Below are 131,382 nucleotides of genomic sequence, written 5' to 3'. Positions count from 1 at the left end.
AATATGATTAAAAAAATAAATACAGATATTTCTTCACTTTATTAGGGATATATCCTAAAATTCTTCGCTCGCTGGTCTACGATATTTGTGGAACATCTCCGATAAAGCGAAGAATTTTAGGATATATCCCCAATAAAGTGAAGAAATATCTGTATTTATTTTTTTAATCATATTTTATACATATTTCTTCACTTTATTGGGGATATATCCTAAAATTCTTCACTTTATAAACCTATTATATTTTACAGATATATCCTAAAATTCTTCGCTTTATCGGAGATATATCACAAATATCGTAGACCAGCGAGCGGCTTTTTAACCACCTAGAGTATTTTTTTTGTTTTTATAAACCTATTATAACTTGTGGTGTATAGGTTGAAGACAAAATTATAAAAAATAATAATAATAATAAGCGAAGAAAAAGAAAAAGAAAATAAAAACAAGAAAATAAAAAAAAAGGAAAAAAAAAATTTAATGAAACAAAAAAAACAGAAAAAAAAATGCAAAAAAAAAATGAAAAAAAAAAAAATTATTATTTTTTTTTTTAAAGTTTTTTTTTGTCTTGAAATGACCATTTTAGCCCTCAAAAGTCAGACTTAACTGTCCAAATTGGACGGAATAGTAGAAATTGGACACAGCTGATGAATTTGGAGAGTACAATGGTGTTACTGATTAAATTGAAACTAGAGGGACTAACATGATGACGACCCCTAACCTCAGGGGGGAAACTGAAATTAGTCCTATATATAAACACACACACACACACATATATATATATAGAATTATTCTCAGGTGCGGACGTCCGTACCGAAAATTCGGTACGGACTTCCTGTTTTCGACCACTTTCCGGATACATTTTTACATCTTAACCGTTCAGTTTTTAGGCCCTAGTGTATAGATCACCTCTACAAAATTTCAGCCAATTTGGTGATCATTAAGCCATCCAAAACTGCATTTTACACGAACGGACCGAATCTGTCGAACCGGAACCGTTCGTATTTATAATGGTAAATTGCAGTTTTGGATGCCTTAACGATCACCAAATTAGCTGAAATTTTGCAGAGGTGATCTATACACTAGGACCTAAAAACTGAACGGTTAAGATGTAAAAATGTGGCCGGAAAGTGGTCAAAAACAGGAAATCTGTACCGTCCGCTCGGTACGGACGTCCGCACCTGAGACGGACTGTATGTATATATATATATATATATATATATATATATATATATATATATATATATATACATACATATACGGAGGCGTTCCAAAGAGGACGTCCGCACTTTCGTTAAAGTGCGGACGGCGCTGCTGCAGATCGGCTCGGGGCGCGACGGAGCGGCGGGGCTTGCCAAACGGAGGCCAGGGGTCGGACGGACCGATCTGCGGTCGGTGGAGTCCCCGGTGACGTGATTGCAGGGCTGCCCAGAAACCTGCTGTTGCAGGTGAGGTCGCTGCCCAGAAACCTGCAACAACGACCTCCTCCGACCTCGATGGCTGCCCAGAAGATGTCTGGGATGCTTCCGGCCTCCGTCCGGCAAGCCCCGCCGCCCCGTCACCGCCTGAAAGCTGCTGCAGCAGCGCCGTCCGCACTTTAGCGAAAGTGCGGACGTCCTCTTTGGAACCCGCCTGTGTGTATATATATATATATATAAACACACAGACACACACACACATACATATATATGTATATATATATATATATATATATATATATATATATATATATATATATATATATAGGTGCGGATATCCGCACCGAAGAAAAAGGTACGGATTTCCAGTTTTGACCCACTTTCCGATCACATTTTTACATCTTAGCCGTTCAGTTTTTAGATCCTAATGTATAGATCATCTCTGCAAAATTTCAGCCAATTTGATGATCGTTAAGGCATCCAAAATTGCAATTTACACGAACGGACCGAATCTGTCGAACCGGAACCGTTCGTATTTATAATGGTAAATTGCATTTTTGGATGCCTTAACGATCACCAAATTGGCTGAAATTTTGTAGAGGTGATCTATACATTATGACCTAAAAACTGAACGGCTAAGATGTGAAAATATGATCGGAAAGTGGGTCAAAACCGGAAATCCGCACCTAAGCAAAAAGTGCGGACGTCCGCACCAGAGAAGCCCTGTATATATATATATATATATATATATATATATTATGCGGTAATGCATATATATCTTTTCTATATATATACATTTGGAAGCTTCACATATTGCAAAGAAGAATTGCAAGCTCAAGGAGAAGAAGATAGTAACAGAAGGCCCAGCTAGCCATTTTTTCTCACTGATTCTACAACCTTCCATATATATGTTTATAAACACACACCCACACACACACACACACACATATATAAATAAACACACACACAAATATATATCTATATGTGTGTGTGTGTATATATATATATATATATATATTTATAAACACACACACACACACACACACACACATATATATATATATATACAGATCTTATCCAGAGTGGGGCTCCGCTTTGAAAATTTACGTGTGAAGTTCGAGTTTTGGGTCACTTTTCGGTCGCATATCCACATCTCGACCGTTCAGTTTTTAGGTACTAGTGTATAGATCGTCTCTGCAAATTTTCAGCCAAAATGATGATCGTTAAGGCATTGATAATTGCCTTAAAGCTAGTACGGTTCAGGTTGACAGATTCAGTCCGTCAATTGGTTTAAGCGAGTTAGATACCTTAACGATCATCAATTTGGCTGAAAATTTGCAGAGAGGATCTATACACTAGTACCTAAAAACTGAACGGTCGAGATGTGGATATGCAACCGAAAAGTGACCCAAAACTCGAACTTCACACGTTAATTTCAAAGCGGAGCTCCGCTCTGGATAGGATCTGTATATATATATATATATATATTTATAAACACACACACACAGATATATATATATATATATATATATATATATATATATATATATATATATATATATATATTTATAAACACACACACATATCTACATATATATATATATAAACACACACACACACACATATATATATATATAATATTTTACGGGCTTTTACGGTCCGGGCCTAGCGGGCCTTTGGCTGGTTGGGCCGGGTTTTTGCGGGCTTTTTAACGGGCCGGGCCGGGCTTTTAACACTTAGCGCCGGCGGGCCTCCATCGGCCCACTTGATTCGCGGGCTTTTTGATGAGGCCTAATAAAAACGAAGGAAAAAAAAAAGAACAGAAAAAAAAATTATTAAAAAAAAAAAAAAACTGATGGCATAATAGACATTTTGGTATCAAATTAACGGCGTCATTGACGTCGTGTACTGATAGTGGGTCGAGTTTCAGATTTCGTGTACCGAAATGCTTGGTTTGGAACTTTATGTATAAGAATTATTAGTGGCCTTTACTTGGTGTAATGTTTGTGAAATTTTCCCTTTTCTAATTGGTGGATTATAGCAGGTAGTTTTTCTAGATGATCTTGACATCTAGATAATTCTTTCTGCAGGTTCTGATATTTCTCATCAGAAGATTTCAGTAGAGAATTCAACTTCTCTAATATTAAATCAGACATTGTCCCCATTGGGGATTCCCCTGCTGAGCTCTTTACAAGCTCTGATACCAGTGATTTGCGGATCTAACCGATGCTCATGTAATCAAGAGGTTTTTGTTCCTCTTTAAGGATATATAAGAGATTTTCAATATCTTGCTCAATCTTATAGATACTTGTTTGTACTCTAAAGATGATATCCCAGTAATTGGGAGTTTCTCTTTTAAGACTCTCTCCAAAGTCTTTCAATTTTCTCAACTTTTGTTTTTCTTTCTTCAATTCTTTGCTAGTAATTTTACAAATAGCCTTTAACTCAAGTCTGTCAACGATCGATATTATGAATAGTAAAATTTAACCGTTTACCTTTGAATATCAAGGATGAAATTTAGCTACAATTATAGTCTAGACAAATAAATTCAAGATGGGCCCACCACGTTTCATTAAAAAAAAAAAATTGTTCACTGTAGTAAATAGTAAAACGGAAATAAAAGAAATGATTGTGAAAGAAAAAGGGTAGGTAATGGAATAAATATTAAGTGAAATGAATAGTTGGGAGAAAAAGAGAAAACTTTTGTGTGAATAGGGTTGAAAATAAGTTTGTGGAGTGTATGGGGTGTATTTTGGTATTTTATGGGTAAATGGTCATTATCCCATTAATTTATGCTTCTTCTGGATTCAAATAGTCCAGATATGAGGTTTGCATTTCTCACGAGATGCCAAAATTTCCTGCAGTCAGAAAGTCTTATTATTAATTGCAGAATGACATTCATCACAAGACAAATTGAATTAAGAACCACAACCTTGAATAGCAAATAATTGTCAATATATTATATATCATGGCACAAGAATTGAAATCTTGAGAGGAGAAACAAGAAAAGAACAAAGTCAAATTAACCAAATGTGAAGATCAAATAAGAGTGTGAGTTCCAGGCTTCCAGCCTTGTAATGGATCTATATATGGCCCAGATTTGACAAGTTTTTATCATCATCCCTATCATTCCTGCACAACAAATAACAAGAGTCTTACTTAAAGCCCAAAGACTATGAGTTAATTAGGTATATCCAATCATAGGTATATCCAAGTTTAGAAAGACTAGTGGATACTAGAGCATCAGTTGCAGCCTAAATGCTTATCAAGGGGAGACATCGACCAACAACAAAACCTCAATAAAGTACAACAAAATTAATACTCTCACAATTTAAGGAGGCATGAAGGCCACTGGCTTGAGAATGAGAAAACATGAAAGTCATAAGCATGCGGAGAGTATAAGTGACTAACCAGTTAATGCTCTCTTGGACTGATATGAAGCTGCTTTCTTGTTCTTCTTCTCAAAACCTTCAATTACACCACTGAGATCATGAATTGCTAATTTCAAATCTTTAATAAACCACTACAATTTGGAGCAATTGAAATACAAACAACTTGTAGCAATCATGAGTAACTTAATACGAAAAAAAAAAAAAGTAAAGCCAGGGAGGGGAGATCTAACCAATCTCTGCTCCAATCAATTAATCCTACACCATGAACTCCGATTTTTGCGTTCCACCTATGCACGAACTCGTATGGACGCGCTCTATGACTTTCGTGAAGTAAGTTTTCACAAAATCCAAACGTATAAAAAATCAACCCTTGAATCGAAACATTCCAACGAATAATTGTTCAAAATAATTTCCGCTCTACCCTCGAATCACGAAAACGTACTAACAAACACTTTATTAATTCCGGGAGATTCCAAGAAATTAATAACGAATTTCCGGGGTCTTACATCAGGTCTCCGGCAATTTCCCATTTTCCAGCCATTTCTGGCCGTGCCACCACCCATTTCTTGGAGTTCTCTTCATCGTGGTTCGACCCATGCCAGTGGGTAGCTGCAATTTTACCGGATTACGGCAAATCGACGACGAGAAGATTCTCACGGATTTGAGGTAAATTCGGGTACTTAGACTTGAAATTGAGCTAGGTCACAGTTATGAAAGATGTTTAGAATGTTGAGATGATGTTGTGGATGAAATTTGGTAACCAGATTTAAGGTTGGAACAGGCGGCGCGTGCGGCCCACGTACAGTCGCTTGTGGCGGCGCGTCCGGCTGTTCCTGGCAGCTAGTGTTGGTCTGTTGGGTAGTACTTGTTGTTATGAATGTATAGATATGTGTTTGGTGGAAATCGGAAGAGGTTTGAATATTAATCGGAATTTCTGAAGTTTTGAGATTTTCGAATCGTGATTCGAGAAGATCGGACAATTGGATTGTTTTCAACTTTCACAAGGATGTTAGAATAATTAATTTGGCACAATCTTGGTAGTTAGGATTGATTCCGATGTGATTTTGGTTAGTTGAGGAATTATTTTCGTGCGAGGGGTTTTCGGATTTTAATATAGAATCGTATTTAAATTGCGAATGGTTGTTTACGAGAAATAATTGTGTACAGGGCGATGTACTGAGCTACTGCTCAACGAAGAAAATCGTATGTGTGGTTGCCTACATAGTACTGTGAGTGGACATTTGATTTTAAATAATTATGCATGTAGTATTTGATTTATTTTATTATGTTCCGGTTGAGATTTAGTATATGATTTTAAGATTTAATGATTTCCTTTAATTGTTGATTTATCGGAACCTCCTAAGTTATATTTAGTGGCATGCTGATAATTTTTGAGTATTTGATTTATCGGGATTTATTGAAATATCCTTCCGGTGATTATTGAAGATTTACGGAATTAATATTGAGTTTTCTTTTTCGGAAGCATTTATTGATTTTTGAGTTATGAGAAGTATTGAGAAGTGGTTTTTGGAAAGTGATTGATTGAAGAAATATTATGAGAATTAAGAATTTTCGAGTATTTGAGTATGGGTGATTTATCGAGATTTCTTGATTTATGCTTTCAACGATTTACGGATGATTTATTTAATTAATATTGGGTTTCTTTCCGAAAGCAATTATTTGAAAAAGTTTGATTTCAGTTTATTGAGGAGGTAAATAAGTCAGCGCATGCATGCATTACCTGGTCGGCAATCCCTTCCAGGTAATAGTCTGGTCGGCAGTCCCCTCCAAACAATATTATGGTCAGCAGTCCCCTCCAGAATATTCCGGTCGGCAGTCCCCTCCGATGCGTCATCTGGTCGGCAGTCCCCTTCAGATAGCAAGAGATAGTTAGTCAGCAGTCCCCTCTAACTACCTATGGTTAGTCGGCAGTCCCCTCTAACCATCACCTCCTCGTCCGGTCGGCAGTCCCCTCCGATGCGTCACTGGACGGTAGTCCCCTCCAGGTGGTATGAGATGACTAGTCGGCAGTCCCTTCTAGTTATCGTCTATTTTGAGATATGAGTAATTTAACGAGATTTTTTTGAAATATCATTATATATTTGAGGGAATTGAGATTTTAAAGAGATTTCGAGATGTTCTACTTTACGTGATTGAGATTTTAGTAAAGAGGATGATTAAGAGTATTTTCAAGATTTTTACTGCATGCGAGATTTTAGAGAATAACTTGGGAAAACATTAAGTTTCACTTGTTCATTCGAAATCACTTATTTTTCGTCCACTCACTCTAACGATTTTCAAATGCTTTTCCCCTGGGCCATTCAGTTTCAAATGTCCAGTGTGCAAGCTAGATTAGTTGAGGTCGGGCGTACATGAAGTTGAGGTATAGTTGTCACTGCTTCTGCATTGTAGAATGTATCAATCCTTTACCTTTCTATTCCATCTTCTTGCATACCTTGTACGTTAGATTGCTCTAATGACCCGTGTGATTATTATTCTTAAATTGAGAATTGTTTTGTGAAATGGAAGATGTTGTGACTTGGGGAGCACGGTGGCTCTAGGAGTTGAGGATGGTATTTGATATTAGAAGTATAAATATTTTTCTACAGGTTTTAGGTGGTCCACTTTTAGGGGAAGTTCCGCTAAATTTTGGATAGAATTTCTTCTAAGATGAGCCCCGCATGGCCACTTCGGATTTCAGGGTGAAATCTGGGGCGGGTCCTGTCAGTGATGGTTGTGGCCGGACGGGACTCTGTTAACTTATGGTAGGACGAGGTGGGTGTCTTGGTGTGCGCACAGTCTGTGCCTTGTTTGTCCTAGGAAGGTTGCGATTCGTTTGTTTCGTTAAATGAAGCAACCTCCTAGTGGCATGATGAAACTTAGTGTCGCTGAAATTATTTTCAGTTGTCAGCATAGTGGGAAAGCTATTTTAAGTATTTTATGGCTCTGCTTGAGTTTTATCTTTTCGATATGCCATTGTTGCTGTAAAGCAAATAGAGTAGCCAATGAAGCACTATTTGTTAGTAGGTGCATGTTAGAATACATACGATTCTTGGAGACATCTGCTATTATTCAGAATGTTCTCTCAATTGTAATATGGCTCTTAGGCACCATGTCTCCTTCATTGTATTATGCAGTTTCATTAACGAAAACTTGAGAGTAGCCGCACCAGCCTTTATTTGAAAAAAAACAAAAAAATAAAAAAAAAAACTACAATTTGAGAACACCTTCAGCAACTAAACCGACCGGTTTTAGCTTGTGATCGAACAACTACCGTACCTTTGCTTTCAAAATATCTGATCAATAGGGGAATGTAAGTAACTGAAGGAGGGTCAAATAAAATCTCAACATAAATATCATCGATGTATTGAAGATCATGTTAACCTCCCCACAGCTAATCTTGTGAAAATGACTTCTAACAAAAAGAAATAACACACTGGTTCACTTGTGATAATTGAAATCTTTCTGTGTTTCATCAATAATTTGGCAATAATTTAAACATTACGGCACTTCTTTTGTTGTAAATGTGACGGCCACAACAGTTAATAACATATATTTAGTTAATTACAAGTATGCCTTAATTAGTTAATTTATAAATCAAATCATTTGCTTAATTGCTTACTCGCGTAGAGCATGGCATTGCTTTGACTTGTATGTCATCTTTGCTTGACTTAGTTTTATACTACTTTTGTGGGTAGGTAGATAGGTAGGTGAGATAAACAAAAACATACATAGGTTTCATAAGTTTATCTAACACCTATCTAAACCGTGCTCTCACAGATTGATGGATCCAACCTAGATAGTCGTTTCCCAATCCGTTTTTTATCATGAGTTTTGTTGTATCTGTTTCATTTTTACTACGTTTTGAAATATTACTGTTAAATCTGATTAAAAAAATAGAACTACTAACCATTAAAAATGATTTGATTCATGATATAACTTATCAAAGTTTAAAATGAAATTGTACGTGCTCATTGGAGTCGGTAGAGTCACCAAGTCAAGTAAGTCACAACACAGGCCTCCATTGTTTACCCCTTCAAGCATTGTAATATCACGCACTGATCAAGTCAAGATACGTGCAAGCTTTCAATTTCTATTCTTTAAGCCTGATGTCTGGTTATGTCGTTTAATAAGGATCACCTGTTCCCAAGCAACATAGAATACTAAGTAATGAGTTGCCTTTTTTCCATACCATATGCCACTTGATCAATATCATTATTTTCTACAGAATTGTATTGTTCATTTTAAAGAAAAAAAAACCGATAAAATATTACAACCCAAAAATCTTATACTTACGAGCGTAACCTGAACCAGATTGGTTAAAGTTGAAAGTCCATATGCTTTGCATAGGGAGATAATGTAAACTTACAATAGCAAATCTACACAATCAATTTAGCTTTCCAAAATGCATGTTTCAAGCTAATACTCGCACACAATGAAATTATCAGCTCTGTATCTGAACCGGAGTTAACGAATATGAAACCATGTGGATTTTGGGCTTCTCTTTGTTCTCACTCCATCTTCCACATACCTAAGAAATTTGTATGGTAATGCTTGCAAGGTTGGACTTAGATCGAGCTCTCCATGTTTTACCAAGTAAGTCAGCCGCCTTGGTTTTGCGTCAAAGTCATCGCCCTCTATTTAATAACATGTGTAGTGTGTGTGAAACATACTAAACAATTTCTCCAGTACGACTGTGTTATATTTTTTTTCTCCTTCTCCCACCAACTTCGATGGAAACGTCATTTTTTGGCTCATAATGAAACAAGATGTCAATTTTTGGTTGCATTTGATCAATATTGGCATGCTGCAGTAGTATATGCGTGCAATAATTGGTAACAGTGTGCTGGGTTTTTCAATGATCTAAACTATAATTGACAAAAAAAAAGTATCTTATATTAATGGGTCCAAATTGAGGCACAATTTGGAGGACCCAATTTGTTCATGTACATGAAGGAATAAAATAGGTTCTAATCTTTGCATGTTGTAAATGTTGATATCGTTGGCATGGTAGCCTTTCGATCATTATTTCTCTAGTTTATCATCATATATATTATATGAACATAATTTGTAATATATATTATATGAACATAATTTGTAAAGAAAGAACTTGATGACTTGATTGATGTTATGAAAGTCTATTACACTTGACTAATGAATGAGTACTTGAATGGATAAAAAAGGGACAGCGCATAGTTATTGTTTCATTTTTTTTTTCTTCTAAAGAAGACGATAGGTAATTGTATTACTACAAAAATACAAAATAATATAAATAAGCCTACACGATTTACAAACGTGACAAACCAACAACCAAAATTACAATAATATAGTGAAAACAGATGCACCAAAAATAAGTTCATGTTTTAACTCGCAATCTGTAGGATCTCTACATCTTTAAAAATATAGAGGTACACATTAATCTGATCGATAATGGTGGATCATTCTACAAGGGAAACAATGCATAAGTATTCAATCACTATTTCAATGTAAAAGATGAAAATTACAATGTTTTAACTTACTCATGTAAAAGATCCCTTCTTGTAATGGGATTCCTTTTTTTTTTTTTTTTTTTTTTTTAAGAAAAGATAATGGTGACCTACGGGTGCACTTAATATGTGACTGTATGCACACCATGCATGTTGGAAGACTTTTTGGAAAGAGAAAAGAAAACAATGCACTCAATGATGGTTGTTCTACATTGACTTTATTTGGGTCGATTTCCAAATTCCCTACTTAAGCAAATTACCCATGAATCTTTCCCACCAGTGAGTATCACAGTTGTTTCATAAATTGCATATGGCGTCATACAACACACATTTTCAAGTTTTTTATTTTTTATTTTTTTAATTTCAAATGTAACTCTCCACCCCACTTCTGATGTCAGTGAGATTTGAACCCAAAACCTTCACAATATTAATTAGGCTAGTTAATTAACAGGGCACGGCTCACCGATATTTTTAAGTTTGTATTGACAAATAAATAATTTGATAAAAGTAACGTGATTTTTAAAATATTTTGAAGATGAACTCGAGATGATCCTAAAATCAACGAGTTATGGTAGTTAAATAATCATACAGCTTGCATCATTAATTTATTATACTCAAATAAGTGCTGCAAATCGTGAATCACATGGGTTGTCCTACAACTCTAGGCTAGTGGCAAATCAGATACCCACTTACACCAAACAAAACAAGTTAATTTGTAGGAACATATTATGTTCAGTCCGAAATATTACAATATGATAATGTACTGAAAGAAAAGTTATATACACAATCACATCTAAAATCTAATTCAGGGCCGGTCCTGGGATTGAAAAGGCCTAAGGTGAGAAGAATTAAAATGTGGCCTATATGAAATTTAAATAATATTTTTATTTAAAGAGATATAAAAAAATCTTCTTTTTGTGTTAAAATAAATAATCATAAAATAGTTATAAAAATTATAAAAACAAAATGAGAAATGTAAAATTAATGTTATTATTTATAGATTTATGAAAGAAAAAAATTAGACCTAAAACATACAAAAAGAAGAAGAAAAATTTGATAAGGGCCTTGAAGGGATTCGGCTGTGGAGGTGGTTTAATTACTGTCTGACCACCACTACGCTAACACAAACCAAATGTGAAATGTGTGCAAAGATTATATATATATTAAACAATATTAAAACTCAGATTTCCCGAGGCCCTCCGGCAGTCGGTGACCAGTTGGCAACCGTCAGGGCCGACTTTGATCCAATCATCTCAAAATAGATATCTTTAAACGTCACGTTAACAAGTAGAGTCTAACTAACTCGAAGAGTAATAACCACTCATTTACTGGAAGTCGAAGCAAATCTACCCATCCCTACAGAAATCAAACAAACACTATACATTTATGATTCCGCTATATTTTTCTTCTTGGTCATCTGATTTTTTTTTTGGTCGTGATTAATATGAAGCAGTCAAATTTGGTTGTCTGCCAGAAACCAAACAATTTGTTTAGTGCACCCAAATGTGCAGTAGGCCCCGCAACCAATCATCATCAACGGTGGAAAGCCACTCATCCTGTTGGTACTGTTTGGACTTTGATATTACTAATTAATTATTGCGGTGCTGGCCCAAAGGAGTTAAACTAATCTGACGGCCCAGGGAATCTAAAGGGGTAGTTGGGAGGACTATGGTCTCTGTCAGCCAGATCTCAGAGTCACAGCAACTCCAACAGCTTCCCTATAAATTTTTTATTATAGGAAAGCAGAAGTTAAAGCTTTAGCCTCTTTTTCTTCTTCAACTCCAACAGATTCTCTATTTTACAACAATCTCTAAAATCTTCATATTCTTCCTTAAAATTTTAGAGTTTGCTGTAAATATAGAGAATTTGGTTTTCTCTTTCCTCACTTTCCCTAAAATAGGGATAGTTATAGGGAATCTGTTGGAGCAAAAGAGGCTATTTTTTTTTCTAAAGTGGAGAAAAATCAAAATATGGGGAAGCTGTTGGAGTTGCTCTTAAGAGAAAGTGAGGAAATAGAAAACTAAATTCCCTATATTTACAGCAATCTCTAAAATTTAAGGAAGAATATAGAGATTTTAGAGATTGCTGTAAAATAGAAAATCTGTTGGAGTTGGAAAAGAAAAAGATTATAAAGTTTTAACTTTTGCTTCCCTATTATACAGAAATTATAGGGAAGCTGTTGGAGTTGCTCTAGCAAATTCCTTATTTTACAGCAATCTCTAAAATCTCCATATTCTTCCTTAAATTTTTAGAGATTGCTGTAAATATAGAGAATTTGGTATTCTCTTTCCTCACTTTCCTTAAAATAGGGATAGTTATAGGGAATCTGTTGGAGCAAAAGAGGCTATTTTTTTTCCTAAAGTGGAGAAAAATCAAAATATGGGGAAGCTGTTGGAGTTGCTTTAATAAAGGTTGTCTACCTCGGCTGGCTGGCTGCCTGTTTGGTCAGTTACCATGGCCAAGTTTTTGGTTCCGTCTACCCGATCATTAGGCGTTTTGATAAGAAAACGAAATGTTGTAAGAGTAAGAATATTTTCGAGAGTTCATGAGAAATGCGATAAATATTTGGAATACGATATTTTATATCGGCCAATGTGATATTTCTCTCTGTTGGCTGGTCGGTCAGGTTGTCATATACAAGATCTTTTTTCATCACAATAACATGTTGGCAATAGTGTTTTTAATAAACAATGAGTATAAAGCATAAGAGTGACAAGTTGTGGTTTTTCCCTTACCCAGATGCCGAGCAATGGGAGCACCACACACAATCTTTAAATAACGTTGGTTACATGTAGATTGCTAAGAACAATCATCATGAGCCAATGAGGTCCAATGATGAACCATTTGAATCATCCTTTCACTCGAGCTACATAACGAGAGCAATCTTGAGAGTCACGCTTAATGCTCTCCACCAATAGTAAGAATAATCATTTCACTCTTACCATGTCTGTAAATACAATATTCAAATAAGATCCTTTCAACCATGTCACATGTCTGTGGAAAATTCTTCTATGCACCGGCGATGTAAGTGAACTAGAGGATCCAACAGATATCAGTCGTTAATATTTATAGGCAACATTTATTTTATGATTAAATATTTGTTACTCCCTGTACTTTGCTCGATAAAAGAGTTTAGTCCAAAAATTTTAAATTATACAGATTAGTCCTTATTCTCTCTAATTCTCACACAATAGGTCCTAAAATTACTATTTTACCCCTCTTTTCTTTCAATTGTTCTCTCTTTTTTCTTTTAATTTGTCTCTCTTTTTTTATTTATTTTTCCTACATGTTCTTATCCGGATGAACCTTCAAAGACAGCTTCAACACTACAACATCTCTCCACCCCAAAAATCTCATAACAGTCCTTCTTCTTCTTCTTCAATTGCCTCACAATCGTAACCTGCTCCTCCGTATAGCCACTCGCAGAGGACGACCTGGACTTGGCAGCCGCCCTAGTCCTTTGAAGGAGTATAGGCATACCCAAACCTGACCCGAACGGCCGGTCGGCGGATTTGGCGCCATCTGAAGCTGGCAGAGGATCGAAGTCTTTCTCAATCGACGATAACAGATCGAGGACTTGCGGGGTGAGGCTGAACAGTGATGCCGGCGAGCAGGAACTCCTCGAAAATAGAGCGGTATTGGCCGACAAACTCGACGGGGCGCGTGGGAATCATGAGGGAGTGTCGGGTTTTGGTGAGGATGGAAATGTGGAGGGATTTGGAGGGCTCTGATTTGATGAGGTTCTTGATGTTGATGATTGGCCGGAGCTCTCTCTCTCTCGACCAGGTGGTCGAGGCCGCGGTCGCAAACCCATTTTATGGTGGCGTCCATGAAGGTTTTGTGGCTGACGTCGTGCTGGTGGGATTTTAGGTCTCTCTCTCCCTTTCTCGATCTCGACCAGGTGGTCGAGGCTGTGGTCGCGAACCCAGTTTATGGTGGCGTCCATGAAGGTTCTGTGGCTGACGTCGTGGTGGTGGGATTTTAGGACGGAGCGGAAGGTGAAGTGAAAGGGAGACATTGGTTCCTAATCTTCGGTAATGACAATCGAAACTTTGAGCGATTTTGATTCGAGTAAAGAAACGAAATTTAACCCAAAATGGAGGGAATTGAACTTGCTGATGAAATGGATATGAAGGAGACCTCTTCTTGGTATTGATCTTTTTTCTGGAGATTCTGATCGAATCACTGTGATTTCATGGAGTCTAGGGATTGTTTTTAGGAGGAGAGAGAGAGAGAGAAGCAGCAAAAAAGAAAAATAAAAAAAAGAGAACAATAAAAAAATAAAAAGTGAGGGGTAAAATAGTAATTTTATGACCTATTATGTGAGAATTAGAAATAATAAGGACTAATCTGTTTAATTTAAAATTTTTGGACTGAACTGTTTTATGGAGCAAAGTACAGGGAGTAACAAATATTTAATCTTTTTTTTTAATAACAAAAAAAATGTACTTCATCAATCATCTATTTTTATTGGTATAAGTATACATCGGTGTACACACCTATGGCAATATCTTTTGAGTATCCTACATTACGTTGAGGCTAGGTCATAGCCTCACACCGTTAGGTCTATATCCCAATCTCATAATTGCAATTACCATCTCTAATACTTTACTTCCCGCACCCAATTTGCTATAGATAAATGGTTTAGCTCTAATAAATGATATCATCAAATATAATCATTATGCACTATGGTTTCATCAATGTTCATGAACCTTAAGGCTATAACGAGCACTAGGTTGCAGCCACCTTGGTGGTTCACTGTCCCGAGTTAAAAGCAATATTATGTAGAATATTTGATAATCATCTTTTAAGTACTTGTTTCCTTTTGTAGCTTCAAAAAAAAAAAATCTTAATGTAAGAAATGTGGGTTGATTCAATTGGTATGAGCGTGCTTGTAGTTGAGTCTGAATCTAAGTTCAATCCCCACTATCAGCAGTTCTACCTTGGGTCATGGGATATGTAAATCTCCTGCTGAAATCCATACTTGGGGGCTGTGGTGACAAGTAGGTGTCTCACTCCCGTCCTTAAGGGTTGAGGTTGTAGGTTTGTCATGGCGTGGAGGTGTAGGATAACATTTCTCTTTCCAAACTTTTTGCTTACCAAAAAAAAAAAAAAAATCTTAATGTATTCATTTTCAATTGCGAGAAATCAAAATACGAATATCACTATCATCCTACAAGAATATGTGACCGAAAAAGAATTTTATTTTTCTATTTTTGATAAAAATGAAAATATACAACGAATGATCACGACGCGCACAACAAAATTTCGCTGTAAAGCATTTATACTGTCATGTCCATAAAACAAACTAAATGTATCGATATTCATAATCCATCTGTTTTTTTTCCAATTATATCAGGACGCGAATTGCCTTCCTGTTAAACCTAACACCCACGAAGTTAGCTTCCCTATAAATGCGTACAACCGAAATTCTCTGCAACTAATTATCAAACTTAAAAAAAAAAGAAAAAAAAAGGTTTACAAACAAACAGCAGTAAAAAAGAAAACCAAACCAAACCCCAGGGGGATGCTCTTTGTCATCGTGACACAAGGGGCAGAAGCAGTAAATTTGGCAAGAGTTAGCGGTCAAAGATAGAAGGCGGCCTCCATTTCCATCTCATCATAGTTTGTGAGCTCACCAAGTCGAGACTACTCTCTCTGTCACTTCCCCTATATAAACCCAGCCAACCTCCTCCCAAAACGTAAACTACCTCTTTCTCATTTTCCCTCTTCTCTCTCTCTCTCTCTCAGGCATTTTCCGTCGTTTCGATCTTCACACATCGCCGGAGATATGGCCAAGAACGTCGGAATTCTCGCCGTCGACATCTACTTCCCCCCGTCCTGTATCCAGCAGGTTGCGATCCCTCACTTTCTCCCGCTTTTGTTTTTCGTTTCTTTGATTTTTTTTCTTTCTTTCTTCTTCTTTTTCGGTTCGTCAAGATCATCACGTTCAGTTTCGGTGTTATTCTTTATGTTTGGTTGTTTATGTTCAAATCGGAGAAAAGAAGTTGAAGGAGCTCAGCTAATAATATAGTTGATTTGAAAAAAAAAATTTGAGGATGCTGAACTAGTTAGAAAAATTGAGAATCTTCTCAGCATTTTTCTTCAAAATCGTTTTTGACATTTTGATGAATTAATGATTTCTGGTATTTTCATGAGACATTTTGATCTGCACTGGGAGGACGGAATTTGAACTTCATTTGGTTTTTCGGTTTCAGAATTTACTCCATAGTGATCGGGATGAATTTTTTTCGCTTTCGTTTGTTGAAAAACTTTACAGGCAGTGTTTCTATGAATTTGGTGTGCTTTGATTGGAAGGAACTAATTTGTTGACTATTAGATTCTACCGTTCACAAAAAAAAAAAAAAAAAAAAAAAAAAAAAAACACCTGGAAGAATACGAAAGATTTGATGAGGAATCAACAAAAAGCTGTTTGTTTCATGACTTTATTAATATCATCTGGGATTATTATTATTATTTTAGTTCCACAAAATTTGTACTGGTTTGTTTTGCATCAACTAATGAACTTTTTCATTCTGGATGCAAAAATAGGAAGCCTTGGAGGCACATGATGGAGCAAGCAAGGGGAAATACACTATTGGACTTGGACAAGATTGCATGGCGTTTTGTTCAGAAGTCGAAGATGTCATCTCAATGAGGTACTAGATCCACATTCTATACTTACATATAAGGGAGCAGCGCTTTGTTTTACTTTGTTCATTGCCTGCATTGTGTATTAATTAGAACGTTTTAAGAGATAAATGTCTGAATTGAACAACGGAAAGCTTATGATCCAAAATAAAGACCTGCATTGACAATGCCAACAATCTAATCCAGTGAGCGTAATTTTTTGGAAAAATATCAAATAGACTTGCCATATAGTCTCATTTTTGTCTGTCAGATAGTATTCTGTTCTGCATGTCATTATGGTTTTACTGAATCATTATGGAGACTACAGATAACGAACACCTTTTAGTTGCAGTTTTCTATATTCTTTTTTATGTGTACTTTTTAGGAGCCTGGCTCTTGTTCAGAATGTATCATCATTTAACATTTGGGTTTGGATTTTCAGTTTGACAGTGGTCACAAACCTCCTTGAGAAGTATGGGATTGACCCAAAACAAATTGGTCGCCTGGAAGTTGGTAGCGAGACTGTGATAGACAAAAGCAAATCTATCAAGACCTTCCTGATGCAAATTTTTGAGGTATTATTTCCCAGTGATCTTAGAGACATACGGTCTTGATTCTGTTTATTGGTGGATGGGGTATGATGAGTCAAATGTTAAATATGTTCTGCCAGTGAACTACAAATTATTCCAATTGATGACAGAAATTGGGTATATCAAGGATAATAACATATGGAAAGTTAGATCTACTTGTAGAAGCCAGAAATTGGGTATATCAAGGATAAAAGGCATTATTCACTAGTGTGGCTAGTTTGCTTGGGTTTCCTTGGTTCAAGGGCTCAAATCACAGTTTATTTGGAAGTTCATTGATTGTTTCCTTTTCAGGCTTACCTTTATGCTCTGCCCATTGTTCTCCTTTTTATAACAATTGTTTGATAGGCTATTTTTTTCCCTTTCCTAATGTTATACCCAGGATGTTCTAACACTGATTTTTGCTCACCTTAAATTTGCAGAAACATGGAAATACTGACATTGAAGGTGTTGACTCAACTAATGCATGCTATGGGGGAACTGCCGCTTTATTCAACTGTGTCAATTGGGTGGAGAGTAGCTCATGGGATGGACGCTATGGACTTGTTGTGTGCACTGACAGTGCGGTATGACCTTACACATTGCCTTTGGTTATTATTTGAGTTCACACTCTCAGTTTAGGGTTAGACAGCCACTTGTGTCGTTTTTATTCTATTATCTCATTGGAGGTATCCTCTATCAGGTCTATGCAGAAGGACCAGCCAGGCCAACCGGTGGAGCAGCTGCTATTGCCTTGCTGATTGGACCTGATGCTCCTATTGCTTTTGAAAGCAAAATTAGGGGGAGTCATATGTCTCACGTCTATGACTTTTACAAGCCAGACCTTGCCAGTGAATATCCGGTAATCCTCTTTCTATAGTTTTTTATACATGCTTTGTGCAAAATGGAGTCAATTTGTTGTTTTGTATCTCCTTTGTCCTGATTGTAGTGTCTCCTCAAATATTTCTTTTCAAATTAAGTTAGGAGAATCTATATTGATATTTGACTGATGTTTAGGTTTTCTTATCCACTATTAATTGGTCCAATTGCAGTTTTATCTATTCTCTAATCTCATGTATATTTTTTCAGGTTGTTGATGGTAAACTATCTCAAACATGTTATCTTATGGCCCTTGATTCTTGCTATAAGCAATTATGTAAAAAGTGAGTTCCTTTGAAAATAGTGAATTAATTCAACTTTGTTATGATATAATTTTGCTACTAAGTGTGCCTATGTCAATGCCTAAATGGTGTCTTGCCTTGTATAGGTATGAGAAAATTGAAGGCAAACAATTTTCTATTGCTGATGCCGAGTATTTTGTATTTCATTCCCCATACAACAAGGTACATGTCTTGGCAATTGCCACTTGAAATCTGGCAATTGATCAATCTGTCTGGTTCACAGTTAAAATATTTTTTTTATAGTTTTGTTCTTTTAAGTAATACTTTTTTGATCTCTTGCAGCTCGTACAAAAAAGCTTTGCTCGTTTGGTGTTCCAAGACTCCGTGAGGAATGCCTGGTTGGTTTTCATCTTTCCTTCATTTCTCTAAGAATCATACTGCCCATATTTCTGGACATTTATTCTTAATGTACGTGTACATGGTAATTTACTATATTTGCTTCCTTATGCAGCTCCATTGATGAGGCTGCTAAAGAAAAGTTCGCACCATTCGCGAACCTATCTAGTGATGAGAGCTATGCAAGCCGGGATCTTGAAAAGGTACAGTAAAAACCTGATCTCATCATGATTATCATTTAAGAATTCCAATTATTTGTTAACTTTCTCATTTCTCTAAATGTGCTTGTAGTTTTCATTTCCTGTTGTCAATCTCTAATTACTATTGTTTGACTCCAGGTAGCCCAGCAAGTTGCAAAGCCCCTATATGAGGCGAAGGTGCAACCCACAACTCTGGTGCCAAAGCAAGTTGGAAACATGTACACTGCATCCCTTTATGCCGCATTTGCTTCCCTCCTTCACAACAAACACGCCTCATTGGTAAATGCCTGAAAATTCCAATGTAAAACACTTGACTTCTTCTTCAAGTGTATATTCTAATAAATTTGTTTCATAACAGGATGGCAAGCGTGTGATACTGTTCTCATACGGAAGTGGCTCAACTGCAACCATGTTCTCGTTGCAACTCCGTGCCGGTCAACATCCCTTTAGCTTGGACAAGATTGCAGCTGTGATGAATGTTGGAGAGAAGTTGAAGTCAAGACATGAGGTACTTGTTTTTTCCTACCCTTATCCATGAATCCAAATCCCTTGTTTGAATGCCCTGATTAGTTAACATCTTACAACACATCGTTCACTTAGAACCTTATGGTACCCAATGGAAGTCGAAGGATTCTTCATGTGTTTTATAACTTAGAAACATATTGTGGCTTGGAATTCATTTATTGTACATGTGCTTTGATGCAGTTCGCTCCAGAGAAGTTTTGTGAAATCATGAAGATCATGGAGCACAGGTATGGAGGCAAAGACTTTGTGACAAACAAGGACATTAGCCTTCTACTTCCAGGCACATTCTACCTCACTGAAGTCGACTCTAAGTATCGTAGATTCTATGCCCAGAAGGATGGCCTTGAGAATGGTGTGGTTGCCAATGGTCACTGATTCGTCGACATATCCAAGTCTGTAATGCCACGAATGAGGTCGGCATTTATGTTCCTAGATTGTCAGTTGTAACTCGAGAAAAACAGAATACCCTGCACTCTGTTAAGTTTGTATGTTAAAAGCAAATAGTTTGTTTGGCAGCAAGTGTTGTCAGGTTAAATTATTTTTTCCTCTTTTTCTTCAATAAATTGTTCAATAACTGTTTAGAATCTAAGGCGAAAAAGAGTGTTGCGACTTGTGAGCCGCATCTCCATCACCGATGATGACGATATATTTACCAGAGTCAAAGTCCTTGACATTTAGCCATGTCTCGATACCCTTCTTGTAATTGTACTGTAAAGCTCTTTAATGGAAGTGTACTAAATTGATCGGAACCTTGGCATACTATGGGAGCTAATATAATATTTACCATGAATGTGCAAGTTAAATACTTGATCGAAACTTATAACTATAATGATTAAGAGTACTAGTCTTCGAACGATATCAAATTTGAAACTCCTTGCGTGAAACTTGTGAGTTAAAGAGTATTATAAACTTGTAACTTAAGCGATTAAGTGGTATATTAACTGTTGGACTTAAGATTTCAAATTCGAAACTCCTCTACCGAGAGCAATGTTGTTTGACAAGAAAATGGTTTTCGTGTGATGGATAAACCACAAGTATGACATGATGAGGTCACTCAAAGGCTGGGATTGGAGTAGATAGCTGTCTAAAACTTTCAGAAAATACACTATAATGTCAATAGACCCCATTTCTTGGCTGGTGACATTAGAATCAACCTCGAATATGCTGTGATATCTTGATAATGATACTTACATAATTGGTTTGTGGTTTTGTGCATACTAAGCCTGTCATTTGGCACACTTGATTTAAGATCTCTGGGAACTTATGATGGACTTGACTGCCAAGCGTGCACCATCATGTGGTGTCCGAAGCAACTTGCGAATTAATGACCCCTGAAAACAATGTCAAACTACATTCAGAATTAGACTGCTTTTTTAACTTTTGCCGGCAAGTCGTAATCGAAAGGGAATTGAAAAGGGTGGGTGGGTCTATTCAGACCTTTAAATTTGCTATATACTACACCTCCTCTCAAAATTTCTGCCATCAAACTTCCATATTTACCCTCTTTCTCTCTTCCTTTTTTCTCTGCGTCATCAAGTTCCAATCTGACCAAGATCGACCCTCAGTCTTTCCAGGAAATAAAGGACCTATAGTCCACCATATATTTTTTAGTCTCAGGTATATGTTGAAAATAATATTATCCAGTTACTATTTGAGAATGACAAGGTATTGGATGTACAAATGAGGAGGGAGTCGTTACAAGTCATGGAGCTGATGGTGCCTTCTGTTCAGAAAGGTGTTTTGGTCTCTCAATAGAGAGATTGCAAATCAGAAACTAAACATAGGAAATTTGCTCACAAAATTTAAAGATATTGAAATTTCTGAACAATGCTTTTGTTCCTTTGCCTTTCCATTTTAATTAATATCGATAATGTTTTCTTTTGCTTGTACACTATATGGAGAGTTATTGACGTTCATGATATGGTTCTGAACTATTCCAACTTAATTACTAATGTTTATATATGGCTTTGGAAGATTACTTCTTTGCCTCATGCTCTAGAATTGAAGAACATCGCTCTGATTTCAATTAATAGATTTATGCGTTCACATAATGTTCTAAAGTAGATCAATGTGGTAAAACATTTTTCATAAGTGCAGCTGACACGCCAAGAGGGTCGGAGCAGTGTTATTTGAGGTTAGGCAAGACGGATTCACTGGGTAACTAAGTGAGGATTGTATGTGTTTGAATTTTTTTTGACTAAGGGGTAAAATAGGATTTTAAAATTTTCAAAGAAGTTAAGAGGTTCAAATAACAAATTTAGAGGTATGAATAGAACCACCCAATTGAAAAAAAAAAAAAAAAAAAAAAATCTCTATCTTCTTTTCACTCGGCAATTCCCTAATATTTTTTAATACAGAGAATTACCGTTAATGAATTTGTTTATCTCATGTTATGACAATATTCCATTCACCTAGGCTAAAGTAAGATATTAATATACCCATGGGGTTTGGTCCAGTGGAAGCAAGCTGGTCCTGCATGTTGGGCGAACGCTACAGTGATACTCCTGGTAGTAAGGGGGTTACTGGTTCAATCTTCCGCATGTGAAAAACATCCTATGGGGAGGGGCCTTACCCATGTTGCTCCCGGCCTCGGGTGGGACTTAATATATGGTAGACAAAAGTAAGATATTAATATACATTGGCACGTCGGGAAGGGGGGGTGGTTCCAAAGAACTGAAGAAGCAACTGTCCAGAATTAAAAGAAAAAAGACAGAAGCAATTGTCCATTTCAACACCTACTCATTATGCATTTAATTGGACCAAAAGTAAAGCCGAAAAAGCATTATTGTCATTTGTTAGGATTTAGAAGGGTCATTATGGTATTATTATTATTTATTTATATAGAAAGTTTTAACTAATCAACAATGAAAATGGAAATATGAGAATGACTTACGCCCATGAAATGTAATGCATTTTGTTGTTTTCTAAAAACACAAGACCAATCAGTTTAATACCTAAACCCTAAAGCAAACGGTAGGGATTCAGAAAGAAAAATTCTTTACTCAATGACATCAAACCAACTAAATTCAGTCACCGAGTTTGGAAGATTGGCTAGGGCTAAAAAAAAAATAAAAATTTCAAAGCCAAAAGAGATGCTTTAGCTTTGTGTATTGGACGATGGACCACAGTATAGATCATGCAGTGGATTAGGTTATGCCGTTGGCCAGAGCCAATTGCCAACCCATCACCAATCCGCAGCGCAAAAGGCATTTCCTCCAGAGCCCAGACCTTTCCGCCGGGCTCCACCTCCCCCAGTAGTGGTCCACCGTCGATCGGGACACATGATACAAAAACCCCAGCCCCACAATGCCCCACCCAAGTAGGCCCCAAACACACGTGGCCCCAATCTCCACCGCGCGATCTTTACGATCTCTCTTTTCTCCTCTGCCCCACACCCCACATTACAAGTGGTAAGACCTGTGGGCCCCGCGTGCTCTCCCTCTCTCTCTCTCTCTCTCTCTATTTCCGTTATATTTACTGACTATTTTACAGTTCCATACTTCTTCTCTTCCTCTTCTTCTATGGATAGAGAGAGGCCCCCTGACCCTGAGCTCTTTCATCACTTCCGTTCCTCCCAACCCAAAACCGAACGCCAATCATACGAACCCTAATCGCAGCATAAACACAAAGCGTCGTCGTTTTTTCCTCGGGTGACTCCTATTTTTGGTGGCAAAAATGACGTCGTATTTTGAGGATCAAGAAGACGACGGAGGAGGAGGCGGTTCCGATCACAGCACCAGCACCGGCACCGGCGACCCGGAGGATAACCGGAACAGTGAGGACAACAGGAACCGAGTCTTTTCGAGGCAGCTGGTTAATTTTGACGAAATGGCGATGCCGCTGAAGATGGAGCCCATTGACTCTGACCCACCGTCGGACTCTGACCACCGGGCCCACCCGCAACCGCCGCAGGCTCCGTCCGTCGGAATGGTCCCCATGGCGGCGATGCAGATGCAAATGCCCGTGCCGGTGTCCTCCTCCTCCGCCGCCGCCGCCGCCAGGCGCTCCTCCACCAAGGACCGCCACACGAAGGTCGAGGGCCGCGGCCGCAGGATCCGAATACCCGCCACGTGCGCGGCTCGGATCTTCCAGCTGACCCGGGAGCTGGGGCACAAGTCCGACGGCGAAACGGTGCGGTGGCTCCTCGAACACGCCGAGCAGGCCATAATCGAAGCCACCGGCACCGGCACCGTCCCGGCCATCGCCGTCTCCGTCGGTGGGACCCTCAAGATCCCCACCACGCCCAGCTACCACAACCCGACCGACGACTCGCAGACCTCCGCGGCCAAGAAGCGGAAGCGCCCCTCCAACAGCGAGTTCGTGGACCTAAGCGACGCCGTATCGCAGTCCTCGGGGCTCGCTCCGGTGGGGCCCTCGACTCCCCAGCCCGTCCCTCAAGGCCTGGTCCCCGTCTGGGCCGTGGGCAACGCCGGCGTGATGGTCCCTGCCAACGCCTTCTGGATGATTCCACCGAACGGGTCGGGACAGGTCGTCCCCGCCGCCGGCCCGTCCAGCCAAGCACCGCAAATTTGGGCCTTGTCCCCGACTATGACGCCGGTGTTCAACGTGGCCGCGGCCCGGCCCATATCGACGAGTACGTTCGTGGCGAACGGCGGAGTGGAGGTTCGCGCTCCGTCGCCGGCGCTGTCGAACTCGGCGGTGAGCACGAGCACGGTGGGGTCGAAGGCGGCGAAGAAGTCGTCGTCGACAATGGCGCCGAGCGTGAGCTCGAGTGGTAGTGGTAACAGTAACAACGGTAGTGGCACGAAAGCTCAGATGCTTAGGGATTTTACTCTAGAGATTTACGACAAGCAGGAGCTGCAGTTCATGGGTCGACCCGCAGGCCCAGGAAGCCAGTGATCATAGTTTTTAACCATTTAGAGATTGTTAGTTATCCTTCTTCGAATCAAAATAAAAAGTCCTCAAAAGAAAATGAGATTGTTAGTTATGCTTCTTTCGGTTCTTGTTGTATGTATGCTTTTAGTTTCTTTTGATTCAATTTTTCTCTTTTGAATTATGATTTTCAGTTGAAGAAATGAGATTGAAAGAAGCATCCCAATTGGGTTTTGTGGAGTAGCAAATGGTGGGGAAGGTCAGTGAGAGTGAGAGGGGACTAGGGGAGTAGTGTTATGGACCGTACACACACGTGTCATGAGTAGGCGGAGTTCGTTGAGCGGGGTGGGGACCGTGGTGGTGGTAGCATGGTGGTCCACCTGCAAATGGTGGGTCAAGCGAGCCCAAATCGTGGTTTATCCGAACCTACAGTGGCCCACTCTAGTGTTAGAGAGGGTGCGGGTAGGACGACTCGTCTAGCGTGCTTGTATTTGGTTGTGGTGAACACGCGCTCGATGTGGGGGTGGATTGGGAGAGGGGGGGGGGGAATAAAGATGTGATCCCCCTCCCGTGGAGGGAGGGTGGGCCTGCGTTGAAGCTGTCAATGGCTGGGAGATGAGGTGGCGTGGACCGAGGGGACGGATGGGGTGTTGGGTCAGGGGTGGGCCCCGGTTCACTTTGTTGAATTGGTCCGATCGAGATGGAAGGCACAAGGATTGTGCTCCAACCTCCCCTCCTCCTCCTCCTCCTCCGCCTAGCCTAAAGTGGACCGGCTGCTAGGCGGTGTGGTTTGAGCGTCTACATGTTTTTTTTTTTTGGCAAGAGAGCGTCTACATGTTAAAAGACTAAAACGGAAACTACAAAAATAGGTCATGAATTTTTAATTTTTTAGTGTTAAATGTTCAACGACTACGAGTCTCTTTTTCAATTCTCGTGATAGGTACATGATTCAGTGTGTTTTTGTATATCATATATTTTTATATGCATTTTTTTTTTGAATAAAGGGCTGGTGCGGCTACCCTCAAGCCTTGATTAATGAAACTGTCGAATACAAAGGGGAGACATTGAGCCTAAACCCCTGATTACAATAAGCATGTACAGTATGTCCTGAAATAATATCAGGACTCTCTATAGAAGACATGTATTCTAACAAGCACTAACTAGCAAAGAGTGTTCTACTAGCTACTCCATTTGCTTTGACATAACGGAAAGATAACTTGATCTGTAACCCGTTTACAACGTAGCATAATTACCATAAACACAGCTTTGCTACTATGTTGCCGTCGCAGAATAGACCCGACGTCACTTAGCTTCACCCTGCCACTAGGCGGTAGCGACTATTTGACAAAGCAAGGAACTCGCTGCTAGCTACCTAGAGCAGACAAGGCACTCTGAGTGCATACACATGCATATAGCCTGACTAGTCCTACACAATTAAGATAGGGACTTATTGCTCGCATAAAGCGCAATACAACTAAACAACATAAATAAGCAAAAGCATAAAAGAAATTAAAACATAAGACAGGGCCCAAAACTTGAGACCCAGCCCTATCTGCAGCCCACAATAGGCCCACTACAACAGAGTCAAGGCTCGAAGTCAAACAGGCCCAAGGTCCATCCAAGAGAACAAGAGTCCATTGTCGTCACACCACCTCCCCCACAGGACCGCCGCCACCACGATCGAAGCCACAAACAAGCACACCACCGTCCACCCTAAACCCTAAAGCTTCACCACCAACTCAGGACCACCACCACCCCACCCATCCCCCTTAAACCAGATCGGGAACAAACGAACCCTCACCCTAGATTTGGGGTTTCCCGTCCCCAGCCAGCCACCAGACTCTCCAAGCCAGATCGATCTAGCCACCCCCTCCACGACTTCCCCGTACTGCTCCTCCATCCAGCCCCGACAAAGTGTGCCCAATCCGATCCACCCCTCAAGCCTCCGCCATCCAAAAGCCCTACAAACTCCCATTGTTCGAACCCCAACACCTATTGACCAGAGACCCGACACCACTACTTGCCGATAAACGGTGACACTAAGCCTACCCGTCAGACAACAACGTCCATAGGACGCGTCGCCAGACGAGTGAGAAGAGATTTGAGAAAAACTCACTTGCAGCTAGGGTTCTCCAGAGCTCTCAACCTAATGTCGTCATTTTTACATGCATTTTAAGAGTTCTAAAAATTGTGTTTTGGTCATTTCAAAAAACAAAAATAAAAATTGTGTTTTGGTTATAGCAAAATTATGACGTGAGCAAATTTGAAGAAAAATGGGTGTTTCAAGAGCTTGAGGAGAAATGGCCAAAAATTAGCAAAAAAATGTGGAGATTGTGACAATTGTGAACCTTATAAAACTGGCGACATCTTCACTATTTTGTGATCGGTCGTCGAGTTCTAGTAGCTTCACAACTAATTGTCACGACCAAAGTACATATACTGGTCCCTGAGCTTTTGACCATAAAACACTTCAGTCCTTGACATTCTAATTTCACACGTTTAGTCCCTGTACTTTAAAATTTCAGACCAATAGGTCCTTACCGTCTAAAAGTCGCAGCGAAATGTCTATTATGCCCTCAGTTTTTTTTTAAAATAAATTTATTCCTTTCTCTTATTTATTTATTTATTATTTTTTCTTTATTTTATTTATTCTTTTTTTTTTTAAAAAAAAAAGAAAGAAAAAAAGGGAAAAAAACAGAAAAAAATAAACAAAAAGAAAGAAAGGAAAAAAAAAATCCTTTTCCAAAAAAAATAAAATAATTAATTAATTAAAAAAAAAGAACTGAGGGCATAATAGATATTTCGCCGCGACTTTTAGATGGCAATGACCTATTGGTCTGAAATTTTGAAGTACAGGGACTAAACGTGTGAAATTAGAAAGTCAGGGACTGAAGTGTTTTATTGTCAAAAGCTCAAGGACTAAACAGTATTTAGTCCTTTTTTTTTTTAGAAAATTATATATTAACCCAAAAATATAAGCTTCTATTGAGAAAAACTCATAGATATTTTTCTTTCAATTTACACTCATTCTACATAACCAAACCTTCCATATAGAGTATATGTCTATAATTAATAGTTTTTCTCATTTTTTTGATATATCTAATATGCCCTTCTGATTATATCAAGTTAAATTAAGTATCTTCCTTAATCTTTGTTAATGTCTAAAAGTTCGGCGGTAGCTGAACCTTTGTTAACGCTGATCCGGTGGGAGGATCGATACTTGTGACGTTCTCAAAGCCTCCGCTACCTGTCAAGTAAAATACAAAGGTCGTCAGAGGGAGACCGCGTTGGGCGGTCTTCAACTCTCCGATGCCTAAGTTAGTCAATGTATTTATGTTGACAAAGTAACAGTAGGTAAGTATTGAATGCGTAATTAATGAGGAGAGAGGAGAGGACCTTTTATAGGTGATGAAGAGGTTTATCTTCTCTTTGTTTTCGATGTGGGACTGATATGCTTCAGTTCCCAGTTTCAGAAGCTTCTGATGCCATCTTGGCGCGGCGCGTGGCGGCGCGTCGGCGGCGATCTGGAGGTGGTCCGACGTTGGGGCTGTAGCCCGCCTGGCGGTGTGTCTGCATGTCATTCCTTTGGTTGGAATTAATACCTTTGGCGGTAGAATGAGCGTAGCCCATTAGAGCTAATTATGCTTGCAAATGTACATGTATGTACAAGTCCCCCAAGTCCCCAGTCAAGGAGGGCAATCTTGGTTGGGGAGTTGTTCGGCGGTTTGAAGCGTTTTCTTCCGCTAGACTTGCAAGAGCATAATTAGCGTCAGTGCGTTGTCAACCGTTGGTTTTACTGAGCAAACGCTTTATACCCTTTCGGGTGGGCCCCTGCTAGGTCCCCCAGGGAGTCCCCCACTCCCCGGCTAAGATAGACCTCCGGATGGTCGGAAAATTGTTTGTTGAGGGGGAGCTGCACGGAGCAGAGGGTGTTGGGTAGCGAGCCCAAGCTTTAGGACCCAAATGACGGGGGTCAACGTGCCTGATCAGGGCCGTCGTAGACTGTTGACAAGTCCCCGTGTCCCGTAGGGACGGTCTGACGGTAACGCCGCGTGGCGGTCGTTGTCAGAGTGAGGCGTGGCCTCGGGATTCGCAGTTTGGCGGATATCCCCCCGCTAAATGCAGTAGAAAGCAGCGTCCGGTAGGCGTGCCTAGCGGTATTTTGTAGAGCGATAGTGCTGAACAACATACGCAGCTAGCAAGCTGAAAAGGAGGTTCCGCTAGAGGTTCATAGCGGAAGATGCCTAGCTTGCAGGATGGCAAGGGAGAAGTTCCGCTGGCGGGGTTTCGCTCAGCGGAGACTCCGTCACTTGGCGGATGACAAGTGAGAAGTTCCGCTGGCGGGGTTTTGCTCAGCGGAGACTTCGTCACTTGGCAGAGGACAAGTGAGAAGTTCCGCTGGCGGGGTTTCGCTCAGCGGAGACTTCGTCACTTGGCAGATGACAAGTGAGAAGTTCCGCTGGCGGGGTTTCGCTCAGCGGAGACTTCGTCACTTGGCAGAGGACAAGTGAGAAGTTCCGCTGGCGGGGTTTCGCTCAGCGGAAACTTCGTCACTTGGCAGATGACAAGGGAAAAGTTCCGTTGGCGGGGTTTCGCTCAGCGGAGACTTCGGACGATTGGGGAACTCTTCCCAAATGGTTGCTCCCACCAGACGCTTCGTCCGGTGGTGGTTGACACGTGTTGAACCCGTAGAGGGTTAACGTGCGCAGGCCTGTCCCCTAAGCGTAGCCGTCTTCTCTCCATTAATGATAGTAATGATGGGTTTCGTAACCGAGGCGACGCCTCGATTAATCCGGAGAGTAAGTGAAAAGTGGTGACACGTGTACGGCTGGTGTGTGATGTCGTATTTTAGCGGACGGCCTAGAACGCGTTGATGTTGACATAAAAGGGGGGGAACCTTAGCGAGATTTGACACTTTGTGAAAACTTCAAACCCGAGTCGTCGTCTTCAAGCTCTCTGCGATTTGCGAATAGAGTCCTGCGGGGCGAAAGCTGTGGAGTCACCGGGTCTTGGGAACGAGGTTTCTATTGGTGAGGACAAGCGCTTGCAATCACAGCAAAGGTTTCATCAGTAAGGTTGGTTCTCTGAATCTTATCCCTGTTCCATTGAATTTCTATGTACTTGTTGTTGTCAGTTTTCTGGGTTTTGTGAATTTGGGGTGTTCTAAGTGTGTAAAGTGGGCTTTGGGGGATGGGTTTTGGTGTTTTTGACAGTTGGGATTTCTGGGATTGTTAGATGGTCGAATCTGGGTTCAGTGTTTGTTGGTTATTTGTTCCTGTTTTTGTGATTTCTGGGTAAACTGTGACTGCTGTTCTTGTCGATAACTGATGTAAGAATAGGCTAGATCTGTGCTTGTGCTAACTGGTGTGGGTTTTAGGGTTTGGGATGGCTAACGTCATAGAGATATCGAGCAGTGAGGATTCCGGGTCTGACGTGTCGTTCAGCGCGGCGGATAGGATATTTATTGACTCGTTGCGTCCGTCTGCCCATGCAGGAACCTCACTGCCGGAACCGCTAGAGGTTGAGCCGCTACAGACCATACCCTGGGCAATAGCCATGGGTCGTACGTCACGTCCGGAGAGCTCTAAGGCGGGTGAGGTGGCGGCGGCCAAAGCTAGGCGCGACGAGCGCTTGGCGAGCAATAGTGCCGCCAGCGGATCCACTAGGGATGAGGAAACAGCGGGGGAGGACGCTGAGTCCGCGTGGTTCCTCCGGGATGGCACCCCCGTCGACGAGGCGGGAGGGCGGATGACTCTCGCCGCTGTTAGCAAGATGAAGCGGACGTTCCGGCTGCCGGGCTCTGTGAAGCTGCGCCCGCCGACTGCGGATGATAAGGCGTCAATTCTCCCGGTGGGATTTGCGGCCGTTCACGAAGCGATACTCCGCCAAGGAGTGACATTACCGCTGGTGCCGAATCTGCAAATCCTGGTGTGTGAATTCGGCCTTGCGTTCGGTCAGGTTTGTCCCAACATGTGGCGTCTGCTGCTGGCGATGAACTCTTTGTGGCGGTTGTCCGGGTGCGAGGGGCCTACCGTGGCGGAAGTGCTTCACTTCTACGAGTTGGTGTACGTGAAGCGCCAGGGTTGCAGAGGGCAAGTGAACCTGAGCCGCCGTCAGGGAGCACCGAAGCTGATAGAAAACCTAAGGGATTCAATGTCCTATTGGTGGGGGACCTTCTGTGTCGCCACGGAGGGATGGGAGTACCAGGCTGGAGCGAACGAAGAAGGGCCGACGTTTAGGATTAAGTCGGAATTCCAACCTATCCGAGGTTGGTGACCATTTTCCGCTGGCGGTAGCCGGCGGGGTTTTTATCTTGAAGGCTTTGTATTCTTACTAATCCACTTGTGTTTGTGCAGCGGGACTGCGGTACAACCTAACGCGGGAGGAGGAGTGTCGCATTGCTCCTATCAGAGGCTGTTGGCGGAACCGTAACCTGCTGGACTTTAGACTTCTGACTGGCTGGGAGTTGCTAGTCGACCAGAAACTTACTCGCTCCGTTGGTAAGAAATTTCCGTCAGACCGATGTTTCCTTTGTAATAAGTAGCCGAGACTGACTGGCTTATGTATATTTTCCCAGAAACTCCGCCAGGAAATAAGTCGAGCCGCGACGCTTTCGAAAAAGCAAAGGACCGCGCCGAGGTGGACAATTTTCTGGAGACCATGTACGCCGAGGGGCTGGCGGCCCAACAGACGCTGGTGAACCCCGAGACACTGGCGCTGAGCCAGTCGGAGGTTCCGGTAGTGCTGCGAATGCCGCACCACTCCCATCTTGGTGAGGATGGCCTGCCGGTAGTGCAGGCGGGGGTCCCAGTGGCTGGCGGGAAGAAGGGAGGCGCTGCGGCTGGGCAGCAGAAAGATCGGATGCCCGCCAACAGGCGTGGCCCCCAAAAGGAAAAGGTGGTGCCGCCGGCGGATACTGTCATTGCAGCAAGGGAGGAACCGCCGGTGAGGGTGACGAAGACTGCCGCCGGGAACCAGAGGGCGCCGGAGAGAAAACGTCGGCAGGCCGACTCCCCTGACGAGGAAGAGGGGGAGGACGTGGAGATGATCGGCTCGCGCCGACAGAAGAGGGCCCGAGGAGCTCCGTCGAAGACTGTTGTGGGGGAGGGAGAAGAGCCCGTCGCCAGCGAGCTAGACTCGTTTGCCGAGTACGCACCGTTCATGACAGATGGGGAGCGGGAATTTCTCTTCCACCTATGCGAACGGCTAGGGTTCGGCGGCCTAGCGGGTATCTCACGCCCGACAGCAATTGACCAATCGCCCTTCAACCTGGCGTTTGGGCAAATATCTGCGGGACTGCACGACATGTTTGTGGCGGCATCGAAGCAGCCCATGGTCGAGGGGGAGCTGCGGGAGGAAATTCAAGGTCTCCAGAGGGAGTTGGCAGAGGAGAAGGAGAAGCTGGCAGAGGCAGAGCGGCGCCTGGCTAAGGCAGAGTGTGACCTTGCCGATGCCCGCGGTAAGCTTCGCGTGGCCATCGAGCGTGACTTGGAGAGGAATGACCGCGTCTCCAAGTTGGAGCGGGACGTTGCGTTGCTGGAGGAGCGGATTGCCGCCAAGGACAAAAAACTTATTATCGTACAGCGGGAGTCCGCCGCCAGGGTGACGGAGTTGAAGCGGTTAGAAGGTGAGGTTGCTCGTCTGAGAGCTGAAGGGAATACCGCTGCGGCAGCCGCTGTCGAGGCATTCAAGCGGTCTGCGGAGTTTAAGAAGGCGATGACAGAGTCGGCGAAGGCCGGGGCCCTGGCAAACATAGATATGCTGAAGCGGAAGGGTGCCATCGACTTCACCAAAGCGTCGCAGCCCGATGCGCCGCCAGCCAAGAGTACCCCCACGGAGAGAGACGGCGTGGCCGCTCCAGCGGGAGGTGCCCGGTCAGGTAGCGGGGAAAGTGGTGCGCATCCGGCGGAAGGGTCCCAGCAGACTCCCAACCCCACCCCATCGGAGGTGTCGCGCGCTGGTTTCTTGGCGGCGCACACCCGTGCGGATGGCACCATCGAGACTCCAAGTCCGACAGCGCGAGGATCCGATCAGACGAGTCGAGCGGTCGTGCCGCCGCCTGCTGAAGCAGAAGATGTCGAAGGCCACCCCTGAGGCCAGTTTGGACCGCTCCCAATATTTCAACTTTGTTTCTTTTGTAGCCGTTGAGGCATGCCATTTTGTAATGTTTTGCTGAATAATATGAAATTTTGAGTTTGTGTTTGCCCCATGTGTTTGTACCGTTAGTACTTTGAGTTACATTTTGCTTTTGTCAATCAATGACACATTAAAGGAATTAAAATTGGTCCAAGTGCACCTCGTAGCGGACGAGGTCCGCTGACGATCGCTGGCGTTGCCAGTTGCCCTCAGTGCTAGACTTGGTAACAATGGTTTGAATAATTCCTCGTTTCATTGATAGCTGATTGATCAGCGTACAAAAATCGGGTAGTACCCGTCGGGTAGCTTCCCTTAGCTAAATATTAAACAAAAATTTAGCTAAGTCAAGATGCTGCTGGGTAGCGGTCTGACTATTTGTAATAATATCGAAGGTGTTCAGTATTCCAAGGGTGGGCCGATTTGACGCCATCCTTGTCCATTAAGTAGAAGGTGCCTGGGCTCACGACTTCCACAATGTTGTATGGGCCTTCCCAAGTTGGGCGGAGCTTTGTTGGTGGTTGAATGACTTCTTTCATTACCCAGTCCCCCAGTTAGAGGTTCCGGGCTTTGACTCTGGCGTTATAGAAACGCGATACCAGCCTTTTGTTTTGCAAGTTGCGCAAATGGGCCTTGAGTCTTTTTTCTTCTAGGAGGTCCCTGTCCAGGTTGATGCCGTCGCCGTTGGTGTCTGGGCAGTAGCCCTCGACCCTAGCGGTAGGCTGAGTTACTTCAATAGGTAGGACCGCCTCTGTGCCGAACATCATGCAGAAAGGAGTTTCGCCGGTGGCGGTAGTTGGAGTCGTCCGGATGGCCCATAGGACTTCTGGAAGCTTCTCCGCCCATAAACCCTTGGCGCTGTCGAGCTTCTTTTTTAGCAGCTTCTTGATTATCTTGTTTGCTGCTTCGACCTGGCCGTTGGTTTGGGGATGGGCGACAGATGCAAAACTTAACTTGGTGCCCAAGTTGGCGGTGAACAATATGAGTTCCTTGTTGTTGAACTGTGTACCGTTGTCTGTAATGATTGTGTGTGGGACACCATAGCGGCAGTAGATATTCTTCCAGAGGAAGCGAATGACCTTGGCGGTAGTAATTGCCGTTAGTGGCTCCGCCTCTATCCATTTGCTGTTGTAGTCGATGGCTACAATGATGTACTTGAATTGGCCCTTGGCGGTTTGGAATTTTCCCATCAAATCGAGGCCCCACGTGGAGTGAACCTAAGGGCCGATGATGACTGACAGAGGTTCCGCCGGTGCATGTGGGAGATCCGCGAACTGTTGGCATTTGTGGCAAGACCTCGAAATTTTCCGGGCGTCATCACCCAGTGTGGGCCAGAAGTAGCCCTGTCGCAATGTGCGGTTGGCCAATGATCTGGCACCTGAGTGGTTTCCACATTCTCCGCCGTGGATTTCCGCCAGGACGATCTTTCCCTCCTCTGGGGTTAGGCAGCGGAGGTTGGGGTAGGTGAACCCCTGACGGTACAGCTTGCCATTCTGAATGTTGTAGCGGGTTGCTCTCCGCTTGAGCTGTCTTGCCTGGATCTTATCCTCTGGCAATGTGCCGTTGCGCTTATATGCAATGATCTCGTCCATCCAGCTGGAGTTGACTTCAATGTTGAAGATCTCCGCCAGGGTCTTTGTGATGCTTGGCTTGTCAAGGTATTCTACCCTTGTGTCCGCTGGACTCTGATGTGGCTGGGCGGTTGCCAGTCTCGCCAGTGAATCAGCCTTGGCGTTCTTTTCCCTGGGGATTTGTGTGATGTTGTGAAATTTGAACTTTTTTAGCAACGTTTTGACGTACCCCAAATATGCCGCTAACTGCTGGTCCTTGGCTTGGAAGCTGTCGTTGACCTGGTTAACGACTAGCTGGGAGTCGCTGAATATGTTGACGCTGTCAGCCCCCGAGTCAATGGCGAGGAGTAGACCAGCGATGAGTGCCTCGTACTCCGCCATGTTGTTTGAAGCTTTGAAGTTGAATTTTAACGCATATTCCGCGTTCAGTCCCCCGGGTCCTGTTAAGATGATTCCGGCGCCGCTGGCCTTGGCGCTGGCGGAGCCGTCCACATGCAGGTTCCAATCTGACTGTGGGGGGGCTACCTCCTCAACGGTCACCATTTCTGTTCCGGGCCTTGTCTCAACACCGGGCTCCGGCTGTCGCTCGGTTAGCTCAGCGATGAAGTCCGCCACTGCCTGGCCTTTCATGGCGGTTCTTGGCCTGTAATCTATGTCGAACTCGCTGAGCTCAATGGCCCACTTGCTGAGGCGCCCCGAGTGCTCAGGGTTCTGCATCACTTGCCGCAGCGGCTGATTGGTTAACACATGGATCGTGTGAGCCTGGAAGTATTGCCGGAGGCGTCTGGCAGCAACGATAAGTGCGAGGGCCAGTTGCTCCAAGGGAGGATATCTTGTTTCTGCTCCGTTCATGCCTCTGCCGGCATAAAACACTGGAAGCTCATCTTGGCCTTCCCGCCGGACAATGGCGCAACTTACCGCCGATGCCGAAACCGCCAGGTAGATGAATAGTGTTTCTCCTTGCACAGGAACAGAAAGGAGAGGGACTGCCGCCAGGTATTCCTTTAAGCCCTGGAACGCCGCCTGGCACTCTGGGTTCCAGTTGATGACCTTCTTGTGCGTTGTTTTGAGGAGTTTGAAGAATGGGGCGCACTTATCAGTGAGTCGAGAGATGAACCGAGAAAGGGCGGTTAACTTGCCCTGGAGGCACTGGACGTGTACCTTATATTCAGGGTCTGCCAGGTCAAGGATGGCCTGGACCTTGTCTGGGTTAGCCTCGATGCCTCGCTCGCTGACGATGTAGCCCAGGAATTTGCTTGCGGTGACCGCAAAGAAACACTTCTCTGGGTTGAGGCGCATGCCGTAGGCCAAGAGAATGGTTACTATGACCTTGAGGTTTGCCACATGTCCGCTGGCCCTTACGCTCTTGACTAGCATGTCGTCCACGTAGACCTCGATGATTTTTCCCAGATGCTCAGCGAACATGGCGTTCATCAACCGCTGGTAAGTTGCACCGGCGTTCTTCAGACCGAAAGGCATGACATTGTAGCAGTATCCGGAGAAAGCGTCCATCATGCTGAGGAGCTCATGTCCGGCAGTTGCATCGACTAGCTGATCGATACGAGGTAGCGGGAAACTATCCTTCGGGCATGCCTTGTTGAGATTTTTGAAGTCGACACACATCCGCCACTTGCCGCTGGCCTTTTTGACCATTACCAGGTTTGAGATCCACTGGGGATAGATGACTTGGCGGATGAACCCAATGTCCTGGAGTTTGGCAACCTCCTCTCTGATTGCCCGGTATTTTTCCTCATCAAAGGCCCTTCGCTTCTGCTTGATGGGATAAAAGGAGGGTTTGATGGTCAGTTTATGAGTGATAATTTCAGGAGAGATACCTGGCATGTCCGCGTATGACCATGCAAAGACGGCGGCATTATCACGTAGGAACTGAGTGAGTTCTGCCTCCACCTCTGGGTTTAGATGGGCGCCTATGCGGACTGTCCGCTCAGGGTGTTCGTCCGAGAGGCAGACAACCTTTAGCGACGTGTCAGGGTCGACCGGCTCCTTCCGTACATACTTCTCCTCCTCATCCCTAGGATCCTCAAAGATGTTTGGTGGCGGTGCCTCACTACCCACTGTCAGAATTTCATGGCGGCGCGTCGACCGCGCTATAGTCGTTTAGTAACATTCTCGTGCCAGCTGTTGGCTTCCCCTGACACAGCCCGTGCCGTTGGGTGTGGGGAACTTCATGAGAAGCATGTACCCGGCAATGATGCACTTGAGCTTGTTAAGCGTTGGTCGACCAATGATGGCGTTGTACGAACTGAAGCAGTCGACAATAATGAATTCTGTATGTACCTCCGCCATGCAGGGGCTAGTGCCAATAACCAACCGCATGTAATCTGACCCCAGCGGTTGTCTGACGTCACCGGAGAAGCTGAGCAGTGGCTCGTGATCCTGGAGTAGTTTTTTGTTCCGCTTGAGATGGTCGTAGCAACCATTGAAGATGACGTTGACAGCGGACCCGCTATCTACCAAAATTCTCCCCACCGAGAATTTGCCCAGAATGGCATCGACCAAGAATGGGTCGTCATGGGGTAAATGCACTCCGCGCTCTTCCTCCTCCGAAAAGGTAATAGGTTCCCAACCTGATTTTGGGAGCTTGGCAGATCTTTCGTAGCGGATGTTGCAGACTTCCTTTGGGTGATTAGCGCGTGCATAGCGCTTCCTTGCCCTGTGAGACATGCTGGTGATTGGAGCACCGCCATCGATGGTGTTGATGCGGCCCAAGGTCTCAACGTTGGCAATTACTGGTGGTGGTTGACGCACCTTGAACTGCTCCAACTTGCCGTCACGGTACAAGGTCTCGATGGCCGTTTTGAGAGCATTGCAGCTATTGGTATTGTGGCCGCTGTCCTCGTGGTATTTGCACCACTTGCCGGTGTTCCTGGGTTTGCCTGTTTTTGGGTATTTTGGAGGGGGTGGCGGTGGGATCTGATCCTTGCACTGATTGTAGATGTCTTCATATGAGGCAGTCAGGACCGTGAAAACTGCATACCGCTTCGAGGACTCCGCCTGCTTGTTGCGGTTATCCCCATGGGTTGGGCGGTTGCCCTTATGGTAATGCTGGTCCTTCTGCCGCTTGCTCTGGTGGTGGCCCTGTTGCCACTCCCTTTTCTTGTCAGTTGATGGTGCTGAGGGGGTTTTGCTAGCGGTTTCCTGATGACTGGAAGATGGCTGTGTTGATTTTGGTGTTAGTGGTGGCGGTGGGGTTTCTCCGTATGTGATGAATTCCGCCTGGGCGTGAATGACCGCCTCACTCATGACGTGGTCATACGTCTCATTGGGATGATTGTAGTTGAGGTGATAGAGGAACGGTCCCTTGAGCAGTCCCTTCCTGAAGGCCGCTGACGCCATCGTTTTGTCTAGGTCACGGCACTGAGATGCTGCCGCCCGCCACCTTGTGACGAAGGCCTTCAGTGACTCGTCCTCCCCCTGCTTGACGCTGAACAGCTGACTTGTGTTGTGATGACCAGCGGATAATAAGATGAACCGGGAGAGGAAAGCATGGGATAGTGCATTGAATGAACTGACAGACCCCGGCGGACACTCAAAGAACCAGTTCATTGCCTCGCCATCCAATGTTTCGCTGAACAAGTGGCACAAGGTGGCGTCGTCGAACCCCCTGTTGTTGGTGACCTTCTTGAAGGTGTCCATGTGGACGAAGGGATCAGACATTCCACCGTAATGCGCCATCTTTGGGGTTTTTGCATATGCCGGTCTGACAGCCTGCAGAATGGCAGCGGTGAAGGGCCCGGGTCTGGAAGCGAAGAGCGGATTCTGAGTTGGCGCTGGGACGCCCGACTCCGCCCGGATCAACCTCTGCTCCAGCTGGTGCATTCTTTCCAATACCTGGGCGGTTGCATCGTTGGTGGAATCAGCCTGAACAACCCGCTGGGACAGCCTGCGCCTTGGCACAGGCGGAATATTCTCGGTCCTTGCCCTAGCCTCCGAGTGGTTGGTGTGCGGGAGTGATTCCGCCTCTTGTTCTAACATGGGTTAGGGTATGGGCGGTGGTCCCATTCCCAATAACTCGGGTGGGTTCAGCGGTACCTGCATCTGTATGACCGGCCCCGGTCCCAACGTTCCGGTGCCGGGTCGGCTATGCCTGGTGCTATGTGACTGCTCGCTCTGTGCTGGGCGGGCGGTGGCCTCCAGCGTCTTTTTTAATTCCTCGAAACGTGTCATGAGCGTAGCCACCTGCCGCTGGGCTTCAGCCTTTTCCTTGCGCTCCGCCTCACGTTCCTTGTTTGCCTTGTGAAGATCCGCCAGTGCTAGCTCGTACATAGTGACGAGATCTTGACCCGGCGGGCGGCTGCTGCTCGAATCTGCCTCACCGCCGGGGTTGGCCGGGGTTGTGAATAGTGCGCGGTTAACGCCTACTGCTGGGTCGGGAGGTTGGGGGACGGCGGGATGGTCTGCCTGCTCTTCAGCGTTTCCCCCGCTACCGTTAGTCATGGTGATTGTGGTGGGATGGCCTTTTGTTCAAGGGTTCCCACAAACGGCGCCAATGTTAATGTCTAAAAGTTCGGCGGTAGCTGAACCTTTGTTAACGCTGATCCGGTGGGCGGATCGATACTTGTGACGTTCTCAAAGCCTCCGCTACCTGTCAAGTAAAATACAAAGGGCGTCAGAGGGAGACCGCGTTGGGCGGTCTTCAACTCTCCGATGCCTAAGTTAGTCAATGTATTTATGTTGACAAAGTAACAGTAGGTAAGTATTGAATGCGTAATTAATGAGGAGAGAGGAGAGGACCTTTTATAGGTGATGAAGAGGTTGATCTTCTCTTTGTTTTCGATGTGGGACTGATATGCTTCAGTTCCCAGTTTCAGAAGCTTCTGATGCCATCTTGGCGCGGCGCGTCGGCGGCGATCTGGAGGTAGTCCGACGTTGGGGCTGTAGCCCGCCTGGCGGTGTGTCTGCATGTCATTCCTTTGGTTGGAATTAATACCTTTGGCGGTAGAATGAGCGTAGCCCATTAGAGCTAATTATGCTTGCAAATGTACATGTATGTACAATCTTATCATCCATTTGAATTTGAAATATTAAGCTAAAAAATCAATTCGTTTTGACTTTATCGTAATCAATTACATCCCTTAGTTTCTTCCTTACTTTATATTCTGATTACTGACTTGAGTATATATTTCTATATATACTCATTACAATAGTAGTTTATTTCCAACACAAATTTCAATTCTTGTTTTCCTTATATGTAGGTATTTTCTTTTTGAATAGAATTTCAACTTTCTTTTCCTTGATGGGGTCAATTATTGTTTCAAAAGATGGAAAGAGATTTTGATTCAAACACTGGGAGAAAATGTTTTTCTTGCTTGAAAGAAAGGGCGAGGTTCAAGCATGTATGGTACTTCTTGCTTGTGTCTCTGAAGAACAACTAAAGAAATGTTCTTAAAGAAAAGAAAAGGGTTTGAGATGGGGTCAAGAAATGGGAAAAAAGCTCTTGTTATTGTGTTTTCACTCCTAGGCTCACATTCGGTGCCTCTCTACATTCTCGAAAAATTTCTAATTGTAAGGCATGTATCTTGTTCTTGGATTACTTTCTTCTTCTTTTTAGGCTCACACTCATAGATTACAAAAGTAAAAGAACTTAAACAAAGAAAAATAGACATATTTCGCAATCCAGCAAGAAGCAAAATATAAGAAAAACAGTATATGAAACCACAAATTAGTATAGAGAAACAACTACTGCCTAAAAACTTTCGCTGCAGCAGCTATCGATCGTAATTCGGATGTCTTCAGGAGTATGTGCCATGCTTGTAAGCCGGCCTCAAACTGTGAAGGAGCAAAGTACACACCTTCCTCCAGCATTCCCCTATGAAACCTCCCATACTTTGCGCTGTCACTCCTTTTTGCATCGTCAAAGTTGTAAACAGGCCCTTCAGTGAAGAAAAACCCAAAGATCCCACTTATGTATCCACCGCAGATTGTATGCCCAGCCCTCTTCCCAGCATCTATGATACCTTGAATTAGTTCACTTGTAATCTTATTCAGGTGTTCATAACTTCCTGGCTCCTTTAAACTCTTAAGAGTCTGAATCCCTGCAGTCATTGACAATGGGTTGCCGCAGAAGGTCCCGGCTTGGTACACTGGACCTACTGGTGCTACCATTTCCATTATCTCCCTCCTTCCGCCATATGCACCAAGTGGCAGACCGCCACCAATGATCTTGCCGAGTGTTGTTAGATCAGGCGTAATGCCAAAATACTCCTGTGCTCCACCATAAGACAAGCGGAAGCCAGTCATCACTTCATCAAAAATGAGGAGAGCACCGTGTTCTGTGGAGATTTTGCGCAGACCATTAAGGAAATGGGGTTTAAGGGGGAATAAAACCAGAGTTCCCAACAACAGGTTCAAGGATGATTGCAGCAATTTTTCCATTGTTACTTTGAAAGAGAGCTTCCACAGCCAACAAGTCATTGTAGGGGGCTGTTAGAGTATCCACAGTGGCTACCTTAGGAACTCCTGGTGAGTCTGGGAGTCCTAATGGGGCAACTCCACTACCAGCCTTCACAAGAAATGAATCGGCATGACCATGGTAACAACCCTCAAACTTAACAATCTTCCCTCGGCCAGTGTAAGCACGGGCCAGGCGGAGCACACTCAGGCATGCTTCAGTACCTGAGTTGACAAATCGAACCATTTCTATGCTTGGAACAGCTGAGATCATCATTTCTGCCAGAACATTCTCTAGAAGACATGGTGCACCGAAGCTTGTTCAATTCTTCATTGTTTCAGCCAAAGCTGCAAGTACCTGAATGTAATTGAGTACATAATAACTATCTCTGTCGCTAAGGAGCGGCCAAGGTGAAACAAAATCTACTCTTCAGACAATGAGAACTAATCATATAACCAAAATTGTCAATAGAAGAAAGTGTTTCAATATACTTTGAAATTAAAGAATGGAGTAGGAGAAGAGAGATCGAATAGAACGTACCCCATCATCTGCATGTCCAATTATTGCAGGGCCCCAAGAACCCACATAGTCAATATACTCATTCCCATCTATATCCCACAAGCGAGAGCCCTTGGCCGAATCAACCACAAAAGGTTGTCCACCAACAGATTTGAAAGCACGTACAGGTGAATTCACACCTCCAGGCATCAACTCCTACAAAATTCTCATGGAAAAAGCACTAACAGAATTTGAAACACAGTTGACCATTCATCAAATACAAAAAGTTATAGTGACACAAAAGAAGCTCAATAATACAAGGACTATACAAGTACATTTCCAAGAGCAAATATGAACTACAAAGCAATAGTGACACTAAAAAAGGACATACCAAAGCAAGGTTATGAAAACTGATGATGATCATCAGCATCCAATCTTAGTATTTCAAGCCCCAGATAAAATACAAATACAAGGACTATACAAGTACATTTCCAAGAGCAAATATGAACTACAAAGCAATAGTGACACTAAAAAAGGACATCCCAAAGCAAGGTTATGAAAACTGATGATGATCATCAGCACCCAATCTTAGTATTTCAAGCCCCAGATAAAGTAAATAAAGCAATTCAACATGACCATTTGATTCTTAAACAAACCCAAATTTATCTTCCACTGCTTCTTACACCATCATCAACAACCAATAAATTTCCTATGTTTCTAAGACAAACCCCCATCTTGAACTCCAGTTTCCCAACTTTTTTTTTTGTTCTTTTTGTTTTCTTTAAACGTTTTCATACAAGTCTGCAACTTAGCTCACTTAAAATCCGTAACAAATATGGGAAACAAGATAAACGGGGTTAAATGACAAATGTACCTTGGCATTGAAAGCCTCTGGATTTTTCAAGAGTGAAAGTGTTCTTCTTTCCGTCGAGGAAGCCAGCCAATTTGATACTTGGAAAAATGTCCTAGCTAGACGATTAATGGGAAATGAGTGGTAACTTGAAAAGCTTAGGAGTTGAGCACTTGGGCATGAGATTCCAACTATATGGGTACTTTTCAGTTTTCACTTTTGAACATGTTTTTTTATTCTTTCACTGATCCTGACTCCTCTCCAAGACTCCAACCCAAAGCCAAAAGTAGGCCCCCAGCTATTGTTCATTCTATAATTCATTCTGTTTTATTTAAAGGGTATTAACGGTAATTTAAAATTTATTGAAGCATTTGACACTAAATTTTGTCTTTCTTCTAAAAAAATAATAATTTGGCTTTCATTCATAGTAGTCGGGATAAAAATCCAAACAAGCTAAATGTAATCTTGTTATGACTAAAACTAACGATTTGTTTGCTTTTCAAAAAAATTGTCAGACTCCTAACCGAAGCCCAAACCGACTTTAGGCCCAGTTGTCTTTGTGCCCTAAACATAAAACATCTCTGCGTGTCTAAATCTCAAAACCTATTCGTCTATAGGCAACATGCATCAAGAAGTGCCCATTGAAGATTGACAAGTCGTATTCTCACCAGTCCTAAGTATATTGCATTCGCAGTGATCTTGGATTGAGACTTTGCAATAGAGCGATCCTTTTAAATACACAAGTCTCATCAAGTTTAAGGTAATAAAAAGATTCAAAAATTACTATAATATTGTGACTGCATGCCATTGTCTTATTGTTTTAGTTGATTTTATTGTTTTAGTTTAACGATATTTTCTTCTTGTTGATTAACTTGATAGATATGGACAGAATAAGCAACTTACCAGTTGATGTTACACACAGAATTTTGTGTAAGCTGTCCATCAAGGAGGCAGTGAGGACAACTGTTTTATCAAGAAACTGGAAGCACAATTGCGATATGCTCCCACATCTTGTGTTTGATGATCGGTGTTGCGTCTCAGATCAAAATGGTAAAATAACCAAGAGGAAGAGAAAAACAAAATTCTGTCACATTGTTGATCAAGTTTTTTCACTTCAAGAAAATAATACCTCCATAGTCACCTTCAAGCTTTCTCATCAAAATAAGCATGTCAACTCTTGGCATATAGATAGATGGATTCGTCATTTGTCGAGAACCTCTGTCAGAAAGGTCATACTGGAACAATGGGAGGGATCTCTCTACAATGTCTCTTCAAGACTGTTTTCGTGTCAAGATTTAGAATATTTAGAGTTAAACGGTTGTTTTATCAAAATCCCGTCCTCGTTTGAAGGGTTTGGGAAATTGAAGAGCCTTAATATTCAAAAGTCTACCATTGACAAAGGTGCTCTCAAAAATTTGATTTGCTGCTGTCCTCTGCTTGCGAACCTGATTCTATATGAATGTAAGGGTATCGCCCATCTCAACATTGATGCACCAAATCTCAAATACCTTGATGTCGAAGGTGCTTTCGAGGATCTTAATATTGAGAATTCCTTGAATCTTGTGTATGTTGCAATAAACCAACTACAAGCTTCTGGGAGTTGTAGCAACTTGCTAAAATATTTCATTCAACTGAGTCATCTCAAAAAGCTCAAAATTCAAGGTTGTTTTCTACAGGTAATGGATTGTGTGATTAATTTCATACTTACATTATTCTGGTCGATACATGGATCATCTATATTTACATGGCCTTTTTGCTCCAGTGTGCTGTTGACTCCTTGCAAGAGGAGCTGCCGAAACCATATCTTTGTTTGAAGTCTCTTTGTTTGAGCATACGCTTGACTAATTTGGAGGAGATTTTAGCAGCTATACGCCTTCTAAGAAGTTCACCTGCCCTACAAGATCTAGAACTTTCGGTGAGTATTACTATATTAAAGATCGATATATGCTGAAATTTTCTTCTATACTCTAAAAGTTCGTAGTTCAGTGAGCTGGTTCTTCAGAAATATGAGATTATATAGTCTAAAGCTAGTGAGCTGGCTTTTCGTTCAATGGTATACGTAGGTTCGCCAAGGAGATGGGACTGCGTTTGCTCCTGGAGGAACAACCTATTGGTTAAATGACAACCAGAACTGGGACGAATTCAGCCAACTGAAGACGCTGAAAGTAACCAGCTTCTCTGTTGGTGCCAGAAATGAAGTAGATTTCATTAAATTTCTGCTCGTAAGCTCTCCTGCTCTTCGACAACTAGAAATTCAGGTGAGTTTTATTCTATGGAGCACGCAGTAAAGCTAATGTTTCCGCCAACTTTATGAAACTCTGGTTTTTTGAAAAGTGAGATTTTCATGCTATAGATCGATCACCTTGATCTTGTGCAGGCTCGGAAACATGATCCAGCGGTGGGAAAATCGAAGTCGTTGTTAGATGACTTCCAGAACTGCTCATTCACCCAACTGCGAGTTGTGAAATTAACCGGCATTTCAGGTGTCCAATCTGAAGTAGGTCTCATCACATTTCTGCTTCGGTATTCACCTGTGCTTGAGAAGATGACTGTCCGGCCTGCTTCTGTCAGTAGTTCTTCGGAGCGTGAGCTATTTAAAAAGTTGCTTCAGCTTAGGCGCACCTCGGTGAAAGCAGAGATAGAATACTTGGACCCATTAAAGCATGTGCAACGTAAGATGGATTCCAAATCCGAATCTGAAACCTCCTCCGAATCTGACTCGGACTCAGACTCAGACTCAGACTCAGACTCAGATTGACTTGTATTTCAATTGTGAAGTTGGGGCTTTTTGATGGTCATTTTGCTGAATGTTGCTGAGGCTTTTTTTTGAGAAATTTCCCTTCTGAATATAAATTTTTGGGATTGTCTATGAAAACTGGAAAGTGAAATTCACACTCCTTATTTTAATATTTTACAATCCACGCTACAAAAAAATAAAATTTTCATAAAGTGTAGATTGTAAAACAGAGTGTGAATTTCACTCCCTTGTCTATGATGCATGTCAAAACATAAAGTAATGATTGCCTATCGATTTGGCATGAGGTCTAAATGGAAGTCTTTTTTTTTATTTTTTTAAAAGTTATAAAGACCTTTTTGTTACGTCTTAGGGCTAGTTTGAGATTGCTGTGATTTTTTAAAAAAAACTGATGCTGCTGTGTTGTGAGAATAATCAGCTGTGAATTAAAATAGTTTCGTGTTTGGTAAATAATATTTTTAAAAGTGCTGTCAATACATAAAACAACTGCAGAGTGTGTTTTGATCCACATCAGCTTCCAAAAGCAACCTCTAGGCTGCTTCTAAAATCTGCTACCAGTGACCTATAACTTTCAATTAAAGCTGTTTTTTATTTATTTACCAAACATAATAAAATCTAAATTTTGAACAAAAGCTGATTTTTTTAAAAGCGAAGCAATCCCAAACGGGGCCTTAGTAGGGGTGCTATTTGGTTTGGTAATGTAACGCCCCAAACTGCACCTTACCAATTTGAGTACATTACAGTGCCGCGAGTCTCTAAATCATAAACTGAAAATTCGATTTACATTCTAGAAATTCGCTAGACAAATTTGTTCAAAATAAATTTTTCACAAAAATACACAGCGGAAGCTTTTAAATTCTTTTGAGGTGAAAACCTTTCTAAAACTTTAAATTCAAATGTTCGCCCACGACTTAACGTTGTAAAAATTAAGGAATAAAGGACTTAACATACAATAAACAAATTTAGACAAGTTTCGGAAATACAACCTTAAGAAACAAGAATGTGATTGGAACCCGGAACCTGATTTCTGTTAAAATATACTATCGAAATCCGCACACCCAGCTCCGTCCGCTCCAGTCCCGTTACCAGTGCATAATACCTGCATCCACACTGTTGTAGGGAGGAGCTTTCGTCCTCCTGCTCAATAGGAGTCTCACCCTGGCTAGGTTTGAAAACCGACAGATAAAATAATAATTTGGGATCCCAGTATGAAAAAGTTAAACCATTTTATTTAAAGAACGACAAACTTAAAAATATCTTTCGGACTCAAAATCCAATGTACGAAACTCAAAGAAATACATAATACCTGATGGCCGGTCTTGTAGACCAACTACACGGCCTTACCTCAAATAACGTCATAACCTGGTAAGCATAGTGAGAGTGTCCACTTATGCCATATTACCTAGAAATAGTGCCACACCTCAGAGGATGTCAGACACCATTTCGTCCATACGGCCCCTCTAGAGGTTTAGGAGTTCGAAGCCCAAGGAATCGCAATGTTCCACTCACTCTCAGGCCATCAATTACCAAACCATGCAACTCAAATGTGCATAAACATTTAATTATAAAGGAAAACAACTAACCGAGTGAGTCCCGAGTCCCTTACCTGGATTCTGATGCTTTAGCCTTTTATGTTGTCTGAGATTCACGAACCTTCCGATCCTCGGGTAACTGGAATCTTAGATTCCAACATAGTTAATGTTAATAATCCGTCGAACAAATATTTAAAGCCAACCTTTCCTGGTTTGACCAAGATTGACCAAAGTTTGACCGCATTGACCAATGTTTGACCAATCGCTAACAATAATCTTTTTGGCCAATTTCACAATTAGTTCCGATTACTGAGCACTACTCATGGTTGGATTATCATCCAACACTTACGCCTTTACTTCTATTCCAACTTCCATTAAGGAATCATTCAAATTTACTTAACAATTTTCATCGCATAGTAATCCCGTTGATTTACTATGGACACCCAACATGACTTAACCATTTCCAAATTTTCAAAGTCATACAGTATCAGTAAAAGCACAGACAGATGAGAACCCATGTATCTTACTAACCATGACTTCACAGCAAATACATTCATGCTTTTCAAGAATTCCCACGATTAACTTGTTCATAGCCAGGGGTGGAACTAGGATTTGAAAGTTGGGGCGGTCGAGACTTGAATATAAGTTCTTGACATGATAATTTTAACTTTTTATTTTTGGTAAGATAGTATTATTATTTAGAAAATAAAGAAAATATGTATCAAAAACAATATCTCCATGCACAAATCATTAATATTTTTTATTAACCTGCTTACAAAAAGAAAGAGATCAAATATATGTAACGGAAAGCAAGGAAAAAATCAATATATATTAATCACAAGATAATAAAGAAAGCAATATTAATTCCTTGACTTCATTTCTCAAAGAAAAAAAAAGTTTGTTGTTCTATTATGTTATTTGTTACTATATCTCATGTGGACCAAGTTAAAGTTGTTTAATATAATTGGGTTGAGAATTGGGAGGGGGTCCAGCAATCACTCCATATGTTAATTATACACTCTTTAGACGTTTATATCCTTTTGCCTTAAATGATTGTGTTTCCAACGGTAACAGAACCACAATGATTTTTCTCCTCTAATTTTTGTACATGGGTAAGCATATACTGACCCCATAAGAGTGCAGGGGTGAACCTTGTCCCTAGTAGGATTTGTGATGGAATGACAATTAGTGTTTTTATTGTAAGGGTATTAAGACCATTACAATTGACCATGTGGATCGGGTCAATACGAAAATAAAATTGGCTTATATTTTTACCAGACATATCTTATCCCATTCTTTGTATCCAATGGTTGGTTTACCCAATTTATTCTTCAATTAACTTGTTGGTTTTGATAGGTATCTATTTATTTATAACCAGTATGTGAATATTGTATACAACACTAGTAGACATATAAACATTTCGTGCGAGCTGAGAAATCAAAAATGTCTAATGGTAAATTTGACTTCATCCTTGTCTAATGGAAGACTTGGGAGCTTTGGATCCAGCAAGCGATATGTAGGGGTCAACAGCTCGCCCCCCACACTGAGACCCGGCTATAATGATAGAACTAATGAAGGCAGACATTTTTGCTCTCTGCAAGCAGAGTTGCCTTGATCAGGAGACAAACTCACTCATTCAGGATAAACTTCAGGGGTTAGAGGAAGAAAACACAGCGTTAGCACGCACATTGGATCGGAGACAGCAACAAAATCATGCCCTTACACGAGCGTTAGCTACTAACGTAACCGTGCAGCCCACCCTACCCGGGGTGCAAGCAATTTCAGGTGAGAATGCGTTAGGCTCTCGTGTGATCCACCTACAGGTCATCTTACGTCTGGATAGTATGCAAGGAATGTCACCACCACCTGCACCAACCCAGGTGGACTTGAACGTTAACCAACAACCCTCTCTGCAGCATAGGTCTGATGTCAACACATCACTCTTGCTCTAAATGAGCCAATCTATTGCTAGTCTCCAATCCAGGATAGAGCTAAGTGAGAGTTTGGTCAAGTACACGGCCACTGATTGTAGGATTTGAAGATCGACCAGGACCATTCACGCGGTAGGTCCGAAGTGCAGTGTGGTCCAATGTCACTAAATACCTCAAGATAGATTACACCGGGACCAGTGACACCAATCAGCATCTAGACACATTCCGGTCACAAACAAGTGTCAAGGGTTATTCTAACAAGGATTGTTGCAATGTGTTCCAAGAAACCCTCTTCGAGGAGGCCCTAAGTTGGTTTTATGAGCTGCCAACAAGCTTAGTAGAATCATTCAAGCAGTTGGCAGACAAATTCGTGGCCCGATTCATTCTGTGAACCGATGGTTATCACACCTCAACTCAGCTCTTCAAAGTTTGATAGGGGGACACTGATAGTCTAAAAGCATTCGTTAACCGCTGGCAGACGACAACTGCAAGGTGCAGGGACTTGGACTGCGGACTGGCATAAATGGCTTTTAGCCAAGGCCTCAGGTCAGGAAACTTTTTGTACGAGATCAACATTAGTCCTCCATGGGAATATGATGACGACCGCGATAAGATACCCACAGGTAGAATTTGAGACATACGGTGTCGATTCATCATTGAGGGCCTACAAAGGCCAAGATGTGCCACTGACATCACCATCCTCAGCTGGAGAGGATACAAAAAAAAAAAAAACGAAATGGAACCAAGACTCCAGCAAGTCACCTTAGTCCCAAAACAAACGAAGCAAGGATTTTGCCAATAAAAGCAGCGACCGCCAGGGCATACTTTATCAACGATAGGAGAAGAATCGCCCTAACAGTTATATCAAGCTCGCCCCACGGCCAAGATACGAGGTATTCAAAGTACTCATTGCCTCTTATGAGATAATTTGGAACGAGAACAGAGACGACATCCCTGGCCCACCACCCATAAAGTTCTCTCAGAGCAAGCTCACATAGTGTGACAGAGGAAAGTACTGCACTTATCACAAGGATGCTAGGCACATTAAGAACCTTTGTATAGTGCTAAAAAACACAATCGAGTCGCTAATACAAAACGACAAACTACAACAGTATGTACCACCCCAGCAGGTGGGAGCTATTGATATCTATAGAAAGATCCTCATAATCCATAGTAGGGAAACAAAACGTCAGTTGTCTCATCAAGCCAAGAAATGATGTACAAGGGCCAAACATGCGAGTGAGGTCTTCAACTTCAATAAGGGTGACCCACAGTATATCAGGCTAGAACAGGTTGGAAGTCAATCACATTCCACGAGGAAGAAGAGGCCAATGTAAGCATGCCCCACGACGACCCGTTCTTAATCACCATTTAGATTGACCATTACCTCACTTCCAAGGTGTTGGTCGATACAAGGACATCGGTAAGCATATTATTCCGGGCTGCTTACAAGGCCCTGCATCGTGGTCGGTCTAAGCTATCTCAAGACAACGAACCACTGATAAGTTTCTCCAGGGATATTATTCAGCCCCTGGGCTCGGATTACATGAAAGTTACAATGGGAGAAAGTCCAAATTGTGTATCGGCAGAAGTGAAATTCATTGTGGTGGATTGTGTGTCTCATACAATGTCATCCTAGGCTACCCCGCTATGTGGCGCCTTAAAACATTCCTTGCATGGTACATGCTGCAAAAAAAAAGGATCCCTCACTAGAAGGGCTTATATATATATATATATATATATATATATTCAGATCCTATCCAGAGCGGAGCTCCGCTTTGAAATTAACGGTGTGAAGTTCGAGTTTTGAGTCACTTTTCGGTCGCACATCCACATCTCGACCGTTCAGTTTTTAGGTACTAGTGTATAGATCATCTCTGCAAATTTTCAGCCAAAATGATGATCGTTAAGGCATTGATAACTTCCTTAAAGCTAGTACGGTTCATGTTGACAGATTCAGTCCATACATTGCTTTAAGTGAGTTAGATACCTTAACGATAATCAATTTAACTGAAAATTTGCAGAGATGATCTACACAGTAGTACCTAAAAACTGAACGGTCGAGATGTGGATATGCGACCGAAAAGTGACCCAAAACTCGAACTTCACACGTTAATTTCAAAACGGAGCTCCGCTCTGGATAAGATCTGTATATATATATATATATATATATATATATATATATATATATATATATATATATATATATATATATATATATATGTTACTTATTCAATATGGCTTGCAAGATGAACATGCACTACTTGTTCAATATGGTATGCAAGATGAAAACTACTTATTAAAAAAATTAATACAAAACAAACTCAAATGTTAAACAAATGCAATAACTAAATAAATATAAGTTGAATAGTTAGCTAATGAACTCAGATTCATAGGTGTAGAAAGGGACATAGGAGTGATTTAATTTTTTTATTCGTCTAATATATAGATGTATGTTTTAGTCATTTAACTTACTTATAAAATGACTGAAATCTGATTTCAAAAATTAAATAATAGAGATGTATATTAAGTAGTTAAGGGTATGTATTTAAAATATTTTGTAATTGTGTATGAAGTATATAATGTAGGAAATGTTTTTCTCTTTTTTTCTCCTCTCTTTCTTTCTTCTTATTTGCTCTCTTACTTATCAATCTTTAGTAAATGGTAATAAAAGAATTATTAAGAACTTGATTTATTTTAATCAAAATTCAAGCTCTCCCTTCAAGAGATACTGTTGCAGAACAAATGAAAAATGAAACACAATATCAATTGCAGTCGCAAGACGGTTTAGGAATGATAACTATTTTGTGATAATATCAAAAAAAAAGAGAGAGTTGATCCTTCCATTGACTCTGGGACAATTGCAACATTTTAACTGCATTGACAAATCCATTTAATATAATCTCTTTTTTGGAACAATTGAAAGTGGTTAGGTTGTGAAATTAATAAAGTAACTTCGAGCTTCAATTCATGGTGATTTGTTGAAATTATTTTTTAATCGTTATTTGGCGACAATTACAAAACCAGAAGCACCAAAGGACCGGCCTGCTCCGGTTGATCTATACGAGAGAATTTGAATTATCTGAACCCTAGCAGTCCCCTACTTCTTCTGCTTATATAATCACCAATATGGATCTTAATCTTTATATCGAACATTATCGATCAGCTTGTACCGCAGGCAGATTTGGTACCAATGACTACTCATTTCCTTCTATACACATTATTTCTTACAGCATTTGCTCTATCTTGCCATGGCCAAGAGAGGAAGGTATGTAAATACAAAATATGTTATCAATCTGCGTAGGAGAACATCGATCTGTGTATTAAATTTACTGAGGAAACTGTACATCTTCGAGTGTAGGTTCACATTGTATACATGGGAGAGCGGCACCATAATCTCCCTGCTCAATCCACACACCATTCAGTGCTACAAAGCGTACTTGGAAGGTCAATAACACTAAAATAAGACCAAGAGTTTTTGTTTTTCCCGATTGGCAAAAAAAAAAAAAAAAAATTCTACTTACTTGCCATACAAGTCAGATATCTCAAGCATTTGTGTTTTCCCAATTGCAGCTTCAAGTCGGCCAAAGAGTCGCTGATCTATAGTTATGGGAAGAGCTTTAATGGGTTTGCCGCAAAGTTGTCGGATGAAGAAGTTGCAGAGTTGGCAGGTGAGATTCTTCGGTGAATAGTTCTCAAGCATATATACACTTCTACTAAATGCATTTAAAAGCTTAATATATGTAAGAGATAAATTGGTTATGCAGAAATGGAAGGTATAGTTTCAGTGATTCCAAACCACAGACTAAAGCTTCACACAACAAGGTCGTGGGACTTCATGGGTTTCAGCAAAGGCCAACTTGGAGCATCTGTAGGAGGAGAGGTTGTAATAGGGCTTCTAGACTCAGGTATTACTAGAGATGAATGCTCTCCATAATCTTTACTGCCTCCTTTTTGAAAACCTCGAGACGTTCTAAGCAATTTTGGTTTCATAGGAATCTGGCCGGAATCTGATAGCTTCAGTGATGATGGCTTTGGCCCTCCACCTAAGAAATGGAAAGGCAAATGCAAAGGTGCCAACTTCACCTGCAACAAGTGAGCTCTCTTTCTCCCAAAAAAGTGGATTAAGAATTTGAAAATATGCAAAAATTATAATAGACTTGAAGCACTCTTGTGTGCATTTGGTGTTTTTGCCTCATCTTTTCGCAACTAATGGAACACTTGACATCGCAGCAAAGTTATTGGAGCCCGCTACTACAACAGTGATGGCTCCTATGACCCCACTGACATCCAGTCCCCAAGAGATTCCAACGGACATGGAAGCCACACTGCTTCAACTGCAGCAGGCCGCGAGGTGCCAGCCAGTTACTTGGGGTTAGCTTCTGGAACTGCAAGAGGTGGAGTTCCGAATGCTAGGATTGCTGTCTACAAAGTTTGCTGGGCATCTGGATGTTATTCTTCAGATGTCCTTGCAGCATTCGATGATGCAATAGCAGATGGAGTTGATATTATATCGGTCTCACTTGGCAGTGACTTCCCACTCCAATACTTAGAAGACCCCATTGCTATTGGGTCTTTCCATGCCATGAAATATGGTATAGTGACCTCAACTTCTGCTGGAAACTCTGGCCCTGCTCCATTATCAGTTTCTAATTATGCACCATGGATAATGACCGTTGCTGCCAGCACCATTGACAGAAAATTTGTGGCAAAAGCAGTTCTTGGCAATGGAGAAGTCTATAGTGTGAGTTTGAAGCCTACATCAGCAGTACAATGACAAGTCAACTTATTAATACCACATAAATCATTTTCCATGATGTAATGCAGGGACTTTCAATTAATAATTTCGACCTGAATGGAAAGTCATATCCCCTAATATGGGGAGGAGATGCTGCTAATTTCTCTGCTGGAGCTAACTCGGAGATTGCAAGCTTTTGTCCAAATGGAGCCCTGAATTCACACAAAGTAAAGGGAAAGATTGTTTTCTGTGAAACCATAGACGATGGTTCGGGTGTTCTACTAGCCAATGGTGTTGGTACAATTATGGCTGATTCATCTTCCTCTGATTTGGCACTTAATTACCCGTTAGCAACAACTGTGGTTACAATAGGAGATGGACAGAGAATTATGAACTATATCAGATCAACAGCGTAAGTATATCTCATTTGTAACTCTCTAAATATGCAAGTTTTTTTTCTGCATCATTGCAATGAAACGAAAACTTACCTGTATCAGGAATCCAAATGCAACAATTCTTGTTGGCGAGACGGACATGGATATCATGGCACCTGTTGTTGTGTCATTTTCTTCTAGAGGACCCAACCCTATAACCCCAGATATCCTCAAGGTGAGACAAATCTGAACGTAAAGAAACTCATAGTCATTTTCCTTCAAATATGTTTCTGAAGACACTGAACACTATTATGTATGCTGAAATTGTGGATGAATGGTATACAGCCTGATCTGACCGCCCCTGGTGTTGACATACTTGCTGCTTGGTCTCCAGTGGCACCGCCTTCCATTTACGAAGATGACACCAGGAGTGTCGAATTTAATGTTATCTCCGGGACATCCATGTCCTGCCCTCATGCTAGTGGTGCTGCAGCTTATGTCAAGGCTGCACATCCAAATTGGTCTCCTGCTGCAATCAAATCTGCACTCATGACAACAGGTATAAAACAAACGGTACTCTTGCTTTCATTATAACCTCAAATGACAAAATAAGACAGGAACTGAGGGTGCATTTTTCCCCTGAATAGCTCATGTCCTGGACCCAAAGAAGCATGAAGACCTCGAATTCGCTTATGGGTCTGGTCACATCAACCCTTGGAAAGCTGTAGACCCCGGGCTTGTTTTTGATGCACATGTAGCAGACTATGTACATTTCCTCTGCAAGCAGGGTTACAATACCACCACTTTGAAGCTCATCACTGGTGACAACAGCAGTACTTGTGGCAGGACAAAGCCAGGAAGAGCTTGGGATCTTAACTATCCATCGTTCTCCCTAGCAGTTGAAGATGGCCAGCATATCAATGCCGTCTTTACTAGAACAGTCACAAATGTGGGATCACCAAACTCAACCTATACTATTAAGGCGCACACACCCTCCTCAAGTGTTTCGGTAAAACCATCAACCATTTCTTTCTCTTCTGTCGGTGAGAAGAAATCCTTCACAGTCAAGGTAATTGGTCCGCCTATTGCACAGCAGCCGATCATGTCCGGTGCAATCGTGTTGACTGATGGGATCCATCTGGTGAGAAGCCCTCTCGTTATCTACACAATCCTCCCTGGTGCTGCACATTCGTACTCCATACCTGAGAAAAAAACAAGTTTTAAAGGTTCTTCCTTGTACCACAGAAATGGGATCTTCAGACACAACTAACCCCTACTTCATAGTCTCCATCCAACATTTTAGTTCGTTATACGGGCAAGTGCAATTGAATAGCATTTCACTCTGTACTGTCTCTAATTGATTTCCCTTTGTCAGTTGTATCTGAATTTAACTAAGACATGGTAATTTTACAGAGTCTCTACAGCTTTGAAACAAAACACAGAAATACTATATTCGTTTCATATGTCTTTCCTCCCTTCTTGCAACACATTGAAAATTTGGAATAACAACCAAGGACTCTTGACATTGTATCATAGCATAAAAAGATGTGAAGGGCTCTGCAGTCAATATGTTTTACGGTTTACCAAGTTCAGGCATTCATGAGAACAATCGAGTTCTATAGTCACTCTATGACTCTACATTATCAGTGATCGCACTCACCACACTGATTAACAGAATCCAAGGAGTAAATATTGCTCTCCAATATAAATTACTAAAATCCATACGTACATCACGAATGACTTACGAAAGAGTTCAACTTGATAAATCATTTCCAACTAGTTTATTGACTGATCAAAGTTATTTCAAAGACAAACAATTTTTTTTCTTTTTCTGTTACATATTTCGAATACAACATTCAAATACAATTAAGGCAGAGATGCATGCCATCTGCATGGAAGCTGGGAGAAGGGGATGTATAGGGAGAGATCGCATTAGCCTACATGATCCCTCAATCCAATCAATAGCAACAAGGAAACCAAAAAATTCAAACCTAAGCAGTCTTTTGATTTGGCTTGAACACATTCTTGATGAGAGACTCCTTGATGGACAAAAGTTCAGGGAACTCTTTCTTCAATTTTGACGCATCAAGCTCATTGTTGCTCCTCGGAGCAACAATCACCTTTGCCTGCTCCTCAAGATTGAAGTTCTTCCAGGTGAAGCTGGGGTCGATGTATTGCTTGTACATCTCCAAGATCTCATTGTGGCTGACCACCCCGGGGTTTGTAAAGTTCCAGATTCCGGTGAGATTCCTCTTTGCCATCTCCACGGAAATGGGAAGGAGCTCGTCCAAGATGGTCATGGAGTTTGGAATGTTGACCACCTTATCATACCGAGCAATCTTGGTGATGAAGTTTCGCGGGTTCTGCAAGTCCGATGAAATGGGCATTCTAACACGGAGAGTACAAACATTCTCGTAATTCTTGAGCAGATCCTCCACCTTCCAAGTAAGATGGAGCAACCAAAATCAGTGAACATCCACATAAACATACTTAACACACAGCAACGCCAATGAAATCAATACACCCCACCTCACAGTATTATTATTATTATATACAGATCAAAATTCAAAAACACGAAGAGATATTATTGACCCAAATGAGATCCAAAGTCACCATGCATCTTTAACTTTTGACTGATTACCATCAACAAAGAAAAGAGAGCATCTTTCTAACTCTAAACACAAATCATAGCAGATCCAAAACAAAAACACGAGATCTAACCAAAGTGTTTCATGTTCGAACGAGATCTTACCAAACCAGAATAAAAGTAGAATAATGTGATGCTGACTCACCATGGCTTTGGTCTTGGAATAGAAAGATCCGATAAAGTTGGGGGTGTCCTCCTCCTTGAAGCCGATGCCGGAGCCTTCGGGGTGAGCCTGGTCGTACTCGAAAATGCAGCCGGTGGCGTAGTTGACGAGGACGAGGCCGCGGTCGCGGCAGAGGTCCGCGAGGGTCAAGGTGCCGACGACGTTGGTGCGGATGGTCTCGACCTTGTGGGACTCGCACCAGTCGACGTTGGGGCGGCCGGTCACGCCGGCGGCGTTGAAGACGTGGGTGGGCTTGACGGCGGCGATGTCGGCTTCGAGGGAGGCGCGGTTCTCGAGGCGGCCGGAGCCGTACTCGAAGCAAATGCTCTGGGCCTGGCATATCTTGCCGAGGAGGCCGCCAATCCAGCCGGTCTTGCCGTAGATCAGGAACTTGAGCTGCTGGTCGGCGGTGGCGCCGTTGGCCGGAAAACCCATGTGTGAGATTTGGATCTAGATTCGAAATGAAATGGAATGGGATATTGGTGGGTGTGTTTGTTTGTGGGAGAGAAATGAAATGAAATGGAGAGTGAGTGAGGGAGGGAGGTGGGTTAAGTTATATATACACATCTACAGACTACATGGATCTGAGCTAAATGGACAGAGATGGGGTATCTAATTTTCAGTGTCCGACTATGCACACTCCCCACCATGGACTCTACCCTTCTCATTATTCTTTCCTTTTTTTTTTTTTTTTTTTTTTAATGATCTTTTATGATTTTACAGTAAATTACTATGCGACAATAAATGAGAAAAAATACACGAAATTTAGCGAATCAAGGGAGTCGCCCAATGATAGCGGTTTTCATCTTCTTCTTTATTCAGTGGTCATTCTTCAATATGAGATCAAACGCATCTCAGCCTTTTAACTTTGGCATCATAGTAGAAATTTTGGTAATAATGAGTGCTAATCAGGGTGGCGTCACCAAATTTTGAGGCTTGGAATTCTTCGGATGTAGTTGAGCCGTTTTTAAATATACTCTGGATTAGACAAGTTTTAGGAGTGTTTTGCCACCCTTTTTTTTTTTTCGATAAAGAGGGTTTAGCAATCCTTGTTAATCATCAAAGCTACAAAAACTATTTGTTCAATTTTTATTTTATTTTTCTGCTAATAAATATTACTTAAAAAGTTCTATTTTATGAAATTTATATATAAATTAAGGAAATTTATATATTTCAAGAAAATCATTCTTGAAATAAACCTTCCCATAGTAAAAGAAACCAAGCACTTTACCACCCACACTCTTTCTTCTAGCCTCTTCATGATCCACAATAGTTTTTTTTTTCTTTTTCTTATTTGAATCGAATAGAAAATACTATTAGAAATGTTTTAATTATTTATTGGGTGGTTCTAGTTTGACCTCTAAATTTACTATTTGGACCTCACATACTTAGTACACCTCTAATTTACTTTTTAGAATACTTGAAAAGCTAAGTAGACCTCCTTATTTTTACTAAAACGCCCTTGAACATGAGATATAACAATTTGTTACTCTATTTTTTATCTCTCTTCAACCACGAGAAGAAGAATGAATCAAAATCACATTATATTGCTCTTTTATGAGTAAGTCTCTCCTCCACAAAAATTAATCAGAGGGTTGGTTCTCAATCTTGATATGTTGTTGGAATCTCTTTGAATTTGCTAAAAGAAATATTTCAAGGGTTTTTAGGTTAGAAGATCGAGTAATAACTATATCATAATATTCAATTAATTTAGTTTAGAAAAATTCCAAATCAGATTGTTTTGAATTTATTTTTGTATTAAATGATGGGCCATGTATAGAAATTATTATTTTTACTTAATTATTTTAGGTAAATTGTAAAACTACATAGGCAATATAAGGAAATTTTGAAGAAAAAAAACAATTTAATTGAATGTTATATTTGATTGGAGGAGGTAAGAAGAGTATTTATTTATTTTTTCATTTTTCTCTCTTTGTTCTTTTTTGTCTTTTCATATAACTTGACAAAGTCTATTAATAATTAAAAAAAATTGGAGGTCCAACTAGAAATCTAGAATCACCCTTATTTATTTTTTGTCTGAATTAGGAACTAGAAATATTATTGTCTGAAACTCAAGGCAGACCGATACTTTGTCCTCATTAGTTCCTGCATTGTTGTCTTTCATTTTCAACTGCTGAACGCCAATTAAGTTATTTGTTAAGTTTTAATTTAAAGTGTGTTAGTGTCATGCCAAACACTTGAAAATTTATCTGCTATGACATCGACCAAATACTACTTCACTCACCCTCTTTAGTCTTTAACCCCAAATGATTTCATGTGAATCTCAACCACTCTCTTATCCTAATCCTACCCTAAATTTTCATAATAATGCTATACATTTCCAAAACCCTTCTCTCCCATAAGATGATTTCTGTGGAAAACAGTTGCTGCTTTTCGTATCATTATTTCTAGAAATCATACCACCTGTAAAATATTGCAGATCGAGGATCGATCGAGATCCTTGTGTGCTAGAGAGTAGACTAAACTAACATTTTTCATATATATTCGTGAAACATATGCATCGTGGAGATTGCGTGCAACTTTGTAAACAAGCTTCATCTCTACATGTTCTAATTAATTAAAGGGGTGCTCTTACTGTTTTATTTCTATTTTTTCTATCCCTCTTTCACTTTGTTTTTCTTTTTTCTTTATTCTTATCCCTCAATCTGTGCATTAATCCCCAGATCCAAACCCTTTTCGATGCATAAAATAAATCTCCTATAAACCCTTTCAGTGATGGCTTGTATATATGATCATGTGGGATGATGGAGTAGTTGATGCAGATGCACAACACTGTAAAAGTTGCACGGTGTGATAGTGAACTAGGATACGAATCTAATCTGTCCAAAAAGATAGGGTGGCTTGAGGAAGAACACTCACCTTTAGAATGGATCGTGTGACAACATCGAAAGGGAAGTTTGTTGGGGAGCGGGACCTGCTTTCCTGTAAACCACAATTTTACTCATCATTTATTCAAATTGTTTTAGTATCTGAAATTGAAATGTTAGCTTTTATGTAAGACCGGAAGGGTTTCATTTCTAACAAAACAAAACAAAAAAAATCCGGAGAGTTTATAGCGTTCGTCTACAGTAAATCAATGTATCGATACATTAATTAGATTAGTTTGATTTGGAGGTAGACTGACTTCATGCATTAGTACGTTAGTTTGTGACTACACTACTTATCAAACTAGTCGACCACTGTATTGAACTGAGTCTATTTGGTGTATCAGTATATTGATATACCGTTGAACGTCCCGATTTATAGTGACATCATTACACTGGAAAGTTATCGTCACTAGAACAACTGAAGAAGAGTAATCCGAGGAGGCTCAATCTTCAGTCGAAATGTCAAAAAATGTAAAAGCAAAGCAGCCCGAAGTACAGTATGAGCAGCTTTGTTACTGGCTCTAATGGTATACCCCAAAGAAACAAACTGAAAACTACGAACTAAAACTCAAAACCGAAAAGAGCTCCTTCATCACGATCCTCCGTTGGGTTACTCAAAGCTGAACATATTTGGCGTCGGTTTCTATTCCAATGATTTTCGTCCTCCTCCAACCCTTTTTGTTTTTTTAGAAGAGAAAAGTTCAGCTACCGTCCCCAAATTATTCTGTCAAGGCCAATTTAATACCCGAACTCTCAAAAGTATCAATGTGATACCCAAAGACCTAAATTGGCATCAACGTGATACTTCCGTCCAAAATTTCTGACGGCGTCATTTGTTTGCTGAAGTGGCAAGCACGTGGGTAAAAAAAAAAAAGGGAAAAATCGACTTTTTACTTTTTTTTTGTTAATTTTCATTTTTTTTTTTTTGAGAAAATTTCAGCTATCGTTCCAAAACTATGGTGCCAAGGCCAATTTGATACCCGAACTCTCAAAAGTATCAATGTGATACCCAAAGACGTATTTTGACATCAACGTGATATTTCCGTCAAAAATCTCTAACGGCGCTATCTGTTTACTGACGTGGCAAGCAAGTGGGCCCTTAAAAAAAGTGAAATGACCAATTTACCCTTCTTTTTTTTGTTAATTCTTTTTTTTTTCTTTTCATTTATTTTTCTTCTTCTTGTTCTTGTTCTTCTGGGATATTGTTCTAGCCAAACCGCCGCAAGATCCGCAACTTCTCCTCCACCCAAGAATCAAAGAAAAATGGCTTATGCTTCTTCTTCAACCTCAGTCCTCTTCTTCTTCTCTCGCCTCCTCCTCTCTCTCATCTCCTTCCCCTCCGCCCAAACCATCACCAACACTGCCATCATCCTCTCCAATTCCTGCTACAAATTCATGTTCTTCGCACTCAACTCCTAGCGGACGGACCCAAAACCAAAGTTGGGTGACACGATTAACAAAAAAAAAAAAATCAAATCTTTCTGCACCCAGAAAACTGCTCTGGGCACCCAGAGACGCCCATGTCTTCTTCTCCGCCAAAACCGATTTCCTTCTTCTCCGCCCAGCAAGTTTCCTCTTTCGGGACAACCAACTGGGAAACTGGTTCGCTGCACACCAAATTCTGGTGAACCTTAGCTCCACCAACCATCTTCTTTCTTCGCAAAGACCGTCACCCATTCGCTAATAGAACCTCCGTTCATCAAACGCCCTCCTCCACCGCCACAACCTCAGTGTCATCTTCCTCCACCGCCACCGTCATGTCAGTAACAACAGATATCAGATACTCCGATCAAAATCACAATCACAAGGTCAAAGCAACATATAATTATGAATTCATGTATACAAGAACTAAAAACAAACCCAGCATAAACCAAAAAAGCAAAACCAACCCAGATAGCATTTGAGCACAATTAGATCAAGAAAAAGACTTGGCAGCTGGTACTTGGTACCTTTGGCTTCTCCCACACACTGTCAATTGCTCGATTTGGGACACCTTTTTTTTCGGACCCACGTGCTTGCCACGTCAACAACACAAACGGCGCCGTCAGAAATTTTAGACGGAAGTATCACGTTGATGCCAATTTAGGTCTTTGGGTATCATATTGATACTTTTGAGAGTTCGGGTATCAAATTGGCCTTGGCAGAATAGTTTGGGGACGATAGCTGAATTTTTCTCCAAAAAAAAGAAGGGTAAATGGGTCATTTCACTTTTTTTTTTTTTTACCCACGTGCTTGCCACGTCAGCAAACAAACGGCGCCGTAAAAAATTTTGGACGGAAGTATCACGTTGATGCTAATTTAGGTCTTTGGGTATCACATTGATACTTTTGAGAGTTTGGGTATCAAATTGACCTTGGCAGAATAGTTTGGAGACAGTAGCTGAATTTTTCTCTTTTTAGAATCACATTTTCCAAGAATCCAATGACGATTGCACACTTGCTAAACGCTTAGTAGATACAGGTGATGGAGAAATTTTTTATTTTTTGACAAATGGTGATGGAGATATTGAAAATGAAAGAGACTTGAATAAATGCCAATAATGCGGGGCAAGAAAATCTAGGCAATTTATATTCACAGATCACAACATTTATTTCCAAACTTCATGTCCACAAGTCAACCAACCTCTACCAAGTATATTCTAGGTTCAAATTCTGCTTCTGGTGTAAAAGAAAAAATGGACAAGTTGATGTGTAATTGGATCAAGACTTGTTGTTTATTTGTATGACCAACGGTTGAGGCAGACGTATACTTTCACTTGGACGTAAAACTGTACAGGAGTTGATTGATTGAATCAGATAGTGAGATTTTCTTGGATGGCTATAAAATCCCCAAGTATGTTGCCACCAACATCTGGAAATGTTGTACAGCCTGCAAGATGCTTCACCTTGCCCATTTGATCTACTTCAACCGGATATTTCAGCAGGTGGCCCTTCATTTCTGTAATCTCATCAGCAACATACTGCCTCCAGTTCTGCTCGCTCAAAGATCTTACCCGCTGCACACATTCGAGACTCTCTGGTTGGTTGAAAGAGTCTTCAAGAAAACCAATATGCTCCGCCCAAAGTGATGTTCTATATCCATATATCTGCAATGACACATTTAGCAAATTTTTTATTCTTGTTGGCTATTATTTAGTGTAAATGGATGACCTGCTCCAAATTATACTTAAATGGATAATGCCTTTACATAGTTGATGAACATTTAAAATTCAAAAATGATATTCAAATCTATCTTTGCGATGGTACTCTAAATTCATTACAACATTAAATCAAACTTTATTGGTGAATTAGACTACAAAGTTTGCCAGGTATGAATCCTAATACCTTGAACCCTACCTAGAAATCTAAGAACCAAAGTACATTTAAGTGAAGAAAAAACTAAAGGACAGAGCAACCTTGCAGTTAATACTGCTAATGGACGCAAATTCAGAACTAATTTCAATGAAATTTGAAAAATTACATAAATTAATATCATTTTGATGTTCTCAGCTTTCAAAAGTTTTGATGAATGATGTACAATACAAATATAAATACAAAAAGTTTTTAACTTCAGGCTTACCTGTCCGTGTGGACTTGAGAGCTTCCTTGCCCAGGTATGATGAGGCTGATATGCCCCCATTGCTATTTCAGTATCTCGCGTACCTTCCATGGATCGCTGATTGATATTTGCAGATCCTAATATGACATATTCATCGTCCACTATCATTCCTTTTGAATGGACATAAATCATAAAGCGCCGGTTCTTCCGAGTGAGTGCCTGGGTTACCAGAACCAGCACAAATTTTTTTGAGTATATCAGAAACCAGGGCTTCTGTATGAGAGAAAACAATATATCTACTGAAGACTTGAGAGAAATATAAGGGACTTACTTGAGGAGTGTTTGCTTCTTTTTTGTTTGCTTCAGTTAATTTTTTTGCAGCAGAACTTTCTTCACCACTTGGTTTTTCACGATTACCGAGGCAAAAGAAATTCAAATAGTCTTGTGGACAATATTTATTGTGAAGTCCAGCCTCCTGTAGAGCTTTGTAAATCATTTCATACATCATTTGCATCGTTTTATGCTGCAGTAACAAAACAAGAAAACAGGTGAAAAACAAGCAGCAATAGACTCATGAATTCTGTTTGACAGCACATCTGAACAATAATCAATCCAACTTGCCAGAAACTAAAATTTGGATTCCTTTAAGATAGGTTGAAATAAATGTGGATTCAACACATGCTTTACGAGGACATTAAGAGCTTCATTTGTACAGTGCTCATTCTCAAAAGTATTATAAAGCCCAAAATCTGTGTATGACATGATGAATTCTGAAAAACTCTAAAGCCAACAACAATTCATTAAAATCTACAACTGCATTTTTATATGGTAATGTTACCTGCCAACAGAGAATTCGTTGAAGAGGACTGCTTGTAGGAACACCTTCCGGCCACATGGGGATAACAATATATACAGAAAACCTCTCGTTTGCTTTAATTTTATTCACAATTTTGAGAGCAATTTCCATTGGTATCAAGTTATTTGCACCTGCAGATAAAGGCATTATCACCATTATCAGTAATGATGATAAGATAGAATTTATCAAATAATGCAAATGGCATTTGCATACCATCTTCTTGTCATCAAGGACTGTTATTGATCTCTACTTCAAAATAAAAGACAGCTAATTACATTTTTTGGAAGTTACACAACTAGCCTTAATAAGTTTAATTCCCTGAACACTAAGAGGTCCTGTCTGTCTGGCAGATTCAATCATATTCAGAATATAACTAAAGTACAAGGCTTCTGACCACCAAGCGTAGTTATTGACCACCCCTCTGACAATTGGTTAGTTTAAATAGAAGGTACAGTCTCATCCAAAAATGTCTATAATCTCAGCTAAGACATACAGCATAAAAGGCTATATGAGCAACCCTAATGTCATTGATAATCGTATCGTACAGATTTTGACTAAGATTGTAGTAAATCCAAACAAGTAAATCACAAACCAAGAATGTGACAAAACACCAACTACAAGCAGTTTGAAATGTAACCAGGTGAACATAGCAGAATTGGCTCCAGAAAAAGCATATAGTACAGTGAGAAAAGGAAAGGGAATTGATGCAGAATATAAGGAAATAAAAAAATTATACTGATAACCTACATCAGGAATATTGACATGTTTCAACCACTTTTATTTCATTTCTCAGTCCCCTGCTACTAATGTTAAGAGTTCTCACCTAAATCATTGTATAAGGTCCAATTATATGATGATCCAAGGAAGTACTGGTTCTCTATGTAAATGAAATGTTGAGCAGCGCGAATTGCTTTGACATATGCGGCATGTATACTCATATCTATCAGCACATTCTTCCCACACACCAGGTTCTGTTGCCATAGATAGACATAAACCATCAGTGATAAAATCGTGAGATAAGAGCATAGTCCAAAGTAGTTAAGAACTAAAGTTTCTCTTACCATGCGTGAAGCATCTTTTGGGTCTTCTGGAAATCCTCTCACAGAATTGGAATCAATTGAACGAAAAACCTTCAATTGTTCAGAAATGGTTAACACTTTACCATTTATATAAAAGTCATTAAAAACTCATAACTCAGAAAATAGCTGATTGGCATCCAATATACCTGAACATCCCAAGCTTCTAGTTCATCCTCACTCAGTTGAGGAAGATCTGCCATCCCCATAATTTCCGGGATCCTCTCAATCTTGAGTAATGCATCATCATGTAGAGCTTTTAGTTTCTGCATCCCACGTGGTTTTGAAGCTTTTAACCAACGCTCCTGAAAATTGGTAAGGATATCGTATGCTGCTGGACCCTCAATTTTACTGTGCAAATCATGCCATGGCTGCCTTGGACAACCAACAACACGGTCCTGTTTGTGTTAAAAGCAGACGGGTTAAAAGGTGAAACAGGAAAACAATCTACATAATCATTTTGGAAATCTAATTATCCAGGTTATCCCAATCTTTGTAATCAGCTACTGAACCAAGAACAAAACTAAAGTACATGGATCACAAAATTATGAGATGTATTTATGAAAGATTCGCCAATGGGCGGTGTAATCCACTAAATCCTAGCAACTATTATCCTCCATTTTTGTGCATAGATCTAATGATGTCCTCATCTTTGAATAGCTAAGTCAATGATTTACAAGTTATAATTAGCATTTAAACCAGGAAAATGCTTAGCTGCTATGTGTTTTGCAACAAATGACATTTTCTAGCCTCCATTCCTTACAGTAATACATGAGTCTTATCACATTAGACGGCTTAAACAAGAAAACACACTATCCTACAACAAAGTAGAAATATATAAGATGTTTACCGAAAAAGTAGGGTTACGATTGTCATCCTTGTGGACTGTCTGTAAAGTCCTAAAAATAGGATGCTCTGGAGTATCATAGCGCCCCAGGCACAAATCAAGACCACCAACAAATGCAATAATCTTTCTTTTAGAATGACCCGCATCAGCATCAACAAGCACTGTTTTCTGATGGTGGGTGTAGATTGTTCCGACTTCCTGTAACCAAATACAAAAACAAGAGATGCAAAGCAAGCATTATTCAGAAACTATACATGAAAATACAGACAAAGAAATGCGAAAGACAATTATGCAACGGATGAGTTTCTTATGGAGTGAACAACACAAGAAAACATAAATCAGATCTTTATGTAATATATATGTGCCTATAGTTTCAAAGAACAAATAAGAATTCTCGGACTAGTGAAAAAGAAAAACTGTAAGCAGATTTTAGCAAGAAAACAAATTGCACAGTGGCATATATCATTTCACAGACATTAAAAATAAGCTTAAAGCAGCCATATTAAATGTTGATGTTTCTGAATCCAATAATACCATCAACATGTCAAGAAACCTAAAAGGGAACGCTTTTCCTAGTCCTCCAAAAGCTTCAGGAGTAACTTCTAAACCTGGAATGAATCCATCAAGATTTTCCTTTTGTCATCTTAAACAATTTGGAGAAACATGAAAATAAACTCGTCTCTTTAGACCAGTATCATTAGTGGATGAAGGGGCCACATATGTTGGCATAAATTCGTCTTTTAGGATATGTAAATCAAATACAATTGGTCCCAAGGGTCACATAATATTCCTTAACGTGGATTTAACTTTAGTTGGTGTGGGACAACAACCTGCATATCCCAGAAGACCTTAACTTAGATTTTCAATATTTCATTTGATTTTCATATACCATAATTATTTATTACTGTAGTAATGTAGCTAGATAAGTAAAAACAAATTTCCACCACCGTAAGCTAAAAAGTACAAACAAACAAGAACATTCGTCGAACCTGCTTTTTGGCCCAGCTACCCTTTCCAGCTGATCGAGGGCAAAGTAGCACTTGGACTGAAGAATGCTTAAAGAAACGGCGAGTTTCCTCATCATTGGTTTGCATAATTCCATCCTACATATTAGACAGTATCAACATCTAGCGAAAAAAAGAAGAAAGAAAGAATTATGTATTGAATGGCCAATTTTAGCAGGTGAGAACTAAATTATGTGAGAAGAAATATTGAATTGACAAACGAACAGTGAAATGGATAAAACGAAATATTAGTCTTCTAGATTATAAATTTAAGTAAAACACAGGACCAGCCAAATGAAGCATAAGCAGGTGCAGTGAGGTGAAAAAAAACATGAGATCAATATGAAAATGACACAGAATGAAGGGAGATAAAGCTGCAAAATAATTACAAATTTGTACACACGTACTCTTCACTTTGGGTCACTTCTGCTGTAACATTATCAAAAATTAGCCAAGTGCTTCACCTATATGGTGTTTGTCAAAAATAAAACCAAAAAGAAAGCATGGAATCTATTGCATTTGATAACCCACAGGAATGCTTTCCCATAGGCTAAAGTAGCGATCATCATTGTTAGACGCTAAGTAAAGAATATATCAGATATGCAAAGGCATTTTGATAGATTCAACATCGAGCCAAATATAACTTGTTCAACAAAAGCATCAAAATCAAAGCAACCTCATCTGTGAAAAGATAATATGAAATTGACACTTGAACCAAAAGAATGCTACATTGCAGGAATATCACCATGGAAATATATTCCATCTCCTTAGGTGTTAGAGGAAATCAATGTAGGAGAGTGATTTTCCTACATTGATTTCCTCTCCACAATCAAAACTGATTGTGTAACCTCTCCACAATCAAAACTGAATGTGTAACTGTAGATTAGTTTTGAATATTTGTATTTATAGCATTGAATTCTGTGGGTAACATCTTGCAACAGTAGAGCAGATCTTAGCTATATAATTGTACAATTGTAAACATACAGATCAAGGAAAATCATATTCAACATTAGGGCTTACCGTTTTATATCCCATAATGCTCCTTGAAGTTGGATCATCCCAAACAAGAAGCAACACTCTCACACCTTCCTGTGACTTGTTCTTAAGAAGATCACCTAATATGCAATCTGTTGTACCATTATTATCCCGTAGCAACCTAACTTTGTGGTACACGGACCACCCCACAATGTATATCAAACGACGGGCCTGACTAATTGCATCAAATATGTCTTGCCAACAACTCCCATGCTCATACTCAACATTGCCGTCAAGCTTGATACTTGGAAGGCAACCATCAGGGACATGGGCATCTTGATACAGAGTAACTTTACCGCCTTTCCTAACAGGAAAGTAAGTACCAGGAACCCCTTGATGATCAGGATCTGAACCTACCCCATTATCATAAAAGGTCAATTTTTCAATAGGAACATACTGAATCGATAAGGTCAAAACAGCTCCAGGCTTACAGGGCTTCCCATTGGAACCAAGGATTGGAAAGGTGCCCTCAACTTTCATCCCAGAATATACTCGCTCAACTGGGATTGCTACAACACCTATGAGCTGTGAACCCACAACATCACTATCTTTCACAACGAATTGCACTTCTGAAGCATAATGCGCAACCGGAACATCAAAATGTTGCTCCCAAACAGGGTTCTCACTATTACTGATCACAAAAGTCCTCCCAACCACAGCACCTGCAACCGACACAGTGACATACGGATCACTCGTTATCTTGTTGTTACCAGTCCCAGGCAATCTTGCAACAATATCCCCCAGAGTCTTGTGAAACGCATCCATGTTAGGAAGGTTTTTGGCCTCCTTGACCAATATAACCAAGTTCCCATGGAGTAGCTCAAGCTTCCGAGATACGCTGCCTGTCCGAAACGGCACAAGTTGTTGTCCCTGAATATGTCCCGACCCTCCAAACGACAACCCTCCAAACGACAACGATTCTGCGTAACGCCTAGCCATTACAGCAAAACTGATTGGCCTCTTTTATCAAACACAAGTGAACTCCAAAACTGATTATAACTATATATTGGGGTCTATGTAAATACCCAATTCACATACACCCCAAAGATTCTTGTTCCCTCCACAACAAGGTAAGCATAAATTGATGGAAAGGTAAAGAAGCCAACTGGGTATAATGATGTGGTGAAGCAATGGAGAACTTGCACAAGGGTGTAAACAAATTCAACAAGAATATGATGGGTATGGAAGAAGTAAAAGAGGGTAGGCTAGAAACAATGAAAATATGAATAAAGTCGCTGTCTTTGAATTGGGAGAAGAAGGAAGAAGAAGAAGAACAAGAAGCAGACTTTGCCATTATTGAAGGGTAATTAGTGGACCCTGATTCAATATTTTCAAAGCATAATCGGGAAATAAAAAACGAGAAGAAGAGTTGAAAATGAATGAGGTTTACACTACTTGGAAGGTTCCATCAGTCTAAGGGCGGGTTGGTTGTGATGCGAGATTTGTTAGTCTGGCTTTGTTCTCCGTCAACGATTGGTCCAAGGAGCCGGCACCGTCGATTCCAAGGAGGCAAAGAATCAGGCGCCTGTTATGACCGTTGGGTTATATGGGGCCTCATCTAAGCCCATATTAGATCATCATGGAGTCCATGCTATTTAGTTGATAAATAAACCCTCAATGATGCGAACTAGCATTTGGTTTAGTGGTTTTGAATTTGATTGTCTCGATCTCTTTGGCCAATTAGGTATGGTTAAGCTATAGTTAGTTTTGTTGTCGAATGCAACAATGCATTTCTTTCATCATAAAGTGAATGAAATATTATGTCACAATCGGCCGATGTTAGAACATATCTAGAAATTACGGTCCCTAAATTGTAGTTTTATCTGTGCTATTGGCAGACTGTTTTAAAATTGTTACTTGTGCTAACGGAAATCTGTGGATTCTTGATCCTCAAGTAAGTAAAATCATCACTCTAAAAAAGAATGAGTAGATTGGACAACTAGAAATGACTAGATTAGATTGGATTCGGTAAAATAAAAATAAAAAACAAATTGTTCAAGAAAAAAAAGGCCTAATCTTAAATGCCTGAGGCTATTGCAAAGAAAACGTCTTCAACATTCTTGTTAGTCTTTGCACTGGTTTCCAAGAACATGATGCCGCACGCATCCGCAAGAGCCATGTCCACCTTGTTCCCCACCAGTATCTTGTTCACATTGTTAGAACAAGAATGTATGTTTTTACGAACCCATTCCTTGACGTGCTCGAATGATAACTCATTTGTGACATCATACACCAACAAAATACCATCAGCTGCCTGCAGGTAGCAAGCTCTTGTGACTTTTTTGTATAACCGTTGCCGGCCGGTTGTGTCACAGATCTGCAATTTGACCCATTCATCGTCCATCTCAATGGTTTTTAAAATCAGATCTATCCCTATAGGTATATCCAAGAATCGAAGAAACAGGCTGGTCTTCCCAATGCCATTGTCGCCGAGGAGGAGAAGCTTTCCTGAAATGATTGTGGGTTGGTACCGCCATTAATATTGAAAGCTAGCAAGAGAAGAAAGATGTAGGTAATTACTTTTTACCTCGGGATAGAGTCTTATGGAGTGAAACAACTATAGCAAAAAATAAAAGAGAACTTGAAATGAAAAATAGAATCTAAGAGGTGCCCTTATATAAGCATCAACCCATGAACGTGTGAAAACTAATAATCATAACTAGACTTGGATAAGGAAACTAACCCATTTCTGTAACTTCATCTAAATCCTACTGATACAAGGAGTGCGCAACCTGCCAAATACGAGTTTTAAAAATGTCTCCTAGCCTATTGGCGTAAGGAAAAAGAAGCATTTCCCTTTTTTTTTGGGGTCAGATCCTTTTTTTTTTTTTGGGTCAGAAGAAAAAGAAGCATTTCCTACTCCTACAGGGTAAAGGAAATTGTAGGGCACCGACATCCAACGCCTATAGAAGCAGGCTGCCAGGCTCCTTCCATTTTCGAACTGCAGAGTGCTTCCCTGATGCAGTCTTCGAGTCTCGATTTCGTTTACCACATCTTCGTCTCCGACGTCGCCGGCGATAAAGACTCCGCCGGAGCAGAATCCAGCCGGAAAAGGAAACTCCGAGACGATCGTCAGATGAGCGTCTCGTTTATCTGGAACGTCTTCAAAAAGTGCTACTGCTCTGACGACCGGTCAAGGCCAGTCGTCGACCTCGATTTCCGAACGGAAAGATTTAAAGATCTCGAGTACCGGCTGTTCACCGTCGTGGACGAGGACGACATCGGCATCGTTGATGAGATGGTTACCAAAGTTGGCCGTGTCCTTTACGGCGGGGCGAAGTTTGAGGAGGTTGACGAGATGGTGCACCAAATACGACGCGTCGTTGATGGAGCTTTCCGAACAGGATTGCGGCGGGAGAAGCTTGACGTCATGGTCACCGTCAAGAACCAAGTTGGACTGCTGGTTGATGAATATGAGAAGCAGTGCTTCGGGAGATCCAAGACCAAAGTTAGGGTTAGAGTTTAGGGTTTAGATAGTGATCAGTGATCACAGTTAGGGTTTTAGAGGTTTTATTTTCTTTCTTAAATTGTACAAAATTTCAAGCTCAATTTAATGGTGAATGAAATTTCTCTAGTTCATTACATAGCAAGTTAGCAACATCATTCAAAGAAGGAAAGTTAAAAAGTAATTCAATGAGAATCAGATGGTGAGATTTTCTTGCATGGCCCTGAATGATATTCCCCTCCCATTAATACTACTGATCCCTAGACTCTTCCCTATGTCGCCGAGACTCCCCAGTATGTAGCCACCGACATCTGGAAATGCTGCACAGCCTGGAAGAGGCTCCACCTCGCCAGTTGGACCAACTTCAACCGGATACTTGAGGAGGTGACCCTTCATTTCTGTGACTTCATCGGCTACATATTGACTCCAGTTCTGCTCACTCAAAGACCTTACCCTTCGGACACATTCAAGACTCTCTGGCTGCTTGAAACATTCTTCGACAAGTCCTATATGCTCTGCCCACAGTGACATTCTATATCCATATACCTGCATTCACACATAGGTTATAGCAAAGCGCATCACATTAGTTTCTTGTAGCCTGTCAACTAAAAATGACATCCAAGTCTGTAATCTGAGGAGCTAGGTGCATTACAGTAATTGACATTCTATATCCATATACCTGCAATCACACATAGGTTATACCGTTATAGCAGATTATCGCATTTTTGTAGCCTGTCATTCACAAATGACATTCAAGTCTGTAATCTGAGGACCTAAATACATTACAGTAATTCATTTTGGTGTTGCAGAGTTAAACTTGCTACGAGAAATCATTATGATACCTTGATACAAACCTAGAAAACTGAGCACCAAACGTACTTTTACTTGAAGAAAACAAGATAATTTTCAGACATCTCAAGCATCGGTAAAGGAGAAAGCAATCTAGCAGCTATTGCTTGCTGCTGCTGAACACAAATTCACAATCAATTTTGAACAAAGTTGAATGCTCTAAGCCTCTAGCAGACTATATTTGGTTGAAAAACTTCTGAAGAATGGTATCTAGTTTCATCATGTGCAAGAAACTTTTCTCAGCTATCACAGACACACACACAAGTTTTCACTTGTTAGGGATTACCTTTCCATGTGGACTAGAGAGTTTTCTTGTCCAGGTATGATGAGGCTGATAAGCCCCCATTGCTATTTCAGTATCTCGGGGACCTTCCATGGATCGCTGATTGATATTTGCAGATCCTAGTATAACATATTCATCGTCCACTATCATTCCTTTAGAATGAACATAAATCATAAACCGCCGATTCTTCAGGGTGAGTGCCTAGTGAACCAAAGAAACAGTTTAAGTATATTGGAAAACATAGCTTCTGGAATAGAGAGAAAAATCTGCTCAAGAGAAATGCAAGGTGACATACTTGAGGAGTGTTTGCTTCACTTAAATTATTTGGAGCAGAATTGTCTTCTCCACTTAGTGTCTCACGATTGCCAAGGCAAAAGAAATTCAAATAGTCTTGTGGACTGTACGTGTTTTCAAGTCCAACCTCCTTTAGAGCCTTGTAAATCATTTCATACATCATTTGCATTGTTTTATGCTGCAGTAACAAAAGGTTAACACCAGGTGAAAAATATGCACCCCATAAGGCCAGGAGTTGTGCCACATTATTATTGTGATTGATGACAATCAAACTGAATAATAATCAATACAAATTGCTAAAAAATAAAATTTGATGTACTTATGATAAGTTGAACTAAATTTGGAATATGACACATGCTTCATAAGGACAAAATAGAAATAGCTAGCTGCAGAATAGCAAAAACGATTTTTGTTCTCTTCGAGTATTATTAAGCCCAGAAACTTTTTATGACATGGTGAATTCTAACGAGTCTCAAGCCAAGAACAATTCCTTAAGACCTACGTACAATTAGATGTATAAATTGTAACTAATTACCTGCCAAAGGAGAATTCGTTGTAGAGGAACACTTGTAGGATCACCTTCTGGCCACATGGGGATAATAATATACACAGAAAACTTCTCATTTGCTTTGATTTTATTTACGATTTTCAGAGCAATTTCCATTGGTATCAGATTGTTTGCACCTGCAGATAAAGGCATCATTGCTGAGATCTCGAGGATGATAGAAGTAAGCATACTTTATACAAGTTTTTAGTATAGTTCGTCTCCTTTTTTCCTTCTTGGAACACTTCAACCAAGACAGACTAAAAACATTAACAAAAAATTAAACTCATGCTCAAAGTTGAAGACACCACATCCTGATCCCGAATATACTAAAATGACAATGTTTCTGACCACCAATCCTATTCTCTTGAGCCTAATTGAACCAAATGTTCATCATCTAATCTAAAAGCAGCCATCTGAGCTCATTATATGCATTTCTGAATATAATATAAAACAAGCCGACTCTGACTAAGAATTTAGTCTTTGGCTCTGTACTAGTTATAAAACTCAAATCACAAATCAGAACAACATCATAAGTGAAGAAACCAACAACTTGATGAAAAGTAACGAGGTGAGCATGACACTACATGAAACAAGAAAGAGAACATTGACATGCTTGATGAACCACCTCTAGTTCATTTACCAAATAGCCAGTGCAAAGGTTACAGTCCTCACCTAAATCATTGTATAAGTTCCAATTATATGATGATCCAAGAAAGTACTGGTTCTCTATGTAAATAAAATGTTGAGCTGCACGTATTGCTTTCACATATGCTGCATGTATACTCATGTCTATCAGCACATTTTTCCCACAGACCAGGTTCTGATACAGCAGACAGAGAGGGTGATCTATTAGCATAAAGTATGTGAGATAACTTATCAATGTGCAATCTGAAAACAAAGTTTCTCTTACCACACTAGTTGCATCTTTGGGGTCTTCAGGAAATCCTTTTGCTGAATTTGAATCAATTGAACGGAATACCTACAATTGTTCATGAATGGTCAACAAATAACTATGCGTATAAAATCAATAAAAAACCTGGGACAATAGGTGATTGACATCAAGCATACCTGAACATCCCAAGCTTCTTTATCATCCTCACTCAAGCAAGAAACTTCTGTCATCCCAATAAGTTTTGGAATTTTCTCAGTCTTAAGCAATGCATCATCATCACCATCATCTTGTGTTTCTAGTTTATGAAGCCCTCGTACTTTCAGTTTTTGAAGCCCTCGTTCTTTTAGTTTGTGAAGACCCTGTGGTTTTGAAGCCATCCCCCAACGCTGCTCAAAATTGGTGAGGATGTCATAAGCAGCTGGACCATCAATTTTACTGTGCAAATCATGCCATGGCTCCCTCGGACACCCAATAACGGGTTTCTGTTTATGTTTCGAAAACAAGCGGGTTAAAAGGTGAAAATGAAAAGAAATCTTTATGATTATGTTTATTACTTTAGAGATCCAAAATCAAGGTCATCACTCAAATTTTCATGAGAAATCTGCTGATCAGCCATTAGATGAGCAAACAGCAAAGATGTATTAGATGCTTCATAAAGGATTGCATAAGGGTGATAAACATTTTGCGAAAAAAACTAACTCCTAGAAAGTTTGCTTCTTCACGTTTCATACAGAGAAGGGATTCTAAATTCTCAAAACTGTATTTTGTGCATATCATCCAGTGATGGATGTACCATTGAGATACAATGCATGACAAGTAATGTTAAGCATCTAATCCTGGAAACTGCTTAGGTGCTTGTGTGGTTTTCCAAATCAGAAAATTTTCTAGCATTTATTGAGTACAGTAATACATGAGCCTTTGTCTAATTAGACTGCATAACCAAGAACAGAACACTTCTCAGATAAAGAACAGCACATTTATGCACCACAACATAGTAGAAACTTAATATAATGGTTACCGAGAAAGTGGGGTTATGATTGTCATCCTTGTGCACTGTTTGTAATGTACTAAAGATAGGATGCTCTGGAGTATCATAACGTCCCAGACATAAATCAAGACCTCCAACAAATGCAATGATCTTTCTTTTATATTGACCAGCATCAGCATCCACAAGCACAGTTTTCTGATGATGGGTATAGATTATTCCCGCTTCCTATAAACAAATACAAATATCGGGAGGTTCAAAGCAAGCACTATTCAGAAATTTATCCATGAGAAGGCAACTAATGAGTTTCTTTTTATGTTAACAGTACAGGGAAAGATAAACCAGATCTGAGTTGCGTAACGTACATGTCCCCAGAGTTTTAACAAGTAGAACAGAGACCTAGGACTTGTGAAAAAGAGACATTCTTTGCACATGCTATCCAGAAAACAAATAACATAGTGACATACATTACTTCACAGACCAACTTAATCTACACATAAAGCAGGTCAGCCATATGAAATGTCAGTTCTTACTTCTGAAATCAACAATACCACCCACATGTCAAAAAATCTCAACTGAAAACACTGAATCTTAGTCATCCAAAAGATTGGAGGAGTAATGTTATTCTAGTCTTCAACACAGAGATTTTGCTTTTGACAACAAATACACTTTATTATATGAGGATAAACATAACAAATGCTCCCTACAACCAAATCAATTTGTAGATGATAAGTTGTGGTATGGATCAAATCAATTTGTTAGGAACTTAGGATATGTGAATCAAGTTCATTTGATCCTATTAGGGGTCACTCAATATTTCTCAATGTTGAATTCTGCATTGGTCGACATTGTATTTGATCCTCTTACCATACACTTTGTTTTTTTATCAACATATAGAACTTTGGACTTTCAATATTTTATTTTATTTTCTTCTGGTTTTGCTATACCAGGATCATTTAATACTGTAATAATGTAAGTCAAGTACATAGATGTTTTCAGCACCATACTGCAAGAAATAAGAACAAGAAAAAAATGAAAACAAGGAAAGACTTTCTACCAAACCTGCTTTTTGGCCCAGGTACCCTCTCCAGCAGATCGAGGGCAAAGAAGCACTTGGACTGAAGAGTTTTTGAAGAAACGCCGAAGTTCCTCATCATTGGTATGCATGAGCCCTCCCTACACATCATAGAATCAATGAATATCTGGTGAAATAAGAATTATTGAATGCTGATCTGAGTTACAGATAATTAAGCGACAAACAAACACTCCAATTGATAAAGAAAAGATAAATCTTCTCATGTATTAAATTACACGATACTCAGGTCAGCCAAATGAAATACATAGCCTTTCTGTCACAATTCATCACTAAGGAAAATAATAGGAAGAAAATACAAACTCCAAAGGAAACATGACTGCAGAATACAAGTACAGGGTAAAGCTATGGTATGTTAACATTTCTCATACATCAACTATTTTTACCACTTTAAGGACTCATGTTACCACTTTGAGAACTAATATTACTATTTTGAGGACTCATATGATAAACTAAGAAAATTTACCACTTTAAAGACTCATGTTACCACTTTGAGGACTAATATTACTATTTTGAGGACTCATGTGGTAACTAAGAAAATTTACCACTTTAAGGACTTATGTTACCACTTTGAGGACTAATATTACTATTTTGAGGACTCATTTTACCACTTTTAAGGCAATTGTATGCATATGACTAACACATTGTAGAATTTTCCACAAGTACATAAGCATTACTTTGACTTCTATTATAAAACTTTTTTTTTCTTTTTTTTTTTCCAAAATTAGCTCATAGCTTCACTCAGTAAAACGTCAAACTCAATTTCAACTTTTCTCTGCTCATTTGCAGCTAATCAGGACAGCTTTTCCATAGCTATAAGCACAAATCAGTACTAGTTGACCCTAAGATAAGCAAAGGAACATTTTTTATTTTTGAGAGACTCAACAATTACCAATAGTAACTTGTTCATTCAAGTAATTAATATACTAAAATAACGTTAGGCTTTACCTTTATAGATCCCATGATATTCCTTGAAGTTGGATCATCCCAAACAAGTAGCAGCACTCTCACACCTTCCTGTGACTTGGTCTTAAGAAGATCCCCTAATGTGCAATCTGATGCACCATGATTATCCCGAACCAATGTAACTTTGTGGCACAATGACCACCCGGTAATGTATATCAAATGACGGGCCTTACTTATTGCATCAAATATGTCTTGCCAACAATTTCCATGCTCATACTCAAGACCGCCATCAAGCTCAAAATTGGGAAGGCAACCATCAGGAACATGGGCATCTTGATACAGAGTTACTTTACCGCCTTTCCTAACAGGAAAGTAAGTACCAGGGACCCCTTGATGATCAGGATCTGAACCTACTCCACAATTGCAGAAGGTCATCTTTTGAATTGAGGTATACTGAATTGATAAGCTCAAAACAACTCCAGGCATACAGATATGACCAGTAGAGTTAAGGATAGGGAAGGTTCCCTCAATTTTTACGCCGGCGTATAATTCTTCAACTGGGATTCCCACAGAACCTATAGTCTGGGATCCCACCACATCACTATGCTTCACAACAAAATGCACTTCAGAAGCATGGTGCGCAACCGGAACATCAAAATGTTGATTCCAGACCGGGTTCTGACTATTACTAATCACAAAGGTCCTCCCAACTACAGCACCTGATAGTGCAATTGTAACATATGGAGCACTGGTTGTCTTTTTGCTACTTCTGCCAGGCAACTTGGAAATCACACGCCCCATATGCTTATGCAAACCATCCATATCAGGAAGATTCTTGGCCTCCTTGACACATATAACTAGTGACCCATGTAGCAAAAGCTTCAGGGCTCCACTCTCAAATGGCACAACTTGTTGACCCTGCGCATGGCCAGAGCCTCCAAATGACAACGATTCCTTATAACCAAGATTAGCCATCAAAGAATACCTCTCACCTCTTCAATGAAACAAACTCAGAATCCAATGAAAGGCCAAAACTTTTGGGGTATGTGCAAAAACCCAGTTCACATAGACCCCAAAATATGTTGTTGCTCAACACCAAAGCAAGTAAAGCTGCCAAATGGGTGAACAGATATGGTGGAATTCTGGAAAACCAGAAAGAATATGCCAAAACAGAAATGATGGGTTTGAGCAGAGGCACCAAAAATGTAATGGGTATTGAATATGTGAAAGATGCTAAGCTTGAAACCATTAATTTATTGAAAGCAAGCAAAAGAAGCCTGTTATTGTCGGAGTTGAGTTGCAATGGAAGACGAAGACGAAGACGAAGACCCAGTAGCAGCATTTTGAATTATTACACAGGAAACAAGTGGAAGTAATACAAAAAAAATTCAATGAAAAATATGCAAAGAATATACAACTAGGAAAAGTCTGCTTATCTTTAATCTCCTTTTGGATCGAAGAATGGACCAAGTCCTCTGTAAATAATACCCAGTTGACATAAATAACCCCAGAATGGACACGAAACTGAATCTGGGTTTGGTTTAGTTAAGGTTGGAAGGAAATTGTACTCCAGATGAAATGGGCGACTAAGGCAAAGGAATTAGGCGCGTGTTTATCAGTTTACCACTTCCAATGGAAGTTTTCGAAATCTATGGAGAGACCAAAATGCCCATAGTATCTGTATCCCGGCTGTCAATTTAGGCTCAAAATTCCCACGAACGAAAGAGAGACCAAATGGTCATATGGGCAGACGATCCCTCGATTAGGCTAATGTGTGTCGTGCATTATTTCCTATTTTGTTACCTGGATGGACGGCTAAAAGCTCGAAATATCATCACTACGAATCTCGACCTCAGAAGGGCATCTCTATAGGGTTTCGGTTCTCAAAATAGTATTATTTTGATACTAAAAAAGGATATAATAAAGAGTTTCTGATGAGAACCACTAAAATGAAGACTTTATGAGGATTTTCTTATGAAACCCACTTTTCGATCACATTTCTGCAAATCAACCGTTAGATGTTGAGATATTTATGTGTAAATCATTTATGCAATTTTTTTAACCAAATTGAAAATTATTAAGGCATTCATAATTGTGGTTTTATCATTTATAAACATGAACGGTTCAGGTTTGATAGATTTGGTTCGTCCATTGATTTGATCTAGTTCGGTATCATTTTTTTTTTTTTTTAAAGGGTTTGGAACCTAGCCTAACTGGGGGCATATAACCTGAACCCCAACCAAAATTAGCAATTTGGAAAAAAAAATTCAGAAGTAATCTACTTATGCATACATAAAAATGTAGCTATTGATGCTAGGAAATAAAAGAAAGTTCCAACACTAGGAACACAAAAACCACAACACAAAGTAACAAAAACCCTAAAGAGTGAGCGTCGTGCGCGAGTGAGTTATGCGTGGGTTTCCTTCCCCGTCCGGCGACACGTCTTTGAGACATCGTCGTCGGACGGGTTTGTCAGACTGTGGGACTTGGCAAGACCTCTAGACTTGGACGGAGACGTGGTTGAAACGGGTTGTGGCTGGCATGTTGTAATCCAGATCCGAAATGATCTGGTTACTAGGAGGTTGCGGTGGTTGGCTGGGTTGATAGGCAGTGTAGGTGCTTACGGGGAATGCGATCCCGAGTTCGGAGAAAGGGCGGCATGGGGATCTGAGGGGGATGAGGCGGGTTGGCCAATTGGACTTCCCGGTTATCTTCTGGGTCCGATTAGGTGGTCGGATGTGAGGAAGGAGGCGTCTGATGGTTGCTCCGGTAATGGGTTTATGGTTTGGCCATCGGAAAGCTGCTTTCATGGTGCGCAGGAGGAGGTGTGGGCGGCTGGGGCTGGAGGGAATTCCAGATCAGATCTGGATCGGGTCGGCCTTCTGGGAGGTTTACCTGTGTACGCTGGGGTGACTGATCGGTGGTGGCAACAAGGGGCGATAGCGGCGGCGGTGCTACTACGTGGTTGGTGGTGCGCGTCTGCTATGTTCCTGTGTCACCTGGAGGATGGGCTGAGGGTATTTGGGCTGCTGCTGTTTGGACCATGTTCTTGGGCCAGGGCTATGGGTCAATCTGGGCTGTTTATTTCCTTGTCAGTTTTTTACTTTGTCAGTATTAAGTTGTTTTTTGTCTTCAATAAGTCCCTACCAATTTCAGGTAGGAGTACGTGGGTTTGGTCCAGGTTTGTGCACTCTATGTGTTTTGTCTGCTCTAGGTAGGCGGCGAGTTCATTGCATTGGCAAATAGTCGCAACCTCCTAGTGGCAGTAATGTGTCTGCTCTAGGAAGGCGGCGAGTTCCTTGCTTTGTCAAATGGTCGCAGCCTCCTAGTGGCAGGGTGAAACTAAGTGTCGCCGGATTTATATTCTGGTGGCAACATAGTGGGAAAGCTGTGTTATTGGTAATGATGCTTCTTCGTAATGGAGTTATCTTTCCGGTATGTCACCACAATTGTAAAGCGAATGGAGTAGCCAGTAGAGCACTCTTCGCTAGTCGGTGCTTGTTAGAATACATTGTTTTAGTTGAGACTCTTGTTATTATCTCAGGAAGTTCTCTTGATGCGTATTATAATTTGGGGTATAGGCACTATGTCCCCCCCATATATTCTGCAGTTTCATTAATTAAGGCTTGAGGGCAGCCGAACCGGCTCTTATTTCAAAAAAAAAAATTTAGCTATTGATTTGTGGTAGTGTAATCGAAAAGTGAATCTCTCAAACCATTGATTAGAAATTTCATACGAAGTTCGTCTACATAAGAACTTAAGAAGCTCTCACATGAAAAAATAAAGTTGAAACGTTCTGATTTCGACCAAAAGAAAAAAAATTCTCTTCTGGTGAAGTAGTTAAGAAAACATGACACTAACAAAAGTTTCTCAAAAGAAAAGCCATCAATTCTGCCAATTACAGTTACAATGCTTCAATCGATCAATCAATGCTGCAATTCTGTAAGGATTTTAGCCTACTCTTGGAAGCCGATAAATTGGATCAGGTGGTGATGATGGCGCCTCTAAGTGATATTGACCTCCCCCTGCTACTGATACTCAGACTCTTCATTTTTATGTCGCCGAGACTCCCCAATATTTTGCCACCAACGTCTGGAAATGTTGGACACCCCGGAAGAGGCCCCACCGTGCCCGTTGGACCAACTTCAACAGGATACTTGAGGAGGTGACCCTTCATTTCTGTAACCTCGTCGGCCACGTATTGACTCCAGTTCTGCTCACCCAAAGACCTTACCCTTTGAACACATTCAAGACTCTCTGGCTGATTGAAACATTCTTCAACAAGTCCTAAATGCTCTGCCCACAGTGACATTCTGTATCCATATATCTGCAACCATGCAAGTTATAATGAATTTTTACATTAGTTTCTCGTATCCTTGCATTCAAAATGACATTGCTTGCTGCTGTTGAACACAAATTCAGGATTAATTTCCCTATTTGAATGCTCACACAACCTAATATTGAGTAAAGTTCTTTAAAAATTGTATATCCTTGCATAATGCATTGTCCAAACCTCTTTCAGCTTTCCTTATAGTATATGTAGCAATGTATATACAGAAATAAAGTTTCGACTTGTCAGGCTTACCTTTCCGTGTGGACTTGAGAGTTTTCTCGCCCAAGTATGATGAGGCTGATAAGCCCCCATTGCTATTTCAGTATCTCGGAGACCTTCCATGGATCGCTGATTGATATTTGCAGATCCCACTATAACGTATTCATCATCCACTATCATTCCTTTTGAATGGACATAAATCATAAATCGCCGACTATTCTGGGTGAGTACCTAGCAGGTTACCAAAGAAATTAACAACTGAAGTGTGTCGGAAAACATAGCTACTGGAAAAGAGAGACCGACAAAATATACTCAAGAGAAATGTAAGGGAACATACTTCAGGAGTGTTTGCTGCACTTGAATTATTTGCAGCATCTCCACTTGGTTTCTCACGATTTCCGAGGCAAAAGAAATTCAAATAGTCTTGTGGACAGTACTTATTTTCGAGTCCAACCTCCTTTAGAGCCTTGTAAATCATTTCATACATCATTTGCATTGTTTTATGCTGCAGTAACAAAAGAATTTGGATTTATTTTAGATAAGTTGAAATAATTTTGGAGTTATTTAAGATTATTTGAACTTGACATAAATTTGAATTTCACACATGCCTTCATAAGGACAAATTAAAGAGAAATATCTAGATCCAAAAGAAAAGTTCCACCAGTATTCACCTAGAGTATTAGTAAGCCCAAAAGCTTTATGTGACATGATGAACTCCAATGAGTCTCAAGCCAACAACAATTGCTTAAGACCTACAATTACATATTTCAATAGTAGATTACCTGCCAAAGGAGAATTCTTTGAAGAGGCATAGTATTGGGATCACCTTCTGGCCACATGGGGATGACAATATATACAGAAAACTTCTCATTTGCTTTGATTTTGTTTGCTATTTTCAGAGCGATTTCCATCGGTATCAAATTGTTTGCACCTGGATAATGGCATTATCAGTTATCACTAAATGATAAAGTAATCTGGGGTTCACATCCAAAACCAATTGACAATGGATGGGGTTCACATCCAAGACTCATATTCTCAACACGCCCCCGCACGTGTGGTGAATTTTCACGCCCCCGCACGTGTGGTGAATTTTCAAGCCATACATGTGGACAACTTATATTGGGTGACCCATTTTTTCCATGTGGGATCTATATTCTCAACACGTCCACGGGTGTGGCTGTTAAGCATTCACACGTGGGTTATCCCACTCTGATACCATGATAAAGTAATCTCAGGTTCACATCCAAAACTAATTGGCAATGGATTGAGTGACCCAAACCCTTATAAACTCATAGACAATGTCTCATTTTTCCCATGTGGAATCTATATTCTCAACACAAATCAAGACATCAATAAAAGTGAAGAAACCAGCAACAACATGTTGAGAATAATATTCTCAACACAACAAGCAACTTATCGTTATGGAAGGTAATCAGGTAGCGGTACATTATTGACACTACAAGAAACACATAGCATTAATATAAAATATTTTGATTTCCAGTCTTTTTCTATGTTGGTTCTGATCTAGTGCGAAACTAGAAAGGGAACATTGACGTGCTTAATTATAGAGAACCACCTCTAGCTCATTTCCCAAATAGCAGCTGCAAAGATTACAGTTCTCACCTGTATCACTAATGTCTGACTTCCAATTATATGATGATCCAAGAAAGTACTGGTTCTCTATGTAAATAAAATGTTGAGCCGCACGGATTGCTTTTACATATGCTGCATGTATACTCATGTCTATCAGCACATTTTTCCCACAAACAAGGTTCTGTTACAGCAGACAAAGGTAAGGTGATCCATCAATACTACAAAGTATGTGAGAAAACATATCAATGGCAACAAATTACGAAACCAAAGTTTCTCTTACCATCCTTGTAGCTTCTCCAGTGTCTTCGGGAAATCCTTGCACTGAATGGGAATCAATTGAACGGAAAACCTACAATTGTTCATGAAATTGTGAACAGTTAACCATGCATATAAAATCAAGAGAAGCCTGGGACAATAGCCGATTGACATCCAACTTACCTGAATATCCCAAGCTTCTTTATCATCCTCACTCAAGCGAGGAACCTCTGTCATCCCAAGAATTTCAGGAATTTTCTCAATCTTGGGTAATGCATCATCATCATCTCCTCGTAATTTCAGTTTTTGAAGTCCTCGTTCTTTTAGTTTTTGAAGACCATGTGGTTTTGAAGCCATCCCCCAACGCTGCTCAAAATTGGTGAGGATGTCATAAGCAGCTGGACCATCAATTTTACTGTGCAAATCATGCCATGGCTGCCTTGGACACCCAATAACGGGTTTCTGTTTATTTTTAGAAAACAAGCGGGTTAAAAAGTGAAAATGAAAAAGAAATCTTTATGATTATGTTTATTACTTTAGATCGAGATCCAACATCAAGGTCATCATATAGGATCCCATGTGTGATAAACATTTAAGAAAAAAAAAAAACTCTTAGAAAGTTTTCTCCTTCACGTTTTATACAGGGAAAGGGTTCTAAATTTTCAACACTGTATTGTGTGCATATCATCCAGTGATGGATGTACTCAGCATTGAGATACAATACATGACAAGGCTCATGTATTACTGTAGAATTTCCAGAAAATAATTTACTGTAGACTGCCTATAGCCCTAAACAAGAAGAGTATGTACAGTTCTCAGATCAAGAACAGCAAATGTTTACCGAGAAAGTCGGGTTACGATTGTCATCCTTGTGCACTGTACGTAAGGTCCTAAATATAGAATGCTCCGGAGTATCATAACGTCCCAAGCACAAATCAAGACCTCCAACAAATGCAATGATCTTTCTTTTAAAATGACCAGCATCAGCGTCCACAATTACAGTTTTCTGATGATGGGTATAGACTATTCCAGCTTCCTATAAACAGATTAGAAATATGAGAGGTTTCAAAGAAAGTACGTACTATTCAGAAAATAATTCATTGGACGATTGTATCTGATCTGAAATCTGAATATCTTAACAAATTGTTTTTGGATCATTCATCGTCATGAACTTTGGACATTGTATATTTCATTTCATTTTTTTTTTCCTACACCAGGTTCATTAATACTTTAATAATGTAGCTGGCTAAGTAAATAGGGATTTCCAGCACGACTAAAATAAATTTAAGAAAGTATGATCACAAACAAGCAACTGAAGCAAGGACATGCTATCCAACCATCTTTTTCCCCCAGCTTTGGACTGATGATCGAGGGCAGAGTAGAAATTGAACTGAAGAGTCCTTAAAGAAACGTCGAGCATCTTCATCATTGGTATGCATGAGCCCTTCCTACATACACATGCATTACAGAGTCAATGAGTATCTGGTGAAAGAAAATATTGAATTATTGAGCGCCAATTGAGCAGGTATAAATATTGAAGTGTGAAATGAGAATGCACTGACATGAATGAAGAAAGATAAATCTTCTCAAACTATATGGTCAGCCAAATGAAACACATAATGTTTCTGTCCCACACATTGGTAAGGAAAATAATATGGGAAGAAAATTAAAACTACAGAGACCTAAAGGAAACATGTCTGCAAAATTACGAAGTATATATAAGAAAGTATAGCACTCGTTAAAAATGTGGAAGTCAATTCACATTTCCTTTACTCATTTACACCTAGATTCAGGACAGCTTTCCCACAGCTACAAGTAGTAATCAATACTGTTGGACCTTAAGACAGACCCTGAGACAGGAATATATCAGATATGCATAGGCAATTTTTGGGAGCTTCAACAATGAGCGAATAATAAGTTGATCAGTAAATGCATCATTGAACCAAAAGTATGCTACACTACAGAATATGAGCATGTTTGTGTATGTCTAATCACCTCGGGCCTTACCATTTTAAATCCCTTAATAGAAGTTGGATCATCCCAAACAAGAAGCAGAACTTTCACACCTTCCTGTGACTTGGTCTTCAGCAGATCACCCAATGTGCGATCTGATGAACCATTATTATTCAGAAGCAATCTGACTTTGGGGTGCAGTGACCACCCAGCTATGTATATCAAACGGCGGGCCTGACTTATTGCATCAAATATGTCTTGCCAACAATTTCCATGCTCATACTTAAGACCGCCGTCAAGCTTGAAGTTGGGGAGGCAACCATCAGGAACATGAGCATCTTGATAAAGAGTAACTTTACCGCCTTTCCTAACAGGAAAGTAAGTACCAGGGACCCCTTGATGATCAGGATCTAAACCTACTCCGCGATTATAAAATGCCATTTTTTCAATCGCGGTATACTGAATTGACAAGCTCAACACAGCTCCAGGCATACAGCTTTTACCACTGGTAGTGTCAAGGATAGGGAAGGTTCCCTCAACTTTGATGCCAGAGTACAACTGTTGAGCTGAGATTCCAACAAAACCTATGGTCTTAGAGCCGAAAACATCACTGTGTTTCACAACAAAGTTCACTCGTGAAGCATAATGAGCAACAGGAACATCAAAATGTTGCTCCCACACAGGGTTCTTGGTACTACTCATCACAAAGGTCCTCCCAATCACAGCATTTGATAAAGAAATCGTAACATATGGAGAACTGATTATATTTTTGCATCTCGTCCCAGGCAACTTCGCAATTGCATGCCCCACATGCTTGCGAAAACTCTCCATGTCAGGAAGGTTTTCGGCCTTCTTGACCCATATGACTAGGGAGCCATGTAGCAAAACCTTCAGGGTTCCACTCTCAAATGGAATAACTTCTTGACCTTGAGGATGGTCTGGGCCTCCAAATGACAAGGATTCCTGGTAAGTAGGATTAGCCATATAAGAATACTTCTCACCTCTTCAAAGAACTGAAGTACACCCAAAACTCAAAGGTAGAACTTTTGAGCTCTGCTTCACACAGACCCCAAAATTTCTTAATGCTCCACACAGAAGCAAGTAAAGCTGATTGGGTGAAATTTTAGAGAGAATTGGCCAAAACTGAAATGATGGGTTTGAGCATAGACAACACTTAAACATGAATTTATTGAACATAAGAGAAAGAACACTGTAATTGTCGTAGTTGACTTGCAATGGAAGACGACGAAGACGAAGATCCATCATTTTCAATTATAGATTATTATACTAAAAAAAATAAGTGGACGTGATTAAAATCAATGCAAAATCTGCAAACAATATGCAACTAGGCAAGTCGCTTATCTCTAATAATGTTCTTTTGATTTGAAGCAGTCCCCACAGTAGGCGGTGGATCACGATCATGGACTTAAGTCGTCGTCTGTAGTTTCCCAGAGTTTCTTGTTAGATTTATCATTTATCTAACGTTGGTGGAGTGAGATGGGAAGGAAAAGTCGCCAAGTAGGTTTGTCAGTTGATGCGACGAGGAAGAAGGCAAAGAAATAGGCGCGTGTTTAACAGGGATAATTCGAAATCGGTGGGGAGACCAAAAAGACCCTAGTCCAGAAATTTAGGCCGCAAATCTTCTCTGCAAACTAGGTATTTTACTATTTTCGAACAACCCTGAAGTGGTGAGTTGTTAAGAGTCCAGCTCTTGTGTTCGAACGAGGGTCTCCATGAATGGCGCCTTTACTTTACTGTCTTTCGCTTCCCATTTAATTGGAATTGGGGGAAGCGGCATACCGAAAGAAGAAAGGTTGGGCTGGGGTCACATTTCGACCAGAATCCACTTTTTCTGGTATAGAATCAGCTCCTAGTCAAGGAAGAAGATAACTCACACATAGCTGCAGAGGTCACACAATGCATTATGAGTTTCAGGACATTCACAAGATATGAAACTTTTAGTATTTAGAGATCCTTTCGTTTGAGTTATGAAAGAATGAGAAACCAATAGGCTGAAGAGATGATATTGCATTAATACATTGTCGATTACATACAGATTACATATAGAGGGTACAAACCTATATTCACAAGGTAACTAATCTCACTGATCCTATAATCAAGCTATAATAAAAGAGTACAAAAGTAACCGATATCTACAGATCATACAGAGGATATTTAGGATTACTTTCCTAACACTCCCCCTCAAGTTGGAGAGTGAATGTCTCTAACTCCCAACTTGCCAACCATAGGAATGAAGATTTCCTTTCCCAAAGCTTTGGTGAAAACGTCTACCAATTGATGTGTAGAACCCACAAACTTCGTGACAACAGATCCATCTTGTATCTTATCTCTTATATAGTGACAGTCTATTTCAATGTGTCGAGTCCGCTCATGAAAGACAGGATTTGCTGCAATGTGCAGCGCTGCTTTATTATCACAATATAGAAGGGCTGGTTCTTGATGCAATACTCCCAAATCCTTGAGAAGATATCGAAGCCATGTGAGTTCACAACAAGCACCACTCATTGCTCGATATTCTGCTTCAGCTGAAGAGAGGGAAACCGTTTTTTGTCGCTTTGATCTCCATGAAACCAATGAGGGACCAAGAAAGACACAATAACCTGAGGTGGATCTCCTAGTAATTGGACAACCTGCCCAATCAGAATCACAGAAAGCATGCAATCTAAAATCACTCTTAGAAGAAAAGAACAATCCTTGACCTGGTGCCTTCTTAATATACCGGACAACACGCAAAGCTGCTTCCATATGTAGCTTTCGTGGCTGATGCATGAACCTGCTTAGTACATGTACCGAATATGTAATGTCTGGTCTTGAAACTGTAAGATATATTAATCTCCCAACAAGTCTTCTGTAACGAGCTGGATCTTTTAGCAAGTCACTTTTGTCAGACAACTTTAAACCTCTTTCCATAGGACTGTCAGCAGGGGCTGCGCCTATTAACCCTGCATCCTTGACAATTTCTAATGCATATTTACGTTGAGAGATAAAGATCCCATTGCTAGAGGTTGAAACCTCAATACCAAGAAAATATTTCAAGTCTCCTAGATCTTTAATACGGAAATGGGAATGGAGGAAATTCTTGAGTGCAGCAATACTCACTGGATCATTTCCGGTAATTAAAATATCATCAACATAAATTAGGAGAGCAGTAAAGGACTTGCCGTGTTTCTTGGTGAACAAAGAGTAGTCAGCTCTTGATTGTACATATCCGGCAGACTAAATAGCCTCTGAGAATTTGGCAAACCACTGATGGGACGCCTGCTTTAGGCCATACAACGACTTGTGGAGTCGGCAGACTAAGTGTTCCTCCCCCTGTCTCCGAAGCCCTGGTGGAGGAGACATATAGATTTCTTCCTCAAGATCGCCGTGTAAGAAAGCATTGTTGACGTCCAACTGGTGAAGAGACCAGCCACGAGCTGCTGCCAAAGCAAGGAGACATCGAACAGAGATAATCTTGGCAGTGGGAGAAAAAGTGTCTTGATAATCAACACCCTCCAGCTGCGTAAATCCTTTGGCAACTAAGCGAGCTTTGTATCGCTCGACAGAACCATCAGCTCGATGTTTAATTTTATAAACCCATCGACAATCAATTGGGGTCTTACCAATCAGAAGAGGAGTGAGAGTCCAGGTTCCGTTGTCGTGGAGAGCTTGCAATTCAGACTTCATCGCCTCTTGCCATGCCGGATGGGAGACAGCCTCGGAATAGGAACGGGGCTCGGTGGTTTGACTGATTTGAGCAAGGAAAGATTGGTGTGCAGGCGTAAATCGGTGATACGAAACATAATTGCAGAGGGGATAGCGGGTGCCTCTGGTTGGACCTGGAAACAATGAGGATGACTGATCGGAGCGGGGAAGCGTGACCTGTGAGACGATATAATCCCGGAATTTGACTGGAGGAGCTGTGGTCCGACTGGAGCGACGAAGGGGCTCGGGGACTGGTGGGTCGGGCATGGGCAAAGGAAGGGTTGCTGGTGTAGGAGCAACTGTGGAGGAATTTAGCGGTGGAGAATGGGACGCTGGGAGATCGGAAGGCGATGAGTGGGTGAGTGGGTCTGGCGGTGCTGGGGTTTGGGGCCGGCAAGCATAGGTGCGAAGGGATGGAGGAGGAGAGGATGGAGGCGCAAGGTCAAAGTTGTGGGTAGGAGAAGGGACGACGGGTTCTGGGGTGATGGACTGGGAAGAAGAGGAAGACGTTCCTGGGAGATCGGAATAGGTAGAAGGCGCCGGAGAGAGTGTCGGCGATGATGATGCAGGTACGGGTTGGTTTGTTATGGGTTCAATCTCAGAAATTGCAGGTGGTGGAACGGCTGGAAGATGGGATGGGGTCGAAGGAGGAAGAGAATTATCTGAGATTGGAGAGTCAACGTTGGGAATAGACTCAATGTTAGGGCTGTTAGAAGGAGTTGGGTCAGGGATTAAAGTTGGAATTGGGCCTGGAGTGGTCCCCAAAGTAGGGAAAACTGAATTGGGCTCAACAGAGGCATAAGGAAAAATGTGTTCGTGAAAGATGACGTCTCGACTAGTAAAGATTCGTCGAGTCAGCAAATCAAACAATTTGTAAGCTTTTTGCCCAGCAGGATAACCAATGAAGACGCACTTGATGGAACGAGAAGAAAATTTATGGACAACACGAGGATTTGTAGCGTAAGCTAAACAACCAATGGTTCGAAGGTGAGAAAAAGAAGGGATTTTATTGTAAAGGCGTTCAAAAGGAGTTTGAAAAGAAAGAAGAGGAGTTGGAAGACGATTGATGATATGAATGGCAGAAAGAACGCACTCTCCCCAAAATTGTGTAGGGAGTTGAGCATGAAATTTCAAAGCTCGTGCAACTTGCAAAATGTGACGATGTTTGCGTTCCACTACCCCATTCTGTTGAGGCGTGTAAACACAGGAATGTTGGAAAATAACACCATTATCCTTGAAGAAAGATTGGAGTGAGAGAAATTCAGCACCATTGTCACTTCGAAAAGTCTTAATATGTGATGAAAATTGAGTAGACACATAGCTAAAAAAATGCTTCAAAAGAGATTGTGTTTCACTTTTGTGTCTCATCAAGAATATCCAAGTAAAACGAGTATAATCATCAACGATAGTTAAAAAGTAATGAGCACCAGAAAGAGAAGGGTGTTTATATCGACCCCAAATATCACAATGGATTAAATCAAACGGTTTTTTAGATGAAATGGAACTAACACCAAATGGCAAGCGATGTTGCTTAGCCAAAGGACAAATAGGGCAAGCATCGATAGGCTGAACTGAAAGATTTAAGAAGTTCTTAGCAATGAATTTTAACGGGGAATGAGAAACATGACCTAAACGGCTATGCGAGAGATTAGTAGAGGAGGTTGTGAGGTTGCAGGCTGGTAGATGGTTTGGTGATGAATAGGAATTGGTCAAGGTTTTCTTCGTTGCCAATGCTACCAAGTAGTATAATCCATCACGCTGCTTACCCAAACCAATCATCCTCCTTGTAGCCAGATCCCGCAAAACACACCAATATGGGAAAAATGTCACTGAACAATTCAAGCCCCTTGTCAGACGACTGACCGGTAACAGATCAACTTTGAATGTAGGCACACACAATACATCACGCAGATAATACACAGAATTCAGAGGCAATGATCCTTTTGCAACAATATTAGCCTTTTCTCCGCTAGGTAATAACACAGGAGGCAATTAGCAATTTTTCTCTTATGCGAAAATAATTTAGGAGATGAAGAGATGTGATTCGTCGCCCCGCTGTCAATGATCCAGCTGCGGGAAGCGATCTTAGATAAACTTGATTTAGTTACAGCAGCATTGGCTTGTGAATTAGACTGATTGGGCTTGCTGCTCCTAACAACGATGGTAGCTGAATGTGATTGAGGACTAAAAGAATCATCAGATACTTTGTGATTCAAAATAGCCAAAACTTGTTGAAGTTGTTGCTTAGAGAGAGGACTGCAACCGGAGGAACCGTTTTGCCGATTAGATTGGTTTGGTCGATTATGTTGGTTGAACACTATCACCAAGGCCGGATGATCAGAATGATCAATGAAAAATGATCTGAAATTTTGATTTCCCATGGAAACGAGATCAAGGATTGTTGTACGAGATATAGAGTACAACGTAATGAGAAGAAAATTCGTTGCACGAAAGATAAGGTGCAGCGGCTATGGAGTCAGGATTTTAGTCCTGCTCTGATACCATGAAAGAATGAGAAACCAATAGGCTGAAGAGATGATATTGCATTAATACATTGTCAATTACATACAGATTACATATAGAGGGTACAAACCTATATTTACAAGGTAACTAATCTCATTGATCCTATAATCAAGCTATAATAAAAGAGTACAAAAGTAACGGATATCTACAGATCATACAGAGGATATTTAGGATTACTTTCCTAACAAGTTCGATAAGTGATTGTCTACTGCTTGTAAATAATCCAAGGGGAATAAAGTCAACAACTACCTTTCCTATGAAAATCAAAAAGAAAGAATACTCCGGTAAGGGAAAGATTATAACCGCATCTTTCCCTGTCAAGGAAAATGGAGTCTCTGTAACTGAATTGACAATAGGGTGGAGCGCTATAACTCACTCCAGCCGCTCAACAGTTAGACCTACCTGTTCAACACTATACTTCGATAAGGATTAGACTTTCTATAGCGCAGATAGAACACTCTTTCCGTACGGTACGGATACGGGCGTAAGCCTACTGCTCCATACGTTGCGCTCTGTCTTTCACTGTAAGTAAGTTAAGGATTGCTTCTTGCAAGCGTAATTTCGGTATTTACATAATGAAACTTATCGTAGTGGCACTCTTCGGTCCGTTAAACCAACTCCAACCAAGAGTTGGCCCTTAACCAAAGACGAGATTGCACAACTTCAACATTCAATCGTACAGCGCTGCCCATTAAAGGTAGCGGACAGCGACGCTGACGGATTTAGTCATAACATCTGAACATCAGACCATATTTGTGAAACTTACTTAAAAGGTCTTTCCGATCAGGACGTAGACAAACCGCAGGTGAATCTAATAGTTGTTCCAAAGGTAAAGTGAAATCACAATAGGCTTCCTCATACCACCGGACATATCGTACGAGAGATTCCACCCAATATCTGAGCATGACTCTCTACAAGGTGCTATGCCATTCTTCAGTGAGCTTACGCTCCAAATCATCCCTCACAGGCAACAAATACTTGTCATCTGGACGACACGACTCCAAAAGAAAATACCGCACCATACCAAGGTGATAGCAATTAACTACTAACCCATCTGGAAAACCTAACATATAGGAAATAGTAGTGGTATGATTTCACCAGGTGAGAAGGCCACAAAAACGTGCCTATACCAGTTTCGGTTATATTAAGGTTTTTATTCCTTAGCCGAAGTTTGAACAAACAACTTGACTTGCCCAATCAAAGGAGTTTGCAAGCTGAGGCAAAAATGGCCGATAGTTTGGTGTTCTATTGAAGACAAGATTCTTTCTTGCCATAAAAATAAACCAGAAAATAAAGGGCTAAATAAGGGAAAAGGTGGGTTTTCCTAAGGGGGAGGACGGGGGCCCCTGTTTTATTTATTCCAGAAGAAGCGGTAGCCTTGTCACAAGAGCCGGACTCTTAACTTGTGCCAACATATTAATCATATGTGACTTTTAAAAGTCATCCCACGATCATATCAATCAAACTCCACTTTTTTTTTATGTTAGTGAGATCGCATTGGGCCGTTTACTATAAGCAACTTTGTCATAAAAGTTTATAATATATGCATCCTTAAGGACCTTAACCAAGGGAAGGACCCCAAAGATCGCCAATGAAGATCGGCGGGTTTGACAATGCACTTGATTAAGTGGAATCCTCACTCACGTTCGAGCTTCAACATTCACAAGTCACTCATTGGTAGATCGCTGAGTACTGGAGTCCCATGTGACACTGGTGAAGGTGTCAACTTTTTATGAATCCGGTAATCATGAGGCCTAACTGTTGAATGCATGCGGAAATTCAAAGTGGAAAACCTTGGATTTGCGGGGTTTGATTGATCTCACGTGGTAAATGGCGTTAGACTCAGATGTTTTAGTTGGGTTTTTGCGGGTCTCGGGTGTTTGGTAATGTTCCTGGACTGGTGGACTCCTCCCGTAGTCCAGTCCTAATACCATTGTCCAAAAAAAAAAAAAAAAAAAAGGACATCAAAGATCTTTTCTAATATTTTTCCCAAGTTTTCTCTTTTTTGAACAATTTCCCAAGTTTTCTCAATATGCAACAGTGCAGGCAGGAGTCATCCATTACTAGTGTGCATTAGTGAGGCACTGCAACACCTCATTCATGTTGGGCCTGCTACAACTCGCAGTGGTGCAACTCAGCCCAATTTTCAAAACCCGACACGCTTCCTCCCAGTTAACCCGGTCTCCCAATCTCTCATCCACAACCTTCACCATCTCTCCCTTCCCATGCATTTCCCCTACAAACCCTGAAAGACCCACCTCTTCATCTCCAACCTCCTCCTCTTTTTTACCAGTTACAATTTCCAAAATCAACATTCCAAACCCGAACACATCCGCTCTCATACCAGAAACCGGGTCATCTCGACCCGACTCGCCCGAAAAGAATCCGAACCGGTAGTCTCCAACAACGGCCCGGTAGTTCACGTCGAGGAAGATAGTGCTTGTGTTTAAGTTTCCGTGAGCGAGTTGTTTGGAGTGGAGGAAACTTAGAGCTTCTGCTATGTCTTTGATGAGCTTGAACCGCCACGTCCATGGGAGTGTTCCAAGCCCAAACAGCCATCGGTCCAAGCTTCCGTTCTGGTAATGATCGTAGACGATCATGGCCTCTCCGCTTTCACAGCACCACCCTCGTATAATCGGTAGACTTGGGTGAGCTACCACCTGTTAAACTTTCTGTCATTAACCTTGCAAATTTGAGCTCAATAACAAACACAATTTGTTTGATAAAATGTCTTACTGAAATAATAAGGATCGTTAAGAGATTCATGTATTGTAATTCATAAGTTTAGTATGCAGAAGGAGTGTTCGTCGATCTATAGTACATTAATATATCGATACACGAATTAGATCTGTTCGGTTTAATGATAAACTAGTTTCGTACATTAGTAGACTAATTCCAGCTAATCTCAAGTTAGTTTATAACGTTGTAGCAAATCGGTCCTCCAATGTGTCTAGCTATATGTTGATGTACTGATCAATATGTTAATGGCCCGTAGACTTTTTCATGCTAAAATGATGCGAGGTTTCAACTTTTAAAAATTAATTACCTGAGTTATTTCATTGATTCTTTTCTTAACTCGGACCCAATCAAAGCGCGAGCTCGAGGAACCCAAAAACCGAGTTGAGAACCGCCTCACGGCAACATGATACCCATTAGTGAGCGTCCCTCTATACAAAACACCACTAGCATCACTTGCCAATACATGGACTCTGCTGAAACGTTGCGTTGCACTGTAAAGCTCTGTAAATGTAAACTTGCGAGGTTTGCTTGGAAGCATTGGCCTTTTCCTCCTTTCAAGGAATCTTGAAAACGCCTCCTCCGAGCTGCTCTTGTTTCTCTGACTGCTGAAGTAGAAACCAAGAAAAGCCAAACTACACAATCCCAATAAAGTCACAAAGATCAAGAAACCGCTTGGTGGCGCCCTTTGGCCTGTTTTTGAGTACTTGGAGACCTGGTGTTTTACATTTCTGTGACAAATTTTGGGTGATGGGATTGGAAGAGAAGCTGGAACTGTCGACGAAAAGTTCCATGAGAATATATTGTGGATCTGGGATGAGTCTCCGGTGGAAGCAGAGAACCCAACAAACATGTATTCTTCAAGAAATGGAGAAAGATTTAAAGATGAAGATAGTAGAGGTTGTGAGGGCTTAGGGTCGCCGTCTATCCCCAGATGGAGGGTGATCCACCTAAGATATCCATCGTAGGTGATCCAAACCCGGTGGACTACCGTGTGATTATGGAGAGAAACACTAGCCTCGGACGAATTTGCGGTTTTGAAGGACACAATGGTTCCTAGGTTGATCCCAACGTGATCATCGTTGGGATCACCAAACTGTAGGTCATGGCTAGTGTCAAATTCAACTGCAAAGACCTTGTAATGGTTGCATGCATCGTTGACAATACCAAGCCATGGGCCTGGTTTTCCAGTGGTGAATTCATCCGGGACGATGACAAAGGCTAGGCCATTTCCACTGCGATTTGTGGTGGAGTTGGTGAATTGGAAAGAGAAGGTTGTTTGGAAAGAAGCTGGGGTTAGAGTCATTGGATCAAATAGGCGTATATGAGAAGAATAAAGAGCTCTGCCTACTTGGTATGTCTGGGGTTGAACTTCTAATGATGCATGAGGTATTTGAATCACACCCTTCTCTTCTGAGATGACTGCATTTCCAAGGCATTTCAATTCAGGATTACTTGGGTGAAAACTTGGGAAGTGAAGGTGCTTGGCTACATTTGTTGTAGGTCGTTTTTGGTGGTTATGTGCTAGAAGTTGGGTTTCTTGTTTTGCAAGAAAGGTGATTGAAATGATTAACCATATCCACCATAAGCATGGTAGGGAATCCATTTGATATTAGGGAACCTCAAGTTGATACTTGTCCTATTTATAGAATATACTTGAGTGCCCTTTTCTCTGGCCAAAGAAAAGTAAAATGATTGAAAATTATAATGGTTGTTTTAGTTTTGAGTCGAACTCAAAACTTTTTCCTCACTGACAAAAACATAGCATCACCACCTAGTTTCTTTTATGTGATTCGCCATTGAAGTATGACGAATGTTGGATCTGTCTCACTTTCTCTTAATCTATTGTATGAATCTCAAAGATGTGGTCATTTTCATGGTGGTGTCTACTTTTCAAATGGTGGGTGTGACACCCACAAAAATTTGGGAGTCCTAAACCCCGCCAAGGATGAGCAAAGGTGATTGCTTAGACCAATTTCGTTGTGATATTAAGATGAAGACAAAATGTTCAATGCCTTAAAGAACTTAAAATAATGAACACCTAGCCTAAAGTCTATACTTCTTCATTGTGCGTCCGTTCCAAAGAAATTTCCCCACATTTCCACTTGGTAGATGATCTTTGAAATGCTTTTTAGGTCATCTTAATATAATTAATACAAGAAGAAAAAGAAGGGGATCACAGGAATTCCAATTACTTTTTAGCTAATATCATGCTCTAGGTGATGCTGAGTGTCTGGCGCCGGCGGAGCCACTCTTAGGCCCAAGGCACTGCATTGCTTCCATGTCTGTTAAGCACTACAATGTCACGTATTTATGGAATATCCTATATGAAGAGTTGTATATAACATGAAACTTTTTTTTTTTGTTAAGGTACTATGGACTTTAAGAACATAATAAAAAAAATTAAAAGAGTGAAGATATTCTCCTTCGATTTGTAATATTGTAACAATTCGAGCCGATTGAGAAATTTTATTCACACATTGCTAAATGATAGATACACATCTCTTTTTTGAACCAAACCCCAAGTCGGGTATCCATAGTTATATTCATCTAAAGCCAGAATAGGCCGTTACATACCCTTCCGCTGTCATTTAAGGACATAGACAGACAAGAAGGTAGTGGTAGTACCCACAGTGGTACATAGAAATAGACCTACTCATTAGATATTCATGTGCGTAGATATAGCGGAGATTCTCCTTTGGTACTACTCCAGAGGCGCTAGAGATACATAAAGTGCACATAACGTGCATTAACTTCCTAATACAAGGAATTATTGTAATTAGAGTACTAACTAAAAACATAGAGATGGGCCTAGGGCAAAAAACCCTAGCCCAAAATTCTGCAGCCCAAGTAGCTCAAGAAGAAGGCCCACTCAAGGCCCAACAAGCTTGGCTTGGCCCAAGATCCGGCCACCCCCTCCAGACCACCAACTTCCAGCGCAGCCCCTCCCCATTGCCGGCTTTGTCATGTTCCCGCCGCCCCGAGTCCGCCACCGTTTGCCACGCCTGAAAATCCGACGAACACGCCGCCACAAGAAATACAACAAAACTACCACCGCCACAAGCTGCGTCATGCCCCAGTGTTGGCTCTGTCATATCCCCACCGACCCGAGTCCGCCACAGTTCGCCGCTCCTGCAAACCCGACGAACCCCGCCGCCACAAGAAACACGACGAATCCAGCGCCTCCACGAGCTGCAGCACCACAAATCCGTCTCAATTTCATCGAACCCGATCGACGCCGCCACAGATCGCGCCATCAATCCAAGCCTCCAACAACACGAGATTGTCCACCTCCCAGAGATCTCCTGCCAGAAACTCAAACCCGACCCTCACCTGCCAGAACACATGAGCAACCCCATTAAAGGACTACCTGAACCCTAAAATTCAATCCCCGTCCGGCAGCAAAACCACGTGACATCGGCGAGGCCAAGGCCAGCCGAGGTGCCAGGGCCGCCGCCGGACGAGAAGTTTGCACCTTGGTCGTTGCCGAGCTAGGGTTTCTCTCAAGGGGAGAGAAAATTTAGAACATGTTAACTCTAGGGGAATTGCCGAGCTAGGGTTTCTCTCACTTGTTGGGTTGAACATACTCAAATGCCAATGGGGAATTGCTTGTCATTGAGGACTTGACCAAGACAATATTCATATGCCAATTGTTGAGATTTGTGAACTACTGATGATGAAATTGGAGCGAAACAAAACAATACATCACAAGAGTTCTTGAGGAATTTTTCAACGATTTTCACTTGCTCTTGTTTGTCCATATCATTTGGAGAGTTAATACATTTTTGAAACTAGATTGATAAGAAGGCTCGATTCTATGCATGCTAAATTATTGAGAATCAAATTCATGATATCCATCTGCGGTAGACTTGGAAACAAAAAAAAAAAAACTGCATATATTTCTTAATTCCAACTATGTTTCTTTATTGTTAATATAAATATCTCTTTTGGTAATTTAACTTACCCATAAAATGAACCACCATAGGTGGTTGAGTTGGTAAGAGCCTCCAGGTGTGGAACCCCCACACCCGGGTTCGAATCCCGCCGACTCTTATTAGAGTTAAATCCCAATATATTCTTGGTGGCTAGGGGGGAGGAAGCGTTCAATTTCTCATTCGAGCCATCAATATCTTAAGTTCGGATCAATTGTTACCAAACTTATAATTTCAGTTTTAACTTACAAAATATATGTATCTCTATAGTCTATACACTCTACAAAAAATTAGATGACCAAACTGTTTTCAACTGGACTGATTTTTAGAATGATAATGATGTTCCCTTGATGTAGGGATTCGATAAATGAATTGCATTGTGGAATGACAGTAGCAAATTTATAAAACACGCATGGAGTACTATTCTTTCTGATGATCCAATGCCAATATGCCATGCCATTATAATGCTAGCTTTTATTTTCATTTTTCAAGGATCAACGTTTCGTGCCCTGATTTGAAGGCACCTTATTAACTTTTCTTAATTCAGTTACAAAAGCATGCAAACGATAAGATGCAATATAATATAACCTAATTCCATTATAAAGCTTCATTATCTAGTTTTGATGCTTAACTAATTTACTTTAATTATCTTGTTTTAGTGGAGCACTAGCCTTGTAAATCACCTGTTGATCATGATATGCGTCACTAAATATATATGAAGGCATGAAGCATATCTTACATCCTTAAAACATTTTAGTGCATATGCATGCTGCATATGAATATTGTATAATAAGAATTCGGCTTTTCAATGTCCTAGCGTTGGGGTTCTGTATGTGGCTCAATGCGAGCTGTGAGCTATTTCCTTGTTTTTTTCGACAAGTAATTTGAAGATATTGATTTCAGGCATAAATGACGGGAATAAAACTTTGTAGCTGATTCTCTAGCAAATTTGGGACATTCGTGAGCTATTTCCTTGTTTATTTCTATCATTTGCATTGATCAGGGTCTATATGAAGACAAATTGGGCCATCAATGTCTTTTGAGGTAAAAATTCATGGTTGATCAATGATTTAAACAAAAAACAAACATAGCTAGTTAACTTTGATACAATATTGACTCTTAGTGAAGGACTCTCTGAACTGGCCAATGTTGAGAAACATGATGACCAAAATTCAAGAGAGCCTTATATTTGTGAATCACAAACGTTGCCTTAATACCAATGTTAGAAATGTTGCAACAATTTTACAGAAACAGATCATAAGCTCATAACCAGTCTACATTTGCAAGCATCGATGGAAGCAAACTCAAAATTAAGTAAATGAATATAGTACAACAGAGATAGAGTACCACTACATTTAAAACATGAATTTACCAACCTCACATGTAATTAAGCTATTCGTTGCCCATTTGTTACTTCTGTATCAAACATCTAAATCTCTTCAATGCTTTCACAAGTGTTGGCTAGGCTAGATTATATTTACTCCCCCCCAAGGTCACAAAATAGCAATATATATCAGACACAAAAGTAAGGTCACCATTTACTTCTTCCATTGAACAATTGTCTCATCTTTTGCGCTTCGACTTCAAAGAAGTCACTGACTGAGAGTTGCTGTGCCAATTGCGCTTCCTTTGATTGATGAACCAATTGTTTATTTGCTTAAGTTGCAACCCTGTCTCTTCCACAAGTTTTGCCTTGTCATCTTCCTGTGTATATCACAAAATATGCAGAAAGATGCATCAGTATTACTAGAATACAATGATCTCAATTGTATATATGAATGGTGATCAAAGTTGTTTGCTTACAGTTGGATATGGCCACTTTGAGTGTTGCTGCCACCAATTCTTCAGCACTGTAGTTGTGTCTCCAGGTAATTTCCCTGCCCTTCTTTTTCTTAAGATTTCCTCCCTTACATCCTCAATTCTCGACTTAAAACCCTGCAAATTTGAAAAGTGCAAGTTTGTTGTGATTACTGTACTCTGTGAAATCGTGTCTGAAAGGTAATGAGTGATATCTAGCAAGAAAAAATTTACTATACATAGCTTATAATTATTCACCTGCTTAAGCTCAATCTTCAATTCCTGACGAACTCTTTCCATGAGAGATCTTTCAGATTCAGTAGGGAGTCCAAATCCCATCATGTCGTGGGCATCAGAGCCAGCTTGATCCATAGAGAAATCCATTGGCATGTCATCTTCATCATCTGACATTGTTGCACCTGTTCCTTCACCCAGACTCACTCCTGAAAAAGGTGATAATTAAGCCATCAAAATTTTAATCAATGTTTATTTGAAGACAGTGGAGCATAATGAGTGGTTTCAGTGATACAAACTAATGTTCTGGTATTGAAAGATAGAACAGACTTGTGAGAAAAAAAAAAATAATAATTAACCAGGCATGGATGATGAGAGATTACGGGTATAGTATAAGTTTCAATAATAATGTTAATATTAACATACACTATCTTACCTCTTATGCATTGATACTATGTCATTCATCACTAACTAATTAAAATGTAGTAAACTTTATAGTAATGCGTACTCGGTCTATTTTTCAAGTGTATGGAGAGGGAATATGCATTTGACACGAAGAAGTGCAGTTTAATTAGAATGATAACAACTTTGGGACAAGAGACTCTTCTATATATGGTTCTTTCTCTAGTGCAAACATTTAATCTATGTTCTACAGCTAAAAATAAATAAATAAATAAAACTGAATTGGTCATTTTCAGCAATTGATAGGTTTTCTCATAATCAATCACCTTAAGGTAGAAGAAGCCATATGTTTTAGATAGGTCTAGAAATAACCACAATATGTTTTCCAAGTTTAAGTAGAGAGAAATTTCTCTCAAATGAACTAGTCTATGTCCAGCACTAGCGTACTTCAATGTATAGTCTATAATCAAGTCACAATCATTACTAAGATTATGTATACACAAATCAAGGGTGATCCTTGTTAATTTGTATATTTTCCTTGCAATGTAATAGTTCTACCTAAGAAAGAAAGGGGTCTTTTCAGTTCTGCATGTACTTAAAATGTGATCGAGCCTTTTCAAAACAAACAAACAAACATTTTGAAGTTAATTCAATACGTCTGGTAGTTAACCCCAACGATTATTGAATTATTGTTATGAAAAAAACCCTGTATCTGTATCAGGTAGCAAGTATCCATCCAATATAATCATATCATTAATTAACGATATGATTGGCTACCCTTTGGTTAATTATATAGTACCCCAACACCTAATCACCAAACTCCTCAGATATGGATAAGCCAACAAACAAAGTTCATGCATTCCATTCAGTACTCACAAACCATTAAAAAAAAATATCGCAATCACCAGATTAGATATATTATATACAACCCAAAATAATATTTATATAGCTAGCTGCACCCTTATCATCAGTTTGGTGATGGTTATGGTGTACCCTCTACTTTAAAACAACCCCTAGCCACTACCCAACTCCCTAATCTATTGGCTATTTCTTTTTCTTGTAGACCCACCCAACTTTTTTTCTTGCAAGGACACTCAAAACTTCCAGAACCTCAAAATAGCTGTCCCTTCTTATCTTTATGCCTACCAAACGCTTTAAACATCAAAACGGAGTAACAGAAACAAGTTTCCCATACGCCAAATGATGCAAAGAAAATAAACAAGCATCAAGATTGCTAATTTAACAGAAAAGTATGCTAATTTATGACTTATAATAATTACCAGTAAGAGCCTGCAAGGTGCTTTCAATCTCACGGCAGGCCATGACCGCCTCGACGGCATGAACTCTCACATGTTGCTGCAGTTGTTCTTTGAACGAGCACAACATTATCAAATACTGCGACTGTAAAATCCACAAATTAGTAGAGACTAGAGAGAGATAGAGAGAAACCAAGAAAACATGAATATATTAGTATTACTAAGCTATACCAAGAAGTTATCGAGCTCTTGGCGCTCATGGGGCGATAAAGAATGGCCGTGCTGTTGATGGTGCGAGGCGTAGGAGCGGAGGAGATGGTGTGACTGTGAGAGCTGAGCATCGATCAACGGCAACTGATCGATCGGCGTGGCGACCCGGAGACACGACACGTGTGCCGACAGGAGTTGTTCGTAGAGAGGGTGTGTGGCAATCTCAGACTTGAGTTGGTGAGTATGGTCGCCGCCACCGCCACTCAGACCTCCACCTCCGCCAGAACCCATCATTCCCAAGCCACTGTCTTGCATTTTTTTTTTTTTTTTTTTTGTTGGAGGAAAAGAGAGGTGGGTTTGGATCAGTTTGAGATTTGGAGAAATGGGTTTGGAAGAGAAGGGGGAGAATTATAAAGGGTAGTGAAGAATCGAGGGGTTTGGGGGGTTGTGTAGGTTTGAGAGGAGGACCACAAAGAAATTGAAAGAGGCTTGTGAGGTTTTGATGTTCATGTCATTATGGTGTTTGACAGTTTCATATCTCGTTAAGGGTGCAGAGAAGAGAAGAGAAAGAGAAAAGATGCTGCTGCTGCTGCTATATTGGGATCTGAGACGCAACACTTTCTGAACTGAGTCTGAGAAAAACAAAGAACTTACATACACAGAGAAAGAGAGAGGATACAGGGAAAGAGAAATTTCAATCAAACAAGAAAAAAGAGGTGAGTGAGGTTTTCAAGATTGTTTGGTTGTGGCTTCTGGTGGGTACTTGATATTTGGTCCTTGAAAAATGAAAGAGAGAGAAAGAGAGAGAAAGAGAGAGAATCATTACCATGAAAGAGAGCTCATGAAAAGAAACCAACATAAAAGCTGCTTGATTGCTTGCTTGCTCTAATTGGCTCGGCTTGATTGAGATTGCTTAATTTAATTTCCACTTATCTTTTGAAGAGCAAGGAGATTGGATTAAATTAGGGGTTTGATTAGGGAGGTTGGTGGGTAATCTTGGTTTATCAGAAATGAATTATTTTTTTGATTAGGTATGCAACGAGAGATATATATTCTTGGGTTATAAGGTGGATAAATGGTTCCATCAAAGGAACTGATTTGGACACTTCACGGTATCATAAATGGAGCACCCCTTTGGCCCTTTCAATACGTTTTCATTGTCTTTGACTATCAGTCTATGCAGGGTTTTCTAGCTCTTGTGGTCACTCTGGATAAACTGTAAAGTTCTGTTGCAAACCTTTGGACGAAATTATCGATACAAATGTTTCTTTTGCCCCAAAAAATAATTTTGGTATTGGTACGGAGAAAAATTGTATATATTAATGTATCGATATATCAATTGTAGACTATATCATTGAAGTGGTAGATTCAGTCTCTTATAGTAATTGATGAACTCTCTACAATATATGAGTAGGAGGAGTTGGTCTATTATTGGCTCATTGCATCATACTTACCAATAATGTGTCGGTACAAAATATACTAAAGGGGATGTTTTTAGTTTAGTACTCCAAATTATATTAGTTGCGACATCTAAATGATACTCAATTCGAACCATAGAGGGAGGCTACTGTAAAAATTTGTCGGTTCATTGTGCGCTAAAACATAATTAACTCAAGGTAGTTTTTTCGGTCCATTTGTTTAGTATATTTAGATGACTAATTGATATCTAATTTGGTTTTTTTTTTTTTTTAAATGATAAATTTCAGTTTAGTACCCTGTGGTTTGGGGGTAACATTATGTCAATCCCTGCTCTTTCAATTTGATCAGCAACACCCCTGTGCTTTCAATTTCAATCAGCCGTGCCCAAATTTTACTGTTCCGTCCAATTTGAACGTTAACTTTGACTGGATTGACAAAGTAAAATTTGAACGGAACAGTAAAATTTGGGCACGGCTGATTGAAATTGAAAGCACAGGAGTGTTGCTGATCAAATTGAAAGAGCACGGACTGACATGATGTTACCCCCAAACCACAGAGTACTAAACTGAAATTAATCCTTATAAAAATTGTATTGAAATTATGAATTAGAGCACGAACAATTAAAATATATAATATGAACATGTATTGTGTCCAAAATGGGTTCCGAAGAGAGTTCTATTTAACTAGTATAATTTGGAGGATATGCTATCAAATTATTACCAATAGATATATTATACAGCGGGCAAACATATGGTCAAGATCCTACAACATGAGAAAGAACATGAAAGTCGTCATTTATAATACATTGTATACGCCAATTAGATTCATACTCTACTACAACAACAAAATTCTTGCTTATAAACACGAATATATCTCATACGAGTGACTATATATAATGCAAGTACTTTGTTGGAATGTATTACCTCCCAAACACCACCTCTTAAAAACTGTCGATTTTCATCACCAATAACCTCTTTTTTTTCAACAAAGCAATGCTCACCTAAAAGTAGTTGGCCGCGTGCATTAAAAAACATTGGTCAAACGTTATTTCCTTAACTAATAAATGATATTTTAATTTTTATTTATAATATTAGATGAATTCAAGTTCAAATTTGAAATTGCTTATTCATAAAGTGAATAAGAACACATAGTTTGGTCCCTTGATCATATTAATTGGGTGCTCCATTGATCAAATAGAAACACAAAGAGCACCCTATATTATACATTGGTTGCATTACCAAACTCCTATAGTTTTCTATGTTGTGTTCATTAAGAAAGTCGGCTTAGAAGGTTGAGCTGTCACTGTAGCCGTCGCCTATGGCTGGTATACCATGCTTTTTTCGATTACCAAATTCATGGTGGTGCTTCATTATAATATTAGTATTTATCACGCTTAGTCGAAAACAAAAATTTGTGTTATTGTTAAGACGAAAACGAATCGAAAAAATAATAAAAGGCACCCGTTTGTTGGGAAACAAAAATGACCCACCACCAAAATTGTTGTGGCACCAAACCAAGTCTATGTTTCTTTGCTCTTTCCATTATTTTGTTCTTCGGTGGTTGTGTTCATAAACCTATGTCTAATTAAGAAGCATTTAAGATAATGATAGGGCATATGTTTGATGTGGAACTAATTAAGTAGTGTAATGATAGAGCCATTGATATTTGATCATGATGAAGAGAATGAATTGGGGCTCCTAGACAAGAAAAACTGTTTTTCTTTAGTTGGAGATTTGAAGAAAATTATAGAGCATTAGCAATATAGAAATCTTGTTCCTTTTGTTTTACGTGTAAATTTTGCGTAGGTAGCAAGGAAACGTTTTTATCCATATGTGGGTTTTATAGTTATTGGTATAATGGTAGCAATATATTTTGAAATAACCTGGTAATGCTATAATTTTGTTTTTAGGACTGCCTCCAAATGCAAGTACTGATGAAAAGGTTAAGTGACAGTGTCAAGGTTCTTTTTTTTTTTTTTTTTTTTTCTGAAAAATTTGCTCAAACAATCATGATTAAGACAACGACAGGAAAAAGCATCCTATTGTTATACCAAACTATGGTTGATCGTGGTACGGCTAGGCAAGTGTGAGTTGATTTGAATTTCGGCTGAAATCATATACCAAACTCTGATCACGCGTCAAAAAAAAAAAATTCTGATTAGAGATGATCCACTGAAGAAAAAAAAAAATTATTCAATATGTTGAGTCATTCAAATGTGTAACCGACAACGATTACTAGACACAAAGAGGAAGGTAGCTACAAAGATGGAAAGCCGCCCTTTATAAAACCTCTTCAAAGTAAAAATATGTTCTTCTTCCGTAAAGAACTCGTCTGATAATTTAGGACCTAATCTTTTCAAAGAAGTGCGTACAATACTTTTGTGTTTACGAGCCAAAGTTTTAACTTAGGAACTGAGGAAAGTCAAAGTATATATTTTATTTGATACAAACTCTTTTAGTTGTGATATCTGATGGATGGCTAGGGTTCTGATCTGAAAAAATCACGATATATAAGCATCGTTGCAAATTTTAATTTTGAATCGATATTCTGATTGAGTTCTCATGACGTCAGCCACGTTGTTATAATTCAGTTATGTCTTGTTACAGACATAAAACCCTAAAAAAAAAAAACGTGAAGAAATTACACCAAAACAAAAAGATATCCATTCCAACCTATTTTACAATTGGTGGGTCAAAATATAATGGGGGCAACAATATTAGATATCATCATTAAAATTTAAAATGGAGGGTGGATGGCGCATGAAATGGTCGATAACGTGAAAGCCAAGAAAAAAGCCGATAGAGATTCTGTTGTCGTCGTCGGTGGTGGTCGGGGGTGAAACAACCGAAGGTGGTATGCTAGAAGCCGCTTCGATCCCCATCACATGCAGCTGTAAAAGTTCGTCCTCTTCCTCCCTCTGCTGCAGTGGTCCTCTCCGATCTTTGCACAGAAATGGATTTAATTACTCAAAATAAAAAGCTTTTCATAATCCAAGCAAGAAACAATAAACACAGATAAATTGATAAAGGGTGGTCCTTGAAATGAAAGACGTGTTGTCGTTTTCAGGAAGAAGGGGGGAACATAATCAACATATAAACAATGCTGACTTTTCTTTTCTTGCTTTTGTTTTCCGTCGTTTTCTTTCTCTGGTGATCTTTTTAGTTTTTGTCTCTTTCATGATGATTCATCAATCCAAAAAAGAAGACCATCAAAAGTCAATCCATTGGCTAATCATCGATTAATTAACCAAAGAATTTTGTGGATAATATTGTGACCTATGATTAGGGGAATTTGGTTAGCAATTACAATGATAGAAGGGTCATAGGCAAGTCGATTATTATAAATTTTTCGATCCAAAAACAAGATGAAGAAATCCACACGTAGTATCTTTTGTTTACATATCTTTTGAGATAAAATTGAGGTTTGAGTTCTTATATCTCCATTATATCATTAGTTTTGATTAGAGTTGTCACTCAGTCGGTTCGAATCGGTTATAGGTATTACCAACTTCAAAATCAAAGCTTTCAGTTTCAAAATTAAGCTACCAATTACCTACCAAAATTTTCAGTTTTTAATCATATCTACCAAATTCGGTATTTCGGTTTTCGGTATTACCAATTTCAGAACAACTAATTATTTATAATATAAACTAAAATGAACAAAACTAAGTTTTTCAATTTTATAGTCGTAAACTTTGTATTCATCTACTAATTATATCTTCTTCTTCTTTTTTGTATATATGACATCAAGTTTTAGCCATTTTCAATAAGGGACGTTTTATTCAGACCTCTCAATTTTCTATTTGAACCTCTTCTAATTTTTATAAATTCTTTTTTTCTATTTTACCCCTTCTATAAATTAAAAAAAAATTAATAAAAACTGCCTCTTTTAATCATGTGTTCTCCTCAACATAGTCAAATCCTCTTTCTTTCATTTGTTCAACCCACCTAAGGTTCTCTATTCTTTTAATATAAGGCCATGGAGATTGATCAACAAATTTTATTTTTCATTCTTTTTCCACCCAAGCTCTATATAAACAATAATGGCTTCCATAATCATTGACTACTTGTTCTTGATTTTGAGATTGAATCGGGACTTATCAGCTAAGTATGTGGTTGGGTTGAGGTTCAAATTGAAGGCTTGCCAAATCCATATTTATAATTTTATATAAGTTGAAACGATAATCGGAGAAAAACATGATATTGAATTGGGTTTAGTGAGCTCTGTACTTCCTGAGTCTGAGAAAGCAAGAGGTACCAAAATTGGATTGATTTGCACAAAGAATTGGTCTTTATTTTGGTTTTTTGATGCATCAATAATGTTTAATGAGGCAAAGATTGAACATTTTTGGAGGGAGGTGCAGTTTTGATGATGATGTGATGATCTTTTCTAAATTTGAATGAAATAGAGAATTTGTTACGCGCAAGAATAAAATATGGAATATGAAAGCATGATTTGATGAATTCTTTGCTCATTTTGCTGCTCAGAAGGGAGGTTTGGCTTCCCGGATCCATGCCCAAAGACCAATTCTTGTTGTTTTTTAAGGTCTCATTGCGAGGAAGATCAAATAGCTGGGTTTGTGATGAATAGGAAATTCTTTCTCTTCTTCTTATTTTTTTAGTGGGTAAAATAGGAAATAAAATTTTACAAAAATTATAAGAGGTCTAAATAGCAAATGGGGAGGTCTAACTAGAACCACCCTTTCAAATGAAATGTTATTCGATACTCTCTCGAAGCAAACCCTAACAAAAACTAGGTTTTTTTTTCGATTCCATCTCGCTGCTCGTCCGACGGCTCCTGCCCGTGGCCAGCCTCCGGCTTCTTCGCTGTGTGGTGAGTGCGTCGGACTGGAATGTTTTGAGGCTATTGCTTAGGTGGTCTGGAGAGGTTTCCGCTTGATGCTCCGGTAGGTTTGTTGGGGTGGCGGGGTTCTTATATCAAGCCTTCCATGCGCGGCGGTGGTGATGTACAGAGGTGGAGCTTGGGCGGTTACTGGTCGTGGCGTTGATGGCCATGGTGACGTGGTGTTGGCAATGGTCATGGCGGCGTGGTGCAGGCGATGGTCGTGGCCACGGGGTGCTGGTGACGTGGTCGTGGCGGCGTGCTGTTGGCGGCCTCGATTGACGGCAGGGAGGCCTGCTGTACGTGCTGCAAGAGCGTGAAGGATGGGGAGAGGTGGACTGGGTGCTCATCAACTTGCTGGGCTTTGGGCTGTGACTTTTCTTTGGGCTGTTTTTTGGGCTTTCTATTGGGCTAGGGTTTTGCTCTCAGCCCATTGCTATGTTTTTAGTTAGTCTAATTACAAATAAGTTCCTTGTATTAGGAACAATCTATGTACTTCGCCTACAGAATGTTCGGTGATTCTACACATCTAGGTGCAAAGTTCTTTGGTGTACCGCAATTGAGCGCATTGGCACCGGGACCTTTGTCTGCTATTATTCTTAGTTTAGAATTATGTTTATTCTGCTAGGCTCCTGCAAAAGGAGCGGAATTGTTTCAAATGTAATGGCATCTATCCCCCTGATGGGAACTATGTATTGGGCCATTCTAGCATGTGTTTGCTATGAATGAATTCATTACTTACTCAAAAAAAAAAAAAAAAAAAAACCACCCTTTCAATAAAATTATGCTATTTAACCATCATTGACTAAGTTACTTAAAATACTCATACTAAATGTAGTAATGCTCATACTATTATGAAAATTTTAATGTTTTTTTTCTTAATATATATGTATGTGTATTGAAAACCATAGTATATAAAGTTAATATTTAGATAATCGGTAGATTCGGTATTTACCAGCAAAACCAAACCAACTTTTTCTATAATTTTCGATTTCGGTTACCAAAAAGTCGGTTTACCAAACCTAAAATATCAGTTGGTATTCGATCGGTTTGGTAATTACCAAACCAAGTGGTAGCCATAGTTTTGATAAAGTATGCGTTGATTTAAAATTTAGATGAAGAAGTACGTGTTAAAAAAATGTGTTCAAGTAAGATTAAGAGTGTTTAACAATACCAAGCCGGGGATGTAGCTCAATTGGTAGAGCACTCATTATGCTAATGAAGATGCACGAGGTTCGAATCCTTGCATCTCCAATATTACTATTTTTTAAAATAAAGTATAAATTGATTTAAAAAAATATATGAAAAAATACAAACCGAGAATCATGTTTAAGTAGGATTAAGAGTGTTGATTATATCAAATTGGGGATGTAGCTCAATTGGTAGAGTGCTCATTATGCTAATGAAGAGGCATAGGGTTCGAATCCTTACATCTCCCATATTATTATGTTTTTAAATAAAGTATATGAAGAAGTACACAACGAGAATCATGTTTAAGTAGGATTAAGAGTGTTCATGAACACCAAATTGGGGATGTAGCTCAATTGGTAGAGCGCTCATTACGCTAATGAAGAGGCACGAGGTTCAAATCCTTGCATCTCCAAATTACTGTTTTTTTTTTTTTTTTTTTAAATAAAGTATACGTTGATTTAAAAAGTATTTGAAGAAATATGCAACGCGAATCATGTTTAAGTAGGATTAAGAGTGCTCACTAACACCAAATTGGGGATGTAGCTCAATTTGTAGATCGCTCATTACGCTAATGAAGAGGCACTTAAATAAGGTAAATAGAGTGCTCGTTGAAGAGGCACGAGGTCCGAATCCTTGCATCTCCATTGTACTTTTTTTATGTCGGTGCCTCATGAGCTGTAATTTGTTAGTTGTTGGTTTTATGAGAAATCTCATTATATAGGTTACATGTTTGAATCTCACTCATGTTATAACTTATAAGTACAGTAGGGTGGGTCAAAAAGAAAGAAGGAAAGAAAAAAACAAAAAAGGTATGAAGTTGGAATCCTGAGCTGAGTCAAGCATTTGACATTTTTCATCTTTGATTGAGCATATTAACAAGTGCATGTTTTTCATGCCTTCGTTAACATCCCACTTGCACTGCCACAAGTACAAAAACCTTCAATCAAAAAAAAAAAAAAAAAAAGTACAAAAAACCTTTGCTACTAGGAGAATAGGATCGTAGATTGTGTTCAGAAGCACAAATAACCTATAGATTAGGTTTTTTCCAATCGAGTCCCATCTAAAGTCATTTTCACTTGGATTCTCCAGTTTCAAATGCTGCAATCAAGTCCTCTACTTCTCTGCATAATTGACACTACCAATCAACGGCACCTAAAGGTTTGATTAACACCAGGGACGGAGCCAAGATTATAGGGTTGGGGGGAGGGGGAGGGGGAGGGCGAAATATAAAGGCATAAGAATAGCTAGGTTATAATAAAATACTAGGTAAAAAGGCCCGCGCGATGCTGCGGGTCTTTTAGTCGCAATAATAATGGGTATATTGTAGCACAAAAAAAAAAAAGAGAAAACAAAGAAGAATAGCAAAAAACTTTTATGTACATTGATCAGTAATGTACAAAATGTCTGCTATCTTGGTTGATTGTTTCTCAGGGACCATTAGCATTACAAAAAACATAGAGAATGGTCCTGACAACCAGTGCTCATATGTACATAGCATGACATTGTTTTTCAAGGACAGTTAGCGTTACGAAAACCCATAGATATTGGTCCTTATCACAAAACAAAAAGTTGCATTGCAAAGCAGAAGTGGTTAGGTAAGGTCTTCGGTGTCAGATTGAGCCAATGTATTTGTGCTGGTCTGATCTGATGGTTCAAAGTTGTCACTGAAATATACAGAGCACATGAAGGTTATGCATAAAAGATTGGGTCATTAATTAAGGGATGCTTAAATTGAATGGACAGAGTAGATATAAAATGCAGAAAATAAGTGGAAAGGAAATTTAACGTGAGGATTTTAAAACTTGCCTTTTCGGGTTCTTGCTTGGTTTTGCTTTGAACAATTCCTTCCTCTTCTTTCCAAACCTAAGAGAATTTTGCGTGGAATTTGTTGGTTCGATATCTTGGGTTGGTGTGAACTTGTGAACATCTTTGTATATCCCCTTTTATAAGGAAATCTCTTTTTGTTCCTGGCTTCAATTTCAGCAGTTTGACTGTCCTTCTAATTGAAGAATTTCTTGTGGTCTGATCCTTTGGTTTTTTGCAGTTTTTCTTGATAATCAAGTCTTCGCATGAGATTCCAAAGATTTCTTCTGCTTCTTTGCCCATTAAGACTGCATGTGCTTGATCAGTCTCATCTTCAATGAGAACAGTGACTCTGAAGCTGCATTAAGATATGAATCAAATTCAGGGATGTGGGGAAGTAATTGCAGGAACTAAGTAGAAATGATACTGACATGAAGCAAAACTGAAGGATAGGAATGTTTCAAAGCTAAGAAAATCTGAATCTCAAGACCATTCTCGAAGCGATATAGGTTTTAGACCAAAGAACATTATAGTAAATGGTCAGCAGCATATAAAACAGAACTGAACCGTGGATTATGCATTGACTATATTGCAGCCCACAAATTGAACCAATACATCACCAATGTTTTGCATCAATTACCAGAAGATAGTAAATGTATTTTCCCTCAAAGCAACATAGGCTTTAGACCAAACAACATACCAAGGAACATTATAGTAAATGATTAGCAGCATAAAAAACACAACTGAAGCGTGGATTACAGATTAAGTATATTGGAGGCTACAAATTGAACCAATACATCACTAAGGTTATGCATCCATTATCAGATGATACCATGTCAAATTAATATATAGTTTGATTTTCGTGTTTTAGCCCAATTAATTGAATCCCCTCCATGGCTAATTAAATTACTGAATTATGCCCTTATAACCCATTCTTACAATGTGCAACCCATTCTTACAATGTGCCATGAAGAAATTCAGATCCTGGAAAAGTAAACAGAATAGCACACGATTCCGATGCCTAATGGAAGATTTCGATCAGTAATAATGAGATTAGAACCAAATTAGCACTATTTCTTGAGATGGGTAAAGCTAAGAAATACCATTCTTCCAATACCAGCCACCAAATCATTTGCAGATGATTTTCTAAATTTCAAACAGTAATGGGTAATACAGAAAAAGCTTGATGGAATCTGAAAGTTACCTGGATACTAAGATGCATGGAAAAAGGGATAGGTAATTGCTCTACCGCACTCGACTTATGCAAAATAGGGCAGCAACTGTGCTTGAACAGGATCAGTCCAGCAGTGTTCACAGCAAAACTGAAAACAACCAAATAAAGACCAGCATGCCAGCAAATTCCATCCAGAAAATACCAACTAACCAGTATAGTGTTTGAGTGTTCATATTTCATAGACCAGAAAGTCCACATTGTTGAATCCAATCGCACCCAGTTAGTAAAATTTAAATCCCAAGTTAATCTATAGGCAATGGAAACGGATTTCATCAAACTCATTCATATCACACACAAACCCAATTCAGAACAACAGGATATTGTACTATATCGTTAAAGTTCATTATAGTACAATTACTTCAAACATCAAATCAGCATTCTAGATTAGATTACATGTTTTTTTATTGTATTTTGAGGCAAACAATATCCTACCAACTAACAACCAAATTCGGAATCAAATTTGCAATTATTTAAAGTCCATGCGATCAAAATTCTAGATTAACCTAAAGACTAAAACTACTATGATGTCAACAAATGAAAAAATTCAGTATCATCCACCAATTTTTCAAGTTTGAACTGATTTGGAATCCAAATCACGACCTCTCTACGAAACAAATATAATCTTAAAAGTTCCAGCTAAGAACATCAGACTTCGAATATGAACAAAATCATTACCAGTATTATCCCTAATCGACTTAAAATACAAAATCAATAGTGGAAAAGAGCAAGAACTCAATTGAGAAGAGCCAAACTAAATGGAACATTAGTCGTAGACTCGTAGGCATGCAGGAAATTAAACAAAGATCCACTTTGTAATGACCAATAGTGTGATCATACAATCAATCATCCCAAAAAGCATGCAGACACAGGAAACCCAAAAACTCAAAGGATTCAATGATCCCCAAAAGCATGCAAACACAGGAAACCCAAAACCTCAAAGGAAAAAAAAAAAAAAATTACCGATTTTGACTGCTTCCCGTCCCCCTCTTCCTTTTCTCTGAGCTATCTACCTTCTTCCCTTGTCAATTTTATATATTACCAATCAGATGACTCCAGCTCTTCCAATTATGGGAAACAAATGAAATTGAATTACTAATTTTATCAATCAGCAAAGAATTTCAAGCTCCTTTATTTTTGATCTCGAGGACAGAGATTTGGGGAGAGTCAATTTTGTTGGTCCGGTAAGATACGATTGATGGATTTGAAAAAGATTTTGGGATGATACAATTCTGGAAGAGCGAAAAAGGGACTGCAGATTGCAGATGATGATAGTTTGGATTCTGGAAGAGTCGAGTAGACGACGTCGGTCCTTATCAATGAGGACGAAAACGTGATTTCCCCCAACCGGCTCGGCTGGAGCCGATACCAAAACGGCTTAGTAACAGTAACCGGAAACCCAACTTTAATATATAGTATAATAAGTTATTTATTTATTTTTTTGGATTAGATAAAAAACTTAAATGCTACAATTAGCATTTTGTGAGTCGAACTCACAACCTCCCACTTACGAATGAGAGACTATGGCACTAGACCAAATGGTATGGGCATATAAGTTTTTTTTTTTTTTTTTTAATAAATAGAATCAAATGATTTCACTCATACCCTCATGGTGTACGGGCATATAAGTTGTTATTTGTGAGAAAATTATAAAAAACAAAAAACATATTATCCTAGATAACTTTTCAAATTGAGTTTTACCGGAATCTTGCTTTCCTACATGGCTACACGTAACCGTTCATTCTATATTTTGTAGCCTTTCTCTAGAGGTTAATATTATGGTTAATAATTATGTGGTTAATTTATTTATGGTTAATTATGTGCTTAATCAACTGAAAAGCAAAGGACTTTTATGTATGGGGAGAGCAAAGCGAGAAAGAAGAGTAATTTAATAGAATTTATTAGGAAAAAATTCAGTTTACCTCCTGAACTTTGGGCCTAAAATCCTTAATCTTTTTTTTTAATTAGACTGGTCCTTGTAATCTCAAACAACATCACTCGAGTCCAAATTTTGAATCCAGGTCCAAAAATGACGTCATTGCTGAGTTGGAGCCGACATGGAGGCCCACACTTCAGCTTTTTAAACCCTGAAGGAGGGCAGAATGAACATTTTCTATTTAATATATTTTTTTTTTCTCTACTCTCTCTCTCTCATCTTCTCTATATCGGCGACTACCGAGGAGGCCGATCGGGTGGCGGTGGAGACTTGCGAATTGGAATTGAGGACGATTGAGGCTGCGTCGCCGCTGCGCCGTTGGAGGACAAATCGACGATGTTGGGCTCGTCCTTCCTCATTCTGACGTGGACTAGGTCAGAAACGACGGCGTCGTCCGAGAATGTCGAGAGGCCGCCATACTCGTCCAGTTTCTGCCATGCCCGCGCTGTTGTCACTCCCACTGCCGCCCAATCGCTGACGGGGTTGTGGCCTGACATTTACAGGTGGCCACACCCGCCAAAACGGTTCCGGTTTCCTCTCTCTCTCTCTTTGTGTTTGAAATCAAAGCCCCCACTCTGCCTTTGAGAATCGATCACAAAATCAAGAAGGTGAGGTTGAATTTGAGGGAGGCGGAGGCGGTGGTGATCGGTGGTGGTCGTCGTCTCTCACAGAGCTGCAAAAGCTTTCGGTGTTCGATTCTTCCTCCGCAATGGACGATTGGATGAACTACGACCTCAGGCTTGATGGCAACATTGAGATGAAGAAGATGGTGCCGGTGGGCCGGTTGGAGGCGGTCGAAGGCCGAAGTTCCGATCGGATCTTTATTCCGGGTCGACGACGCCTCTTTCACGGTCTACCATATAGAGAAGATGTGTGTGTGAGAGAGAGAGAGTATAGAGAAAAAATATTAAATAGGGAATGTCCATTCTGCCCTCCTTCAGGGTTTAAAAAGCTGAAGTGTGGGCTCCCATGTCGGCTCCAACTCAGTAAGTGACGTCATTTTTGGACCAGGATTCAAAATTTGGACTCGGGTGATGTTGTTTGAGAGTACAATGACTAGTCTGATTAAAAAAAAATTTAAGGACCAGTCTAATTTTAGGCCTAAAGTTCAGAAAAATAAAATTAATTTATTCCAATTTATTAAGACAATTTCAGTTACCAAAAGAGTTGGGGGTGCCATATAAGCACAAATATATAAGAAATCTTCAATGCATCTGTTAATTAAACAAACTATAACATATAACTGCATGATTTGGGGGGTGCCAAGGCCACCTCAGGCCTTGGTGTAGCTTCGCCACTAATTGACACTCATATCTTATTTCCACCTTTTCTTTTGTAGATTACGAATCTAATTTCCACCTTAATACAAGACTTTAATTTAGTAGTTATCCGATCTATTTGAGTTTCTAGTAGGCTCATGATTATTTTGAGTCATTCTCAATTTATTTTCAGTTGTTATTGTTAAGATTATTTTTCGCACATACTTCCTTTTTCTTTTTTTCTTCTAATAATTAATAATCATATTATATATGAAAAAATATATGGTATTACATCATATCGGATATAAGAACATCACATAAACTATATAAATGTATAACTGAATTGAAGAAGTGGAAAACCAACAATACAGACCTAAGTGTGAGAAATTATATAGTACTAGAAGAACACAATACACCAAACATTTTTTTATTGTTCAATCACACGGTGTCCTTAAAGATTTCCTAGGCCCAAAGACTAATCCGTGCTTGGAGGATTTTGTCAAAACGTTTCCTCCCCCTGGCCACCAAGCATGGGTTTGCTCTTTTAGATTAGGTTGCATTAAGTTATCCGGTGAAGGAGAAGAAACAATCCCTAATCTGTCGAGGAGTGAAGAATCTTGGAGTTGGTTTTGGACTTTTGGTTGCTGTGGATGTGGATCCTACGAGGAACAAATTGGCATGATCATTGTTTTCTCGAGGGTCCCCTCTTACCTTTAGAAAATTGACACACCTAGTGGGGGGGGGGGGGGGGGGGGGCGGGTACGTAAGATAACTCCTTTGAGACGTTTCTGCCAAGAACAACGGTAAAGGCGATGAATATTACTCTTTTAGATGCACGCCTACACTAAATTTGGGTGATTCTTCTGTTCACTATCCAGTGTAAACAAATCGTGGATCAGAATCGATTTGGATGATGATGTACTAAGTCCTCAATTATGATAATTGCATGTTAAGATTTTGCATTACCAGAGTCTTATCAATGATCAAGATCATAATTCACGTTTGTCAAAAAGGGGCACAAGATTCTTAAAAAAATTAGGTTTTGCGAGCGATTCATTGCATCGAAAGGAGTCCCCAAAAAAACAAGCATTTCACCACACAAGCTATGCTTTGGCATTGACACAACCACGTCATAATACGTCCAACTTTATTAGCGTTGCTATGCATTGTTCTTTGGGCCTAATTATGAAAAGATAAAGAGACGAGTTCCGTAAGAAGAAAATGCATTTGTTATTGGGGCCTAGTTATGAAGAAATAAAGAGACGAGTTCCGTAAGAAGAAAATGCATTTGTTATTGGGGCCTAATTATGAAGAAATAAAGAGACGAGTTCCGTAAGAAGAAAATTTGAAATTTCTGTAAAGGTCATAGAAATTAGTAGTCAGATGAGATGAGTTTGGGGGTGACAAATGACAACTCAATAAAATATTAAATTAAGACACAACCAACATTGCTTTTTGAATCCTCAACTATGCATCATAATTGTGTCATCACATTCACAAAACTGGAGAAAGTCACTAGGTGGGACTGATGTAAAAGAAATAAAGAATCCAGGATGAAAATGCATGGAGTCACTAAATTCAGAAGGAAAACATGCTACATCAGCTCGCATTTCGCAATGTTAATATCAGCCCGAAAAACAAAAGCTCACAAAGCTAATGAACTAGAGCCCATCACTGAAATCAGGTACTTCTTCGAATCTGTCAATGAGTTAGAACTGGGGCTTTATTCATCTTCCAACAACCTCAGAGTCAATCTGGTTAGAAAAACTGCCAGGCTTGGGGGGTGAAGGGCCGAAGCAAGACGGCGTATATACTGACTGGACTCTATTTACAGTCGAGAAATTGTCATCTAAAAATCACATACAATCCTGAACATGGTGATTAATGCCATCAAATGTAATCGGAAAAAAACACCATTTACAAACACAGCCTTAAAACTGTTTGCTGCCTGAATTCACATAATGATACACTTTTCCTTGGGCTTTTCAGGTCTTGGAGAAGAGGATGTTGTAGAAGTTCTGACATTATGTCTTGGCCCCTGCAAATTTTGAATTGTTGCTCTTAGATTTATATTGCAATACTGGAAAGAAAAATCCAAGTAAAACAAACATGCCATGATTTATAGCAGTCCAATCATAAAGGAGAGAAACATATTACTAGACAATAAGAAATGGTCAACAGTACTAGGCAGAACGGTAGTGTGAAGGTGGTGGGTTAGTACCCCTAGGTTTCTCTGGACCAGACAACCCAATATTTTAGCCAAGCAAAATTTAAATCACCGAGAATTGTGCAGTCTTTAAACAGTAAACTTTGCAGTCCAAGAATAGAAGGGCCTTGTCTGAATTTGAGTGGTTTCAAAAGGCTAGGGGAGAAGTATTCCGCATTCCATTTATACCGGAAACTCGAACAGGAAATCAGAATCCATAAAACTCCCTTACACAAAACTTTTTTGAGAATCAAAGTCGAGTCATGAAAACCCATATTAGTAACTGATATCAACACAACTGCTAGCAGAAAGCAGTTCGATCCTTCTCGAAAGTAAAGCAATTAGGTCGAATAGATGATTAAGAAAGAACTTCTACCTGGGGACCTGTGACCATCCTTGAATTACCGCTAATAGATGGTTGCTGCACGTTTTGTCGTTGCTGTTGTTGTTGTGGTTGCTGTTCAAACTCCTGTTGTTGCAGAGCAATTGCCAATTGCAGATCAGAACTGCCACAATATAGATTTAACAATATGAGTACCTTTGACTTCAAATCGGTAAACCATAATTTAAATTTGCAAGTCTCTAAGTGCAGAAAGTATTATATATATATATATATATATATATATATATATATATATAGAGAGAGAGAGAGAGAGAGAGAGAGAGAGATCTCGCCAATTAGTACCTTAAGAATCTCCGACTTTTTATTCTTTAAGACTTTTTAGCACATATTTTTCCTAAATTGCAACGTGTAAAGAAAAAGCTACTTTGATTGAAATTTCAATTCATAACTGTGGACATGACTTAAGCTGGAACTAAATATAAGAACTTCATTCAAATAATTTACTTGGTGCTTAATATGAATAAAAGAAAGATAAGCTTGCAACATGTGTTTTAAGCGACACACGGTAAGCAAGCAATCAAGTACTGGCAATATTGCTACATATTTGGAACTACGGCAAATGAATATAATTACTTTAGATCGAAGCCTGCTGAAGCTGCACTATCAATGCTCGCAAGGTAGTCCTGAAACATGTGATTTCAAATTAGTATCTTGGAAGCAATTATAAACATGCCTAGATATTATGAATAAGAGCAATGCATACCGCAGTGCTGGTAACAGCATTATTTTCATCCCAATTTTCATTTGTTTGGCTTTCAACTTTAAATTCCTTGAAGTTGCCAGTCATGAACAATGTATCTCCATTCACCTGAAAAGCATAGGGAATGCAATTATGATACTGGGGACAAGAAAAATGTAAAAAACACACACCAGGACAATATGCATACAAGTACTTTGACCATCAACGAACCCACTGTCTTAAGAGCATCTCTCTTGATTTACCACCAACATACTTGACCAAAATCTTGTGAAATTAGCAGAAAATCAAATGCCAAAAGAAGAGTTCTGGTTTCTGACACAACTACAACACCAAATCTGTAACCAATAGCAGCATCCTCACCTATTATACTTATACTTTAAACTCCTACTAAAATTCTTTTACTTTTTGCAAATATCATTAGTATTGAAAAGCTGTTGTTTCCTCATATGGTAGAATGCGATTAGGAGGGGTGGTGGGCAAGGTTTCACGCAATCTAACGCCAACTGGTAACAAGTAGACCAAGCCCACCCACCTAATCAAAACTGTATTGGGTTGGATTGATAATTGGCTTTTAATTCAATCTTTATATACAAGTTTCAATTGGGTTGGTCACGTCGCCCTGGTTGGTCAGGAAAATGTCCACCCCTAGATACACCAAGCATCAAATGCAATGGGAGAACGCAAAAAGGTATGCAAGAGATCAAAATAATGCAGTAGTACCTCTATCTACTTTTGACTGGGATAAAATAGTGGCCACAATTTGAAGACTAATAACAGTATCCTTGACAAAGCAACAAAAAAATTACTGAGTTTACCTCATTAAGCTTTTCCCACACTAAATCATGCTGATTCAGGTAACCCTGATCAGTAGCCAAAAGATAAAGCTCTCCATTGATCTGCATATTGAAATGAGATGGTAAATATTTCGCACAGAAGTTCAAGGGCTAGAGAAAAATATTTACTTATATTTTATTAGGAAAAAGAAAAAATAGGTGTTTTTCAATTAACTTTTCACCATAATTAAGGATTCTTGGCAATATTAATAGTTAAATTTCCAGATCATACTGACCTTAAACATGGTACTGAAGTGGTTGTTTCGAAAGAAAACACAGAGCTCCCGCTCTTTAAGGCCCTCTTGTAAGCAGAAAAGGCTGTACAAATCATCATAACAGATTAACCGGGAACACATCACAGATTCACAAGAATAAAGTTACAAAACAATAAATAGATAAAAAATTATCAAACAGTAAGCCAAGTAGCCAACATACCCGTAGAAAGTCAATTGACTAGCATTGTTCTTCAAAAAATTCCTGATCAATTCCCCTAAATTTAATTGGCAATTGGAACAGGAGACATTTTAGATTAGTATATCAAAACCATTAACCGAACATGAGTTAACAAATATCGCAAATGAACTAGAAGCAAGATGAAGAAATAATCATCCTTCACTTCTCATGTGGTAGAAAACTCACCTTCTTGTGGAGTGATTTCATCCTTTGACCTTGCATCTAGCATCCCTTTGTCTGCTTGCTTTGCAAGCACTGCCTCACCTTCATATACAGGCTCTCTTTGTTCAGAAACAATTGTGCCTGAGTCCAAAATATGTTCCTCTCCTTCATAGATGGGCTCACTGCCTTCACCACTTGACGTCAAAGTTTCCGATTCATCAATTTCCAGCATTCTGCCACTAGATGAATCTGAACCCACATTTGAAGCAGATAAGCAAGGAACCTCTGTCATATTGCTCCCAATTTGCTTATTTATTTCTACAATTCCATCGGCATTAGTCGCAAGCTTGACCTGATCCTCAAATTTTTCACCCCCTTTTGAAACAGCTGTATGGTTCTCATCTATGGATTCATTATTTCTCTCAGGACTAAAAGAAACTGCACCTTTAATCTGGTCTGATTCGTTTCCTGTGCTTTTTGTAACCAGATCCTTAGGAAGATCTTCTGATTTCACAGAAGTTCGCTGACCATTATTGTTCACCTCAGTCGTCTCCAACTGGGATGAACATGCTGTTTGCCCTGAAGCAGTTTCAAAAGATATCAGATCACTACTCTCGTTCCTGGGGGCAATGTTATCTGCTACAGACAGTTCTGACCGATGAGAATTACTGCATTCAGCATCATGTTTTTCGGATTTATCTGCAGAACCTACAGGCATAACCTTCTCAAGATGAGTACTTTCATCTGAACTAACTAACAGAGGCGGTGCGTCAATACTTGCTGCAAATGGATCAACCACTGCAGTCGGGAGCTCAGCCTCAGACATTTGTAAAGCCATCAGCAACTCTGCTTCTTCTTCACAGTCTCCTTTCCTTACCTTTGGTTCATCAGAAGCTGAATGTGGAGACTCATCAAAAGATCTAGTTTTAGAAAGGCTTGGGGAAGGTACACCAAGTGTTGCAGTTGTTGCAGCAACAAAATCAACACAATCTTCTTGAGGAATATTCTTCCCCTTAGACTCACTCTCCATATTTTGTGTTTCCAGTGCAACAAGCTCCCCCGTAAGAGTGTTATAGGACTTCGACCCAATTGCATTAGCAGTATCATGGTCCTGGTAAATATGGGGAGCAAACTGATTATTAAACTAAAGGCCAGCATGTACATACCAGATGGCATAAATTCATCAATCAGGACAATAAAATTCTATATCATCGACTGGAAATAAAAGGTGATAAGATAAACATGCATTATAGCCTACTGACAACATGAATGTATGTTTTCTAACATCAAATAACTTGGTTCCAAAAAATGCAAATGAACACAATAAAGAATCTGAGTAATATACTTGAATCACTAACAAGATGCCCCAAAAGAAACTATGGTTATTAATGAGATACACCTACAAGATAAAAAGCATTTAAAAGTGTTTATGTTGTCTATACACTCCAAAAGTTCTCAGAGATCAAATCATCCGATCAGGCATGCACCTTTTGCTTGATTAACATTTTTAATTTGAATTAAACAACCTAACAGTACATGTGTATGCTTCAAACTTGAAAGAATCTTGAGTTGGCTGATTCAATTTATTTCTGATTCAAGATATTGTTTGGAAAAATTTTAGAATCAACCCCCTCCCCTTGTAGGATTTTAATACACTTGCCAACTTCAGTGATTTACTTTCCTATGCGACTAGGATAATACTCTATTTCACATTTTGGTGGTTACGATATATATAATTCTCTCCCCAGTGTCTCAATATTTATTTCACGTGAGGCCAATATACATGAGAGATATAACAAGTAGCAAGCCTAGAATGTGCTCAAATTCACCAAGAATCAGCAACCTTCAGATCGCAATAAGAAAAGTGTTTTACTCATGCCAAGTAAAATTTGAGAACTACAAAAACAAACCTGGGGATCAACTATCCAGCCATGATATAGTGGGATGTCTAACAGATCAAATATTGCACATTCTGGAGTAAACTCAAAATCACTTATCCTGCAAGTATGAAGTAAACTTCAATGAAAAATCACAAAGTATATCATCTTAATAAACTATGGAAGAAAATAAAGACAACCTTCTGAATTTTATGTTAACATCGATTCCGGTTGCAAGTCGAGGGAGTAGATCGATAGCATCAGCTATGTTCTGCTGTTGGTTTTCTACATAGCCAACATCTTTATTCTACAGAATGACAAGAATGTTGTTAATTTCAATTTACACTGATAAAAAACAAGAAAAGTAAAAAAGTTAACATGAAAGCAAATTACAATTTATTACATCAATATTACTGTTAGAATCAATTAATCTTTCAGCAACGAGTGAGAGTAACTTTTCTTGAGAGACTTCTGTAGTGTCTGCACTCAAATTCAGGTTGTTTCTCAGGGAGAGAACATTACCTGCAAGAAACCACAATATAAACTGAAATTAGTAGGCACGCATCACTCTCCTGCAACAAAACAATAATCCAGGTATGCATACCTTTCCATATGTGCACGTAACAGCATCATTCATGTTCAACTTAACAAGCCAAGACATAATATGCAAGCATGAATGAAATCTAGATTCCTAGTTTCCCTGCTGTAATGAATGAAATATAGATTCCTAATTTCCCATTTTAAGTTTATCACCTAGACCAGTAGGGTTGTAATTGAATTTGGGCCAACGAATTCAAACTGTTGATCTTTCTTAGAAACCAAAAGATAGCATAAAACCTGAAACACAAAAACTTGGACATTTATCTCCTCAGATTTCTAAGCAACCAAAAGCTAACTAGGCACATGATAATTCAAAATAGGAAAAATTAAAATAATCACCGAGTAATTAGAGAAACAGAAACAAAGTAATAGCATAAAAACTTGTTTTTCTCCTCGATAACCTGCCAAAATAGTCTTTCAATCCAACAGTCACACCAAACTGAGTTATATACCAACATGAAACAAACGGACAAACTTAAATGAATCCTCCCTATCTAACCAGTTTAGAACCCTGCAACACGACCACACAACTAACAAAAACCAGAATCACTCTAAGCAACAAAGATGTAAACACCCAAGATTAGCAATGCACGTTCGATAAGGGATCAAAACATTTATGTGAACTCCTTTAGTTTGTCTCGATTACCAACACAATTGACCATCATAAAACCCCAGCACAAGTTAGAAACTAAAAACAGAACCTTCCAATCTCAAATTGAAAGAAAAACAGATTAATCGCAGCGATCAACTATCCATTTCAGCAGCAAAATTAAACTAAAAAGATAAACAAGAACAGAGATTCATACTATTAGGTCATCAAGCCAAGTTTCACATCCAAGAAAGCTGGAAAACCAATCAAACTCGCTGTAAAACTAATCAAAATTCGAATCCAACCACTCGGTAACTCCTACTCGGAATCAAAAATCACTAAAGATTCGAATCCCTCACTCATTTTCGTCCTCGGCAATCAAGCAATCAAAATCAAAAAATCGAAACCCTAAGAGAGAGAGAGAGAGAGGAATTACAGATGGCGAGGAGAGGGCAGGGACCATTGTCGTTCTGGAGGACGATAGGGGCGGTGCGGCCCAAGAATTGAATGAGCTTGGTCTTGTGAAGACAGTCTTTCACTGACTGTGGCTGCTGCGATTGCTGCGGTGGTTCTTGGCTCTGCTGCGGTGGTTCCTCCTCCGACGAAGCCATGGCTACTCTGTACAAATTGATCACTACCAAACTTATTGGTTTTTTCTTGTGCTTTTTTTTTTGCCGAGAGAAAATGAGAGAGAAAAGAGGGGTTCTGATGAGAATTGGCAAGTTTTGGTTTAGTTTGACGGAAACGCCCAGAGTATCTGAGCAAGTACAAATTCTGTTTCACACCCAAACAAAAACAAAAAAGTAAAAGTTCTTAATTTCTTTTATGTAGTAAATTAGATGTTTATTATGAAAAGTTGATTAAAACGATCCAACATTCTCAAAAATCCCCACTCAATTTTTTTTTTTTTTCTAAAAAGTAATGATAAAAAAAAAAAAAAAAAAAAAAACGATTTCAACGATCCACCTGGGAACATTACCTTTAGGCCTCGTTTGGTTCACGGAAAGGAAAGTAATTCCTTTATCTTTCCCATGGGAAGGGAAATTTCCCAACAACTTTTCATTCCGATGTTTGGTAACGTAAGGAAAGTTATCGGGAAAGTTGTTAAAAGGTTGGTAAATATTGTAATAAAAAAATATGTTGTGAGTTATAAATGCAAGGAAATAAGGGGGGAAAGTGATTCCTTTGAGGTTTGGAAGGAACCACTTTCCCCCTTATTTTCCCTTCCTTCAGGAAATGATTTCCTTTCCTTTTGCATCCCAAACCCAAAGTGATCCCTTCCTGATGCTTACTTTCCGCGAACCAAACGTTTAATTTAAAAAATAAATTATTATTGCATGTTGGTAATGTAATAAAATGATCAATATTAGGTAACCGGATATGATAGCAGTTTTGACCGCACGCGTATTTTTGTTTGAACATGTCAATGTTATTGATGCGTTTATTTATTATTTTTTTTTTTTTTATGAGAATGAAAAGTGCACTCTGATTTGTTCTTTTGCATGACCGATTTCAGTAATAATTAGCTCAAAGTTATTAGTTGTCGCGTATCGTGAATTTATGCTCGTGTAATATGGTGGCATGGCGCTTGTACGAGCTTCATCATGTAGTTGTTAGGACAAAGTTTTGGATCGAGATTTTTATAGATAAATTGTATTATCGTAAAGGATAAACTTTTGCACTCATGTAACGTCTTAACTCTTTGTTATTTAGTATAGCGTGAAAAATTACAACTTAAAATCTCTAATACAACCTATATTATGAAAATTAAAATTAAAGACATTTGCTACAGTGGTAGAGCTCCATTTCAGTTTCCAAGTCCTATTGAATGTCCCAAATTTGCTAGAGAATCAGCTACAAAGTTTTATTCTCGTCATTTATGCCTGAAATCAATATCTTCAAATTGCTTCGCTAGCCGCCTGATATCATGCACAAGGACTCTTATATGCCATGGTGTTGTGATACACTGATTTTTTTGTAATGCAGTCAATTAGGATATTTGAATCACCCTCCACTTTTATTTTTGTAAGGCCATGGAGAAGAGCAGCATGAAGTCCATCTCTAAGAGCAAGAGCATCTGAAGTAAGAACATTTGGAATTCCAATCTTTTTTAAAGAGGCTAATAACAAGAGTACCCTAATCATTTCTTATAATGAACCCAAAGAGGAACACTATGTATTATTGAAAAATAACAAGAGAGTAACTTTTACAAAATTCGTTGTTTGATGAAGTGAATGAAAGATTCTATCAAGTACATACACAGCGTTGAATTCAAGGACTGAAAAATCAAAACTTTCGGCGAAATTTCGTCGAAAATTTCAGTTTTTTAAGGGGTCGATATATCCGTAACATACCAAGCATATTTCGACCGAAATTTTGGAAATTTCCCGATATATTCGATATATCGCCGAAATTATGGATATTTCCGAAACATACTCAGTTTCTCAGAGAAACTTTCTCACGCCAACCCTCATTCTTGCAATGTCAACTTTGACCTACCATTCTGCCATGCACGTCCACCACTCTGTCCACCACTCTTCCTTCAAAGTTCAATCAAGTGACAACTCATGGACACAATCTGAAGGACAATCTTCAAATGATTATGGTTATGGCCAAAGTCGAGCAATGCATGATCACTACTATAACTACTAGCACCAAAACCCGCAACCAATCCCCCCGGACCCATATGGTTGGCATGTAAGTCAATACATGCAAAACTACAGAGGGGAGGTATCATTTAATGACTATTCTTCACAATACACTCAAGACTCTACATATAGAGATGATGAAGATAGTGAAGATTTTGTACCTCATAGGTCTTCTACGTGGTTCTAAGTTACTCATGTAATTCAAGATGTAATGTATGATATGTATAAAGAATGTATATAAGGCGTGATGGCCTAGCCTCCCATTGGGTTTCCAGCCATTAAAAGAAAATTAGACGTTCATTTCAAAAAATTTCAGAGTTGTCGGCGATTCAGCATTTACCATTTTATGTTAAATTATAACAAATTACTATATAACAATATTTATTCAAGGTTTTCTTTTCATATATAGTAGACAACTGCTAAAACAAACATATCCAAAAGTTTCACTTAAAATTTCCATATTTTTCATTTTTTCTTCAAATTTCCATCATTTTTCTTGATTTTATATCGAAATCGATATATCCTCGATATTTCCGTCGAAATTTCCGTTTCCGGGACCATCGAAATTTCCTCGAAACTCGATATTTTGGTCATTGGTTGAATTTACCTTGCTTGAGCAGAAGAAAATCTTTTTTTGATACGATTGAGCAGAAGTAAATCTTTGGTTCTGAACAGGCAAGCACTGTGTGTGCTGGCAATCAATAATGTCAACGCTGGCCTCACTCCAACCTCTATATTGGCCTCTTTTTCTAGGCCTCTCTTTGGAACAGTTTAGGGACCATTGGGCCAAGAACATGTTCTGAGTTGGGGGTCCAAGCCATGCATCTAGGTAAAATGGACCCGACATATTCATGCAGGACTCCTAGCCTTTTAGGTTTCTGAGAAAAACGTAGCTTGATTAGGGGGGCCTAATCGTGCTTACGCACTTGATAATGAAGCCTATGTGTAAAAAGGGTAAAAAAAAAAAGGGTAAAAGTACATCAAATCATCGATCTAGATCCGGGAACCTACCAAAGGACTGAAGAGGTTATATTCTTCTGACTTTAATTAATTAGTTAAGGTCTATATAAAGACTAACATGACAATATTCCCTTTGCTAGCTTTACCAAAAAAAATGTTGACAATAATACTTATGGTTTCGTTCCTTATATATCACTGATTCGCTTTCCTAATGTCACATTTTTCTAATATAGACCATTTTATCTTAAATGGCAATTTCTTTCATTGTCACAGCTTTAATCATATGTATATTTTCTTTTCCTTAGAATGTAAATAATCAAACTAGTCGCATGCAGTGGCGGAACCAGGATACAAAAGTGGGGTGGGCTATAATCTAAAGTTGCTTATTGCTTATACGATTTTTTTTTTTTGGTCAATAATGTTTCTAAAAATATTAAGACATTAAGAATTAAACAAGGAATTTACAAAAATTCTATAAAGAAACACTTATAGAAAATTTACAAAACAATGAAAGAAAATGGTAACCAAGAAGAAGGAAGGGAGAAAAAAATAGGGGAAAGAACAATAGAAACAAGAAGAGAAGAAAATATTGTAAGCAAAGAAGAAATGGAGAAGAAAATAGGTGAGAAAAAAAAAACAGAAAAAGAGGCAGAAAACATAAAAAATTGGACAAGTTGGGGACCGAACTTGTGATACAAAGGTTAAGTATACAACAACTTAACCAACTAAACCAACCGCAGCTCCATGTGAAGAGAAGCACATATACTATATAAAACATACGAATAAATTTGGGTTGGGCTATAGCCCAAACAGCCTCCAACGTGGTTCCGCCACTGGTCGCATGGATGATTTGTTAGTTTAAACTAATTTGTTTAACGAAACTGAGCAGTGGTACTATTTCTGGATTCGGCAACTAGGTCTATACTTTCTTCTCATGATTCGCTTCTTCTTTTCTTTCTTCTTTTAATATTCTCCTACATGAAGTAGCTAGAGCGATTCCTTCTTGCGTAAGACTTTTCATCTTCAGTCGACACATTATAATAAAAATAAAGATCAGATGGTCACCAATTAGCGCATTAATGCTACAATTTTTGTGGTTTCTCGATTCTTTTATCTGTCTATCTATTTCTTTCTTCTCTCCCGTTAATCTCGCCCGTTATTAAGGAAAAGCATCTTGTGCCTTTAAACAACATCAAGTTGCCACCGATCTGTATCTCTCCTTTTCCTTTAGCCAAAACCAAATCTGTATCAATATATATAAAATTGCAACTACCAATTCGGTACCCAATAAAAAATTTATATTTCATTAATTGAAGTCGTTATTCTAGTGACTTACTATATATATTTTCTTTTGCGACCAATAATAAATCTTTTTTTAATGATAAGGATAATACCCCAATTGATAGAATAGACCTTGTAGTGAAGAACAATCGCATTTGAAATGCAAACCAATTCATAGTCAAGATGAAAAGGATTGGGGGGAAGGAAAATTAATGCTCTTGTGGTCCAATTTCACTTCCCTTCGAGCAAAAAGAGAAGAAAAGAAAAGAAAAAAAAACTGACACACCATCATCATATAAGCGGGAGCCACGTGACACAAGACGTGGCAAGGTCCTATTAGGCTCTCTTTCAAACTCTGACCGTACGGAAAAATTTTAAAATATCCTGACCCTTCGTACGGACACCCCATTTAATAAAAAGGGAAAGTCTTTTTTACCGTGCCTCAAATTTACCTGCAACCCCCGGTCCGAATATTTACTGGCAACCGACAGGAATGTTCGCTGTTGACGAGGGCAAAGCACCGCCATGCCGTCCCCAAGAGCCACCGGCCACAGAGGTTGTCAGTAACTGTAGGCACGTGTCACCACCAGACACACGCGTGGAACGGACCGTTGTGTATGTACCTCCACTTTCCACATTGGGTGAATCAAAGAGTGAGTGGCCTAACATGTGGTAGGCATCTATTCCCTATTTTCCTAGCTAGTTATAGTTTTCTATTATTTACCAAAACAAGAAAGGGATTTCAGATTGGGTTGATGGTCTCCTTTCCTTTTATACTTCTTTTGGTTCTTAATTCCCACAAGAGCAAAAATACCCTTCTTTTTATGCCATAGGGTTCTTCATAGTCTTTGAGCTAAAAAGGGCAAGGAAATTAGGGCAAATCAATCGGTTCTCTCTCCCTCTTCCTCTCTCTATCCTCCCTCCTCATTTTCTTCTCTGTAAATTTAGGGTTTCTGGGATTTCTTTTCTTCGCTTACAATTTTGTTAACCCCCGTTTCTATTTTTGGAAACCTTTATCTTGCTTTTGTCGCCTCTGCTTGGTCGGATCAACTTGACCGATCTGTCAGGTTTGACTTGAGATTTTCCGGCTCAAACAATGGTTAGGGGGAAGACTCAGATGAAGCGGATAGAGAATGCTGCGAGCCGGCAAGTAACCTTCTCGAAGCGAAGGAATGGACTGCTGAAGAAGGCCTTTGAGCTCTCGGTTCTCTGCGATGCTGAAGTTGCACTCATCATTTTCTCCACCAGAGGGAAGCTCTATGAGTTTTCGAGTTGTTCTAGGTACGTTCAAGAAATTAAACCCTTCAAGTTATTATCAGAAGTTGAAGAAAATCGAAGAACAGTACCAATTGAATTTGGTACCCAGATAGATGATTTCTTGTTTTGTTTATTATGTTTTGCTTTTAGATTCATAAAAGCTGTTTACTGTGGGTAGTGCAGCAGTAAATCACTATATAGGCAAGTATCATTTCTAAGGCTTTAAACGTCTGACGGATTCATAAAAAGCTGCATAAAATCTTCTCCCTCTTTCTGCACCCAGATTGTCTGCTGGTTTTGTCCTCTGGTTGAGATTTGATTGGGGTTTACTCACTGTCATAGACTCATAGTTTCATTAATTCATGAGTATAGTTATTTTCAAAGGTCCCTTGCTAGCTATAGTTAAAATCGACCTGTGCTTATACAGAGAGAGAGAGAGAGAGAGAGAGAGAGAGAGAGAGAGAGAGAGAGAGAGAGAGCGAGCGAGATGACAAGTTAATAATTAAAACGTGTCAGTATAGGTTTATTTGCACAGGAAAGAAGATTTTGATATTTTCTGATTTACTGATTTTACATACCAGTTTCAATCTGCTTAAGTACAGTCTAAGCTTTTATGAAGTTAACGTTTTGGTAAGATAGAATATCCAAGAGGCAAGAGGTGTGTCGTGCATTTGTGTTTCTTTTTATGAATTTTGTTTATAAATTCAGATCATATGGTAACTGATTTCAACCAGGGTGAAATAACTGATAAATATAATAAAATTTGGAATCTTGTTCACTATCTGATGCCACTATCTCTGAGAAAAAGGCTGAATACACTAGTTCTTTGCTTTGCCGTTGTGAAATTTAATTATGTATGGTGTACATAATGTTCTACTACCAAATTAACCAAGTATATATAGTTATTATTTGTCATAAAAATGTTCTACTAATGCAAAACATTACTCGTTTTTGTCCCCCAACACACTGTCTAGTAATTATGAGAAAGTTCTGCTTACATATAGACTATGTACATTTACTTGACCCGTTTGTTTGTTTGTTTGTTTTTTTGTTGTTGTTGAAAATGTGGAATTACCATTGAACAAATAAAAAACATAAGAGTTTACTTGACCCGTTCGTTAGCTTTCACATTTTTGTTTTAAAACTTGCTGTTTTTAACATACAAATGGAGTAAAAATGACTATGAAATGAAAAGGAAGCTACAAATTCTTTTAAAATTGTTAAGCATTTTATGTACCTTCTTCCATCCCTCTTTAATTTCTCCCTAGCCCTCCTTCCTTATCCCATACAATGATCTCGTCTTTAACCAAAAGTCAGCGAAATTCTAAATTCAAAACTACATGGTTAGAGCATCTTTAGCAGACTCTATTTTGGCTATTTAGCTATTTTAGAGAGCATGTTTAGTTTTTTTTATCTATTTTAGCTGCTGCACCAGATTCTTAAGTGGCTCTCCATTATAACTTTTAGCTATCTCGCTCCTAAGGGTTTTTTACTTCAACAGTGTTTGAACTCTTTGAGGGCTTTTAAAATGATACATGTACTTTCAAAGTGATCAAAGTGGTACCTGGACTCAAGTTTTCTTATCAACGTCGTACCTCCATCAAAATTCCGTTACGGCTCTGTTAGTCCTAGCACGTGTGTGACGCACGTGAGGCACTACATGATTATAAAAAGACTGATTTGCCCTAAATATAGGGGTATATCCGACATTTTATCTAGTTTTTATTAAAAACAGGTCTTTACATTTTTTTTTATCATTTTTTTTTTCTACCATCTCCATCGCTCGTCATCTTCCTCCACCGTCTCCGCCTCTCGTCTTCTTCAAATGCAATCTCTCTCATTCTAGACTCTATAATCATGTACGGTGACTCTAGATTCGCAC

The 131,382-nt window shown here is 39.7% G+C and overlaps 13 protein-coding genes, 1 long non-coding RNA gene and 1 pseudogene across 17 annotated transcripts in view; 5 read left to right on the top strand and 10 right to left on the bottom strand.

Moving 5' to 3' along the window:
• Positions 1 to 15,979: 15,979 nt before the first annotated feature.
• Positions 15,980 to 20,477, top strand: LOC133743535 (hydroxymethylglutaryl-CoA synthase). Its single transcript, XM_062171509.1, has 12 exons — positions 15,980 to 16,144; positions 16,843 to 16,949; positions 17,363 to 17,495; positions 17,930 to 18,073; positions 18,190 to 18,348; positions 18,576 to 18,649; positions 18,754 to 18,829; positions 18,950 to 19,005; positions 19,119 to 19,206; positions 19,342 to 19,482; positions 19,562 to 19,711; positions 19,909 to 20,477. Exons 1-12 carry the CDS (start codon positions 16,082 to 16,084, stop codon positions 20,101 to 20,103), a joined length of 1,386 nt encoding a protein of 461 aa, XP_062027493.1. The 5' UTR covers positions 15,980 to 16,081; the 3' UTR covers positions 20,104 to 20,477.
• Positions 20,478 to 23,212: 2,735 nt separating this feature from the next.
• Positions 23,213 to 24,682, top strand: LOC133746048 (transcription factor TCP9-like). The gene has a single exon (XM_062174207.1). The coding sequence runs from the start codon at positions 23,404 to 23,406 to the stop codon at positions 24,586 to 24,588; it is 1,185 nt and encodes a 394-aa protein (XP_062030191.1). The 5' UTR covers positions 23,213 to 23,403; the 3' UTR covers positions 24,589 to 24,682.
• Positions 24,683 to 39,965: 15,283 nt separating this feature from the next.
• On the bottom strand, positions 39,966 to 41,385 carry LOC133707486 (glutamate-1-semialdehyde 2,1-aminomutase 2, chloroplastic-like; annotated as a pseudogene).
• Positions 41,386 to 42,906: 1,521 nt separating this feature from the next.
• LOC133744866 (F-box/FBD/LRR-repeat protein At1g13570-like) lies at positions 42,907 to 44,783 on the top strand. Its single transcript, XM_062172895.1, has 4 exons — positions 42,907 to 43,701; positions 43,788 to 43,940; positions 44,089 to 44,283; positions 44,379 to 44,783. Exons 1-4 carry the CDS (start codon positions 42,907 to 42,909, stop codon positions 44,781 to 44,783), a joined length of 1,548 nt encoding a protein of 515 aa, XP_062028879.1.
• A 6,540-nt stretch (positions 44,784 to 51,323) lies between these two features.
• On the top strand, positions 51,324 to 54,750 carry LOC133743415 (cucumisin-like). The gene is made up of 10 exons (XM_062171349.1): positions 51,324 to 51,511; positions 51,605 to 51,690; positions 51,817 to 51,914; positions 52,011 to 52,151; positions 52,239 to 52,338; positions 52,477 to 52,987; positions 53,071 to 53,393; positions 53,479 to 53,590; positions 53,701 to 53,914; positions 54,003 to 54,750. The coding sequence occupies exons 1-10, from the start codon at positions 51,437 to 51,439 to the stop codon at positions 54,623 to 54,625; spliced, it is 2,283 nt and encodes a 760-aa protein (XP_062027333.1). The 5' UTR covers positions 51,324 to 51,436; the 3' UTR covers positions 54,626 to 54,750.
• A 363-nt stretch (positions 54,751 to 55,113) lies between these two features.
• LOC133743416 (bifunctional dTDP-4-dehydrorhamnose 3,5-epimerase/dTDP-4-dehydrorhamnose reductase) lies at positions 55,114 to 56,778 on the bottom strand. The gene is made up of 2 exons (XM_062171350.1): positions 56,148 to 56,778; positions 55,114 to 55,793 (listed from the first exon to the last, which is right to left on the bottom strand). The coding sequence occupies exons 1-2, from the start codon at positions 56,598 to 56,600 to the stop codon at positions 55,347 to 55,349; spliced, it is 900 nt and encodes a 299-aa protein (XP_062027334.1). The 5' UTR covers positions 56,601 to 56,778; the 3' UTR covers positions 55,114 to 55,346.
• A 4,815-nt stretch (positions 56,779 to 61,593) lies between these two features.
• Positions 61,594 to 68,920, bottom strand: LOC133743227 (phospholipase D beta 1-like). Its single transcript, XM_062171096.1, has 10 exons — positions 67,394 to 68,920; positions 66,359 to 66,472; positions 65,373 to 65,567; positions 64,672 to 64,920; positions 64,508 to 64,576; positions 64,270 to 64,417; positions 63,429 to 63,577; positions 62,922 to 63,113; positions 62,612 to 62,809; positions 61,594 to 62,138 (listed from the first exon to the last, which is right to left on the bottom strand). The coding sequence occupies exons 1-10, from the start codon at positions 68,345 to 68,347 to the stop codon at positions 61,845 to 61,847; spliced, it is 2,562 nt and encodes an 853-aa protein (XP_062027080.1). The 5' UTR covers positions 68,348 to 68,920; the 3' UTR covers positions 61,594 to 61,844.
• Positions 68,921 to 69,425: 505 nt separating this feature from the next.
• LOC133744865 (ras-related protein RAB1BV-like) lies at positions 69,426 to 70,095 on the bottom strand. Its single transcript, XM_062172894.1, has 2 exons — positions 70,092 to 70,095; positions 69,426 to 69,856 (listed from the first exon to the last, which is right to left on the bottom strand). The coding sequence occupies exons 1-2, from the start codon at positions 70,093 to 70,095 to the stop codon at positions 69,426 to 69,428; spliced, it is 435 nt and encodes a 144-aa protein (XP_062028878.1).
• Positions 70,096 to 70,935: 840 nt separating this feature from the next.
• Positions 70,936 to 78,377, bottom strand: LOC133746070 (phospholipase D gamma 1-like). Of its 2 annotated transcripts, none has more exons than XM_062174233.1 (10): positions 76,745 to 78,370; positions 75,766 to 75,879; positions 74,737 to 74,931; positions 73,895 to 74,200; positions 73,737 to 73,805; positions 73,499 to 73,646; positions 72,815 to 72,963; positions 72,281 to 72,457; positions 71,989 to 72,186; positions 70,936 to 71,399 (listed from the first exon to the last, which is right to left on the bottom strand). In XM_062174233.1, exons 1-10 carry the CDS (start codon positions 77,675 to 77,677, stop codon positions 71,049 to 71,051), a joined length of 2,640 nt encoding a protein of 879 aa, XP_062030217.1. In that variant the 5' UTR covers positions 77,678 to 78,370; the 3' UTR covers positions 70,936 to 71,048. The 2 variants fall into 2 exon arrangements, with proteins under 2 accessions (XP_062030217.1, XP_062030218.1); XM_062174234.1 differs by lacking the exon at positions 70,936 to 71,399 and adding an exon at positions 71,402 to 71,532 and having other exon boundaries at positions 76,745 to 78,377.
• Positions 78,378 to 80,392: 2,015 nt separating this feature from the next.
• On the bottom strand, positions 80,393 to 86,257 carry LOC133745980 (phospholipase D gamma 1-like). Its single transcript, XM_062174138.1, has 10 exons — positions 85,110 to 86,257; positions 84,440 to 84,550; positions 83,944 to 84,138; positions 83,286 to 83,564; positions 83,128 to 83,196; positions 82,878 to 83,028; positions 82,037 to 82,185; positions 81,592 to 81,759; positions 81,288 to 81,485; positions 80,393 to 81,029 (listed from the first exon to the last, which is right to left on the bottom strand). The coding sequence occupies exons 1-10, from the start codon at positions 86,037 to 86,039 to the stop codon at positions 80,685 to 80,687; spliced, it is 2,595 nt and encodes an 864-aa protein (XP_062030122.1). The 5' UTR covers positions 86,040 to 86,257; the 3' UTR covers positions 80,393 to 80,684.
• A 6,999-nt stretch (positions 86,258 to 93,256) lies between these two features.
• Positions 93,257 to 95,625, bottom strand: LOC133706466 (L-type lectin-domain containing receptor kinase VIII.2-like). The gene is made up of 2 exons (XM_062132007.1): positions 94,330 to 95,625; positions 93,257 to 93,943 (listed from the first exon to the last, which is right to left on the bottom strand). Exons 1-2 carry the CDS (start codon positions 95,623 to 95,625, stop codon positions 93,347 to 93,349), a joined length of 1,893 nt encoding a protein of 630 aa, XP_061987991.1. The 3' UTR covers positions 93,257 to 93,346.
• Positions 95,626 to 99,246: 3,621 nt separating this feature from the next.
• Positions 99,247 to 102,854, bottom strand: LOC133743610 (homeobox protein knotted-1-like 7). 2 transcript variants are annotated; one of them, XM_062171593.1, is made up of 6 exons: positions 102,677 to 102,854; positions 101,872 to 102,482; positions 101,665 to 101,785; positions 100,007 to 100,191; positions 99,755 to 99,886; positions 99,247 to 99,655 (listed from the first exon to the last, which is right to left on the bottom strand). In XM_062171593.1, exons 2-6 carry the CDS (start codon positions 102,163 to 102,165, stop codon positions 99,515 to 99,517), a joined length of 873 nt encoding a protein of 290 aa, XP_062027577.1. In that variant the 5' UTR covers positions 102,166 to 102,482; positions 102,677 to 102,854; the 3' UTR covers positions 99,247 to 99,514. The 2 variants fall into 2 exon arrangements, with proteins under 2 accessions (XP_062027577.1, XP_062027576.1); XM_062171592.1 differs by lacking the exon at positions 102,677 to 102,854 and having other exon boundaries at positions 101,872 to 102,670.
• Positions 102,855 to 111,110: 8,256 nt separating this feature from the next.
• LOC133707498 (uncharacterized) lies at positions 111,111 to 113,633 on the bottom strand. Its single transcript, XR_009845136.1, has 3 exons — positions 113,300 to 113,633; positions 112,310 to 112,427; positions 111,111 to 111,463 (listed from the first exon to the last, which is right to left on the bottom strand). It is a non-coding gene; the product is annotated as an uncharacterized LOC133707498 (long non-coding RNA).
• A 3,452-nt stretch (positions 113,634 to 117,085) lies between these two features.
• On the bottom strand, positions 117,086 to 124,097 carry LOC133743281 (uncharacterized). The gene is made up of 12 exons (XM_062171148.1): positions 123,791 to 124,097; positions 122,569 to 122,687; positions 122,366 to 122,472; positions 122,199 to 122,286; positions 120,313 to 121,399; positions 120,109 to 120,163; positions 119,910 to 119,991; positions 119,656 to 119,736; positions 118,844 to 118,948; positions 118,714 to 118,763; positions 118,114 to 118,243; positions 117,086 to 117,569 (listed from the first exon to the last, which is right to left on the bottom strand). The coding sequence occupies exons 1-12, from the start codon at positions 123,963 to 123,965 to the stop codon at positions 117,486 to 117,488; spliced, it is 2,163 nt and encodes a 720-aa protein (XP_062027132.1). The 5' UTR covers positions 123,966 to 124,097; the 3' UTR covers positions 117,086 to 117,485.
• A 4,872-nt stretch (positions 124,098 to 128,969) lies between these two features.
• Positions 128,970 to 131,382, top strand: part of LOC133743414 (agamous-like MADS-box protein AGL19) — a 7,832-nt gene continuing 5,419 nt past the window's right edge. Inside the window, exon 1 of one of the 2 annotated variants that reach the window (XM_062171347.1) lies at positions 128,970 to 129,524. In XM_062171347.1, coding sequence (XP_062027331.1) covers positions 129,340 to 129,524 — 185 coding nt within the window. In that variant the 5' untranslated portion in view covers positions 128,970 to 129,339. The remainder of the gene's footprint in view (positions 129,525 to 131,382) is intronic. The other variant, XM_062171348.1, reaches the window with a different exon arrangement.

Source organism: Rosa rugosa, chromosome 4, assembly GCF_958449725.1.
Source record: "Rosa rugosa chromosome 4, drRosRugo1.1, whole genome shotgun sequence".
NCBI classification, from domain to species: Eukaryota; Viridiplantae; Streptophyta; class Magnoliopsida; order Rosales; family Rosaceae; genus Rosa; species Rosa rugosa.
Note: the sequence above shows the minus strand (reverse complement) of the source record. Positions and strands in the feature narration are given on the sequence as shown.

Bases quoted from the DNA above. Each gene is read 5' to 3' on its own strand.
- LOC133743535 (XM_062171509.1), top strand. From the start codon at position 16,082: ATGGCCAAGAACGTCGGAATTCTCGCCGTCGACATCTACTTCCCCCCG. The intron at 16,145-16,842 runs GTTGCGATCCCT...ATGCAAAAATAG, and splicing joins CCCCGTCCTGTATCCAGCAG to GAAGCCTTGGAGGCACATGA. The intron at 19,712-19,908 runs GTACTTGTTTTT...GCTTTGATGCAG, and splicing joins AGTTGAAGTCAAGACATGAG to TTCGCTCCAGAGAAGTTTTG.
- LOC133746048 (XM_062174207.1), top strand. From the start codon at position 23,404: ATGACGTCGTATTTTGAGGATCAAGAAGACGACGGAGGAGGAGGCGGT.
- LOC133744866 (XM_062172895.1), top strand. From the start codon at position 42,907: ATGGACAGAATAAGCAACTTACCAGTTGATGTTACACACAGAATTTTG. The intron at 43,941-44,088 runs GTGAGTATTACT...TGGTATACGTAG, and splicing joins TACAAGATCTAGAACTTTCG to GTTCGCCAAGGAGATGGGAC. The intron at 44,284-44,378 runs GTGAGTTTTATT...TTCATGCTATAG, and splicing joins TTCGACAACTAGAAATTCAG to ATCGATCACCTTGATCTTGT.
- LOC133743415 (XM_062171349.1), top strand. From the start codon at position 51,437: ATGACTACTCATTTCCTTCTATACACATTATTTCTTACAGCATTTGCT. The intron at 52,152-52,238 runs GTATTACTAGAG...TTGGTTTCATAG, and splicing joins AATAGGGCTTCTAGACTCAG to GAATCTGGCCGGAATCTGAT. The intron at 53,915-54,002 runs GTATAAAACAAA...TCCCCTGAATAG, and splicing joins ATCTGCACTCATGACAACAG to CTCATGTCCTGGACCCAAAG.
- LOC133743416 (XM_062171350.1), bottom strand. From the start codon at position 56,600: ATGGGTTTTCCGGCCAACGGCGCCACCGCCGACCAGCAGCTCAAGTTC. The intron at 55,794-56,147 runs GTGAGTCAGCAT...CTTACTTGGAAG, and splicing joins ATTCCAAGACCAAAGCCATG to GTGGAGGATCTGCTCAAGAA.
- LOC133743227 (XM_062171096.1), bottom strand. From the start codon at position 68,347: ATGGCTAGGCGTTACGCAGAATCGTTGTCGTTTGGAGGGTTGTCGTTT. The intron at 66,473-67,393 runs GTAAGCCCTAAT...TCTAATATGTAG, and splicing joins GCATTATGGGATATAAAACG to GATGGAATTATGCAAACCAA. The intron at 64,921-65,372 runs GTAAACATCTTA...TAACACAAACAG, and splicing joins ATCGTAACCCTACTTTTTCG to GACCGTGTTGTTGGTTGTCC.
- LOC133746070 (XM_062174233.1), bottom strand. From the start codon at position 77,677: ATGGCTAATCTTGGTTATAAGGAATCGTTGTCATTTGGAGGCTCTGGC. The intron at 74,932-75,765 runs GTTTGGTAGAAA...ATTTGTTTATAG, and splicing joins GTACCTGGGCCAAAAAGCAG to GAAGCGGGAATAATCTATAC. The intron at 72,187-72,280 runs GTATGTCACCTT...TTGGTTCACTAG, and splicing joins GTGAAGCAAACACTCCTCAA to GCACTCACCCTGAAGAATCG.
- LOC133745980 (XM_062174138.1), bottom strand. From the start codon at position 86,039: ATGGCTAATCCTACTTACCAGGAATCCTTGTCATTTGGAGGCCCAGAC. The intron at 83,029-83,127 runs GTAAGAGAAACT...CTGCTGTAACAG, and splicing joins CTGGAGAAGCTACAAGGATG to AACCTTGTTTGTGGGAAAAA. The intron at 82,186-82,877 runs GTGAGAACTGTA...GCCATTATCCAG, and splicing joins GTCAGACATTAGTGATACAG to GTGCAAACAATTTGATACCG.
- LOC133706466 (XM_062132007.1), bottom strand. From the start codon at position 95,625: ATGGATTCCCTACCATGCTTATGGTGGATATGGTTAATCATTTCAATC. The intron at 93,944-94,329 runs GTAATTAATTTT...AAAGTTTAACAG, and splicing joins GAATCAATGAAATAACTCAG to GTGGTAGCTCACCCAAGTCT.
- LOC133743610 (XM_062171593.1), bottom strand. From the start codon at position 102,165: ATGCAAGACAGTGGCTTGGGAATGATGGGTTCTGGCGGAGGTGGAGGT. The intron at 100,192-101,664 runs GTAATTATTATA...CACCTTTTTCAG, and splicing joins CACCTTGCAGGCTCTTACTG to GAGTGAGTCTGGGTGAAGGA. The intron at 99,887-100,006 runs GTGAATAATTAT...TCAAATTTGCAG, and splicing joins TGAAGATTGAGCTTAAGCAG to GGTTTTAAGTCGAGAATTGA.
- LOC133743281 (XM_062171148.1), bottom strand. From the start codon at position 123,965: ATGGCTTCGTCGGAGGAGGAACCACCGCAGCAGAGCCAAGAACCACCG. The intron at 122,473-122,568 runs GTAATAAATTGT...GTCATTCTGTAG, and splicing joins ATTCTAACAGTAATATTGAT to AATAAAGATGTTGGCTATGT. The intron at 122,287-122,365 runs GTTGTCTTTATT...TCATACTTGCAG, and splicing joins GTTAACATAAAATTCAGAAG to GATAAGTGATTTTGAGTTTA.